The sequence below is a fragment of the Mercenaria mercenaria genome, chromosome 7, assembly GCF_021730395.1.
Source record: "Mercenaria mercenaria strain notata chromosome 7, MADL_Memer_1, whole genome shotgun sequence".
Classification (NCBI taxonomy): domain Eukaryota; kingdom Metazoa; phylum Mollusca; class Bivalvia; order Venerida; family Veneridae; genus Mercenaria; species Mercenaria mercenaria.
In genome coordinates, this window is record NC_069367.1 from 54,290,366 (window position 1) to 54,434,544 (window position 144,179).

A 144,179-nucleotide genomic window follows, 5' to 3' on the forward strand; every position below is an offset into this window, starting at 1 on the left:
ATTTCGTGTTCTACGAGCTCTTACTACAGATATAAAGAGAAAGTGCACTAAAGCTTTAACCACGGCGCGGACGCGGAAGAACGCCGACGGCGACACCGGATCGAGTAGGATAGCTCTGAACAATCGAGCTAAAATGTCACCAAACTGGCAGCTGTTTAATGGATGTCGTCAAGTATGATTATAGTACTCGCTTCGGAGTCCAAATAATACATTTCAAACAGTGAGTTTTTTCTTGAATAAGATCATTGTTATATTTATTATTTTTTTCGTTCGAATGCGAAGAATATTTATTCTATACCTATATAAGTTAAACCTATTAAAATGCATTCACGGCATTTTACGTATAGAAGAAATATCTAAAATCATCGGTCCAAAACATCTTTTGGACAGGACAACTCTTTCTATTCCTAATGCAGAGTCACTCGGGGTTATTTCCCTTGTATAAAGAAAGTACACTACTGAATTAAATTTGACTCGTACACATAACCTCTTAATATTTGCTTTAGAATAACAAATATATCGAAAAGGCAGATGCACGATGCAGTTAAAGATGATATGCCAAATACAGTACAAGACAAATGGTTTATCGCGGCCAGAAATTTGTACAAACCGGACAGAAGTTGCGAAATTGTCATTTGTGCAGGAAAGAAGCGTTTACCATAATGTCCAGTAGTGGACAGGTATAGTGACCATGCACGGACACAGCCAATTTTCTCAGAGGGGGTCCGATCCCCTGCACCCCCCTCCCCCCCCCCCCCCCCCCTCACCCCGTGGAAATTTTGAAATTTAGCACTTCATTTTTTGCATTCTGGGGCAGTTTTATGGACTAACCTGTTAAATTTGGGAAAAATGATAAAATCAAGCTTTCTTGAAGGTAAAATTCTTAGTTTCTTTTAGATAAATAATATGAATTATGTCGGGGTCGTATGTAGCAGCAGCCGCATATACTTTACATGCAGTCCTAATGTTGCCTTTTTCGCAAAACATTTTCTTTCCTTCTTGTCTTCTTTCCTTTTTTAAAGATTTTCCAGAGGGGGTCCGGACCCCCGGTCCCCCCCCCCCCCCCCCCCCCCCCCCCCGGATCCGCGCATGGTGACATATCACGCTTTCTGTTTATGCAGGTAAACTTGTGTTTGGTTAAATTTCAACAGAGCACAATTGTCTGAACAGTGTTCAAACTCATTACTGTTTTTTCAGGCAAGGGTGGAAAAAAAATGGTAGAAAATGAAAGCAGTAACATTTTTATTAAAAAAAAAATAAACAATGAGACAAACATTTCCAACATCTTTGGACGGTTCAAAAATCCCGCGTTAAACATACGATAAAGCCCGAAACGCGTGAAAATGTTCCGAATGTAAATCGGGCGAAGTAAGCGCTCTATGTATGCGTCTAGATTGATTAAACTGGGCGAGTCTACTTACTTATTACTTGAGGATGAAAAAAAACGTGTTTTTTAAATGTTGCTCTTAAACAAGGGTGGCGGTTGAACTACTAAAAGTACAACAACAGTTAATTCACAACAAATCGTACGGTATGTTTTATAATCAGTAGAAGCTAGTCGTATTTACGATTATGAGACCTGTTTCACCCAGAAGTAAAGAATTCACAGGTCCATCATGAAATATTTTCCCCAGCACGTATATACTTGTCCTATTCAAAATGATCGCGGCCTCAACAAGAGTAATAAGTAAGCACAGCTGGCAACTAAATAGCAGTCGAGAGAAAAAAAATAATTCTCCATGTAATTTTGACAGAGTTTAAGCTCAAGGTCAATGTCATAAAATAGGGTTATTATGATAGTAGCTCGATCTGGGATGCTGTATGTGGCAACGTTAAATGTCGCAACGCCGCTAAATGTCGCAATCACCGTTAAATACGGCTCGAGTGGATTTTGCCAGATCGGATCTCACGAGGCGCGTAAGCGTCAAGTGTGATTGGACGTTGCAAAATCCGCGAGAGCCGAATAAAAAATCCCAGATCTAGCTATTGTTATAATGACCCTTTTATTTTATACATCCACCATTTTGTTTGTTGTTTTGTTATTGAATGAAATCTTCCATGTTTATCGACGTTAAAATGGAACTTAGTTAAGTTTTTATATGAGCTAATTTTTTAAATGTCAGGTCATGCATATTAACGGCAACATGCAATACAAAAGGTACAATACGGAATATTTTTCTATCTGTTCATATTTACTTGTGAAATACAAGCCGTATTTTTGACAGAATTTATATAGGTATATAATAATTGTATAGATATTAATGATTTTGAAAGAAGTTCCTTTACAATATTCATTTTCGTTTCAAATTTCATCTTTAAATCCTTAAGGGGTGCGGTGGTCTAGTGGTTCAGGTGTTGGCCACTCAACCCGAGGATAATTGGTTCGAGCAAGCACACCTTCCCATACGTCACCGGTACCGGAGTTTTCAGGAAGTGGACTCGAGAGCGGTTTAAATAAGCTTGAAGCTTTCATCATAATCGAGCTAAAAAAAATTAGTATGCACTAATATAACCCACACTAGAGAGTGTTTAAAAAGAGGAAAGGTTTATTTTGTGTGTCTTGATAGAGGACATTAACGCCAGTACTCTCGTAAGATTCAAACACACAACCCCTAGCTTATAAGGTGAACTCCCTACCGCTCAGTTTCAGTTAACAAACATAAATTTTGTTTCCATGCTTGAAAGATTTAAAACCATTCAGTATAAAATTTCAAAATACCCATCTGCTAGGTCATTATAAGTAAATGGCTTGCCGGTCAATAGTCAAAACTATTGGCCTCTGTCCAAGGCATGACATTCACTAAGTGTTTTATTACATGACATCAGAAATATATTTTCATATTTTTTTCTCTTCAAATTTTAACTTTACCACAATCGGCAATGTATATCGGGAATAATGTAGTTTCTACAATTATTATTCTAATATGCTTGTCTCTGTTAAAACACTCTTACGCTAGAATGACGTCACGTTAACGTGCGGTGACGTCAAAGTTTTTATTGCGACCAAGAAAGAGCGCGTCTATATTTTATCTACTGTTTTAGATTAATTAAGGGCATATTAGAATCAGGGGCGTACCTGGGCATACGCCGATACGCCTGTGCGTACAATTAAACGCAACACCGGGAAAATGAAAAAGCTTAGTGTGAAAAAAATGCAATAAAATGTAAAGCCTAAAGGGACTTAGGCGGCTATTTCAAGTTCTTCGTTTAACAATACCATCTGCATGAGATTTATGAAATTCGTTTTTGAAATAGATTTATTTCTTCCTGTAATTATCTTGGAAAAGGTAAGGTAGATTCCTTGCAAGCATAAAGCACGGCAAATACAGCCAGAGCCACACATCGCCAGATAGGTCCGCCTTAAATAGAAACACAGACGCACACATGCACGCATGCACACAAACAGACAGCGATGACAAAAAGAACGCTGTTGGCACCACCCAGGAACGGGCAGTGGTAACACATTCGATATTTTTCTTCATTTTATATCATATATTGTTTACAAAGAAACAATTTTATTGATGAAAGCTGGTCCTATTGACAGTATTTCATTTAGTTTGTTTCCCCAGATGCTCCTCCTTGCATTATTTTATCATGGACGGACACCCGGGTAGAAGCAACGACCTTCCGTAAGCCTGTTGGATGGTTTCTTCATATGAAAAATTCAACGTCCCGAGTGAGGCTCGAACCAACACCGGTGAAGTGCAAGTGGTTCAGTGTTAGCGACATTAATCACTTGGCCACAGAGGCCCCAAGTAAAATATTGGTATTCAAGCATACAAAGGAGAACAAAATTGCTTCAGTCATCCGATGTCACAAGCGCTTAATATAACATTTAACGTCAATATCGATGTGCAGTTCAGTCTATCAATCTACATCCAGATCAGGATACCGAAATACCAAAGCAATTTACGCAGTTTGAATTTTCATTTGCAAAAATTAGATGTTGTTTACGTTAGAAAATGTTAACTTTCGTGTGAGAAAGATATATAAATGATTATTCGATAAAACCTGACATTTCGCAATGTATGGGTAGCGCATTTATCAAAAACCTGTCAGAATGCGGATGCAGAAGTCATGCATGAAATGTAAACATTACGATGATTTCAAAAACGATAACAAGAAAAACTAGAATACCCTTGTAAACACAATCCAATCTAGACTCTCTCTCTCACACCTACTCCATACTCGCAGCATCGCTTGTTTGGCTCATAGTTATGATGCTCGTCTATCTGGCGTACAGTTCAAAATCATGCAGGTACGCCCCTGAGAATCGAAATAATTTATAGCACAACCGTGTTTTAACACTATTTATACCAATTATGAAATTATTACGCCCAACGTATAACCACCCATCGTGCATAAATAGTGTTAAAGCACTCTTTTGCTATCAATTATTTCTTAAATAAGCTAGGGGATTTTTAGATAGGATCTAGAGACTGGGCAAATGTTTTAAGTAGGCCCTAAAGCTAGATAATAATAGCACTTTCAAAATAGCCGCCAAGAAAGGCTGTACACTTGGAACCTATTGGCTTCAGGTCTACAAATGTTTTAGATTGTTACAAAACGATCCAGAGCGATCATAGATCAAACGTTTTAGCACTTTTCAAAATGCCCACCTTTCAGGCTGATGCATTGGAATGCGGAGGGGTTTTCAAAAAGAAAACTGAACTTGAGCTATCCTCCATGAAAAGACATAAATGTCTTTGCATTCGGGAAAACTCACCTACAGCCAAGAAACCCTTTAAAAATCAGAGGAAGCAGTTTTTCCCGCTGTGACAGAAATGGCAGCAAAAGGAGGCATCGACATTGGTCGGACAACACAGCGCTGTCCAGACCAACACGATATGGAGACTCCGATTTCCAAGTTCTGAGCCTCAGAAAGAAGGTTTCAGTTTGAAATTTGTGAACAATACTCCCCAAGTGACAAAGCTCTGTTCCTGACAAAGTTACAACGATGAAACCAGGTTCTCTTTGAGGCTTTAACATCACTCAAAAACTGGGGATATGACCACCGGGATAAACGTGGAGGGAAGGGGAGCCCTGGCAAATGAAACAACTAACCTACAAAAACCAGAGACCCCCAACTTTTTACCCCAAAGCGCGAAAAACTCAACCCCAAACTTGCTTTATGACTGATGCATACATGGACATTCAAGCGGGAAGTAAATGAACAACAAGAGGTAGCGACCATCGCCCAGCCCCAATTACTATGGCCGTATAGCCTCTACTTCACCAAACCCCAGAGGGAAAACCAAAGTCTGGTGATATCGAAAGCATCAGAGGGAAGGCGAGCTTTCAACCGGTTGTCAAAGACTTCAACCCAGTATAGCATACACGCCTTTCCCAAAGGGGTGCAAAAAAGGACTTTTTAGCCTACGGGATGGGGTTTGGAGAATCTACGGCAAAGTTTTCAAAAGCCGGGGAAAGCAAAAAACAATCCCTCACAAAAAGAAACCTCTCTCACAGCAACCCAAGGCCCCAAATTTCCTCAGCACAAACGAAGCACAGGGGAAGAGCGGGAAAACAAAACAGCCTCGCTCAACCTAGAGGGGAAAGGGCCCAAAAAGCTATGGAGATTGACGAGGCACTAAAACGATGAAGAAACAGGAAGAAGCCAGTAATTTGGGAAGAAATAGGAACTGTTGCGGGTAAACAACGGAAAACCTTTTGCCTCTAGCACAAAATGTTTCCCAACACCCCCAAAAACAGGGAAAGGAAAAGGGGAACCAAAGAGAAAAAAGGAAAAAGGCAGACAAGCCAAGTGACACCAAATGCATGAAGCGGGGTTTAAAACTGCATGACTACAGACAGCTTTGGGATTTAAAGACAAAGAAGTCTCCGGGACCAATGGGTCACAAATGAAATGCTCCCCATCTGGGCACTAAAGCAATTTGAAACTCCGGAAATTTAAACTACAGCTGGACAAAAGGGGGGACGCTTCCAAGTAGGAAAGGGCAGTCTATCCCCATCCCAAGAAAGGGAAGGGTCCAAAAAGGCTGCAAGCTACGCCCAAAATCACCTAACCAGGTGTGTTGGAAAGCCCGGGAGAGGTTGGAATGCACGCCTGAAGGGGTACGGAGATAACAACCTATTCGCAACGCAACAATGGCTTCAAAAAATTTCCGTCCACGGGGCCAACCATTATCTATCGCAAGAATAGGGGGACCCTTTCCAAAGCAAAAGTCGTGCTTACAGCAGGATTGATCTCAGAGGCTTTTTGAAAAAGCGGGGACTGAGGCTCCTCGTAAAGCGTTGGACCATGCTGAGGTGGATTAAGTCATCCCCCCAAACAGGAGAGCAAGAGTCAGTTTTGAACATGCCCGCGTAGGAAGTTCCTGTTGCGTCATGGTGTCCCACAAGGCGGAGTCTTTTTCCCCCACACCTTCTTTCTTTTCATCGATCTGGTGTTGAAATACCGAAAGGGGTTAAGGGGGCTCTCTACGCTGACGATTGGTGTTATGGTGTAAGAAATCATGTCACTGCAGCCACATACAGGGTGCAAGAAGCCATAACAAACTTTTAGCTTGGGGTGAAGATTGGTGTGTACGATAATACAAGAAATCGCCACCACCTTGCTTGCCATGATACGCAAACTGCTGGAACAAGTGGGGGGCAAAAAGGCAAATACTCAAGCAGATATCAGGAACAAGGGGACCCCATTTAGAGTAAGTCAACTGCCTGGGCCACTATGCCAAAACCCCCAAAGGGTTAAGAAAGCCCAAAACCACTTTCGGTATGACAGGGGCAAAAAGTCTACACCAATCTCCTTCATGGAAAGCTAACGGCACACACCCTTACAAGAAGAAACATGCAAAGGGGCTGCTTTAAGCAGAGAAGTTCAGGTTTTTCAAGACCTCCCATTAAAACCAAGCTAAAGGTTACACAAAAAAATCGACTCAACGTAGCAGTGCGACATGGGCAAAGAAAATCTATCGAGAATTTAAAAAGGCTGAGCATACAACGACCCCCTGGTAGTGAAGACATTATAAACCCCCTAGCGAAATGATTGTCCTATGACTGTGAGACTTTCTGTTCCCGTTTTACCGCGGTAAAAGAGGTGAAAGGGATTTGGAAGAGCCTCAACTTTCTATGATCAATGAAGACATCCCCCGGAATCATGGGCTATGTCTATACAAAGGATCCCAAGGGGCCGCAAAGATGGGGGAGAGGAGTTTTCATTCATACCCCTCTGGCAAGAAGAAAAAACTACATGCAGCCACAGAAAACCCCCGCAGAAATTTCAAACAGAGCTGAAGCACTCATGAAGGCCCTCTAATGGTTGGTCGGCAGAAGAAAAACTCCCAGTCGCTTTCTCACAGAGCACTTTCTGTAATGGAAGCTCTATCAACAATAAAGCTCCCCAGCTACCCGGGGAAGCAGAGCCTGAGTATAACCTGCAAAATGCATTAGTGGATTCCCCTCCCATTTGTGGACTTGCAGGCAATGAAAAGAGGCAGGCAAACGGCTAACTAGGAGCTCATCAGAAAAACCAAAAGAACCTGTGATTTTCAAGGAGAAAGTCACCCTCATAAAGGCATAACGAGACCAAGGATGGGGGGAAGATGTTTTTTATCCCTTGTCGGGGCCCGAAAAGTGATGATGGTCAGGCTCCGCTGGCACAAGAGTCAATGCTCACAGTCAAGATACAGACTGACATCATCGCCAACTTGTCCCCGTGGGAAGAAGATCAGACTGCGGAGCATGTACTTCAGAGATGTAAAAGGCATGACCAGGAGCGAGCTGCGACTTGGCCGATAGTTACCTCAGTCCACCAGAAAAAAAAACAAAGAAAAATATCAAACAGGGAATGCCACGCACCAAAAACGCAGCCTCCTCAAAACGAAACCCCCAGCACGCAGACGCGTGCACCACACACACATACACACACACACCCAAAGCCAACACAAAAAGGACAAAACGAACAACACCACGCAAAACAAAGCCAACACATAAGACGAAACGAACAAACAAAGGAACACAGTGGGGCACCGCCTTGGAAGGGTCAGTGGCAAAAACACACCTGGGGCAAAAACCGGTTTATGGTGCACCAAACCCTCACTCTTGCCCCCACCATGTTCCAAAGACAGGGACAGTGTAAATAAAAAGTTTAAACCCTCCAGTGAATCTCTTACACACGTAATGGAAACAAAAAGGCATGGCATGTAAAACACAAAAATGCTCGTGTATAAATATATAAAAAAACAAACCTTAAAAACCAAAAACGTATGTACTCAATGCCTTTTCAGAAGACAGAGCAACAAGAGAAACACCCTTAAGGGCCCGACGAAACAGGCCAGAAGACAAATATCAAAACAGTTCAGTCCTGGTAGGATTTAAAAACTGCTTATCATAGAGTCCTCCCCCTCTTCCGTCAGACGCAATCAAAGAGGGAAGCGTAGTGTCCAACTGTAAACGGGTTGAACACTAAACATGCGGTATGTCTCAAAACAGTTGGGTCGTAACCTCTGTTAATAAAACGTTTGATAATCTTTCCAAATACATTTGGAAAATTACCGTGACCCAAGATCTTACGAAGTTTGTAAACCACATCCCCATAAAAAACGGGTTTAGAAATACCTTCTCGCAGAAGTGTCTTTAAATTACTATTGAATTTTAAAACTAAATCAGAATTACGATAATAAAATTTAGCAAAATATTTACGCAATTTGTAATAACGGTAGCCTTGCTGAAGAAGTTTACCTGTAATATATTGATTACGTTCATTGAAATGCTTGACATGACTACACGCTGTGGCAAACCGAATTAATTGAGAAATATATACCCCATAAGATGTAGCCTGAGGTACATCCCCATCCAAATGGGGAAAATTTACAATACTAAAATTAAAATCATCCCTCTTGTCATAAATTTTGGTATGCATAAAATTGTCATAAATAGAGAGATGTAAATCTAAAAATGAAGCATCAGTATCCGAATTGTTAGTTTTAATTAACTGAAGCTCCCTAGGATAAATAGTACCCACCAATTGACCAAAAAACGGATTATCCATATTAAGAATATCATCTAGATAGCGTGATGTATTATTAAATGCCGTTATAATATCTGCCTGCGTATCTGGAGAGAGGCTCAACATAAAGTCTCTTTCATAACAATATAAAAACAAATCTGCGACAAGGGGTGCACAATTTGTTCCCATGGGAATACCAACAACTTGTCTAAAAACTGCATTCCCAAACCTGATGTAAATGTTGTTCAATAAAAAGGAAAGGGCTTTACAAACTTCGTCACAGGTCCACATTGTATAATGTTTAATAATATTGTTAGTAAAAAAAGCTTTATCAGAATTGCAAGCAATAAATGTAGCATTCTCTCTGGCAAAAGTCTTTTGAATTAGGGCAGTTAATTTGTCATTTATTAAGTTATGTGGTAAAGTGGTATACAAAGTAGAAAAATCGTATGTACTGACTGTAGATACCTTGTAATTATTAATTTTCAACTTATCCAGGATTGCACCAGAATTTTTAATCGACCAAAATAAGAGTTTACCAGAGTTTTCGTATACTTTATCGCAGTATCAAAAGTGTATGGAGGCATTGAGAATCTGCAGCAAACCACAAGTTTCATCGAGGCTACTGGTCTGACAGTGTAGTCGCGAACGATAAGAAGAAGAAGATATGAGATATTTGACAAATAATATGCAGTATGTTATACATATAGATATACTTTTAAGTATTTAACTAAATGCAACAATGAGTACAAGTCTCGGCAATGTGGTGGTCGTGTTTCGTTAGGCTCACAGCGGGTATAGACAACTACATATGGACCAAATGCGCCTTTCATTCAAATATTTTATTGTGCATCCTCGTACATTCAAGTAATACCAATCATATCAACCATAGACAGCAAACCAATATAATGACCTCTCAAACAGAGTAAATCCCTTTAACAATGTATGTTACTGTATAGGGAACACTGTCTCTATCAATTGCCAAAAGGTCAAACTATGTATGTTACTGTATAGTGAACACTGTCTCTATCAACTGCCAAAAGGTCAAACTATGTATGTTACTGCATAGGGAACACTGTCTCTATCAACTGCCAAAAGGTCAAACTATGTATGTTACTGCATAGGGAACACTGTCTCTATCAACTGCCAAAAGGTCACACTATGTATGTTACTGCATAGGGAACACTGTCTCTATCAACTGCCAAAAGGTCAAACTATGTATGTTACTGCATAGGGAACACTGTCTCTATCAACTGCCAAAAGGTCAAACTATGTATGTTACTGCATAGGGAACACTGTCTCTATCAACTGCCAAAAGGTCACACTATGTATGTTACTGCATAGGGAACACTGTCTCTATCAAATGCCAAAAGGTCAAACTATGTATGTTACTGCATAGGGAACACTGTCTCTATCAACTGCCAAAAGGTCAAACTATGTATGTTACTGCATAGGGAACACTGTCTCTATCAACTGCCAAAAGGTCAAACTATGTATGTTACTGCATAGGGAACACTGTCTCTATCAACTGCCAAAAGGTCACACTATGTATGTTACTGCATAGGGAACACTGTCTCTATCAACTGCCAAAAGGTCAAACTATGTATGTTACTGCATAGGGAACACTGTCTCTATCAACTGCCAAAAGGTCAAACTATGTATGTTACTGCATAGGGAACACTGTCTTTATCAACTGCCAAAAGGTCACACTATGTTTCCATACATGATATACTCCAACTCAGGAACAATTTAACTGTGTTGAGTTGTGCAAAATATCGTCGTTGGCCATGCCAACAGCGGGTTACATCATTTAACGTTTGTAGCACACCGAACCATATACATTTTGATTTCATTTCTGCAGATGATAAAATGGCAAAGCGTGACTGTACGATAGTGACACTACGATGGCCAACAGCGACCGTGCGATGGCAGAGTGCTACAGTAAGTTGGCGGAGCGTGACAGTACGATAGTGACACTATGTTGGCGAACAGCAACCGTGCGATGGCGGAGTGCTACAGTATGATAGCGAAGCACGACGATAATATGGTGGCAGAACGATGGTGAAGCGCGACAGTACGATGGACTGTCACCATCGCACTGTCGCACTTCGCCATCACACTGTCGTGTTATCGCCATCGTACTATCGCGCTTCGCCATCGTACCTTCGTGCTCCGAGTTATAAACCCGGAGCAAGGCGCTGGTCCTTACAGAACACCGAAGGCGTATGTATACTATACTGGACGCTTTACCAGTACCACTGCATACCCGGTTATCTTTGAACACACAGCGATGAGGGACAGGTGACCGCACAACTAAAGTCCTGCTCATTTGTTGTTTACAATGTTTTGCATAATAACAATTTCTTATGCGCTATGAACAGTTTGAAGATAATGAATAAAGATAACATTTTTTTCGATAGTTTACATGGAAATCAAAAAAAAACATATTTTTTAAATAATCATCCTTCGACAAAAATCGATGACAGTATCTAGAACGTCGTTCATGTTTAATGGTGAAAAGATACGTTTATCGTATTTCTTTCTAAGGCAATTACCTATGAACTATGAAATTGTCCTATTTCGCAACTCAAAAACATGAAACTGGTATTTATGAGAGATGTGGAAATTAAATAAGGATCGACCACATTTGATGATCTGTTCTATAAAAAATATGATTGCATCACCCATCTGCTCGTGCCGAAAACGTGTAGGAAACAACTGACTACTATTAATTTTCTTTCCATGTACATATTTTGACCACCAACGTTCATTTCTTCTTAATTAATAATGAAATGAGTAGTGGTAATACTGTATTGAGAAACGGGAATAAAGGAGCCAGCAGTGGTAATATGGCACTGAAACACGTGAACAGTGAAGTTAGTAGTGGTAACACAGCACTGAAACATCGGAGCAATGAAGTCAGTACTGCTAATACGGCATTGAAACACGTGAACAGTGAAGTCAGCAGTGGTGATACTGCATTGAAACACCTGAACAGAGAAGTCAGCAGTGGTGATACTGCATTGAAAGACGGAAGCAGTGAAGTCTGCAGTGGTAATACTGCATTGAAAGACGGAAGCAGTGAAGTCAGCAGTGGTAATACTGCATAGAAAGACGGGAGCGGTGAAGTAAGTAGTGGTAATACGGCATTGCAAAACACGGGAGCAATAAAGTAAGCAGTGGCAGTACTGCATAGAAACACGGAAGCAGTGAAGGGAGCAGCGGTAATACTACATAGAAAGACGAGAGCAGTGAAGTCAGCAGCAGTAAAACGGCATTGAAAGATGGGAGCAGTGAAGTCAGCAGTGGTAATACGGCATTGAAAGACGGGATCAGTGAAGTCAGCAGTGGCAATACTGCATAGAAAGACGGGAGCAGTGAAGTCAGCAGTGGTAATACTGCATAGAAAGACGGGAGCAGTAAAGTCAGCAGTGGTAATACGGCATTGAAACACGTGAACAGTGAAGTCAGCAGTGGTAATACTACATAGAAAGTCGGAAGCAGTGAAGTCGGCAGCGGTAATAGTACAGAAAACCTCACTTATAAGGAACTCGGATATAAGGATTACACGGTTATAGTACATAGAAAGACGGGAGCAGTGAAGTCAGCAGTGGTAATACGGCATTGAAACACGTGAACAGTGAAGTAAGCAGTGGTAATACTGCAGAGAAAGACGGAAGCAGTGAAGTAAGTAGTGGTAATACGGCATTGCAAAACACGGGAGCAATGAAGTAAGCAGTGGCAATACTGCATAGAAACACGGAAGCAGTTAAGTCAGCAGTGGTAATACGGCATGGAAACACGTGAACAGTGAAATCAGCAGTGGTAATACGGCATTGAAACACGTGAACAGTGAAGTCAGCAATACTGCATAGAAAGACTGAAGCAGTGAAGTCAGCAGCGGTAATACTACATAGAAAGACGGTAGCATTGAAGTCAGCAGTGGTAATACGGCATTGAAACACGTGAACAGTGAAGTCAGCAATGGTAATACGGCATTGAAACATGTGAACAGTGAAATCAGCAGTGGTAATACGGCATGGAAAGACGGGAGCAGTGAAGTCAGCAGTAGTAATACGGCATTGAAACACGTGAACAGTGAAGTCAGCAATACTGCATAGAAAGACTGAAGCAGTGAAGTCAGCAGCGGTAATACTACATAGAAAGACGGTAGCATTGAAGTCAGCAGTGGTAATACGGCATTGAAACACGTGAACAGTGAAGTAAGCAGTGGTAATACTGCATAGAAAGACGGAAGCGGTGAAGTCAGCAGTGGTTATACTGCATAGAAAGACGGGAGCAGGGAAGTAAGTAGTGGTAATACGGCATTGCAAAACACGGGAGCAATGAAGTAACAGTGGAAATACTACATAGAAACACGGAAGCAGTAAAGTCAGCAGTGGTAATACTACATAGAAAGACGGAAGCAGTAAAGTCAGCAGTGGTAATACGGCATTGAAAAACACGGGAACAGTGAAGTAAGTAGTGGTAATACGGCATTGCAAAACACGGGAGCAATGAAGTCAGCAGTGGTAATACGGCATGGAAACACGTGAACAGTGAAATAAGCAGGGTAATAAGGCATGGAAAGACGGGAGTAGTGAAGTCAGCAGTAGTAATACGACATTGAAACACGTGAATAGTGAAGTAAGCAGTGGTGATACTGCATAGAAAGACGGAAGCATTGAAGTCAGCAGTGGTAATACTGCATAGAAAGACGGAAACAGTGAATTCAGCAGTGGTAATACGGCACTGAAACACGTGAACAGTGAATTTAGCAGTGGTAATACGGCATTGAAACACGTGAACAGTAATGCCAGCAGTGGTAATACTGTATAGAAATACGGGAGCAGTGATGTCATCAGTGGTTATACTGCACATAAAGACGGAAGCAGTAAAGTCAGCAGTGGAAATACGGCATTGAAATACTTGAACAGTGAAGTCAGCAGAGGTAATACGGCTTTAAAAGACGTGAACAGTGAAGTCAGCAGTGATAATACGGCTTTGAAATACGGGAGCAGTGAAGTCAGCAGTGGTAATACTGCATAGAAAGACGGGAGCAGTGAAGTCAGCAGTGGTAATACTGCATAGAAAGACGGAAGCAGTAAAGTCAGCAGTGGTAATACGACATTGCAAAACACGGGAACAGTGAAGTAAGTAGTGGTGATACGGCATTGAAACACGTGAACAGTGAAGTCAGCAGTGGTAATACGGCATTGAAAGACGGGAGCAGTGAAGTCAGTAGTGGTGATACGGCATTGAAACACGGGAGTAGTGAAGTCAGCTAAGGTAATACGGCATTGAAACACCTGAATAGTGAAGTCAGCAGTGGTAATACTGCATAGAAAGACGGGAGCAGTGAATTCAGCAGTGGTAATACGGCATGGAAACATGTGAACAGTAAAGTCAGCAGTGGCAATACGGCATGGAAACATGTGAACAGTAAAGTCAGCAGTGGTAATACTGCATAGAAAGACGGGAGCAGTGAAGTCATCAGTGGTTATACTGCACATAAAGACGGAAGCAGTGAAGTCAGCAGTGGTAATACTGCATAGAAAGACGGAAGCAGTGAATTCAGCAGTGGTAATACGGCATTGAAACACGTGAACAGTGAAGTCAGCAGTGATAATACGGCATTGAAACACGTGAACAGTGAAGTCAGCAGTGGTAATACTGCATAGAAAGACGGGAGCAGTGAAGTCATCAGTGGTTATACTGCACATAAAGACGGAAGCAGTAAAGTCAGCAGTGGTAATACGGCATTGAAATACTTGAACAGTGAAGTCAGCAGAGGTAATACGGCTTTAAAAGCCGTGAACAGTGAAGTCAGCAGTGGTAATACTACATAGAAAGACGGAAGCAGTAAAGTCAGCAGTGGTAATACGGCATTGCAAAACACGGGAACAGTGAATTAAGTAGTGGTGATACGGCATTGAAACACGTGAACAGTGAAGTCAGCAGTGGTAATACAGCATTGAAACACGGGAGCAGTGGAGTCAGTAGTGGTGATACGGCATTGAAAGACGGGAGTAGTGAAGTCAGCTAAGGTAATACGGCATTGAAACACCTGAACAGTGAAGTCAGCAGTGGTAATACGGCTTTAAAAGCCGTGAACAGTGAAGTCAGCAGTGGTAATACTACATAGAAAGACGGAAGCAGTAAAGTCAGCAGTGGTAATACGGCATTGCAAAACACGGGAACAGTGAAGTAAGTAGTGGTGATACGGCATTGAAACACGTGAACAGTGAAGTCAGCAGTGGTAATACAGCATTGAAACACGGGAGCAGTGGAGTCAGTAGTGGTGATACGGCATTGAAAGACGGGAGTAGTGAAGTCAGTAGTGGTGATACGGCATTGAAACACGTGAACAGTGAAGTCAGCAGTGGTAATACAGCATTGAAACACGGGAGCAGTGGAGTCAGTAGTGGTAATACGGCATTGAAACACGTGAACAGTGAAGTCAGCAGTGGTAATACAGCATTGAAAGACGGGAGTAGTGAAGTCAGTAGTGGTGATACGGCTTTAAAAGCCGTGAACAGTGAAATCAGCAGTGGTAATACTGCATAGAAAGACGGAAGCAGTAAAGTCAGCAGTGGTAATACGGCATTGCAAAACACGAGAACAGTGAAGTAAGTAGTGGTGATACGGCATTGAAACACGGGAGCAGTGAAGTCAGTAGTGGTGATACGGCATTGAAAGACGGGAGCAGTAAAGTCAGCAGTAGTAATACGGAATTGAAAGACGAGATCAGAGAAGTCAGCAGTGGCAATACTCCATAGAAAGCGGGGAGCAGTGTAGTCAGCATTGGTAATACTGCATAGAAAGACGGGGGCAGTGAAGTCAGCAGTGATAATACTGCATTGAAACGCGTGAAAAGTGAAGTCAGCAGTGGCAATACGGCATTGAAAGACGGGAGCAGTGAAGTCAGCGGTGGTACTACGGCATAGAAAGACGGAAGCAGTGAAGTCAGCAGTGGTAATACGGCATTGAAACACGTGAAAAGTGAAGTCAGCAGTGGCAATACGGCATGGAAAGACGGGAGCAGTGAAGTCAGCGGTGGTACTACGGCATAGAAAGACGGGGGCAGTGAAGTCAGCAGTGATAATACTGCATTGAAACACGTGAAAAGTGAAGTCAGCAGTGGCAATACGGCATGGAAAGACGGGAGCAGTGAAGTCAGCGGTGGTACTACGGCATAGAAAGACGGAAGCAGTGAAGTCAGCAGTGGTAATACGGCATTGAAAGACGGAAGCAGTGAAGTCAGCAATGGTAATACGGCATTGAAAGACGGAAGCAGTGAAGTCAGCAATGGTAATAGAAGTGGAGTCAGCAAAGGTAAAATGTCATTGAAAGACGGGAACGGAGAAGTTAGCAGTGGTAATACGCATAGAAAGCCGGAAGCGGTGAAGTCAGCAGTGGTAATACGGCATTTAAAGACGGGAGCAGTGGTCAGCTGTGGTAATACGGCATTGAAACACAGGGACAGAGAAATACGGCATTGAAAGACGGGAGCAATAAAGTCAACAGTGGCAACATAGTCTGGCTACCGACTAGATAATCTTTTTTTTTATTTTAGAAAACAAATTCTGTAAAAAAATTCTGACTTCATCATCTTGGCTCGTATGTTTTGAGAAGACAAGGGACATAATTATATAAAATTTGAATAGCCTCAGGAGTTATCTCCTTTGAACAAAACATACGGTCTGAACAACTGACTAGTGGCAACACGGTATCGAAAGACGGGAAAAGTGAATTCAGCAGTGGTGATACGAGATTGAAAGACGTCAACAGAAGAAGTCAGCAGTGATAATACGGCTTTGAAAGACGGGAGCAGTGAATGTGGCAACGTTAAATGTCGCAACACCGTTCAGGAGGAACCACACTATAACTTTTTTTCAGAGCCCACGTTATTGACTGGTACCAACAAAAAACTGGAAGATATTTATGGGTTTACGTTAAAAAATATTGCCGGTACAATAATTTCAAGGCAGATTTTGTCCCCGTATATCTGACGTCAAAAGTGCGCGAAGTGGTCATGTTTGCGACGTCATGGAAACGTCACTGATGCATTAAACGTAAAAATATAAACAGATCTAAATCAGAAATATCTTCCAGTTTTTTTTGGTTCCAGTCAATAACGTGGGCTCTGAAAAAAAGTTATAGTGTGGTTCTTCCTTAAATTAAATGTCGCAACCACCGTTAAATGTCGCAAAATCATCTGCCGCTAAATGTCGCACCTTTAACGTTAAATGTCGCAAATATTTGCCCACCGTTATATGTCGCAACACCAATGCTAAATGTCGCACAGCAAAATAGGGTAAGTTCAACAATCTTTACAACTTAGAGATAAGACTGGATGAGTACATACTTGCATGCATGAGTATGTAATGAGGGCTGAAAATAACATACCGTTCTGAACTGCCCATTTGTTTTTCAATGGTCCCGCGCAATACATACGTTATATATTTAATATACTAACGCGTTACTTGCCATAGTACTAAAATTATTTCAGTACTACGTAATCCTATGTTTAGCTCATGAGACATTAATCTCGCGCGTCGTGCCGAGCGTCGTATTGTCGCGCATTGTATCGCATGTCTTGCGTCGAACTGGAAGAATTTCATTACACACAAGGCCGGGATCCAGAAATAGTTGATGGGGTGTGGGGATGTGGGGTGGGGAGAGGGGGGGGGGGCACAAGTTTAGAACAAAGGCGTCACCGGCGAGGTGCGGTAGGTACGGGAGGGGCCTCTGTCCGTATGGGGGAGGTGAGTTTTCTATGTACAGGTATGAAATATTGGCCTGTGGTGCTTTTTTAGGTACTGGATGAGTACTCCCCTTCATTTTAGGGTTTTTTTAGGGAGGTAGGGGTCTCACCCCCTGGAACATTTTGAAATACAGGTATGAAATGCTTAGCTTCAGTGCATTTTTTTTTTTTTTTTGGCTATAAATTTTAATGTATGGGAGGGGTACCCCTGTCATTTTAGAGGGGTTTCAGGGGGCTATCCCACTGGGAAATTTTGAAATACAGGTATAAAATGGTGGCGTCTGGTGCATTGTTTTGTCTTAATTCTAAGGTACTGGAAGGGTACTCCCCTCATTTTAGTGGGGTCAGAAGGTTCTCCACCTGAGAAATTCTGAAATATTGGTATGAAATTTTGGCCTCTGGTGCGTTTTGAGTCTAAATTTTGAGAAAATATTATTTCAAAACAGCCACGATCCGGGCCTGTTACACAACATGATGCTCAAAAGTGCGACGCTCGACACACAATACGACGGGCTACAAAACGACGCGACATCGTGACATAAGTGTCGTGCGTCGTGTCGCATTGTCATGTGTCGTGTCATACTGTCATGCTTCGTGTCGCACTGGCGTGTTTCGAGAGCATGTCATCTAATCACGAGTTCACGATATCAAATCTCGTTTGCACGACAACTCTTTTCCAGAGCACGACTTCTTATACCGAGTTCACGATTTCGTTTCTATCACACGTAATCTTATCTCGAGCGCTTGACATCTTGTGTCGAGCTCGCGACTCCTTATTTCGATCGCACAACATCTTATTTCGATAGCTCGTGATAAGTGAAAAAAAAACATAAGTGTGCGTCTTATAACATTTGTTTCAGACAGCTACCGACAACTTACCTTCACCAAATATAACAAGAAATAGCAAGAGCACCGCAATGCAGAGCAATATATGCCCGAAAGAATGACCTTTTACCATTAAGTGTGACCTTGACCTTAAAGCGAGCCATCCAAAACATGGCTCTGCATGTCGTCTCGATGTGGTGAACATTTGTGCCAAGTTTCTTTAAAATCCGTGAAGCAGTTCAAAAGTTACAGAGCGGACACGAAACAAAGTCATATGAACTTGGACCCCTAAGTTGACATTGACCTTGAAGAAAGCCATCCAAAAAAATGCTCTCTGCACCTCGTCTCAATATGGTGAACATTTGTGTCAAGTTTCTTCGAAATCCTTCAAAGGGTTCAAGAATTACAGAGCGGACACGAAATTGCTAACCGACGGGAGGACACTGGGGTCATAACATAATACGTCCCTTCGGGCGTATAAAAAGCGAGTGTCTTCTATCAAATATATAGGCTAAACTAGCCCAGCCCAGCCCAATCTGTTTCATTTCAGTAAAAGCTGCTATAAAATTTATTTTTGTAATGGGAAAATGTAAGTTATTTGCGACATTAAAAATGCCTTGCCACCAAAGGATCGAAAACCGATAGGTTGAAAGACATTCAATCGCAATTTGATGCACATGCGAATAATGTGAACTACATGATCTTGTTAGGCCAGTCCGTGTCACTTATTCATATACCCGGAGCAAGTTAACCTAAACCGTGTTACCGGTGTTTTGTACCAGTGTAACTGTAGAAAACGAAGACTCTCTAGTAATCAGGCATGGGTTCTATTTCTTTGTTGGAGGTTTACATTTAAAGTCATAAGGCGACTATTCAGCTTCAATGGCGGAGGCAGATCGTATGTGTCCCTCTGTATATCATTTCAGGTACGAGCGGGCATTTTGATACTTTTTTTTACTTTTAGTTTCTTAAAATTGTCTGGCTTAGTCTCATTCTCCCTGCCCACATTATCCTCCTTTCTCCGCCACCCCAGCCCCACACACACACCCCCTCCCTCTCCCTCTCCAACAAATGTAAATATATTTTCTATTAATTGTCTTGGTATTTGTGTCTTAGATTTCTGTGTCATCATTCACCCTGTTCCCCATACATACCCAACCCAACCCCGACAAACACATAACGCCATTACCAAATCGTATTTAGTTAGTAGAAACTTCAAAATATGTCTGTTCTAAAACACTGGCCCTATTACAAAATAATTTCATAGATATTTTTCTTGCGTGACTGTTCAAACAAGGTGTGGAACTCAGGTGAGCGATCTAGGGCCACCAAGGCCCTCTTGTTTCTATACGTAACAGCGCTTATTATTAAGATAATTATTGTTAATTCTTCTTACCTCGAAAAAGTATACAAGAATTTATTTTATGTTTTTCGGTGGTTTATCGAAATATAACGGTGAATTATATCCTGATAAACTCACTGGCCACTCAGTGAAAATTATCAAATCTGATACCCGGATTAACGTCAAAAAGTTTACCGAGCGTACTGAAAGCCGGAAACAATATGACGATGACGTCGTTAAAATGACGTCATCTTTGCGATGCTTCCTGATAAAGTTTCCCGCAAATTTCGACATTTTATTGAAATAAACACAACAAAAGTAGAGTTTTAGACATAAAATAAATAGAAAAATTGTTGGTATCGATGTAATATCACGGTAATTTCACTCGTGAACACCAAAAGTTGTTATTTTCACTCGTGGCTGCGCCACTCGTGACAATATCACTTTTGGTGCCCACTCGGTGAAATTATAACGTGATATTACACCGAAACCAACAATTATCCTCTATGTATGAGTATGACTTCCGTCGGGCTTAAAGCTAACGCCACATTATTTTATTAATGAAGATTCACGTCAATTGTGTAAAATAAAATTTTGAAATATACACAAGGAATTGTTTATATATGTCATAGTGTCAAATAGGAAGTGCGACATTTAGCGTTGTTGTTGCGACATACAACGGTGAGCAAATTTTTGCGACATTTAACGGTAGATTTTTTGGCGACATTTAGCGGCGGTTGCGACATTTAACGTCAACTTTGCGACATTTAACCGTGGCTGCGACATTTAGCGGTGTTGCGAAATTTAACGGTGCCACAGAGTGAATGTCACACTTTTCTTAAATATCAAATTTGAATGTGTGTACATCTCCAGATGGAATTTGAAAGAAAAACACTTCCTTTTCTTCCTACAAAAACATGGTGAAATTTGTAATATATTCCTGCTAAATAAGTTTCTTGAGAAATGATTTTTTTTCGGTGTTCATACGAAATGAACGACAGAATAGGATCGGCAAATCCATGAATCGCAAAATGAATGTTTAATTTGCCGATCCTATTCTGCCGTTCATTTCGCATGAACACCGAAAAAAAAGTTTCAGTTCTTATATTTATATTTCCTTTCCATTTGTAAACAAGATTATATTACAGATTTCACACATTTTGATGCATTTAACATTAGAATCAGCATCCCGGCCATTCTGTTCACCAAACGGGACGGCTGCGACGTCATCTAAGGAACGTTCTCCCTGACTAAATGCGGACGTCGTCAAAACAGCGGCTCGTTTATATCTCTATGCAGCGTTGACGTAACATTCGCGCCTTGCCTTTTGCTGTTCATTAAGAAATGAACGTATTAAATGATTTTCAATGGAAAAGAATAGGGCGAATGTAAATATTTATTACTGAACAACCAACATTTTTCTTTAAATAAAGAAATGCCAAACTAGATATAATTTTAAGTTATCACAAATATTTTCTACACTGTTCCCACTTCTCACGCTAAGGTAGACTGACTTGACAGAAATTCATTGGCCCGATGCCAAAATCTAGGCCTTAAAGGGGGATGTTGCTAGCGGTTGGTGGTCATAGCATGTGGCTTATTATCAGGTTATTATGAATCATCGGTTCATATGTTTTATTACCCAGTGACTACTGGAAGCAAATATGATCATCCATTTCCAGCTTGACCATCTGGCCTGCTGTGATTATCTATCAGTCAAAAATATGTACTATACATGTATACTATATATTTGCAATGAAAAACAAAAGTACATTGATAAACTATCTGGTCAAAGTAGTCGGTATGTACCCAGCCAGAACGCATGTGATCAAGGACCACACTGTGATCAAGGACCACACTGTTCACTAATATGCGAGATATTTATTTTATGCGTTTCAAGAACAATTTCTACAGAGACGAATAGTTAGGTTTTTATCAGAAATAGTTGTTCTCATTATTGTTTATTTGATTGTTTATTCATTTTTTTTTTTCAATTACCCGGTTTTGAAAATATAATTCAAAATTGACCGGCTGGGTTGTCATTAATAATCAAGTACATGTAATCCTGTAATTAATACAGCTACAAGAATAAAATGTGAAACTTCGTCATTTGAGGTGCATAATGACACCATTTTGTGAGAAAGTATATGTGATTCTTACATTAGTCTTTTACATTTTCAAGTATAGTTCAGTACATTTTAATTATATATAGTATAACTGTAATTTACCAGACTCTGAGTGTGGAATGTGGCTCTCAGTTTAAATAATTACATCTAGATACATCATTACTAGTAAACCAGGCCAAAAAAGGTACCAAATTTTATTTTCAATACACTTACCGGTACAACATTTCCATAGGTCTTTCTTATCTACATTTGCAATCTTAGACAAATAATAGCGCATTTTGTATATTTGAAATTTGAGTGTTGAATGAAAGTATTTGTTATAAACCCGGGCCACTTTTTTTCAAGTTTCATACCAACACATTACATGGTTTCCACTTTGAGTGTACAATGTATTGAAATCATTCTATGTATTATATTGTGAGAATTTTATACTGCAAATTTATTCTAAAATAAGATTCATAAGAACTCACTTAATTATAAAGATATAAAACGTGCCGTCGTAATATTATAAAAGGGAATACCAAGTAATGTTGAATTATTAACATGGACACGGAATCAAATGTCTACCAATCGGCGTGATTCCAGTTCAAAGGTTGAACTGCCCCGTCTCGTCCTCAAAAGTGTATGCCAACTTACGATCTAGTACGAAATTTAATTTAACTTAAAAAGTCGTATATACGGAACATTTTCAGACAGTGCACATACCATTTACGATTTGATATTGACCAGCGTATACATATAGTAATCTCATAATTAATTAATATAATTAATCATATTGATTACATCATGCTATTTTTATGAAATGCATCCGTAATAAATTGAACTATAACTAACTTGGTGCGTGCATTTGTGTTTCAGTAATTATATACGTTTGACGAAGACTGTGACTACACGACCTAAAGAATTGATAGCGAGACTGGCATTGCAAAAAAATTAATACTACAGCAGCAAAAAGCATCGTTTTCACAATCTCTTTTTTATCTTGAAAAAAGAAAATACTGATAACACCTAGCCAAACCATAAAACACATGTAATGGTAATTAATATGCAAGATAAATATATCTGGCTGACCACTAACTGAGTATCCAATTTGCAGATGACTATTAATTATTGACATGCTGAAGTGCTAATATGTTTCCCTGGGAAATGAACATCCCCCTTTAACAAAGGATAATAGTATTGATAATAAACATATGCACATACAGGAAAATAACAAAGCACCCTGCTGACTTCATTATTTTTGTTTTTGCACACGACACGAATAGCTTCCTAGCCATCTATGCCGAAAAGTCACGTGGGTTGGCCACTGACGACGACGACTTAGGCCTACTATGCAGAGTGCATGAATGAAATAGTAACTAAATCTTTTTACATTAAATACATAATATATCATATGTGTGTGTGTTGCATGTTAAATTACCGTGCAACTGCCTGGGAATTGGGCCCGGGCCCTGCCCACCCCTCACCACCCACTGTACCGACTCTTTAATAAAAGCATGAATGGCTTTTTCACATTGCCTTAATTTTACAGGTACTACAAGGTAACATTTAATGTTTAGTGTCTATATTACTATTCAAAACGACACAAAATAAAATGTTAGTCACGCTTCGGTTCACCACCCTCATGATGATGCGAGATGCTGCGTATCGATTTACAATGCCCCCAGCATCGTATACACACCGGATATAAACAATTTTAGTTCGATCGGTCAAATACTAGAGTTACTAGAGCTTGTGTTTGTAACTTTTGGATTTTTTTTTTAAACAGATACAAGTCGGGGGATCTAAAAGATATTTCGCTACAGGTAAGTTCGCTTAAGTGCAGCTGTAGATGCAAATAATTTCTGTATAATGTACAACATATAAATCGTTAACGATTGCTATGCAGTACAATGTTAATATCTAGCACGACTGACTGTGTATTGAATTGAAAGCATTCGCGTTGCTAACTAGAACCACTGTTCCTTTGGTTTTATGTTAATCCTGGCAGCTACAAACAAGAAATAAATACATGCCAGGTACACAGGTCACAGGGGGACACCCCTCCCACAACTCACAGATGGAGTTACACCCCTGTCATACCTACCTCTCATACATCGCCTCACTTAACTCTATATAAATACATTTTTTGTAGAAACTTTGAATTATTTAAATGATGTTTAGGGAAAGGTTTTAGATAGTATTACATTGCTTTAGGGTATACTGATTTTTCCTGCATTCCAATTTAAAGAAATAAAATTTAATTAGTAGAGTAACTTGCCCTATTATCGAACGCGAATATAGTTTGATGATAGAGCAATCTGTTTTGCAGTTGAAATTTATCTGTTTACAAAACCAGATTTCATTGGTTAAAATATTGATGTGCAACTTCATTATGTTTGCATATTGACCAGTGAGAATTATTTTAACAAATGTAGTAAAGTTCTTAGAAATTTTCAATTTGCCTAATATCGACACCCCCTCTCCTATTACCAACACCTTTAAGATAATGTTAATTAAGTTTGTACTAGCAAGTTTACTGATAATTTGCATTAGATTTTTTAAATATAATATCAAAATTTATTAATGTGTCTTGCAACTATTACTATAATGTATCTGTTCTGGTTGTCAACAGCAAAGTAATAAATATAAACCAGACCATGAGCCGCTGAGTTCCTATAAATTATGTCCTTTAATAAAGCAAATACACTTGTATTTTTGTTTCTAATACATAAATAAGGCACAATTTGTACACTATATTGACAGAACCTTCATATTACATTGTTTTCGCTATAATTAAAACACCCAAAGCACTAAATAAAGCCAGCTGCATTTGTAAGTTACCACTGCACCCTGTATATTTCATTACCATTATCTAAGCTTGAAAGAATCATATTTTGCTCTAATGGTATAGCGCTCTCTCGTATTCTATAAATAGAACACACCGCGGAGATACCATAATGCAACGCGCAAATTGCAGACAAGGGACCGTTGTTTATATATAACGTATATATATACTAAATTTTTATATTAACCTTTCAGTAAACTTCGAAGAGAATTTAAAAAGTAAAATACGGAAAATTCACTTTGCCTGCACAAAATTCCTTGAAAAACCTGCCAAATAAAGGAATCAATAAGCATATATATTGAAATAAACGTAGGAAATAAATAGACATATTATTTTAGCATTTCGTTAGACTGGGGCCATTAAAAAGATGTGTTCAAATAATTTTTTTTTAAAAGTACAGTACATTGCATACAAATTACTCAATATTCTGCAAATTACATCAATAAAGTATAGCATCAGAAGGACTGGCTTAAGGACGTATGCTAGAATTTGGTGCGAAAATTTTCCCAATAACAGAATTTCTTCAAACTTTGGATATTGAAGGACAATCATCTAAGAAACAAAAAAATGCAATAAAAATCATAGGTCACCGGTATCGAAAAAGAGTTATCTGCCCTTGAAAATGGCATTTCCCCAAAAAATGACGTCCTTCAATATCCAAAGTTTAAAGAAATTCTGTTATTGGGAAAATTTTCGCCCATCTCATATACAGGGAATTTTAGCGTACGCCTTTAAAGTCTTTATCACAAATATACAATATTTTCGGATTCGAAACACCAGCGGTCGAAAAAGTAAGTGCAAGATTATAATTTTGATTCATGATTTTCAAAGCATATATCAGCACAATTATTAACACAGTCATGTACTTCTTTCCATACATTTATATATTATTATTTGGTTCACACAACACCGCGCTGAGCCTCAATACGAGGTACTTGAAAGCGTGGTCCATTAAATACTTCATAATTGAAAAAATATATGACAGGACGTAGGTAGAACTGTATGGTGTTGCATTAAATTAGCACCATGTTTTATCAAATCACATCTAAATATCATTGCTAAAAGTCAAATATCTACATGTCACACTAAGGTGTCATTTGTAACATATCATTATACTGATGCATTTCACAGAGATGTTAATTGTTTCAATGAAGAACCATAGATCTAAGTTATGAAATATTGCTGACTTTCAGTTATACATATTGTTCATGACATTTCGAAATTTCAGTCGGATTACTAGGATGTGATCATGTGATATCATATATTTACATTTTGCAAAAAACGCAGAATAGTGATAAATGTTTGAACACTTGCGAATGAGGTAAATAGCAAATGGATATAATTATATTGATATATCACCGTAACTGGAATGTGTAAAACAAATAGTAGAACAACATCATCCTTTCATATACTGATGACAATTCGATGTGTTATTACTGACTTGGATTTTAAAAATTCAAAACTGTGCTGTCAACATTTTTAAGAATTTCTTACTGTTCAGTATTTAGGCGTAGTATATAGAAATTGAAAGCTATGTGAAACACATTCATTTGATATGCATCAACTTTAAAATACACGAGGAGATAAATGCAAAATCTGTGAATTACTGATGCTAATATACAGGAAAAGCACAGATTGTTTGTCCGCACATCGAGACCTGTGCTATTTTTAGATAGCAGACATTGTCAGTGATGTCACAGATCCTTACATACGAGACAGCGCTATTGCTGAGCTGAATGTCATTTAAAGTACATATGGTATTTGTTTTGTTATTAAAAACTTAAGTTTTTGTAATTGTACTTTGTTTTAGGGTAGAATTTTAAAATATTTCATCTGGCCATTAAAGTGTCTATATTAGAAAGAATAATTAAAATGACTTTTTTTTGAGAAAACTGAAATAGCTCTGTAGATTTCAGAAAAATGCAGTTATTTGATATACAGTTACAGTACAAAAGAATCGAATGAAAAAGCAACCCCTGTTTGAAGTGAATTGGCTCAGAAATTAAGTAATAATGGAAAAGCGCAATGGTGTCGGTATTTGGAAGGTGTCGGATTTAGGCAATGTTACTCTAGTTCTTTTCTGTATATCTGTATATTCTTTTAAATACATTCAGCTTTTAATAGAAATTCATGTGGTTTTCTCTCATGCCATTTTTTTTGTTCACATAATGCAGGATAGCTTTGGTCATTTTGAAATCCACATGTATAATATGGTACGCCAATTGTCAAATAATTACTTGAACCCAGGTTCATGGTAGAAAAACTAGGATTAACAATCGATAAACTAGGTTTTTCGAAAGTAAAACCAGGTTTTTTCAAATACTAACCTTTATTTTCGAGCGAAAACAAGATAATGGGTGTAAACCATAGTTTATCGAATGTAAACCTAGGTTCACATTTGTAAACTATCCCAGTTCACGCTCATAAACCTAAGTTCACTGTCGTAAAACATAGGTTCTCCCTCGTAAACATAGGTTCACATCCGTAAACTATGGTTCACGGCAAGCCAATTATCCAATAATTACATTCTTGGTCGAAAAACTAGGATTATCGAATACTAACCTATATTTTCGAGAGGAAACATAAGATAAACCTTAGTTTACGCTCTTGAACCCATGTTTACATTCGATAAACTTGGTTTTTCAATTGAGCAAGAACCTATGTTTACGGGTGTGAACCTGGGTTCACGAGCGTGAACCATAGTTTACAAACTTTAACCTATGTTTCTGACCGAAAATCATAGTTTTGTTCGAGAAATCTAGTTTATCGAACGTAAACCTAGGTTCACGCTCGTATAACCAAGTTCACACTCGTGAACATGGGTTTTCGGCCGAAAACCCATGTTCACGCCCGAAATTCATAGTTGATTTTATCATCCTAATATTATATCGACCGTAAACCATTGATAAACTAGGTTTCTCGATTGAACTACAAATTTCGGTCGTTATCCTATGTTTGTGCTCGTGAACCCCGGTTCACATTCGTAAACTATAGTTTTTACGAATGTGAACGTATGTTTATGCCCGTTAACTAGGGTTTACAAGCGTTAACCTACGTTTACGAGCATGAACTATGGTTTACGGCATTATCCTAAGTTTTCGCTCAATAATATAGGTTAGTATTCGAAAAACCTAGTTTTACGTTTGGAAAACCTGGTTTGATTTGATCATTAATCTTAGTTTTTCAGTCGTGAACCTGGGTTCACGTAATTTTTGGACAATTGGTGTGCCATACATGTAAAGAACAAACTTTCCAAGATTTTTTTAAACATAAATCTCAATAACTATGTATTCTCTTTTCAAAAACATTCACCTTTTTAAATTTCTATCAAATACTATTCATTGACTGATGTTTTTTATTAGCCTGGGATTCAGGCGTTGGTATTTTTAGCTCACCTGTCACAAAGTGACAAGGTGAGCTTTTGTGATCGCGCGGTGTCCGTCGTCCGTCGTCCGTCCGTGCGTGCGTCCGTAAACTTTTGCTTGTGACCACTCTAGAGGTCACATTTTTCACGGGATCTTTATGAAAGTTGGTCAGAATGTTCATCTTGATGATATCTAGGTCAAGATCGAAACTGGGTCACGTGCCGTCAAAAACTAGGTCAGTAGGTCTAAAAATAGAAAAACCTTGTGACCTCTCTAGAGGCCATATATTTCATAAGATCTTCATGAAAATTGGTCAGAATGTTCACCTTGATAATATCTAGGTCAAGTTCGAAACTGGGTCACGTGCCTTCAAAAACTAGGTCAGTAGGTCTAAAAATAGAAAAACCTTGTGACCTCTCTAGAGGCCATATTTTTCATGAGATCTTCATGAGTATTGGTCAGAATGTTTACCTTGATGATATCTAGGTCAAGTTCGAAACTGGGTCATGTAGGGTCAAAAACTAGGTCATTAGGTCTAAAAATAGAAAAACCTTGTGACCTCTCTAGAGGCCATATTTCTCAATGGATCTTCATGAAAATTGGTCAGAATGTTCACCTTGATGATATCTAGGTCAGGTTCGAAACTGGGTCACGTGGGGTTAAAAACTAGGTCAGTAGATCTAAAAATAGAAAAACCTTGTGACCTCTCTAGAGGCCATATTTTTCATGAGATCTTCATGAATATTGGTGAGAATGTTCACCTTGATGATATCTAGGTCAAGTTCGAAACTGGGTCATGTGGGGTCAAAAACTAGGTCAGTAGATCTAAAAATAGAAAAACCTTGTGACCTCTCTAGAGGCCATATTTCTCAATGGATCTTCATGAAAATTGGTCAGAATGTTCACCTTGATGATATCTAGGTCAAGTTCGAAACTGGGTCACGTGCGGTCAAAAACTAGGTCAGTAGGTCTAAAAATAGGAAAACCTTGTGACCTCTCTAGAGGCGATATTTTTTAATGGATCTTCATGAAAATTGGTCAGAATGTTTACCTTGAAGATATCTAGGTCAAGTTCGAAACTGGGTCACGTGGAGTTAAAAACTAGGTCAGTAGGTCTAAAAATAGAAAAACCTTGTGACCTCTCTAGAGGCCATATTTTTCACGAGATCTTCATGATTATTGGTCAGAATGTTCACCTTGATGATATCTAGGTCAAGTTCGAAACTGGGTCACGTGAGGTTAAAAACTAGGTCAGTAGGTCTAAAAATAGAAAAAACCTTGTGACCTCTCTAGAGGCCATATCTCTCAACGGATCTTCATGAAAATTGGTGAGAATGTTCAGCTTGATGATATCTAGGTCAGGTTTGTAACTGGGTCATGTGCGGTCAAAAACTAGGTCAGTAGGTCGAAAAATAGAAAAACCTTGTGACCTCTCTAGAGGCCATATTTTTCACGAGAGCTTCATGAAAATTGGTGAGAATGTTCACCTTGATGATATCTAGGTCAAGTTTAAAAGTGGGTCACGTGCCTTCAAAAACTAGGCCATTAGGTCAAATAATAGAAAAACCTTGTGACCTCTCTAGAGGCCATATTTTTCAATGGATCTTCATGAAAATTGGTCAGAATTTTTTATCTTGATGATATCTAGGTCTCATGTGCTCAAAAACTAGGTCACTGTGTCAAATAATAGAAATAATGACGTCATACTCAGTTCAACACTGGGTCATGTGGGGATAGGTGAGCGATTCAGGACCATCATGGTCCTCTTGTTTGCTTTGTCATAACATACGCGCTATTTCATATACATGAGCAAGTTGCTGTTACTGGCTCGTTTAGTTTCTGATAGTATCGATTTGCAGAACAGAAACACATGAAAAATCGACAGACTGGAACCCAGGCTAGTTTTTTATATACACACTGATTTAGTCAGTAAAGGATTGCCTCAGTTTTCATTAAATTTTGATGACATGAAAAAAATAAACACAACAAGCAAACATTTAAAATGTATTGTCCGTAAGTATTGACCTGGCACTCATTAATCTTCGCCAATATTTTCGGGCGTTTTATTTCACGTGATATTCGTGTCCTGAAAATATCTAGATTTATCAAAATTATCAACTTAGAGAACCAACGACACAGTGGTGTAGTGGTAAGTTCTCCGACTTGAAAACACATTACCATGGGTTCGAATTCTTTTCTAACCATTTTTTTTTAAATATAATTCCTTGTGTTTGTATTTGTATCTATGATTATATATTTTTATGAAACATTGCATTTTGTATCGCTAACAACAGTTCTTTGAATTGTCCGTTGAATGAATGAATGAATGCTTGTCCGGTCCTGAAGATTTTAAACGACATTTTGTAGAACGGTTTTTTGTACGTAGAAGAATGGTAATCGATAGTAGAGTATTTCGTTGATAAAACATGATAAGTGTGACAAGTTTCCATCTATTACAGATAAAATCATAAAAAATAATTTGGTCAGACAGAGGACTCGAACACTCAACCCTGAGATTAATGGCAAAACGCTTTGTCCGCACAGCTATATCCGCACATGTTACGCGATGGTATATAATTAGCTTTTCAATAGCTATTTCATTGTTTGGGTTCGTACACCAAAAATTAATTTACGGAAACATACGGAATATTCATGAGTGCCAGGTCAATACTTACGGACAATATTTTTATTTATTTATTTCTTTATTTAAGTCTCATCAGTGTACATCATTTAAAAACACACATGTCTGTACATTTAAAATAAATGTTTAACATATATATGCTCACTGACACTCTATAATAGAATTACAAGAGACTATATAAGCATAACATAACTATACAGACATATGACACTATAAACATTGTTCTTTCCAAGGTTAGACCATTCCCATGTGTAATAAAATGTATATTACAGTGCAAATTAAAGTATAGGATAGACAACGAGTGCCGTTGTCTACGGGATATATACAACGAGCAAAGCGAGTTGTATATATCCCGTAGACAACGGCACGAGTTGTCTATCCGACTTAGACCACGTGACATAAAAACTGCAATTATTGAAAACTGTCCCACGCGTTCTATAGAAATTAGGATTAACGTGTTTTTATAAGAGTGATATTATCTTTGTACCGTTAGCGCTTTGTCAGTAGGGCATATGAAAGAATGCAGGTTATTTTGTATAAATTAAGTTTTACTCAAATACCGGATTTACTAAAATTTGACGTTCATTAACACTTTGAGTCATTTGCAATCGCAAACGCTAAACAGTTAAATATGGATTTCTCAAAAAATACTCAAAATTGAACTGCTGAACAATTAGTTTTTGTGAGGAGTTAGTATGTTGGCGAAACACGATGACAGATACGTTGATTCAAGAAGATAGCCATGTTCCGAAACTACAAAAAAGGCTGACAGCAAATCGGAGGTAAACATGTTGGATAAAAAAAATACTGTTGTTTGAAGTAATCTGGTATTTTAAATATGGACTAGAGCTTACTGGTAATATACATAATCACATACAAATTATCAGATTCTATTAGAAATCACTTTTCAACAATCGGTATAAAGTGACTAAATAATTATGGTTATATTCATTTTTTGTTCTTATTTAAACAGGAACCAGTGCCGGTGTTTATTTATTTATTTATATATATATTTATTTATTTTGTCAGGATATAGTTAGTGCGTAGATGCTCGTAGGACTACGAACACTTTTCACTATATCGTGCCTTTATTGTAAGAATGATGTAGTCGTTCTGCTTTCTAACAGGGCCCAGTTGTTCGAAACTTTAACGGGGTGTTAGTTTAGTTTAGTTTAGTTTATACTAATTGGTTTTAGCTCGATTGTGACGAAAGTTTTAAGCTTATTGTAACCACTCTCGAGTCCGTTTCCTAGGAAAACCAGTACTGGGGTCATATGTGAAGTCATGGTCGTGACGCCAATGATGCTCGAACCCATGACCCCTGCATTAAGCTGTTAAATTAACCGCATGTTAAATTTCTATTCCAGATACTAGTCTTGGTGGGTGGGAAACACTAATATGATGTTTTAATTTTACTGTAAAGATGATTTAGTGGGTATAATCCTTAACAGGTACATTTGTTTTTCTAAGTTTTCTAAACTGTCGAAATATATTAATAAAGTTAATCGACCGTTAGCTCAATCGCCTGTTAAAGTTTCGAACAACTGGATCCCGTTGTTTGCAAATGTAAGGATCGTGCTGACATGTCTATTTTATAACAAGTTAACATAAAAAGTTACAGCTGTTGGAAACGTTTCAGTGAATGTGTAAATTACGTATTTACCCAGTTGGGTCTACACTACAAATATGTAGTTTCTTGTAATTCAATTTGAGTTTTATATTTATAGTTATTCCAGTCTTGTATTTCAGTCATGTGAACCCTTTTATTGATATCAAATAACATGTGGTCATTTTTACGATATTAATATTTAGACGTTGTCAACTGATTTTACCTCCAAGTCAGTCTTATTTCTTATCCCATTGATAACTGTTGAGAATATTGCAAGGTCATTTAACTCCGGCGTTAGCCTGTATTTTTAGATGGTAAACTGACACGAAATTCACGCGTTTTTTGCCCAAGTTTCCCCCGATATATATACAACGCTACTGTTGTATATGAAATATAGATGGGTACAAGTCTGCTTTGCGATTGGCTATTTACAGATTATCGTGGTCTAATGAATGATAGACTGCATATATTTAGGTATACAACAAATTAGATGGTATAACCATATACTGATATATAATTAGAGAGACACTCGGAGCTATTAACATGTATCAAAGATTTAAATTATCCACATCATGGAAATAATATTACCATGACTGCATGAGAAAATGCCAGTCTACAGCAATCTGGGTACAGTTCTCTCTGCTTTACTTATTCAAATACATATTTAAAAATTTGGGGAACTCTGTTACTCATGACAACAACAACATGGAGTTGTCTAAAAACTTGCTAAAACTGATTTATCTGAGAAACTGAGATTGTCTGTCACAGGTGCACAAAAAGTACTCCAGTAAGAAATGTTGTAAAATACTGGTACCAAGTATCATCTCTGATTAGATCAGAAATAAACAAAGTAACAAGTTTCTCCAAATACCCAGTAAAAAGATTTTCTTAGTGTAAAGCAATTTTTACACTTACATACAGTTGTACAGTAATTAAGGTATTGGACCCCTAATAGTAATGTTTTAAAAATGGCATTATATTCTTAAAGTTGACCATGTTTTGCACAGTGTTGCAAATTTTAAACAACTTTTACTGTGCCGTTTTTTGTAAATTTTGTATAATTAATGGAATTTCCTCAGGCTCAAATAGAGACAAATTTCAATGTGATGGCCACTATCCAAAATGTTTGCAGAGAATTCATTACAGCATTAATTTTGATGAAAGAAACATCAAACTATTGTCAAACAATTATAAAACACAAAATAAAACTGTAAATATCATTTTTTTCTAGGGTGCCTCAAGTAAACAGATTTAATGAGACAGAATTCTAACTCCAACATTGAAAAATTAAAGTCGAATCCTGTAGGTCTGTTTTGAATTTTGCTCACTTCATTCAAAAATAACCTTGGGGCATAAGTAAAACCTACTTGCATTTCTTCCACAATATGTAATCTAAAGAATGAAGGCAAAATAGAGAACTTTTACCATATGTAACTCAGTATTTTTAAAGATGTCTAACTCTGCCCCTCCTGATTCAGAGGTAAATTCACTTTGAACAGCAAGAAATCGCTTATAAAATGAAAATTTTCAAATTTTGTACAAAACATCCATAATAAGTCTTGAAAGAAGTAAAAACTTACTAGAAAAAAAGGAAAATATGGAAAAAAATTGGGGTCCCAGTGGGGCTTGAACCTACACACCCCTGAAAATTGCAGTCAAAGTAGGTTTATGGTAAAAATTGAATACTCTTCAAAAAGGAGGTACCGGTACTCTATTATGGATCCAATACCTTAAAGCAACAGCTGGCTTTATAAAATATTTATCACATTGAGCTCTATTAATAGACCTCAAAAAGGCTTGACATAAAGTTAGGTCTCAGATATGACTATGTTACATAGTTTTTAAATATACAACATTTTAATATTTCAAAACAGGTTTTGGCTATCCTTGTCAATTCTGGGTGGTTAAACAAAAATTTTGCAGACTCACTTAATTTAAGTCTCTAAAATCTCCTGGATATAACTCATTCACCTTGGCAATCTAAGCTGTTGTCTTTCCAACCTGTAAACAGGACAGTCAAGCAATACATATGTATATGCATATGTCAGAATGTCTGTCTGCATGACAGTAAAAGTTATACAATAATTCAAGTATAAATAATTATAAACATTTAACAACCTATCCTCTATACCCTAAAATCTGCTATACCCTAAAGCACTGTAATTAGCCATTACCCTGCTAAATTTCTATAATGAACTAGTCCGTCTTTCAATTTGGACAGTACCAATAACTGTTAAAAGGGGTGCTTATTTCACAAATAAGAGATAAAAAAAGTCAAATCATGGCGGTTATATCATATATCTAGCCACAGGGTATCTGTGGCTCCTGTACCACTATATATCATTGCTCCAGCTCTAACTATGCCTGGTTGGATTATTTTTTTAAAAAATAATTGACCGATTGTTTTTAGCTCACCTGTCACATAGTGACAAGGTGAGCTTTTGTGATCACCCTTCGTCCGTCATCAGTCCGTCCGTCCGTCCGTCCGTGCGTGCGTCAACAATTTCTTGTCTGCACGATAGTGGTTTCATTATTGATTTTACTTTAACCAAACTTGCACACAACTTGTATCACCATAAGATCTCGGTTCCTTTCTTGAACTGGCCAGATCCCATTATGGGTTCCAGAGTTATGGCCCCTGAAAGGGCCATAAATAGCTATTTTGACCTTGTCTGCACAATAGCAGCTTCATTTATGATTTGATTTTAACCAAACTTGCACAGAACTTGTGTCACCATAAGATCTTGGTTCCTTTCTTGAACTAGCCAGATCCCATTATGGGTTTCAGAGTTATGGCCTCTGAAAGGGCCAGAATTAGCTATTTTGACCTTGTCTGCACAATAGCAGCTTCATTTATGATTTTATTTTAACCAAACTTGTACACAACTTGTATCACCATAAGATCTTGGTTTCTTTCTTGAACTGGCGAGATTCCATTATGGGTTCCAGAGTTATGGCCCCTGAAAGGGCCAGAATTAGCTATTTTGACCTTGTCTGCACAATAGCAGCTTCATTTATGATTTGAATTTAATCAAACTTGCACAAAACTTGTGTTACCATAAGATCTTGATTCTTTTCTTGAACCGGCCAGATCCCGTAATGGGGTCCAGAGTTATGGCCCCTGAAAGGGCCAAAATTAGCTATTTTGACCTTGTCTGTACAATAGCAGCTTCATTTATGATTTGATTTTAATCAAACTTGCACACAACTTGTATCACCACAAGATCTTGCTTCCTTTCTTGAACTGGCCAGATTCCATCTTGGGTTCAAGAGTTATGGCCCCTTAAAGGCCCAAAATCGGCTATTTTGGCTTTTGCAGCCATATAGATACTTCATTTATGGTTTTATTTGATACAAACTTCCAAAATATCTTCAGCAACAATAAATCTTGGATTCCATGACAAATCAGATCCAGTTGTAGGTTCCAGAGTTATTTTATTATCTGATTACCTCCCCTGATTGTAATCAAAATGGAATTATATCAGTAAGTACTTACAGGAATTATTTGAAATTTCATTATGTTATTAGTTGGACTGAGACAATCAGGGTTGATAACTGTGGACTGATTTTATGTCAAATTACCTCCCTTTATTATCCCCCCACCAAAGGCGAAGGAGATATTAGAAATGCTCTCCGTCCGTGCGTGCGTGCGTCCGCATCGATCTTTGTCCGGAGCATAACTCCAAAAGTACTGGAGGGATTTTCTTCAAACTTCATACACTGATAGAACACATTGGGAGGAAGTGCAGTGTGCAAGAACAATAACTCTACCTTGCCTATTTTTTGAGTTATTCCCCTTTATCATATTTTCTTTAAAAAAATTGTCCGGAGCATAACTCCAAAAGTACTGGAGGGATTTTCTTCAAACTTCATACACTGATAGAACACATTGGGAGGAAGTGCAGTGTGCAAGAACAATAACCCTGCCTTGCCTATTTTTTGAGTTATTCCCCTTTATCATATTTTCTTAAAACATTTTGTCCGGAGCGTAACTCCAAAAGTACTGGAGGGATTTTCTTCAAACTCCATACACTGATAGAACACATTGGGAGGAAGTGCAGTGTGCAAGAACAATAACTCTACCTTGCCTATTTTTTGAGTTATTCCCCTTTATCATATTTTCTTAAAACATTTTGTCCGGAGCATAACCCTAAAAGTACTGGAGGGATTTTCTTCAAACTTCATACACTGATAGAACACATTGGGAGGAAGTGCAGTGTGCAAGAACAATAACTCTACCTTGCCTATTTTTTGAGTTATTCCCCTTTATCATATTTTCTTAAAACAATTTGTCCGGAGCATATCTTCTTCATGCATGGAGGGATTTTGGTATATCTTGGCACAAATGTTTACCACTACGAGGCGGAGTGTCATGCACAAGAACCAGGTCCTAGGTCTAAGGTCAAGGTCACACTTAGAGGTCAAAGGATACAAGAATGAAAACCTTGTCTGGAGCATTTCTTCTTCATGCATAGAGGGATTTTGATATAACTTGGCACAAATGTTCACCACCATGAGACGGAGTGTCACGCGCAAGATCCAGGTCCCTAGGTCTAAGGTCAAGGTCACACTTAGATGCCAAAGGTCAGATACAAGAATGACTTTGTCCGAAGCATTTCTTCTTCATGCATGGAGGGATTTTGATGTAACTTGGCACAATTAATTATACACCATCATGAGACAAAGTGTCATTCGCAGTTCCCTTCTTTAGAATTACTTCCCTTTGTTGTTACTATAAATAGCTTTTATTGTAACTTTTTCATTACTAGTCGTAGGGAAAAATCGAGACCACTTTTCTGTAGTACAACATGCATGCTATATCCAATTTTGAGGTGTATTTTGACCAGTTTCTACCTGATAAAGATTTTTGTGTGGACTTGCATTTTTTTTTTTTTTTTTTAAGATTAACTTTAAAGCCCCTGATGCGGACCACAACTAAACGGTTCTTCAAAGCTTTCCCCAAAATTAATACTTTCAGACACTAACTTGCCAGGAACTTTAGCCTTCAATTATAATATGCCCGGCGGGGGGATTAGCCATGTGTAACATGGCTCTTGTTTCAAATTAAAATGGGTATATCTCCGTAACTAATGAAGATACTGATCTGAAATTTCATATATGCCAACATATTTATTTGGCAGATCCTTCTTTTGTTCACTTACAATATTCTTTTTTTTAAATTACTTCCCTTTTACCTTACTATAAATAGCTTATTTTTAGTAACTTCTTTATTCTAGTATAAGGAAGCCCCAAATGTAGCATAATGTTATGCAATAAATATTAATTAACATTATATATTATAAAACAATACTTGGGAAATAATACATATATAGTGACTATATGATATCATACATTTTGTATTTGATGTTTAAATGCACCTTATATTTCAAATGTTATAGATTTTGTAGTACATAGTTACTTAATATATTTTTCATTGCTATGTTTATTTTCATTTCCATGCCAATTCTACCATATTTAAATCAAGTCTTAACTTGGCTTGTACAATCTTTATACCTTGTGACATAACTAATTGATACTACTATCCCTTAATTGAGACAATTTAATATTTGATGTAACATTTAATACAACCAACATAGTCTGGATAAAATAAACTAATTTTGACTTGTACCATCTGTTAACTCTGTGTATTAACTGGACAAAACACCTTTGTCATATCAGACACCTTAAATTATCACCTACACTCGAATTACTTTTCAAAATTAGATACATTGTCATTTTATATGTTTTCTATGTATTTTTATGCTATTTGGGCAAAGCAGGCTAGCTTAAACTGAACTTTGTTAGGTAATATTGATGAAATCATTTGTAAAATGTGACACATAAAATTATGTCATAAAATTGTCAAAACAGTTCTTTTAGGACCTAAGTCCACTCTGTAAAACAGTTTTCATTGGCTAAAAACTTAAGTCCAAAATTGTTTTAATAAATTTAATTGGCAAATGAAATAAGTCCGCCTACCCCTTGATTGGCACCTCGGAAACTACAAAATGCGAGATGGTAAGTGGAAGTCACAACAACCTTCGTGACGGAAATAAAGAGTATTGCACTTATCATCTCGTCATTATTATTACAGGTATGTGCATTATATGTTATTCTCTATTTTTTACAAGTTTTCATATTTTTCTTGTTAAGGACTTCAGCCTTAAACACATTGCTTATATTTTACTACTTTGGCATTTTTTTATGAATACCTTAAGAGAAACTTTTATTCTATACTGTTGTTTATTTATATTTTAAGAAGTAAAATTCTTTGGCATAAAATAATGATGAAAACTCTTTTCTTGGCATAAGAATGAATAGTAACATGCTATATTTGTTATACTTGTACATTCTGATGTGTGTATGTTCGTGAGTGTTTAATTCTTTATATTACAATTTTCTTTCATATTGATTTAAGTTCAACTTTATATTTCATTTCATGAATCTTAGTAAAATAGATTTTGGCATTACTATATTTTATTTTTACATCCGTGAGATCAAATAATTGCATTGGTAAATCTTGGAATTATATTCCTAGTACCTCTTGCTTTACTAAGTGAGTGTTCATGTTTGAATGTTTAACTTTGCTTTTTCCCACAGCAAACATTTTTGAGTAGAGATTTTTCTATATAATTCTGTAATATTAAGTAGAATATTGTTTATTGTAAATCCTTATTAGAATATTTTAAGTAATGCCATGATCTAGAATATTTTATTGTTAACATTATGTTTATTATATGCTACATATGATATCGGTATGTAAATATTATTTGTTACACAACAACCTTCGTGACGGAAATAAAGAGTATTGCACTTATCATCTCGTCATTATTATTACAGAGATATCACGCAAAAATATACTCTAACAACTCACGGTGTAAAATACTGGTGGAGAACAAGAGGGTACGGAAGTTAATGTCTTCAAAAACACCCGTCAACCAATTTTTACAATTTGAGGTCAAACCAGTGGAAGAACAAACTCTCCAAGAACCTCAGTTATCTGAAGACAGCTTTCTGTAACTAGCGAGCGAAGCAGCGAAAGCCAGTACAGCAGTTTGGCCAGTAGCGAAACAAGCCTCAACAGCCTCAATTCTACACAGGTCTTTTCTGTTTTTTCTACAATGGCTAACCGGGTCGATATGCAAATTTCACTGGCAACCCTGGATGTCGGCAGAGGAATGGCTCGATTCATTTGATGATTACAGCGACATCATTGGTCTCGACAATGAGAAAAGGCCAAGTTAATCAGATTTCATCTCCGGGACCACGCACTTGCTTTTATAACTCCCTCAATCAAGAGACTAGGGAAGACTACGACGAGATTAAGGAAGAGCTTAAGAGCAGGTTTAGTGGGGATGACGACCTGAGCTCTGGACTTGACCTGCTATCACTTCAACAGAGACACCATGAAGATTACAGCATCATTCTTTACCAGAGTTCTTACAGTTACCAATAAAAGAGTTTCCCGAACCATTGATAGTCAGTATTCGCTCTAAAGGGACTAAAACCTGAAATACGGCAGATTGTTATGCCGCAAAACAAAGCACTATTGAAGAGGTGAGAAAGGCAGCAACGCTAGCTGAACGGACCTTGCTGTCTTCACATTCTAATGTTTCTGCTGCATTCACTGACGTGGTTACTCAGCAAATTCAGAAACTGACCGACAAAATTGCTGCCATAGAGACACACAACCAAATGATACCTCCATCGTGGACTCCCCAAGACAACTACATGGTAATCAATCATACAGGGCGCCTACTCCAAGAAGAGATGTTTCAGCTCCCGCACCAAGGCAACCGATGGGCCAGGGAAACCAGGGACAGACTGCAGGGTGTTTCAGATGTGGTGAAGGTAGGAGCATTCTTATAGTCATTGTAAAGCAAAGAACTCTGTATGTAATTATTGTTTTAAAGAAGGTCATTTATATCAATGTTGTAGGAAAAGAAAAAATGATGAGAAATTTGGCAAAACTAACCAATAGGGACTCGCGCCTGTTTGTGACAAAGTCATGGACAGGCACCAGCTAGTAATACAGTGAATGTCAATGTTTCTAGTGCTAAAAATTTAAATCAGAACAATCAAGTGCAAGATTAGGAAATTTTGATAAAAGTGCTACAGAAAATTATTCAAACAATAAGTCTCATCAAAAGTAAGGTCAAATTTTATAACAAACAAATCAGTAGTTCAGCTAATAGTGACAATCTAGAATTCCACCAAACATTAGCATAGCCACAACTTTTCACAGAAATATACTGCTTGTTGAAATTTTTGATAAAAAGGTTCCATCTTTGATTGATTCAGGTGCTTCTGTAAGCTGCATTCAAGGTTCAGTTTTTGAAAAACTTACAAAAGGAAATAAAAATATAGAAATATCTCAATCAAACCATCATCATGTAAGTGGTGTAGGTGGTGAACAACATCAAGTTTTAGGCACAGTAAAACTTCCTGTCAAAATTTCTGGTTTGATTTTTGAACAACAATTTTTGATTATCAAAGAACTACAACATCCTTTAATTCTAGGATTAGACTTCTTAGTAGATTTTAAATGCGAAGTAGACTTTCATTACAACACTTTAAAAATTAATGATGCAGACATATTTGTGGCCCTGACACGTGATAGTAAATTTGGATATGCAAGATGCTTGAAACCTGAAGTTATTCCTGCAAATTCAGAAGTTGCTATTAATGTCAGGATTTTAAATGGGAACAAAAATGAAACAATTTTACTTGATCCTGCTGAAAATCTGCAAGGAATAAATGTTGTAGGTGCTAGATGTCTAGTTACGGCAAAAAATGGCAGGCTGGGAATGAAATTAGCAATCCTAGTGAGCCAAGATATATATTTATCTCCAACCGGCATTCTAGCAAATGTTCATCCGATCGACAAGGGTCAGGTTTATGACCTTGAAGATGAAATTCAAAATCTGCCACTGTTTCCAATGTTAACGTAGATGTAAAATCAAAAACTCAAACTCCAGAGTACATCAGTAATATGAACTTTGACAATAAGAACTTATCGTCACATCAAAAACAAAGCTTAAAGATTTTCTTGTACAGAACCAAGATATTTTTTCCACTTCACTTAATGACATTGGCAAAACTGGGCTAATTAAACATAGAAAATTAATGTTTATCCTGATGCACCTCCAGTACGGTCTGCTCCTTATAGGACTGATCCTGTAAAACGCGCAGAAATTGAAAGGCAATGTAGGAACTTTTAGATGCAAAATTAATTAAACAGTCAACAAGTGTTTGGAATTCTCCAGTTGTCTTAGTAAAAAAGAAAGACAGTTCCTGGAGACTGGCAGTGGACTATCGCAAATTGAATTCGATCACGCAACCGATAAGCCAACCGTTACCAAGATTTAGGTATGTTTTAGACTCATTAGGTGAAAGTAAGGCAACTATTTTCTCAACTTTAGATTTGAACTCAGCCTATTTTCAAATTGAACTTGACGAAGAAACGCGAGAAAGGTCTGCTATGGTAAATCATGAAGCTGTCTATGAGTGGTTACGGATGCCTTTTGGTCTTCGAAACGCCCCCATGAGCTTTCAATGTTAATGAATTTCATATTTAAGGATCAAAATTGGAAGTATGTCTTAGTGTATATCGACGACATCTTAATCTTTTCAAAAGACTTCGATACACACTTGCTTCACTTGAATGAAATTTTCAAAAAGTTACGTGATCAAATTTAACCTTAAAACCTTCTAAATGTGAATTTGGCGTAGATCAGGTCATGTTTTTAGGTCATATAATTTCATCAAATGGAGTACAGGTCGATCCGTCAAAAACAGAAAAAGTTCAGAACTTCCCTGTGCCCTGTACACAGAAAGAACTTAGATCATTTCTCGGTTTATGTAACTATTACCGTCGCTTTGTTAATAATTTTGGCAAAATTTGTGTTCCATTAAACAGCTTGTTGAAGAAAGATATTGGTTCAAAGTTTAAGCCAGGTGACTGGACAGAAGAGTGTCAAAAGGCCTTTGAAACTCTGAAACTTGCATTAGTAAGCCCGCCAATTCTAAGGTTTCCAGATATGAATCTTGAATTTATTTTATCAACTGATGCAAGTGGGTCTGCAATATCTTACATCTTAGGTCAAAAAGATCAATCTGGTAAAGAGTATGTTGTCTGTTACGGTGGTCGTGCTCTAGGAAAGGATGAGAAGAAATATGATACTTATGAAAAGGAATGCTTAGCTATAGTGGATGGCATCAAAACATATAAACATTATCTCTCTCATAGGCATTTTACTATCTATACTGATAATAATGCACTTAAATGGTTGTATACAAAAAGGGAACTCAGTAATGGTGGTAAATTTGCTAGGTGGTGTATGGAAATTCAAGATTTAAACTTCGATATCATCCATAAGCCAGGTTTAAAGAACAAAAATGCTGATGCTCTTTCCAGGATAGATTATGATAAACTGAATAATACTGACTGCAGTTCAGCATTTAGTGAAACAAAAACAAATAACATCAAAACAACAACTGAAATAAATAAAGCTGACACAATTAAATCTAATTCTGCTTCAGTCAACATATGTGAAAATGGTAAGCCAATTCAATCTCTAAAACCAGTTTCAAAACAGAGGCAAAATGATCATTGTCAAAACAACGAGAGTAACAATAATCCCATCTCTGAGCCTAATGGCACCGAGCAGTACTGTAGCACATTGGGTGATGAGAGTGATGAAATGTTAAACTCTGTTCGTATTGAAGCTACTTTTGAGTTCAATGATATACCAATTATCAATGTTATTGACATGTCGGAGCCTGAATTGCCTGACATTGTTAAAGAGCAAAGGGAATGTCCAGACTTTAAGGACATAATTAGGTATTTAGAGTATGGGATACTACCTAAAGATTCTGAACGTGCAAACACTATTTCTGCAGAAGCAAATACCCAGTATGTTATGAGTAATGGTGTACTTCATCACTTGTACACTGCTAGGTCAAAAAAGGGAAATGAAATTGACCATGATAAAATGCATGTTCAAGTTGCAGTACCTAAGACAAAGAGAAAGGCTCTCTTGCATGCTTACCATGACTGTCAAGCTGGTGGTGGACATTTTGGACATAAGAAAACTTTTCGATTACTAAGAGAAAAATACTTTTGGCCTAAAATGTATCAAGAAATTGAAGACTACATCAAAACTTGTGATAATTGTCAGAGATCAAAAATTATACGTAACAGAGCACCACCACCGCTTTGTCCTTTACCTATAGGTGAGCCATTCTCTAGAGTACATGTAGATATTCTTGGTCCCCTTCCAAAAACGAAAGAGGGATACCAATACATACTGCTCATAGTTGATTCTTTCTCAAAATGGCCTGAAGCACATCCTTTAGTCACACAAGATGCTAAGCAAATAGCTAACATATTATACAATGAAATCTTTACACGCTATGGTGCTATGCACACAATAGTCTCAGACAGAGGGAAGAATTTCATGTCAAAGTTGATAAGTGCATTGTGTGAGATGTTTGAAGTAAAACGATACCACACAAGCAGTTATCATCCTCAGACAAATTCAACTTGCGAGCGTAGAAACAGTACTTTAGTCCAAACCTTAAGATCATACATTGATAAGGACCAAATGAATTGGTCTTCCTTACTATCTAGTGTTATGATGGCTTTCAGGGCAATGCCATGTGAAAGTACTAGCTACAGTCCATATGAACTACTCTTTGGGAGAAAAATGACCTTACCAATTGACACTACTTTAATACCAAAACCAAGTTTAGGTTTAAATGTTCAACAATATTTTCAGCAATTAATTGAGAAGCTTAAGATTTCACAAGAAATTGCAAGAGCAAATATGTCTAAGGAACAGGATAAATCCAAATTAAGACATGATGTAAAAGCAAAAGAGCCCACATTTAGGATAGGCAATAAGGTTTTGTTGAAGCAAGAAGCAGTAGAGAAGGGGTTATCTCCAAAGTTAACTGCAAAATGGATAGGACCCTATGAAATAACTGAAATAGGACCAAATTATACCTATAAACTCAAAAATCTTCAGAATGACAAGGTTGTTAAGTCACTTAAAAATGCATGCAAAATAAAAATTTATAATGAAAGAGGTCAAAACGACCAAGATGGTGATGACCAGGCAGTTGTACCGCTACATAATAATCAGCAGGTCCAATTGCAAGAACATGAAGGTAATCAAAATCAAATACCTGAAACTGAACAGTATGATGAAGAATATAGATCTGCAATTAAAGATGATATCCGTATCATAAATGCAAAAAAACAAGGCCTTAAACAATGGTTCAAAATTCTTTGGCCTGACAATACTAAAAGATGGATCCTAGAACCTTATGTAAACCAAGGGATTGCAAAAGAATTCTTAAAGACTCATACGGTTCAAGGCAAAAAAAGAAAGAAATTAAAAAGGAAACACTTCACGAAACCTAATAATGCTTAGCTTAATCAGTGATTTGTATTCGTGGTCAAAAATGAATCCATGCCGGCATATATCTATCTTCCTCACTTTCTTACTATAAATATAGAATATCAGTAGTGAATCTTATACAATGTTCTCTGTGTTGTGTCTCTCTTCTGACTCGCTACTGATATTTTATCAACTCCTCCTTTAACTTTCAGGATTCAAGAAAGGCTACGGTGCCATAATCATTCTGGTTCTTCTGAGTATGCTTGGGATGAGTGCAGGAAAAGAAATGTATCAGAGACTTAATTACGGCGTTGTACTAACGCAAACAGACAAAATAGTTATTGGCCGAGACTACTGGTATCATACCTTTGAAATCAACTTGCCTAATGAACCCGAAACTCCCTACTTATCTCCATGTTTTGAAAATACTACTTCCTGTTCATTCATTTCTCATCTGATCACACAACTTAATGGTATAAGATCACAGGTTACTTCCAGAATTAATGAAACAACTGCTACAATTCAAGAATTAATACCTGAAACACTCATTCATAAGTCCAGAACTAAAAGATCTTTACTTCCCTTTATTGGCAAACTTGCTCGAGGAATTTTTGGCACAGCCACAGTAGATGATGTTAATATTTTAGCAAATCACATGAACAAAATAAGTAAAATGACGATAGGACTTTCACGAGCACTTACTCAACATGAAGATCATCTGAGCTCATACATGAGTTCAGCAAATGACAGAATGGACAATTTAATGGCAGGCATCAAAAATAACATGCATGCTATTAAATCTGTCCAGAAAAAGATCTTTGCTGATTTATACAATTTGGAATATTCATTTGATCATGTCCTCAATATTTTGATAGAACAAATCAAAACAACTGCATCCCTTACTCATGAGCTTGATGAATTCAAACTTGGTATTACAAACTTAGTAAATGGAAAACTTTCTCCATTACTAATCTCTGCTTCTGTTATGCAAGCTACCATAAATGACGTAAATAAACTTCTTCAAACTAAGTTCTCAGGATTTTATTTAACAGTCAATGATGCAAAAACAACATACAATACTTGTAAATTTTTGTATGCTAGAAATGGAACAAAACTTTATATAACCATCAAATTTCCTATTTCAAACTTCAAAAAACCATTAACAATGTTTGAAGTTTTATCAGTGCCCGTACCAGTTAACTCTACTTCAGAACATGGTACTCAAATTCTAAATCTTCCAAAATATTTCATGATAACTTCAGATCATCAATACTATGCAGCATTAGATACTTTTGAAATTTCTAGGTGTGATGGTGAAAAGGTAAAGCACTGTACTGAAAACATTGCTTTGTCTCCAATCACAACACGAAGTTGTACACTGGCATTGTATGCCAATGATAAAAATCTAATTAAAACTTTGTGTGACCTTAGGTATGTTCAGTCAGTAATAAAACCTAAAATAATAGAGCTAAATCCAAACTCACTTTTGTTATATCGAACACCCTTGTTGTCAATGCAATGTCTTAATGAGCATAAAATGATACAAGGCTGCGATTTTTGTGTATTTCAAGTACCATGTAGGTGCTCCATCTCTACAAATGAATTTTATTTTGCACCTAGATTAGCCAAGTGTCATCATCAATCTAATAAAATAACTACTTTACACCCTGTTAATTTGGCATTGTTGCAACATTTCTTCAATAATGACTTTGTTGACAAAATATTTCCTGATACAACTTTTCAGTCTGCTATCAACATTACATTGCCTAATTTTGATATTTACAATCATGAAATGTCTAATATTATAGCAGCTGACCAAAAAGCACATTTAAACTTGTCAAAAATGGCTGAAGCTACAAAGAAGGATGCTAAAATATTCCAAAATTTAGCTGAACCTTTACTTGATAACCAAATAACACTACAGTCCGATTGGCCTGACCTTAACAGCATCCTCATTTTCAGTATCATTGGAGTAACAACACTTCTTTCCATTGTAACACTTTGGTCAGTTCTCAAATTAAGGAAACTGTCAGCTGCTTTATTGTTGTTACAAAGAGCAAAGCTAGCTAAAGCTATGCCAACAGAACTACCAAATTTTATATATACAACACAACCTCACAAGCTAAATGATACTTTTAATATTGTAAATTTTGATATCACCTTAGAACATGTAAACCTTTTGCTTGTAAGCATCATTTTGATATTAATCATTGCAAATCTATGGAAAAAGTACAAGCGGAATAAGAATCCTAAACTATGCCTTGAAATTTCATCAGGAAAAGACTTTGTTTTGGTTGACATTCACTGTCTACCTCAGTGTCCGTCCCATTATCAAATTGAGGTCCCTGAGTCCATTTCTGACTTAGATATCACATATGAATACTGTTTAATACCCAAACTTACAATTTCGTGGCCAGGATTTTCTATAAAAAATACCTTAACAGAAGATACTATACCAGTTAATTCAACAATACCAATCGGGTTCATGACAGCAAGAAAATTGGAGCGTATTCTTACCGGGCCATTTTTTGTGTTCATTCACAAATATCATTATGGAATGCTCACACAAATAAGGCAATAGCTTAATGTTCATGCTTTACACTGACATTTGAAGGTTTCCTAGTTCACAAACACATTATATTGAACTGTTATTAATCCTTCGAATTGTCATGTACCTTTTCTTTTCAGATTGTATATATTATAGATAAACTTGAGTATGTGTGTATGTGTGTACTTGATATTTTTATTAGTTTTTTTTCATGTATTATGTGTATTGTCACTATATCCTTGCAATTTTTGTTCTCAAACTTTGGAGACCAAGTTTTTAAAGCAAGGGGGAATTATAAGGAAGCCCCAAATGTAGCATAATGTTATGCAATAAATATTAATTAACATTATATATTATAAAACAATACTTGGGAAATAATACATATATAGTGACTATATGATATCATACATTTTGTATTTGATGTTTAAATGCACCTTATATTTCAAATGTTATAGATTTTGTAGTACATAGTTACTTAATATATTTTTCATTGCTATGTTTATTTTCATTTCCATGCCAATTCTACCATATTTAAATCAAGTCTTAACTTGGCTTGTACAATCTTTATACCTTGTGACATAACTAATTGATACTACTATCCCTTAATTGAGACAATTTAATATTTGATGTAACATTTAATACAACCAACATAGTCTGGATAAAATAAACTAATTTTGACTTGTACCATCTGTTAACTCTGTGTATTAACTGGACAAAACACCTTTGTCATATCAGACACCTTAAATTATCACCTACACTCGAATTACTTTTCAAAATTAGATACATTGTCATTTTATATGTTTTCTATGTATTTTTATGCTATTTGGGCAAAGCAGGCTAGCTTAAACTGAACTTTGTTAGGTAATATTGATGAAATCATTTGTAAAATGTGACACATAAAATTATGTCATAAAATTGTCAAAACAGTTCTTTTAGGACCTAAGTCCACTCTGTAAAACAGTTTTTCATTGGCTAAAAACTTAAGTCCAAAATTGTTTTAATAAATTTAATTGGCAAATGAAATAAGTCCGCCTACCCCTTGATTGGCACCTCGGAAACTACAAAATGCGAGATGGTAAGTGGAAGTCACAACAACCTTCGTGACGGAAATAAAGAGTATTGCACTTATCATCTCGTCATTATTATTACAGGTATGTGCATTATATGTTATTCTCTATTTTTTACAAGTTTTCATATTTTTCTTGTTAAGGACTTCAGCCTTAAACACATTGTTTATATTTTACTACTTTGGCATTTTTTGTGAATACCTTAAGAGAAACTTTTATTCTGTACTGTTGTTTATTTATATTTTAAGAAGTAAAATTCCTTGTCATAAAATAATGATGAAAACTCTTTTCTTGGCATAAGAAAGAATAGTAACATGCTATATTGTTATACTTGTACATTCTGATGTGTGTATGTTCGTGAGTGTTTAATTCTTTATATTACAATTTTCTTTCATATTGATTTAAGTTCAACTTTATTTTCATTTCATGAATCTTAGTAAAATAGATTTTGGCATTACTATATTTTAGTTTTACATCCGTGAGATCAAATAATTGCATTGGTAAATCTTGGAATTATATTCCTAGTACCTCTTGCTTTACTAAGTGAGTGTTCATGTTTGAATGTTTAAACTTTGCTTTTTCCCCACAGCAAACATTTTTGAGTAGAGATTTTTCTATATAAATTCTGTAATATTAAGTAGAATATTGTTTAGTATAAATCCTTATTAGAATATTTTAAGTAATGCCATGATCTAGTATATTTTATTGTTAACATATGTTTATTATATGCTACATATGATATCGGTATGTAATATATATTTGTTACACAACAACCTTCGTGACGGAAATAAAGAGTATTGCACTTATCATCTCGTCATTATTATTACAGAGATACACGCAAAAATATACTCTAACAACTCACGGTGTAAAATACTGGTGGAGAACAAGAGGGTACGGAAGTTAATGTCTTCAAAAACACCCGTCAACCAATTTTACAATTTGAGGTCAAACCCAGTGGAAGAACAAACTCTCCAAGAACCTCAGTTATCTGAAGACAACAGTTCTGTAACTAGCGAGCGAAGCAGCGAAAGCCAGTACAGCAGTTTGGCCAGTAGCGAAACAAGCCTCAACAGCCTCAATTCTACACAGGTCTTTTCTGTTTTTTCTACAATGGCTAACCGGGTCGATATGCCAAATTTCACTGGCAACCCTGGGATGTCGGCAGAGGAATGGCTCGATTCATTTGATGATTACAGCGACATCATTGGTCTCGACAATGAGAAAAAGGCCAAGTTAATCAGATTTCATCTCCGGGACCACGCACTTGCTTTCTATAACTCCCTCAATCAGGAGACTAGGGAAGACTACGACGAGATTAAGGAAGAGCTTAAGAGCAGGTTTAGTGGGGATGACGACCTGAGCTCTGGACTTGACCTGCTATCACTTCAACAGAGACACCATGAAGATACAGCATCATTCTTTACCAGAGTTCTTACAGTTACCAACAAAAAGAGTTTCCCCGAACCATTGATAGTCAGTATCGCTCTAAAGGGACTAAAACCTGAAATACGGCAGATTGTTATGCCGCAAAACAAAAGCACTATTGAAGAGGTGAGAAAGGCAGCAACGCTAGCTGAACGGACCTTGCTGTCTTCACATTCTAACGTTTCTGCTGCATTCACTGACGTGGTTACTCAGCAAATTCAGAAACTGACCGACAAAATTGCTGCCATAGAGACACACAACCAAATGATGCTTCCATCGTGGACTCCAGGACAACTACATGGTAATCAATCATACAGGGCGCCTACTCCAAGAAGAGATGTTTCAGCTCCCGCACCAAGGCAACCCATGGGCCAGGGAAACCAGGGACAGACTGCAGGATGTTTCAGATGTGGTGAAGGTAGGAAGCATTCTTATAGTCATTGTAAAGCAAAGAACTCTGTATGTAATTATTGTTTTAAAGAAGGTCATTTATATCAATGTTGTAGGAAAAGAAAAAATGATGAGAAATTTGGCAAAACTAACCAATAGGGACTCGCGCCTGTTTGTGACAAAGTCATGGACAGGCACCAGCTAGGTAATACAGTGAATGTCAATGTTTCTAGTGCTAAAAATTTAAATCAGAACAATCAAAGTGCAAGATTAGGAAATTTTGATAAAAGTGCTACAGAAAATTATTCTAACAATAAATCTCAATCAAAAGTAAGGTCAAAATTTTATAACAAACAAATCAGTAGTTCAGCTAATAGTGACAAATCTAGAATTCCACCAAACATTAGCATAGCCACAACTTTTCACAGAAATATACTGCTTGTTGAAATTTTTGATAAAAAGGTTCCATCTTTGATTGATTCAGGTGCTTCTGTAAGCTGCATTCAAGGTTCAGTTTTTGAAAAACTTACAAAAGGAAATAAAAATATAGAAATATCTCAATCAAACCATCATCATGTAAGTGGTGTAGGTGGTGAACAACATCAAGTTTTAGGCACAGTAAAACTTCCTGTCAAAATTTCTGGGTTGATTTTTGAACAACAATTTTTGATTATCAAAGAACTACAACATCCTTTAATTCTAGGATTAGACTTCTTAGTAGATTTTAAATGCGAAGTAGACTTTCATTACAACACTTTAAAAATTAATGATGCAGACATATTTGTGGCCCTGACACGTGATAGTAAATTTGGATATGCAAGATGCTTGAAACCTGAAGTTATTCCTGCAAATTCAGAAGTTGCTATTAATGTCAGGATTTCAAATGGGAACAAAAATGAAACAATTTTACTTGATCCTGCTGAAAATCTGCAAGGAATAAATGTTGTAGGTGCTAGATGTCTAGTTACTACAAAAAATGGCAAAGCTGTAATGAAATTAGCAAATCCTAGTGAGCAAGATGTATATTTATCTCCAACCGGCATTCTAGCAAATGTTCATCCGATCGACAAGGATCAGGTTTATGACCTTGAAGATGAAAGTTCAAAATCTGCCACTGTTTCCAATGTTAACGTAGATGTAAAATCAAAAACTCAAACTCCAGAGTACATCAGTAATATGAATTTTGACAATAAGAACTTATCGGCACATCAAAAACAAAAGCTTAAAGATTTTCTTGTACAGAACCAAGATATTTTTTCCACTTCACTTAATGACATTGGCAAAACTGGGCTAATTAAACATAGAATTAATGTTTATCCTGATGCACCTCCAGTACGGTCTGCTCCTTATAGGACTGATCCTGTAAAACGCGCAGAAATTGAAAGGCAATGTAGGGAACTTTTAGATGCAAAATTAATTAAACAGTCAACAAGTGTTTGGAATTCTCCAGTTGTCTTAGTAAAAAAGAAAGACAGTTCCTGGAGACTGGCAGTGGACTATCGCAAATTGAATTCGATCACGCAACCGATAAGCCAACCGTTACCAAGATTTGAGGATGTTTTAGACGCATTAGGTGAAAGTAAGGCAACTATTTTCTCAACTTTAGATTTGAACTCAGCCTACTTTCAAATTGAACTTGATGAAGAAACGCGAGAAAGGTCTGCAATGGTAACTCATGAAGCTGTCTATGAGTGGTTACGGATGCCTTTCGGTCTTCGAAACGCCCCCATGAGCTTTCAACTGTTAATGAATTTCATATTTAAGGATCAAAATTGGAAGTATGTCTTAGTGTATATCGATGACATCTTAATCTTTTCAAAAGACTTCGATACACACTTGCTTCACTTGAATGAAATTTTCAAAAAGTTACGTGATGCAAATTTAACCTTAAAACCTTCTAAATGTGAATTTGGCGTAGATCAGGTCATGTTTTTAGGTCATATAATTTCATCAAATGGAGTACAGGTCGATCCGTCAAAAACAGAAAAAGTTCAGAACTTCCCTGTGCCCTGTACACAGAAAGAACTTAGATCATTTCTCGGTTTATGTAACTATTACCGTCGCTTTGTTAATAATTTTGGCAAAATTTGTGTTCCATTAAACAGCTTGTTGAAGAAAGATATTGGTTCAAAGTTTAAGCCAGGTGACTGGACAGAAGAGTGTCAAAAGGCCTTTGAAACTCTGAAACTTGCATTAGTAAGCCCGCCAATTCTAAGGTTTCCAGATATGAATCTTGAATTTATTTTATCAACTGATGCAAGTGGGTCTGCAATATCTTACATCTTAGGTCAAAAAGATCAATCTGGTAAAGAGTATGTTGTCTGTTACGGTGGTCGTGCTCTAGGAAAAGATGAGAGAAAATATATACTTATGAAAAGGAATGTTAGCTATAGTGGATGGCAATCAAAACATATAAACATTATCTCTCTCATAGGATTTTACTATCTATACTGATAATAATGCACTTAAATGGTTGTATACAAAAAGGGAACTCAGTAATTGGTGGTAAATTTGCCAGGTGGTGTAGGGAAAATTCAAGATTTAAACTTCAATATCATCCATAACCCAGGTTTAAAGAACAAAAATGCTGATGCTTTTCCAGGTTTAGATTATGATAAACTGAATAATACTGCCCTGCAGTTCACATTTAGTGAAAAAAAAACAAATAACATCAAAACAACAACTGAAATAATAAAGTTGACACAATTAAAATCTAATTCTGTTTCAGTCAACATATTGAAAATGATAAGCCAATTCAATCTCTAGAACCATTTTAAAACAGAGGCAAAATGATCATTGTCAAAACAGCGAGGGTAACAAAAATTTCTCATCTCTGGCCTAATGGCACCGAGCAGCTGTAGCACATTGGGTGTTGAGAGTGATTGAAATGTTAAACTCTGTTCGTATTGAAGCTATTTTGAGTTCAATGAATACCAATTTCAATGTTATGACTGTCGGAGCCTAAATTTGCCTGACATTGTTAAGAGCAAAGGGAATGTCCAGACTTTAAGGACTAATTAGTTATTTGGAGTAGGGGATACTACCTAAAGATCTGAACGTGCAAACACTATTTCTGCAGAAGCAAATACCCGTATGTTATGAGTAATGGTGTATTTTCATCACTTGTACACTGCTAGGTCAAAAAAGGGAAATGAAATTGCCCATGATAAAATGCATGTTCAAGTTGCAGTACCTAACAAAGAGAAAGGCTCTCTTACATGCTTACCAGACTGTCAAGCTGGTGGTGGACATTTTGGACATAAGAAAACTTTTCGATTATTAAGAGAAAAATATTTTTGGCCTAAAAATTTTATCAAGAAATTGAGACTACATCAAAACTTGTGATATTTGTCAGAGATCAAAATTATACGTAACAGAGCACCACCACCGCTTTGGGGTCCCTTTTCCTATAGGTGAGCCATTCTCTAGAGTACATGTAGATATTCTTTGGGCCCTTCCAAAAACGAAAGAGGGATACCAATACATAATGCTCATAGTTGATTCTTTTTCCCCAAAAAGGCCTGAAGCACATCTTTAGTCACACAAGATGCTAAGCAAATAGCTAACATATTATACAATGAAATCTTTACACGCTATGGTGCTAGCACACAATAGTCTCAGACAGAGGAAAGAATTTCATGTCAAAGTTGATAAGTGCATTGTGTGAGATGTTTGAAGTTAAAAAGATACCACACAAGCATTATCATCCTCAGACAAATTCAACTTGCGAGCGTAGAAACAGTACTTTGTCCAAACCTAGATCTACATTGATAAGGACCAAATGAATTGGTCTTCCTTATATCTAGTGTTATGATGGCTTTCAGGGCAATGCCATTTGAAAGTACTAGCTACAGTCCATATGAACTACTCTTGGGAGAAAAATGACCTTACCAATTGACACTACTTTAATACCAAAACCAAGTTTAGGTTTTAAAAGTTCAACAATATTTTCAGCAATTAATTGAGAAGCTTAAGATTTTCACAAGAAATTGCAAGAGCAAATATGTCTAAGGAACAGGATAAATCCAAAATTTAAAACATGATTTTAAAAGCAAAAGAGCCCACATTTAGGATAGGCAATAAGGTTTTGTTGAAGCAAGAAGCAGTAGAGAAAGGGGGTTTTCTCCAAAGTTAACTGCAAAATGGATAGGACCCTAAAAATAACTGAAATAACCAAATTTAAACCCTAAAAACTCAAAAACTTCAGAATGACAAGTTGTTAAGTCACTTAAAAAGCATGCAAAATAAAAATTTATAATGAAAGAGGTAAAAAACGAAAGTTTGGTGATGAACAAGCAGTTGTACCGTCTAATTTATCCAATCCAATTGAAAGCATAAAAGGAAATAAAAAAACAAATACCAAATGAACATATGTGAAGAATATGATCTAAAATTAAGAGTTCCCGTATCATAAATGAAAAAAAACAAGGCCTTAAAAAAAGGTTAAAAAATTCTTTGGCCGGGCAAACTAAAAGATGGACCTAAAACCCTTATGTAAACCCAAGAATTCAAAAGAATTTTAAAGACTCTAGTTAAGGCAAAAAAAGAAAGAAATTAAAAGGAAACATTTCACGAAACCTAATAATGCTTGTTAACAGGATTTGTTTCGGGTCAAAAATGAATCCTTTCCGGCATAAAAATCTTCCTCACTTTCTTACTATAAATAAGAATACGTATGAATCTTATACAATTTCCGTGTTGTGTCTCTTTCTGATCGCTAGATATTTTTCAACCCCTCCTTAAAATTTCAGGATTCAAAAAAGGCTAGGGGGCCATAATATTCTGGTTCTTCTGAGTATGTTGGGATGAGTGCAGGAAAAGAAATTCCAAGACTTAATTAGGCTTTGTACAAACCAAAACAGCCCAAAAATTTATTGGCCCAGATACGGGTAATACCTTTAAATCAATTTGCCTAATGAACCAAAAACCCCCTATTATTCCATGTTTTAAAAAAAACCTATTTCCCTTTTATTCATTTTCATTATACACAACTTAATGGTTAAGATCTGGGTTACTTCCAGAATTAATGAAAAAACTGCTACAATTCAAAAATTAATCCCAAAAACACCATTCATAGTCAAGAAAAGGATCTTTACTTCCCTTTATTGGCAAATTTGCTCGGGGAATTTTTGGCACCCCACAGTAGATGATTTAATATTTTAGCAAATCACAGAACAAAAAAAGAAAATGACGAAAGGATTTCACGAGCACTTACTAACATAAAGATATTTGGTCATACAGATTCAGCAAATGACAGATGGAAAATTTATGGCAGGCAAAAAAATAACATCCCTGTTTTAAATCGTCCAGAAAAAATTTTTTGCTGATTTTAAAATTTTGGGAATATTCATTTGATCATGTCTCAATATTTTGATAGAAAAATCAAAAACTGCCCCCTTACTATGACTTGAGATTCAAACTTGGTTTTCAAATTAGTAAAGGGAAAACTTTCTCCTTACTAATCTTTGTTCTGTTAGCAAGCTCCATAAATGACTAAATAAACTTCTTCAAACAAGTTCTCGGTTTTTTTAACAGTCAATGATCAAAAACAACTACAAAACTTGAAATTTTTGTATGCAAAAAGGGGAACAAATTTACATAACCTAAAAATTTCCCTATTCAAATTTCAAAAAACCTTTAAACAATGTTTAAAAATTTTTACATGCCGTCCCCTTTTAACTCTACTTAGAACAGGGTACAAAAAATTCAAAATCTTCCAAAATATTTCATATAATTTCAGATCAAAATACTATGCCATTAGTCCTTTTTGAAATTTTCTGGTTATGTAAAAAGGTAAGCACTGTATGAAACATTTTTTTTGTCTCCAACCAAACAATTTGTCACTGGCATTGTTGCCAATGATAAAAAATCAAATTTAAAACTTTGTGTGACCTTAGGTTGTTATCAGAAAAAAACCTAAAATAATAGAGTAAATCCAAACCACTTTTGTTATATCAAAACCCCCTTTTGTCAATGCAATGTTTAATGACAAAAAATGATAAAGGGTGTGATTTTTGTGTTTTTCAAGTACCATGTGGGTGCTCCTCTCTCAAAAAATTTTATTTTGCATGATTAGAAGTGTCATCATCAACAAATAAAATAATATTTTACCCCCCTGTTTTTTGCATTTTGCAAAAATTTCTTAAATAATGACTTTTTTTACAAAATTATTTCTGATACAACTTTTCTTGCTTCAACATTACATTGCCAAATTTTTGATATTTACAATCATGAAAATTCAAATATTATAGCACGAAAAAAAGCACTTTTTAAATTGTAAAAATTTTAACTAAAAGAAGATGCAAAATATTCCCCAAAATTTTAGTGAAACCTTTACTTGAAACCAAAAATAAACACACGGGCCGATTGGCCTGCCTTAACGCTCCTCTTTCTTTCCCCTTGGAGTAAAAACCTTCTTTCCATTGTAACACTTTGGTCATTCTCAAATTAAGGAAATGAGCTGCTTTATTGTTGCTACAAGACAAAGTAGCTAAAGCATGCCCAAAAACCCAAATTTTATTATAAAACACAACCTCCACAAGCTAAATAATTTTTAAATATTGTAAATTTTGATATCACCTTAAACATTAAACCTTTTGCTTGAAAGCATCTTTTTGATTTTTCTTGCAAATTAGGAAAAAAGCAAGCAAAAGAATCCAAACTACCCTTGAAATTTCTCAGGAAAAGACTTTTTTTTTGGTTGAATTCACTGTCTACCTCAGTGCCCGTCCTTATCAAATTGAGGCCCCCTGATCCTTTTTGACTTAGATATCCATATGAATACTGTTTAAACCCCAAATTTTAAAATTTTTCGTGGCCAGGTTTTTCTATAAAAAATCCCTTAACAAAAGTACTTCCGTTTTTTCAAAAATCCCAAAACGGGTTCTGCACAAAAAAATTGGAGGTATTTTCCCGGGCCATTTTTTGTGTTCATTCACAAAATATTAGGGAAGCTCACACAAATAAGGGAAATTTAAGTTCGTTTTACACTGCATTTAAAATTTTCCTAGTTCCAAACCTTATATTAAATTTGTTTTTAAAACCTCGATTTGAGTACTTTTTTTTTCGATTGTAATTTTATAGTAAACTTGGTTGTTTGTATGGTGTATTGATATTTTTATTAGTTTTTTTTATGTTTTTGGGTTTATTGTCATATACCCTTTGAATTTTTGTTTCAAATTTGGAGACCCAAGTTTTTAAAGCAAGGGGGAATTAAAAGGGAACCCAAATGTGATAATGTTATGAAATAAATTTTAAATTTTAACATTTAATATTATAAAACATCTTGGGAAATAATACATTTTTTGGACTATTATATCATACTTTTTGTTTTTGATGTTTAAATGCCCCTTAATTTCAAATGTTTTAGATTTTGTAGACATTTACTTAATAATTTTTCATTGCTATGTTTATTTTTCTTTTCCCATGCAATTTTTCCCACATATTTAAATCAAGCCCCTTTAAACTTGGCTTGACAATCTTTATACTTTGACATAACTAATTGATACTACTATCCCTTAATTAGCAATTAAATTTTTGATGTAACTTTAATACAAACCAAAGTCGGATAAAAAAAAAACTAATTTTGACTTGTACCATTTTAACTCTGTGTTTAAGGGACAAAACCCCTTTGTCTATAAACACTTTAAATTACACCTACATCGAATACTTTTCAAAATTAGATACTTGTCATTTTATTTTTTTAGTATTTTTATGCTTTTTGGGCAAAAGCAGGCTAGCTTAAATGAACTTTGTTGGGAATTTGTTTGAAATCTTTGAAAAATGTACACAAAAAATTTTCAAAAATTGTAAAAAACAGTTCTTTTAGGACAAAGTCCCTCTGTAAAACAGTTTTTTTGGCAAAAAAACTTAAGTCCAAAATTGTTTTAAAAAATTTAAATTGGAAAATGAAAAAAGTCCCCCCACCCCTTGATTGGCCCCTGGGAAATAAAAAATCGAGAGGGTAATGGAAGTCAAACAACCTTCTGACGGAAAAAAGAGTATTGCACTTATATTCGTCTTATTATTCGGGTATGTGCATTAATGTTACTCTTTTTTTTTCAATTTTTCCCTATTTTTTTGTTAAGGACTTCACCTTAAACAATTGTTTATATTTTATTTTTGGCATTTTTGTGAATCCAAAAGAAAAAACTTTTATTCGTACTGTTTTTATTTAATTTTAGGTAAATTCCTGCATAAAAAGATAAAAACCCCTTTTTTCTTGGCAAAGAAAAAATATAACTGCTATATTGTTTATTGTACATTCTGATGGGGGTTTTTTTCTGAGTGTTTTTTTTTTATTACAATTTTCTTTCATATGATTATTCAACTTTATTTTATTTCTAATTTGTAAAATAAAATTTTGGCATTACTATATTTTTAGTTTTACATCCCGGAGATCAAAAAATTGCATTGGTAAAACTTGGAATTTATTCCCAGTACCTCTTGCTTTCAAAATGTTCATGTTTGAATGTTTAAAAAATTTGCTTTTTCCCCACAGAAACATTTTTGATAGGATTTTTCTATATAAATTCGTAATATTAAGTAGAAAATTTTTTATTGTAAATCCTTATTTTAAAAATTTTTTAAGTAAGCCAGATCAAAAAAATTTTTTTGTTAAAAATGTTTATTAATGCTACATATGAATGGTTTAAAATATATTTGTTAACAACAAACCCTTTTGTGACGGGAATGGTTTACTTATCATTTGTCATTTTTATTACAGAGTACACGCAAAAATTACTCTAACAACTCACGGTTAAAAAATAGGTAAATTCCTAGGTTGAGTACCACATATAACTAACTTTCATGTTTAAAAAAAATAAAACACTTCCCATTATAAACACAAGTTTATTTTTCGTTTGGGGAAGTGTGGATTTAAAGACGGTCATAGTGGGTTACAAAATTAAACGTTAAATGGCGATTGAATTGAAAATCCCACAAAGGGTGCGAACCGGGGGATCCCCTTTGATAAAATTTTAACCCGTTGCGCCAAAGCCCGGTAGAACCCGGCCCACCTTTGGGACCTTAAAAACCCGGGATTCCATGTACCATTTACAAACAGGTACCATTTTGTACCATATAGAAAAACCAGGGGACTTCCAGTACCTATGGTACTTCCGTACCATTACGAACCCGGTACCCATTTTTTCCCTACACGGCCCCGGTATTCCCTTTTCCTATAGAACCCGGACCCATTTTGTCCATATACGAACCAGGTACTTCCCCTTTCCTTATACAAAAAAGGTTTCCCCCCTTTTGGGACCATACAATAACCCGGTACACCATGTACCTTTTAAAGAAAACCGATCCATTTGGGGAACATAAACCTAATAAAAACAATGTAACATTAAAAGGTTTAGCAACTATAAGAACGCCTACCCCCTTTTTCTCTCTGGCCAATTCTTATATGCTCGAAAAAATGAACAAAAAAATTGAATTTTTGAACCCCCGGTTTCACCCCAAACCCGGGTAAATGGCGGGAGCTGGGCAGGGCCCTGATTCAAAAAGATTTAGTAATTGACAGTTAACAACTATATGGATGCCCTACCACCCCGAGTAAGAATTTTCCCCCCCAGTATGACGAAAAAAGATTTAAAAAGAGAAAATAAAAAAAAGAGAGAAAGTAAAAGAAAAAATTTTTGGTTTTAAAAAATTAAATTCTGGTACCGATTTAAATAACAAGCTAAGAATTTTAAAAGAAAACAGGAATTATGTTTTTCCTTGCCACTACTTTACTCATTTATAACTTAACATGTACACGATTTGCAAATGGTATAAGTAATATAATCATAAAAAGGAAAATGTCTTTGAGTCAAGTTTTCAATACACCTTAAACTAAGTAAAAGTTAACCAAAAAAGGAATATATGTTTTTCCCCAAAAAGCAGGCACTTCACATTTATTTTAAATGTACCATGTACATTATTACAAAAAGGTAAAAAATAAACAAATTAAAATTAGGCAAAAATGTCTTTAAGTTCAAGTTCTTTAAATAAGCACATTTAAACACAAGTAAAAGTTTAAAGTGGGGAATGTTAACGGTCAATATAATATTTTTGAACTATACAGAAACATTTCCCTCACAGGGTCACCGGTTTCTGTATCCCGTTCCTTTCCCAATAAGGGTGAATGATATAATCATTGGCTTTGGCGATACTATATTTGAAATTCAAAAGTCATAATTTGTCGATTCGTTGGTTTGCGTTTCTTTATCTTGCTTTAACATCGATGCCATAAAAAGTAAACATTTTGAAAGAGTGAAAAAACTCGCAGCAAAAAAAATAACAAGAATTTGTAAAAATAGGGAAGTATTGCATATACCTGTAACTCCTTAAACTTTACCATTATAATTTTTGATTAAAAAATATAGTATCATAAACAAAAAAAAATATTTAAAAATTTTGCTTGGGGTGCGGTGGGGGGTTGTTCTTAAACGGCCCCCCGGCGAATGGCAAATCGGAACACGGCAAAAAACTGCTTTACTTAAAATTATCGTTGCTCAAAACTCGCGATACATACCTAGCAAGACTTAGCGTTATGAAATGATAAAATTACAAAACCAAAAAAATTAAAATTTGGGAATTTTTCCGAATAAACAAGATTAAAAGGAAGGTTAATCTATATTTTTCTAGGATAGAAATTCCCAGGGTTTACTACCCCAAAAATAACCTAAGCTTTCATGTTTTAAAAAAAATAAAAAAAACTTCCCTTATAAACACAATTTATTTTTCGTTTAGGGTAAGTGTGGATTGAAAGACGGTCTAGGGGTTACAATTCAAACGTTAAATGGCGATTTAAGTTTAAAATCCTCACAAAGGGTGCGACCCGGGCTGCCTTAGATAATTTTAAATCGGCGCCAAAGCCCTAGAACCAGGCACCCCCTTTGTACCAATTAAAAACCTGTACTTCCATGTACCCTTTCAAAACCCGGACCCCCTTTTGTACCAAAACGAACAGGTACTTCCATGTACCATATGGTACTTCCCTTACCCTAACGAACCCGGGCCCATTTTTTACATACCGGACCAGGTATTTCCTTACCATATACGAAACCCGGGGACCCTTTTGTACCCCTTTCGAAAACCCGGTACTTTTTAGTACCTTATAAAACCAGGTATCCTTTGGTACCCCTACAAAAACCCCGGGCACCATGTACCCTATGAACCCGATACCATTGGCCAACATAAACCTAAAACACAATGTAACCCTTTTAATGGTTTGAGCAACTATAAGAACGCCCAGCCTTTTCGCCCCCTCTGGCCAAATTTTTATATCTCGAAAAATAACCAAAAAAATTGAATTTTGAACCCACGATGTACCAACCCCCTAAAGGCGGGGGCTGGTCAGGGCCCCTGATATGCAAAAAGATTTATAATTGCAGTTTAAAAAACTCTAGGCATGCCCTAGTCCACCCAGCGTAGAATTTTCCCCCACAAATAAAAAAGAAATAAATTAAATTTCTTTTTTTTTTCCCCCCTATTTTACAATACTATTATAGAACAGTTCATTCAATGAATCCCATTGGGAATATTCCAAAATGGACGAACCGTTATTTTCCAGAGCAAACAATTGTTCGCGTGCTTTAAGCCCTAAAAAACACACACTTCCTTGCACCCGAAGCGACGGACAAATTATGGGTAACTTCGGGGTTTAAACCTTATAATCTCCGATTTTTCTTCGTTAAAAGATGACATTTAAACTGAATGGTGCAGCAATCCGGGTGTAGACATATGACAACAGCGCCACCTGCATAAAACCTTATGGTACTTCCATTCCTATACGAACCCACCCCATTGGGCCAAAAACAAACAAAGTACTTTTTATGTACCATAAAAACCCCGGGCCCATTTGAACCCTACGTAACCAGGGATTTTCCCTGACCATATACTTACCAGTACCCTTAGCATAAAGACGGGTCCCAAGATTCATTTTTTAGCTAAATCAGTAGCCTTGCCAATACGAAAACTATGCGTTTAAAAGTTTTAAAAAGTCTTAAACCTACGGAAAGATGTGCACTTGCGCAATATATATATATACATTGTGTGTGTTAAGCTCGAATGAACATGCAAAGTAATAACATTCTAAAGTAAACATGTAGTATTAATATTCTGCATCATAAAATCTGAGTAATAAAAAAGTCTCATTTCCTTTGTTTACGCGGTCCTATGTACCGCAATTAGAAACCGAATTGTAATCTGTGGTAATAGCTTGATTACTACATTCAATAAAGGACAGAATTTTCTGTCTTCCTATTACGAAATGACTGCTGACACACGAGACCGTGAGACTCAAATAATTTGCTGATAGTAGATAAAATTACCTCTAACATTCTCCATCCCATCTGCGGCGTTTCTCTTATACCTTGCCGGTACCCAACACTTCTTGTTTTTTGCCACGTGGCATAACTATCGCTTAGCATATTTGGTATTTATGTCTTGTTCTTAAAACGGCCTCGTGCTGAATGGCAAATCGGAAGCACGGCAAACACGTGACTTTACTTATAAATTATCGTCTGCTATGAAATCTCGCGATACATACCATAGCAACGACTTAGCGTTATGACAACTGATGCAAAATTACAAACAAACAATTAAATTGGAATTTAGCCAGAATAAACAAGATTAATTGGAAGGATTAATCTATATTATTATTGGCCATAGGGAAAAACTGAGACCACTTTTCTGTGGTACAACATGGATGGTACCTCCAATTTTTAGGTGTTTTTTGACATATCTATACTTTGTAGGATTTTTTTTCTTCTTTTTGGTTAAATTTCTTCCCTTTGTTGTTCCTATCCTTTGGATTTAGATATTTGTTTTGAGGACCTTCTTGTCTCAAGTGCAATGATAACAGGTGAGCGATATAGGGCCATCATGGCCCTCTTGTTTTCATTGGTTTTCATAGAAACCAGAAGAAAGGCAAAAAGTACACTTCTGCTTTGTTTAATGTGACAGTACCAGAACATGGAGTATTGATCCAAAATTCACTTTATTGTAGCTTCTTCCTGTGTTGGGGGAGCAAGTTATATTTGGTTGAATATACAGTACCAGTTACTTAATGACTTACCATATTTCAATATTTGAAAATAGACAACCATATAATATATATAAATGTAAAAAAAAAACAGTCCTTTTTTTAAACTTTGATAATTGGTGTGATGGCCAATGACACCATGTGTTCAAGATTTCTCTCCATGATGTCCAGTTCTGCTGTCATTTCACAGCCTGCCTTGGGGGCATATGTCATTTAGAGGGACAGTGCAATTAAATTTGCTATGACCTTATCTTAATTAAATGTTTGATATCTGAAAATTGCAATTTCAAATATGATATACATGTATATCAATAAATCATAAAAATTTAAAGGTATCTTAATTAAAATCTTTGTGATTTTATGATTCCCTAAATTTGATAGATGCATGTGATCAGTTTGTACATAAAAGTATAGTTGGAAGATTCTATATCCATTAGACATATTTTATAGATATTGTTTTGTAATTAACAGTTTTGGCATTTTCACACTTCAATAGAAATTTAAAATAGTCAACATTTTTTGCCATCTTGTGAACAAGGCTTGATCCAGTCTGTGTGCATAGGTGATGCCATTGCCATGAATACAAACCTGGCCAATCTGGATCTTTGTACCACCAACATTCCAGTTTCAGATGAGGCATTTTGCCAGTGCAGAATAGTGAAAATTTAAATAGTTTTGGAATTCATAACTTGGTCTCATCTGTTGATATTATGTTTGAGGCTATGTATGCCTAGATTATTTTCGAACCACTTAACCTTTATAGGAAGTGCAAAAGGGAGTGACGAAATGACCATGAAGTTGGTTTCTTTTTTTTTGACGTATGTTCAGTCAGACTTTCACTAGAGTCACAGTCTGACTAAGGAACTACCATTTGAGTTACAATGTATGTGTATATATACAGAGCAGGCACCTGTGTTTCCTACTTTGGTATTTTTTGATTCGTAAATTCAGTTTCTTTGTGGTTAGGTGTCTAAATGATATACAAATATAATCTGTACTTTGGATATCATATATAATGATATCATTGTACTGATTTTTAACATATCTAAAAATACTGTCTATTTTTGATGTCAGTAATTCATTAATTTTAATGATATTGCATTAAATCAAATTAAAATATACATAATTAACTTATTTTAGTTAGTTGCCTAAAGTGGCCTAATAAATTTTTTAAATGACTTGATTTTACACCTTTGTTCAATGTAAGAAAAAAATATTTTATATAATGAATAGTGTTATAACATATCAAATATCAGGAATGCATTTTCATGTAGGTAAAAAAACAATAACTGGAATTATATTTTATTATTGGATCCAGTTTTTGGGGGCTGGTAATGCTACCAAAGTTATAAGTGTACTTCAGACAATCATAGAATCTTTATTTTATTCCTAATCACATCATTGACAAAGAGATGTTCATGCCCTACACAAAATAGTTCCATTCATGAACATCACCCATGAACTATCAGTGGTCAGGCAGTCCTAATTTAACCCGTCACCATTCACACTGACCATTTAGATTATATTAAAGATCTAATAATGATAAGGTGCTAATCTCTAATGATAATGTGATTCCCGAGCAAACAGGAGGATGTGTCCATTTCATGATAATTGATAATGTAAAAATTCATATTGCTTGTACATTACTTGACAAGTAAATATCAGTATTTGTTTCATTTGTATAAGGCAAAATAGCTCGTCAGACAAAATGCAGATAACAATAGAATGTCAGCAAATCGTTTTGTAGGAGTTGCTCATATGGATTTTTTTTTTCAGATAATTTTTGTTCTGTTTTTCTTATTTCATTTTCATTTTTGTCCCTTTATTCTTCGTTTCTTTCTTTGATTGTTTAAATTTGCCTTAATTTATATCTTTATATAATATAGGGTAATGTTGTGTTCATTATTTACTTTGGTACATGCATTTAACAAATATCATCTTTGATATGGTACTTAACCTCATCTGCCATATTGGCATCAGATATTTTTCCGTAGTTATGTCATACACATGACAACGGAGTATAAATTGTTTATGCAAAAATGAAAAGAAAATTAACTGTTGTTGCTTTAAAAATAAGTTTCAAACCCACATGGCAAAAGATCAGTTGAACATAAAAAGTATGCTAATTTGTAATTTAAACAAAAACTAGAAATATTTAGTTTTTGACAAGTTACAAAAATGTTGAATTCCCTATGTTTCATTTAAATCTATTTATATAGTAATGTAAACATCACCTTATTGTTGAGGCACAGAATTCCAGCCAATGGTTTCATCACTGATTTCCATCTGGCTGTTCGATACTTCATGACTTATGAGGTCAGGCAGAGTTCATCTTAGATTTGTAAGATTTGAGGCACATTTGTATTTAATTTTGTTTCTCAATAGTTTGGCTTTTGCTTTATTAAAAATAGAGTGTTACAAATAGATCAGAAGTATATTATTAATAGTACAATTTTTAAGTGATATATTTGTAAGGTAAAGGTGGTGAACGTTAAAATTTCAAAGTGAAGTTTCTTTTTATTTGTTTGCATGCAAATTTGTTTTGTATAGTTACATTTTGTACAGGTGACATGACATTTTTAATAGACAAAATGCAAATTCAGGTATTCTCAGCCTTATCCTAGCTGTTAATGAAGTACACAGTGAGGTACACAAAAGTTGACATAAAACAAAATCATATAATGATAAAATAAATGTACCATAACCTGCCCCCTACAGACTCTCAAGGCTTTGATTAGCATGTGTCATTATAATGGTATGCTATTCTGTTTCAAAACACAAACTAGTTTATGATACAATGTTTTGTGGAGCATATCATTGATTCAGTTTCAATTATCAGTAGGATCAATGAGTTGTCAGGCATGCTCAACCATTTTAATGATCGATAGTGAAACTCACAGGTCATATTAAATATTAAACATTAAACATTATAGGAAACTAGAGCTATTACTTAATGATTAATTTAAAGAATTGAAGATGTCTCACGTATCAACACTTCACTGATTCAGCTATATGTATTTCAAGCTTGAATAAAATCTGTTCAGTCACAAAAGAGCAGCAAAAAATAAACAACAAAGTCTAAGTATAACAGGGTCTAACTGATGAAATTTTAGCGCCAGTCTCTCAGTACTGAACCTTGTCTCATATGATGTAAAGGTATAGGGAAAGGAAACACATACAATCAACATACAACATGAGCTACATAGCTTCCCCATGTCAAATGTTTATTCATACTTCATGAAGTACTCTTGAAGCATTCATGACTTCTTCATGAGGAGACTTCATGAAGTCTTCATGACAAAAACATGATGTGCAAATGAGACAAATGCATCAGCAGCTCATGAAAACAGATTTATGAATTATTCATGAAGTGGTAAATGCATTAAAAATGCATGAAATTAAGCATAGCCTGTGTTCATGAAGAATTCATGAAGTTTGTATTTATTAATCTTCATGAAGAATTCATGAAAATATTCCTGAAAAAAAATACTTCATGAAGAATTCATGCATTATTTTGTTCTTTATTTCAATGTCTCATTTGCACTTCATGTTTTTTCCATGAACACTTCAAGAATAAATATTCTTATAACTTCATGAAGACATTTGTGCTTAAATTCTTGAATATTTCATGGACAATACAAAACATTAAAAAAGGACTTCTTTGCCATAGATGATACAGTAATCCATCATATTTTCAGTTACTAAATAATACCTGTACTAATTAAGTAGTATCCATGCACTTGTTATTAAGGGCTGAGATAATGTATTGAAATTCATGAAACATAAATTTTTATGAATATTTACTCATGAACTATTTTTGTAAAAAAAAATCATGAACTAGTCAGGGTAACCAGTGGTAGGAGTGAAACCTGAGAGATCTGCATGTAATGGGATTCTTTGAACAATATCGGTATAGCTTGATACAAGAAAAAATCCTGTAGGTCAAAGTGTTGTTCAGTTAGTGGCTAGAGATTGTTTTAGTCTGTGCTGAGTCACTGTGACAATGACATTTTCCACCCTCAACAAATGAAATGTTGCGTCAAACAGTAAACTGGAGTGGGATTGGGAGCATAATAAGAAGTAAACAATTGCTGTATAAAATACAAAACATTAAGTTAAACAATGTATAATTTACTTTAATCTCAAGATTGAAATTTAGATACTAGCTTTGCTTCAGGGTCGTGAAAACTTATGACATTTTAGAAGGATTTTATATTTGTATAAAACTATTTATAACAACACCATAATTACTTATTTGATATTCAGTATACTAATGTTCCTTTTAAACCATTCCAAACTGTAGTATGATAAATATTTCCTTCAAACTTCTCAAAAATTGCTGAATCACATGTGCAAAAAATTTCCCAGAATGCAACAAAATAATGGAAACTGATCATGTGACATGACTTTAATGTTCATGAACATTAATGAATAGTTCATGAACTTATTCATTTTTTGTAAAAGGTAAACCTAAATTTTATGTTTAATGAATGGACAGTTCAGAAACTCACAACTGGGTTCAAGAACTGGTACTGAACTAGAAAAAGGTTTTGAATTTTAGTACTTTTAATGAAACATAGATATAGTAATTAAATTTTCATGACCTTTTCTTAAGAACACATAAAGAATGTTTTAAGAATTTAATATTCTTAAACTGCTCATAAAATGTTCATCATTTTTTTCAAGAATTTTTCTTGAATTCTATAGGTATATTGACATTCATGAAAAAATCTTGATTCATTCTTAAACTAGTTCATGAATATTTCAAGGATTTTATGAGTCTGTCAATAATGCTTGATATCTTCATGAAGTAGATCAAACGATACTTCATGCATAAAACTTCATGAAGTTAGATTAAGAAGTAATCCAGAACAGTTCATGAATAAATCATAATGGTGATGAAAAATTCATGATTTCATGAATTCCATTTCTCTCGGTTAGATGTGCAACAAACATGGTATCCAGTAACAGATACTTAGCTGGACTTATTTTACGTCCTGATACAACCCTTTTAATACTGAGTGCCGAACAAGGGAGCTACCAGTCAGTGTCGGGTTACACGTCTTTACTGTGATGCAGCAGTGAATCAAAACCCTGAACCTCCCACGCTTAAAGGGTATTGATGAGCATCAACTATTACAGGTTTGAATCTCATTAGTTGTAACAGAAATAAGTAAAACCGCATCCGATGAGATCTTTAACCTTTAACATGCTAGATAAATTGTCGTCTGCTGGAAATGTCGTCTGCTAAAATTGTAAAGTTCATTCAGTTTGCTCCAAAATTGGAAGAAATATTGTCAGAGTAGCAAACAGCTTGGAACCTGATCAGACGCCGATTTAATAGGCGTCTGATCTGGTTCCAAGCTGTTTGCAAAGGCTGTTAAATTCTCCTGCAGCAGGCTAAGGGTTAACTTAAAAAAGGGATCTTGTGTCATACGATGTTGGTGATAATGTAGAACAACTATTTCAAGTTTGAATCAAAGCCATTTAGTAACATAGTGTAAAAATGGTGCATCAAAAATTAAACCTGGACAGTGAGGCAAAGGTGAACAAGATAGTTCTCAGTATACTTCATAATATTGAGCTAAGAATTATGTTGAAAAGCGGCATGACTTCTTACAAAAGTAAATAGAGTTATGCATATAAGACCGTCACAGTGACCAAGTGTGTGAAATATCAATCAATTCCCACTAGTGGTTACTAAGAAACTAGCTGACATGCAAAACCTGAATTAAATAGGGATGCCTACGCTGAGGAACGAACAAGTGCGATAGCTGTTAGTTGAGCAATGGCATATGTACATAAGACAAATAACACCCTCAGCATTATACATTAATTAAGGCACAAACCATTTGAAAGTAAGCTATAAATTTAAAACATTATAGAAATTAGATTTTCATCATACATGGATAAGTATAGATTCATTTTATTTTCCTTGTTTAGTGTTATGGTATGACACAAGGCCCATTACTCTTGCAAACATGTTATAAGTTAATCAAATGAACTACATTTTATTATTACACAAAGAAGATAGAAATTCTGTGAATGTTCAGTCAGTTTGTTATAGCATTATTAGTATATTATCGATAGTTAAATTAATCATTATATAATCATGCAGTACTCTATTAAGATACTCAGTTTGTAAAAGAACTGTCAGCTATATAATTTTATTATGTTCTAAAAAAGCTGGGCATATAACAGACACATTCAGCTGATCCTTAGAGTTTACTGTTCTATTTCATTTGAGCTGTGCCATGAGAAAACCAACATAGTGCGTCTGTGACCAGCATGGATCTGCGCAGTCTGATCAGGATCCATGCTGATCACTTTCAAAGCCTATTGCAATTAGAGAAACCGTTAGTGAACAGCATGGATTCTGACCAGACTGCACGAATGCGCAGGCTGGTCTGGATCCATGCTGGTCACAAACTCACTATGTTGGTTTTTTCATGGTGCGGCTCATTTCTTCTTATTTTCATCAGAGTTTTGACTGAAGCGATAGATACATTCTGATCTTTGTTATCAGGATTAGTTGTTACTAGGAGGGAGGATCTAGCCTCTGTCCTTCATTGTCTTTCAGGATTTATCCAAAGTTTTACTTAACCTTTACACTGCTTAATATGTAAAATGAACTGGTCCATCATTCAATCTGGTCAGTACCACTTCTTATTCAAAGGGGTGTTCACTGAAAATTTGCTGACTGAATAGCAAACAGTGCAGACCGTGATCAGTCTGCTGATCTTGGTCTGCATGGGTCGCAAAGGCAAAACCTCTTTGCTGCCAACATACTAAAAGTTAAACTTCTCAGAACTACTGGCCAGAATTTCACCAAATTTGGTCATTAGCATCCTGGCATAGACCTCTCTCTAATTTATTCAAGTAGTTCAGCTCAGCCCCATTCAAGGGCTGTCAGAGCTTGAAATAGAAAAACCTTTAAATGACTTTGTCTCATGAACCACATGATGGATCTTCACCAAACTTGGTCCTGTCCCAGAAATGTTCATACGGTTTAGCTTGTCTCCTTTACATGCTGCCTTTAAAAATAGAAAAAAAAACATTTATACAACAGTTACTTCTTTTTATGAATCATTTTTATTTATCTTCACCAAATTAGTTAGAAGCATCCTTGTATCTCTCTGATTTTGAAATAATATATATTTCATATATTTACCAAGTCTGTTAAAGTTATACCATTTTGTCAAAATATTTCCTATATTGTTTCACGTATATGGCGGAAATCTTAAAAATTGTCTTGTCAGAAACAGCATTCCCAGTTTCAAACTGATCTCACAGGTATTTTCCTTGAGTGACCCTCTACTGAATTCAATCAATCAAACTGTGAAACTTGGGGGAGCCGTCTTGACCCTCTTGTTTATAGCGTTACTTGTTCTTAACATATTTTGATAACTATTAAATAAGCTGTCTTTTAATGGAGAAAATAAAAAATTATTTGAAAGCTTTTTATTTTATTTCAACACAATGGTTGGTTTCCATTAATTATTCACAAGTTCAAATAGATCAATAAAATGGAGGCAGCAGCCATGGGTCAATAACTTAATGATTCAATTTCTGAAAATCCATTCCAAGGATTTTTTGTTCTGTAGAAAAGTAAGTTTTGCCTTGTTTTTTTTTTTTCTTTTATGGGCCAGGGACAAAGGGCTTTAAATAGTTAATTGTAAAAATAATGAAATACTTACATATTGTTTTCTTTTTCAGATATGAATTTGAATAGATGTGTTGCCATGATTTGGAAATTTATATTATCCAGGCTTGTGAATAATATAGGATCAGTTATCATTGTGGGTGGATTCATCTTCGTATTTCTGTTCTGGTATGTACAACCAGATAAAACTCTTGCAAATGTACAGAAAGCCTGTATTGCAGACTGGCCAAGGTCGATGTTAGAAAAGGAAACAGCAGACGGCATTGAGGAAGCAGACGACATTAGTCATGTTGTGACTATAGCTAAAATGGCGAGTCAACATAATGGTACAGTACTGGTTAGTGTTGTAAATGACGCATATTTACCATTCGCATACAGCTGGCTGTGCAATACAAAACATATGAATATTCATAAATCTGTGCTTGTAATAACAATGGATGGTATTTCTAAATATAAACTGAACAAAGACTGGCCAGATGTTAATGTTGTCAAACTGAACTTAGATATTCCACGTGGTAATCAGGAATACAGCAGTGCTGGTTACTTACAGATAATGATACGTAGGACGGAAATGTTACTTGAGTTATTAAAGGCCGATATAGAAGTTTTACTGTTAGAATTCGACTACATGTGGTTTTCAAATCCGTTACCTAATTTACAGAAGATGAAAGGGGTGGACTTTCTGATAAACCCTGTAACTAGTGATGAAGTGGTATACAATGGGGGATTTTTATATATGTTTCCAACAGAACGGTCAAAAGCTCTTTGGAGTAGAGTAACGGAAATGATGCGTGATTTGGGGAAACAGCTAGAACAGAAATCAGACAAATACCAAGTATCTGAAGATGATAATGATCAGATTTATTTTTCAACGTTAGTTAAAGAAGGGTAAGTTCTGAAAATATATATTTCTAAAAAGAATTCAGTTATTACAGTGAAACCTCAGTAATCTGATTTTTCAGGACAGCGGAAAAGTTTCATTGGATTGGCAGTGTAAAGGATCTTTGCGTAAGAAAGTATGAAAATGTTGTAGTGTATTGTAAACACTACTACTGACATCTAAAAAATCATCTAGTTTGGAAAATTTTCAAGTTTCCAGTGGCTTAATCCACTTTGCATTTCGTTAGTAAACATATTTGAAATACAGTTAAGAATGATAAGATATGGTATATTGTTGAATTTTGAAAGGGTTTTATTTGAAAATCTGTAAAAAATATGATACAAATGCACACCATCATTTATATCAACTAGGAATACAATTTCCTTTTCAGCGCAAAGTCCATAATGCTTTAAATTTTTATCGTAAGAAAAGGTGAAACAGCTTTCCAAATAGATGTTATGAGTAATTACATGCTTAGAAAAGCATTACTTTTAACATTGCACATGCTTTAATTTGTTATACCGGTAGTTAAGAGTCATCAAGGGAGGTACGGAAATAAAAACAATAGATTCTATCATTCGCGGATGATATCTCAAGAACGCTTGGGCCTAGGATAGGTTAATCATGACCAGCAAATTACTCCTATTGATTTTGAGTGTAGTAGGTCAAAGGTCAAGGTCACAGTGACTCAGAACAGTTAAACCGTTTCTGCACAATAACTTGAGAACGCTTGGGCCTAAGATCACGAAACGTAATAGGGAAGTTAATCATGATCACTAGATGACCTCTGTTAATTGAGTTCAGTAGGTCAAAGGTCAGGGTCACATTGACCCTGAACAGTTAAACAGTTTCCGGATGATAACTCAAGAACACGTTGGCCAAGAATCATGAAAGTTGATAGACAGGTTGGTCATGATCAGTAGATGACCCCTATGAATTCTGAGGTCAGTAGGTCAAAGGTCAAGGTCACAGTGACCTGTAACAGTTTACCGTTTCAGGATGATAACTTGAGAACGCTTGGGCCTAGGATCAGAAAACTTAATAAGAGAGGTTGATCATTACCAGCAGATGACCCCTATTGATTCTGAGGTCAGTAGGTCAAACATCAAGGTCACATTGACCCAGAACAGTGGAACTTTTGTGAACAGTGACCAAAAAATTTCTGTTCCTTGTGCAGTTACTGAATGCATCAAAGGGGGCATTTCGTGTTCTATGAGCTCTTGTTTATAATTGTGGTTATATGTACTTTTTTGTAATCTACAGTTTTGCTGAAGTGAAGACACAAGAACTACCCCTACACACATATGCAGATGGAAAATGGTACGACCTTCCCTCTTGGAAGCGTAAACATCTACCTACAGTGGTAATCAGCAACAATTTTGTTTTAGGTCAGTGCTTCTTTTTAATCCAGTATTGAATGTTGTAGAGGCTGTAAAGTTTGGCCTTTTAGCTCATTCTAAGCACGTATTATGACTGCATCATCTAGGTCTGTCTGACATTTGTTTGTCTTTTGCTGTTCACAAAAAGTATTTGTCAGTAACAAATGAGTGACACCATTTGGAAGAAATTGATGAAACTTGGCAAAAATGCTATTCCTTTCATGGTTTTCTACCAGTGTGTTTTTTAAAGAAATCCAGTTAGTGGAACTTGGGTTGCCATAACAACAAAAAGGCAAGACATAAAAAGTATTGTCAGAAGTCATTGGCCAGATTTCATTATATTTTTACAGAAATGTGTTTTGGGATGACTATGCTCTTGATGAGACTTAAAATCGTGCTAATTTTATGAAAATCTTTAGAGTAATTTAAACATTTGGAGCATACACAACGTTAAACTATTTGAGCAGCGCCATGAAAAAACCAACATAGTGGCTTTGCGACCAGCATGGATCCAGACCAGCCTGCGCATTTGCGCAGTCTGGTCTGGATCCATGCTGTTTGTTAACAGTTTCTCCAATTCCAATAGGCTCTAAAAGCAAACAGCATGGATCCAGACCAGACTGTGTGGATGTGCAGGCTGGTCTGGATCCATGCTGGTTGCAAAGCCACTATGTTGGTTTTCTCATGGCACGGCTCATTTGATCCTTGACCATGTTAGAACCTAGAGACCTGGGTTTTGTGCTCTGCACAGTGTCTTAATGGTAAAATAATTGATTGCCAATTTCCTAGTGGTAAGAAGATATAGAGTGGACACTGATCACAGATGGAATAGGATAGATGGATGGACAGACACCCCTTTACTATATTCATCATGTAATCTCTCTTTTTATTTATTTCAGGTAACCAAAACAAAGTAAAAAGAGCAAAGAAATGGAATCATTGGTTTTTACGTGATAACTGCACATGTGACTTCGACCTTGTTAGGAAGACAGTTCACAGATAAGACAACAGAATACTCAAAATTTTGTTAAATGTGATATTTATCCACTTTTACAGAAGTCATTTGAATGTAAATTTATACTCATATTGTAACCAGATCTCAAATATAATGACACAGTGCTTACTCTAGCATCGATAGCTAGAGTGCTTCAGCGAACTTAGTCCCCAGAAATTTTCACTATACATTTTGTTTGGATTGCTTGAATCCCTAGATAACGTGAACCAATTTTTTATCCCCTTGTGCTTCGAGGTATCCATGTTTTATACTATTAATTATTTTAATCAATTAATGAAATAATTATTCAACTCTGCTACATTGGACACAATTTGAGATGAATTCTAATCTCATGTAAAACAGACAGAACCAAAACCAAACTCAGTTGAGCCAGTTTGAATAAATCAAGGTCAGTGTGAAAAAAATAATGACTTGTACAAGGAAACAGCCATTACAGGGTTCAAGTATTTTGATTTGGTTAAATTGAAGGGATCAGTATTGAGTGGAATAACAAAATTATTCAATGTTATCATTAATTGGTTGATTCTGTATTGGCCCTTTTATTTTTCCTATGGCAGTTGTTCTCATCCACTTGCTGGTAAGATCATCTTAGGACAAATGATAAGGGGCTTGTATGATATCATTTGATTTATAATGTATATCTACATGAACACTAGGTCTGTATGTACACTAGACTTGTATGAACACTATGTCTGTATGTCTGTGTGTACACTACAAGTGTATTTACACTAGGGCTGTATGTGCACTTGATCTGTATGTGCACTAGATATGTACACTAGGGACAGTATGTACACTAGATCTGTATGTATGCTAGATCTGTATGTGCACTAGATATGTACACTAGGGACTGCATGTACACTGGATCTGTATGTGCACTAGATCTGTATGTTCTTTAGATCTTTATGTACACTAGATTCATATACTCACTTGATCTGTATGTGCACTAGATACGTACACTAGGGACTTATGTACACTGGATCTGTATGTGCACTAGATCGGTATGTTCTTTAGATCTTTATGTACACTAGAACTGTATGTACACTAGATTCATATATTCACTAGATCTGTATGCACACTAGAACTGTATGGGCACTAGGTCTGTATGTACACTAGATCTGTATGCACACTAGAACTGTATGCACACTAGGTCTGTATGCACACTAGGACTGTATGGACACTAGGACTGTATGGACTCTAGGTCTGTATGCACACTAGGACTGTATGCACACTAGGACTGTATTGACTCTAGGTCTGTATGCACACTAGGACTGTATGCACACTAGGACTGTATGGACACTAGGTCTGTATGTACACTACGACTGTATGTACACTAGGTCCGTCTGTATGCACACTAGAACTGTAGGGACACTAGGACTGTATGGACACTAGGACTATATGGACACTAAGACTGTAGGGACACTAGGTCTGTATGTACACTAGATCTGTATGCACACTAGAACTGTATGGACACTAGGACTGTATGTACACTAGATCTGTATGCACACTAGAACTGTATGGACACTAGGACTGTATGTACACTAGATCTGTATGCACACTAGAACTGTATGCACACTAGGACTGTATGTACACTAGGACTGTATGGACACTAGGTCTGTATGCACACTAGGACTGTATGGACACTAGGTCTGTATGGACACTAGGACTGTATGTACACTAGATCTGTATGGACACTAGGACTGTATGTACACTAGATCTGTATGCACACTAGAACTGTATGAACACTAGGACTGTATGTACACTAAATCTGTATGCACACTAGAACTGTATGCACACTAGGACTGTATGGATACTAGGTCTGTATGCACACTAGGACTGTATGCACACAAGGACTGTATGCACACTAGGTCTGTACACTAGGACTGTATGGACACTAGGTCTGTATGTACACTAGGTCTAGGACTGTATGGACACTAGGTCTGTATGTACACAAGGTCTGTATGGACACTTGATCTGTGTGTACACTAGGTCTGTATGGACACTAGGACTGTATGGACACTAAGTCTGTATGGACACTTGATCTGTGTGTACACTAGGTCTGTACGGACACTTGATCTGTGTGTACACTAGGTCTGTATGAACACTACGATGAAGGAGGCACTTTGCACGATGGTAGAGTTTTTGTAAGTGTAAAAATTGCTTATTGGATATTTTAAAAAAAAGTTATGTAGTTTAGTTTTGATGAAAATAACTGTGCAATAATTGGGACTTAAGTCCTGTATAGTATTGTGTGGAGTATAGACTGATCATGTAGCATAAACTGTGTACCACAGTTGATGTGTAGAATCAAGTTACAATAAAAAAAATCTGACAATGGATCTTGTAATATGAGACAGATTCATTAGGCATGCTGATAGATTAATAGGAATGAAAGTCATTTAAAATCTAAAATTGTGGTTGCAATTGGTAACAAAAGTTATTCAGTATTTAGCCCCATTATGAATTAAGTCATCGGTTCTTAGTTTGTGCTATGTGACCGGACTGGCCTATATTTAATACATATTTATTAGGGTAATAAATCAAAAATTTAAAAGTATTTCTTATGTCGTGTAATAAAACACTTACTGAATGGCTTAGCAGTCAGAAGTCCAAGCTATTGGTTGTAGGTTTTTTGGACCTGGTACAATAGTTTTTATTATTGGCCAGCAAGCCATTGAATATGTGTATACTATTTAGGGTATTTCACTCCAATTTTAGTACATAATCAGCTTTCTTGGAGATTGAGTTATGTGTTCTGGTCTCTGGGATCAAGGTAGCTTTACAAAAATTGAAACAGTTGATTCTGCTCAGTAACTTCAGTAAGGAATAAGGTAATGTGGCCAAACTTGGAATTTAGGAAGCTGGCTTGGAGGTCATGGTTTTAGATGCATTTTAGGTTACTTTGGCGGAGGCTAACATCATGTTACTAAGTATAGAAACATGGTTTTCTCAGGAAGGTATGAGTAAAGCAGACCAAACATGGTAGATAGGTAGCTTTCATAGAGACGAATTCACTTAATAAGGCTTCAAACACTGAAATGATCAATATCAGGCAAAGGTGTGCATATCCACATTGTTTGTGATATTTATACAAACTAGTGTTTTTTTTCAGCACACCTTTTTGAAGTTTTTTGGCTTTTTGTTGGAGAAAACATCATTAAACAGGGATTTTTGACCTTGGAACATATACTCAAAATATACTGTGATAATTTAAATTTGTTGACTTAAAATTTCGTGCCTTGACCAGAATGGCTTCTGTTCAGCTGGTAATTTTAGCATAACTTTTGTTTTGTAATTGTGGTAGAAAACAGTCATATTTATGTTATATATACTGATGAAGGTCTTTGCATCCTTATCGTCTTATTCACCACAGTTTAACTCTTACCCTGCTAAATTTTTATAATGAACTTGTCCATCTTTCAATTTGGACAATACCATTAACTGTTAAAGGGGTGCATACCATAAAGATACTGACTGAATGGCGAACAGTGCAGATCTTGATCAGACTGCACATCCTCTTGATCAGACTGCACGGATGTGCAGGCTGATCATGATCTACACTGGTTGCAAAGGCAAAATCGATTGTGTCCAGCGTAATAAGGGTTAAAAGTTCAGATATGCAGGAATTGTACAAATTATACTAGGATGAACCAGACGATAAACCGCAAAAAGCCGCATTTACTTTCATTCTAACATTCTCATTAAAATATGATGGTAGAAATTATGCTTACCAGCATTCAGCCAAATAGTAATGAACTTTGCATCATGGAACTAGTGGACATCATAATTTCATCTCACTAGTTGGCTCATCAACCATTGTTTATACACGAATATTAAACACTTTGTTCTTTGTGTAACTGATAAAAAAATTGAGCCATGTTAGAATATGAATTGACCATTTGTATCTGATTATACTAATAGAGATAATGATATTCTGATATTCTTAGCACAAATAGAAGCTATCAACAGTATTTTACGGGAACAGAAATTCAAAGATTTCTAGTTTTAGATGGATATGTGAAATGTTAAGTTTCCATGTACTTCTTTGTCACAGGGACTTAAGTTCATGGATTGTTAAGAAAATAAGTATAAATTTTGCAAACTGATAAGTAGCTATTGCTGGGCCAGTATTATTTATTTATCAGATACTGTAAAATCCTTTAATTTCATGGGCATGAAATTACGTGGTTTTGGTCAAAATGGCAATTTCATGGGGATATGAATTCGTGGATTTCAACTTTAGAACATAAAATGAATAGGAATTTTACTTGTTTGTTGGGATTAAATTTCGTGGATTGACTCAACCATGAAATCCACGAAAAATTAGACCCCCACGAATATTCTTGATTTCACATTTGATCATTTTGCACACTAGTTTCAGATCAGTCCAATGTCAACATCATCTGCTTGATATAGGTCCATTTTTATACGCCCGTCTCTGAAAGAGCGGGGCGTATTATGTGAACACCCATGGCGGTCGGCGTCCAAAGCATGTCCGTTCTCTAAGTCAAACAGTTTTCATTCGATCTTCACCAAACTTGCTGACAATGTTTGTGGGCATAATATCTCGGCCAAGTTCGATAACCAGCCAAATTGCCCCAGGCACTCTTGGATTAGTGCCCTTGAATTACTTGAAAAACTGCGAATTTAGCCTTGTCCTCACTCTAAGTTGAACAGTTTTCATCTGATCTTCACCAAACTTGCTGAGAATGTTTGTGAGCATACTATCTCGGCCAAGTTCGATAACTAGCCAAATCTCCCCAGGCACTTGGATTATGGCCCTTGAATTACTTGAAAAACTGCGAATTTAGCCTTGTCCACTCTCTATGTCGAACAGTTTTCATCCGATCTTCACCAAACTTGCTGACAATGTTTGTGGGCATAATATCTCGGCCAAGTTCGATAACCAGCCAATTGCTTCAGGCACTCTTGGATTATAGCCCTTGAATTAGGCCAAATTTGATGACGGGCGTATTTTGTGACACTCTTGTTGCTTTTAAGTTTGTTTAAATGATAAATGTTGATGAAAGGCTTTTAAGCAGTTATTTTTGACACACTTAACAATCACTCAAAAATAAATTGATGCAGTTCGCGTGTTCATATCGGACAAACATCAGGGCTTTGTCGGACTTACGGGTCATTGTTAAAACTGTCTCACGATATTTGAACTATCAAATGTGAGCATGCAAGTTGTAGTAATTTTACAGATGGTTTTATTTCATTCTGCCTAAAAGCATAGATTTATTTTAAATAGAGAAAGTTATATTAGCTATGATACTGTTATTATTTCGTTACGCTTCGTTGATTTTGCAAACACTAAGTTTGAAGACAGTCAAACGTAAAATATATAGAAACCATGCTTGGGTGACTTAACACATTTGGTCACAATAAACCATTTTAGATTTTAATCAGTTTGTTAGCATTTTTGAAATAATTTGATATGAACTTATTACATATCTATATAAAGGTGCTGTCTTTCAGATTTAAAGCAGATTCTTTGAAATTTTAAATGTATTTTAAAGTGGAAAGAAGTTGAGTCTTTAAAGGCACTGACCTCCATATCGTACAACAAAAAAGAAGAAAATTTATAGATATCCAGGATTGCTATAATTCTTAAGAAAGAAACTTAGTTACTGACAGATTATATGCTAGGGAAATACATTTTTTCCTAATTTCTCCATTTAGAATTAATAAGCGTTTTTAATTGGGTATGGAGGAAAACTGCCTTAATTATAAATCTTTATATTTCATGCATGTTAAATACATATTCCTCTGTGGTGTATTGGTAAAGACAGGGGGAAAGTTATTATTGCTGTGGCAGTCCGGGTTCGATTGCTGGTTCGGGCATGCTTTTTTAGCTCACCTGTCACATAGTGACAGGGTGAGCTTTTGTGATAGCATTTTGTCTGCCGTCCATCCATTCACAATTTCTTGTGAACATGATAGAGACCACATTTTGCAATCAACTTTAATCAAATTTGCACACAACTTGTATTGGCATAATATCTCAATTCGTTTCAAAAACTGGCCAGATCCCATCATGGGTTCCAGAGTTATGGCCCCTTAAAGGGCCAAAATTTGCTATTTTTGGCTTGTGAACACGATAGAGACCATATTTTGCAATCAACTTTAATCAAACTTTCACACAACTTGTATTGGCGTAATATCTCGGTTTCTTTTGAAAACTGGCCAGATCCCGTCATGGGTTCCAGAGTTATGGCCCCTTAAAGGGCCAAAATTTGCTATTTTGGCTTTTGCAGCCATATAGAGACTTCATTTATGGTTTGATTTGATACAAACTTGCAAAAAATCTTCAGCAACAATAAATCTTGGATTCCATGATGAATCTGTCAGATCCAATCATAGGTTCCAGAGTTTCGGCCCCTGATTGACCCCTGAAAGAGCCAAAATTTGTTAATTTTTACCTTGTGAACACGATAGAGGTGACATTTTATATTTTATTTTAACCACTTTTACACACAACTTAAGTCACAATAAGATCTCAGTTCCTTTTGAAAACTTGCTAGATTCCATCATGGGTTCTAGAGTTACTGCCCTTGAAAGGGGCAAAATTTTCTATTTTGGCCCTTTCAGCCATATAGAGGTGTCATTTATGCTTTGATTTGATACAAACTTGCAAAGAATGATTATCTTGATGATCTCTAGGCCTGGATCGAAACTGGGTCATGCCGGATCAAAAACTAGGGTCATCAGGTCAAATCAAAGGAAAAGCTTGTTAACACTCTTCAGGCCACATTTACGACCCTATCTTCTTGAAACTTGGTCAGAATGTTTGTCTGCATGAAATATCAGATGTGTTCAACTTGGTCATGTGGGGTCAGAAAGTAGGTCACCAGGTCAAATCAAAGAATAAGCTTGTTTACACCCTAGGGGCACATTTTTGATTCTATCTTCATAAAATTTGGTCAGAATGTTTATCATGAAGTCTTGAATGATTTCAGATCTGGGTCACGTGGGGTCAAAAACTAGGTCACATCAAAGGAAAAGCTTGTATACACTCCATAAGAGGCCACTGGGAAGGGCAAGCCCGCTAATGTTGTTAAAACTTGTGGCCCAACCCTTTTGCTTTTATATGTAATCTGTATATCCATGCATTTATAATATTCTTAAATTTAGTTCGACTTTTGTATGCATGTCTTGTAAATTTGTATTGAAGAAAGTAATAAAATATAAAATATAGAGGCCACTGTTTTGCTCCAATCTTCCTGAAACCTTGTCAGAATGTTTGTTTTCATGACATTTTGGACAAGTTCAAATCTGGGTCATGTGGGGTAAAAAACTAGGTCACTAGGTCAGATCAAAGAAAATGCTTGTTTACACTCAAGAGGCCAAGTTTTTTTGGTCCAATCTTAATGAAAGTTGGTCAGAATATTTGTCTCCATGAAATCACTAGGAAAAACATGTTAACCCTGTTATGGTGTGTTACTCAGGTGAGCGACCTAGGGCCATCTTGGCCCTCTTGTTTTCTTGATTTGATGTTTTTAAGATAGTTTAGGAACAAAATCTCATGTTCTAAAGTTCATAATATGACCAAACTTAGTTTTAAAAAAAAAATCATTTTTAGCCGAAATCTTCAGGTCAGTGCCTTAAATAAGTTTCTACAGTGTAAGTCATGCACTAGAGGAATTATTTCTGTCTAAGATCAGCTTGTATATTGTTGATTTCTGATTCTTTGTGACTTATGTAAACTTTGCTGTTTGCTTTAAAGATTATGATATTATATATATCATACATGTATGTTCTTTTAAATTAATTCATTAATTTTGTTGCTATTTAAGATTTTAGCCTATAAATATTTTTAACACACAACATAGCAAAAATCATTTTATGTCTAGGCAAAGGCTATATACATTATATAAATATACCGAGCTTTGTTTCTGCCAAAAAGTGTTACTCTCGAATAAGATATTCCAATCTGCATCTACAACAAGTGACAGATTATTATATTAAAGCTGTTACTTGATAATATATGAAATTATGAAAATGTTTGACTAATCAAAAAATTAGAGAACTTGGCAATAACCTGGCATACAGAGTCTGCAAAACCTTAACATTTATATAACCATGCCATTCGTGTAAGTCTAAAGAAATATGCCTGCGGAAAAAATGCCTTTCTTTAAATAACTATACAGGTGGTTTAGATTTTTGTGCAAAACTCTGCATGAATTCTTTAAAAATGTTACACATATTTGGAGAAATGCAAGGGCTTTCAGTTGTTTATTGCCTTTGCGACCAGTGCAGACAAAGATGTGCTGATCATGGTCTGCGCTGTTCGCTAGTCAGTCAGTGAACACCCCTTTGAATAATAAATGGTATTGCCCAAATTGAATGATGGACCACTCCATTTTAGAAATGTAGCAGGGTAAAGGTTAATAGACTATTGTATGCGAACATATCTACTGATAGGGTAAAGTAACATTAGTTTAATACTCACATTATGTATGCACTTTATTACACTCACCAAATGTGATAAATGCAAAATACTCGGTATTGTGGACTTTTTATGTTGGTTGTAATTGCATTTTATATTTTAGAATAGAATGTTAACTGGTAGTTTTATTGAATGAAGTGTGAAGCAAGCATCTTCATCCGTAAACAAGATCTCATTTGGTTTATTATGAGGTTAACTGAGATTTTGCTCTATGTTCTCTAGGAGTTTCAGGTCTGTTGTATTTTAGAGATTGTTGATTTTGAGTCTTTCAAAATATTTTTTTGAAATTACTGGTAGGTCATGTTTATTAAAAATCTGAACACAAATTGCTCAAGGTGAACTATTGTGATCACCCTGTGTCTGATGTGTGTTGTGCGTGGCCAGTTAGTAAGAAAACTTTTTAAACACTTACCAGGCCACATTTTCTACCTCATATTATTTAAATTTTGTTAGAATGTTTGTCTGTAATCTAGAATGTGTTCAAAACTGGGTTACCTTAGATCAAAAACTAAGGCACTAGGTCAAACTATAGAAAAACATTGTTAACCCTCTAGAGGCCAAGTTTTCTATTTGATCTTTGTTAAACTTTGTAAGAATGTTTGTCTCTTTAAAATCTAAGTTAAGTTTAAAACTGGATTACATGAGATCAGAAACTAGGTCACAGGTCAAATCATGGAAAGACCTTGTAAACAACCTAGAGGCCACATTTTATACTTGCTTATCATAAAACTTTGTCAAAATATTGTGTCTATAAAATCTAGGTCAAGTTTAAAACTTGATTACCTGAAGTCCTAAATTTGGTCACTAGGTCAAACATAGAAAACATTGTTCACACTCTAGAGGCCACATTTACTACTTGATTTTCATAAAACCCTGTCAGAATGTTATCTCTTAGATTCAGAACCCTGTCAGAATGTTATCTCTTAGATTCAGAACCCTGTCAGAATGTTATCTCTTAGATTCAGAACCCTGTCAGAATGTTATCTCTTAGATTCAGAACCCTGTCAGAATGTTATCTCTTAGATTCAGAACTGGCTTACCTGAGGTCTTTAACTAGGTCACTAGGTCAAATCGTTGAAAAGCCTTGTGTACACTGTAGATAGGACATTTCTACTTGGTCATCATAAATGTTTGTCAGAATATTTTTCTCTTTGAAATCTATGTCGAGCTCAAAATCAGGTTACTTGGTCAAAACTAGGACACTAGGTCAAATCATAGAAATACCTTATAAACCACATTTTCGCTTGATCTCCATCAAACTTTATCAGAATATTTTTCTCCCTGAAATGTAGGTCAAGTCCAGACCTGGATTATCTAGATCATAAACTAGGTCACTAGGTCAAATCATAGAAAGAGACTTGTTAATTTTCAAAAGGTCCCGTTTTCTACCAGATCTTCATGAGACTTGGTTGGAATGTTTGTCTGTTTAAAATCTAGGATAGATTTGTAACTTGATCACTTTGGGGAAAAAACTAGGTCATCAGATCAAATCATAGAAAAACTTTTTTTACACTGTATAGGCCACTTTTTCAACTTGATTATCATAGGTTTGTCAGAAGTTTTGTCTGTGTGGAATCTAAGTCAAATTCAAAAAGAAGGGTTCCTGAGGTCAAAAACTATGTCACTAGGTCAAATCATTAAAAAAGTTTGTATTATTATGACCTATCTGGTTTACATAAAACATGGTCAAAATGTTTGTCTGTATGAAATCTAGGCCAAATTAGATACTATGTCATCTGTGGTAAGAACTAGGTCAGGTGGGCGATACTGGTCCTATAGGCCTCTTGTTCCATATTGTCCTTTGAATTTCATATTAGGTGTTTAATGACATTTTAATGTTTGTCATTGCATTTTTTTGTTAATTTTATTCAGGCTGTTGCACAAAATCAGGATATTTATGATATTAATATGTGTAGTCAGGTATGTAATAAAAAGATTTTAAGCTTTGCATTGAGAAATAAGCAGTCGTTCTTTAAACGAAATAAATTGCTCTCCTAAAATCTCACAGTATTTCTGCTGCAGAACTTGCGTATGTTTTTGGATACAAAGTTAATAAATATGATTGTCATTTGTACTTGTACAGCAGGCATTTGATCTGTTTTTTCTGTGTTTTGTTAAAAGAAAATCCTTATTGATAATTTTATATTACATTTTACATGTTATACCTTACATATATGTCTTTTAAATATGCATTTGGATCATTGTAAAAAATAAAACCTTATAGAAGTTCAGTCATTTCTTTTTATTCACCCATTTGAAAAAGTGGTTGTAGTGCATTTTCACCATTTCTAGATAGATGGGCAGGCAGGCTGGCTGGCTGGCTGGCAGTCAAATGGAAAATCCATGTCCATTCAGTACAATATTTGCAGGAGTGGTTAGGACAACCACTTTAATTGTCCATATAGAAAGTCGAATTGTTGTGAAAAAGAGTATATTTCTGCATGTATTTAATAGAATGTGAATAAGTATACTATATGACAATCCAGAAAGATAATGTCTGACCATTTACTGAACACATTTTAGTTAGACTTCATTTGTAATTCTTCTGTAACTGTGATTCCAGCAGGTATGCAAATTTTGATTCCATACCTCATGTTTTTATTTCGATGTAAATGAGATGTGAAACTAAAATTTGTAGTCCTGTTTGGCGCCATATAACCTATACTGTGTTGGTGCGCTGTAAAACCCAAATAAATAAATCATTTGTAATTCAATGGTGAAGACTGATAACAGCAGAGTTAGAACCAGTATCTGGGAGTTCTTGCCTTTAATCCAAGTTATACTATGCATCACCATACTATATAGTATAGTCAGGTATCCATGGACTGAAGCCTTTTGACTTGCAATCCTAAACCACAGGGTGAATCTTCTACAAATTTAATCTGTAGCATCCTCGGATGGACCTCGTTAAAATTTGTTTAGGTTACCAGAGCTAAAGTCAGGAACATCCGTTTAAAAATCTCCTGAAGTACTTGGTGGATGCTAACCAATCTTTGCCAAAAGTATTCGGCGATTTGTCTTACAACTCGAGGACCACATGTCATCATAGTAGCAGTTTCCAGTTAGACACGTGTCAAGATAAACATCCTGGTGATGTTTGCCTATATACATCATACAGTTAACATTCTCGGCATGTAAGCATTGAAAATCACGTATTGCATGCATATATACTATTAAACTTTTAAAAGGATAAAATCTTTTCGAATCTTAATCGCATACCTTCTCAAGAGCATTAGTGCCTGATGCGTCTTATTTACTAAGAAGAAATCTAAACATACGGACTTGAAAGTGTTTGCCTCATCATCTGAAAGGTTTGAACGTCCGTAAGTCTGCCATAGGCAAAAATGAATAAATACGTTTGTCACGGCTTTGTACTCTTTTTGTAAAAATGTTAAGTTGATACACCCACTTCCCCACTCATCCATATATTATACCTTAGGTTCCCCAAACCGCAGGGACTTTAGCAAGTGTTAAAATGTATCTGCATATACTTAAAATTTACCCTAACATTGATCTACACCAGACTGAAGCCAGTACATATACCTATGACCTGTTGATGGACAGGTTGAAAATAATCTAATATAGTTAAATATTGTAAGTTCCAACACTTCTCGGTCATTTTCCATGACCTTCCATATCGGCTAGAACTACCCCAGGTATCCGATCTTGAATGGTTGCCAGGACCATTATACTATATATGACACTGTCATGTCAATATATGGTAGTAAGTAAGCCGAAATACTAAGATAGGAAAGACGAAATTCCGAGTTAATGAATTGAAATTTCGAGATATTCAGTCAAACTTTTGAGTTATGTATCTTGAATGTTCGTGTTAATAAGGTGAAATTTCAAGTTAGTTTGTTGACATTCCTGTCGCTTACTCTCTGCTGTACATGTCTCATGATTGGTATTTATTTTTAAGTAAGAAATCCCCTCCAAAAAGTCTTATAATTTGATATGATATAACACTTTTAATTTTCACAGACCTGTAGTTCAGCGATGAAAAGAACTAACATTGTCCCGACCACTGGTTTTTGGTCTGCTACACGAAGGCAAGTCAGTAAACGCCCTTTTCGCAAGATATGTGAATTCTATCCAAACGCTGGATTTTGGAAAACGGTCAGAAATTAAATTGTGAGAAGTCTAATGATTAATGCTTATGCCAAATCCAATTCTCAAGACGGAATATGCATTTCTGGAAAAACTAAGTATTTTTAAAGCTGCCTGTTTTAAAACAATCGTCTTGTCAATTATAATGTTGATCTGGATGACCCAGATTTCATGAACAACATTTGGTTTATGATTAACTGACTGACTGACTGACTGTGTCTGTAGCCTCCACTGGTTGCCCATTCAGGGCGACGCTAGTCATTTCAGATGCAACATGCAGAAGGTACCAAATTTCATCTCGTGCAAAGGACAAGGCATTTGATATATCTTGATATATCTTTACAATTAGCACATTCAGCAAATACTAAATCTTAATTAAAGTTTCATGTAATATGCTGTAAAATCGACATCTGCAAAAAAAGGTGAATACCCTGAATATTTATCACTTTAATTATCATTTACAAAATATAATCTCATGGAAACATGGAGCTGAAAAATGCGGTGCTAGCAACTTCAAAGTAGTATGCATTGAAATCGTATTTGATTGTACCAGAACGTGTTCTAAATCTAAGTAAAATAATATAATTTCCCACCTATTTGCAGTATCTTCTTAATACAATCAGGCTTAAACAGGCAAGCAAAACAATTTCTATAGTCACATCTAATTTTTAAAATCGGAACAAAGCACTACAAAATATGTATTTAAAACTGGCAAATTATTTTCATATCCCTATTTGGAGCATATTTACGACATAGAAAAGTCCAAATTTACTTTGTAAAATATGTTCAATTATTTTCAAAAAGTTACTAGCTTCTAAACAGAACAATTAGATAAAATAATATATTGAGATTAGATCTATTATTCAGAACTTTGAATTTTAATGCTTTATAAACCAAATGGTTCGGGGGACGTATTCCAGATAAATTTATATAAAAAATGATTGAATAAAAGTATAGATAGCTTTTGGATATCGTATCTGAGAGAAGGATTTGTGTTTCCTAGATTGTGTCAATTCAAAAACATACCAAAACTAGTACTCTGGTCGTACAGAAGTTATATAAACGCACGAAAACTATGTCACCAGGTAAGGTATGGGAACTAACCCTGTTACAGTGGATATATTTTGCTGACATTGTTGCTCCCCTGCTGAATAACATACAAAATAATACATGCATAAAAAGAGATTATAGGAGTTTTTTGATTGATTTATTTCAGTATATAAAATACATGGTATGGTACAACACAAATTAAAACAAATTTCAAATATCACATATACAATGACTAGGAATTAAAACATATTGAAAGACAATTAAGAATCATGACTAACATAAAATACCAATAACTGCAGAAATAAAATGTACCAGGACATGTATTCATATACCCAGGATGACATAAAAAAGGGGAATGTGAAACCCTTTATTCCCATTGTGGTCCTGGATGAATGATGACATGTCCTATAGTAAGGCACAACAACTTTGTAATAAATGGTGGTAACTTGAGCAAGTTTTTAGCAGTTTTAAAAAGTATCATAGTAAAGGAATCACAGTTTAAATAGAAAAGACAAATGTTACTACAAGCTATGTAGAAGATGATTTTTTACTGAAACCTCGAACTGCTGCATGTTTGCAGAATTTTTAACATGTGGCAAATTATTCCACAAAGAACAACCATTATAGCAGAATGACTTTTTACCAAATCCTTTGACTTTAGGAATGCTGAAGCATGACCCTTTACTAAACCTGGTATTGTGACTATGTACAGAACTGGTTTGAGTAAAATACTCATTCATGTAAGAAGGGGCAGAACCTAAATGTATTTTAAACACGCGATTTAGAGTTATTTGTTCCACTCTTCTTGTGACAGGTAACCAGCCCAACTGTAAGACGTGTTTTGTATCAATATGACTTCTTTGATCAAGTCCAAGGACAAACTTAATGATCTTGTTTTGAGTAACCTGAAGCCTATCCTTCAGACTCTGAGAAAAACCATAGTACCATACAGAGCAGGCATAGTCAAAATGACATTGTATCAAGTCAAGGACATGGCTAACATTTTCTTAGTGTACAATGATACAAACGTTTGCTTTCCGTACAGAAACCTAAGTCTTGCATTTGCTTTTTTAATGATTCATGTAACCATGGTCTCATAACTCAGACATTGATCCAATATAGCACCCAAATATTTAACAGAGTTGGTGTGCTTAATCACCGTACCATTACATACTATATGAAGGTTAGCACTCTTTTTTAACCTGGGCTTTGAGCCAAATGAAATTGAGTTAAACAAATAAAAAAAGTAGTTTAGGGTCGAGTATTGTGACAAGTGTATGACTTACCCTAGTCCCAATGAGTAAAACTACTTGTGTCCCAAACCACTGAAAGGAATGTGTAGACACACCCGCATCTGTCATCCGCCATGTTATCACAAAATTAAGAGCAATCGGTTAATTTAAGGTGTAAAGTAATCTATTGAATACTAAGTAGCTGCTGTAAAAATTGTAAGACATATTTTAATAATATTATATATACTAGCATGTATGACAAGGTTTAAAATAAACATGAGACAGTTAAAACATCATAAAGCATAAAAAGTATTATTAAAACTTATAATAAATGGTTGGAATAGATTACTTTGAAGATTGCAACTAGCCTAGAAGGAGTTCTGTAAGTATTTTTGTAGCGATTTTGTTGGAAACATTCATAAGATTTTATTGAACTGAAAAAAACAACAAAAAACGAGAGAAAACCAGGGAAATTCAGAGAACAAATAACAGGAACCGAGTCTTTGTCTGATTGTGATGATGTGTAACATTTTTATGTATTCAGTTATTTATTTTTTTTTCTGTGTTTTTCTTGATCTTGTTCACTGTTCTGATTTTGTAAGACGTTATTTGAAGATTACAGCTGGAAGGAGTTGTACGTATCATTTGTAGCGATTTTGATGGAAACATCGATAAGACTTTATTGAACTGAAAAAAAAAAACGTTCGAGAAAACCAGCCGAACAGCTGAATCAGATTCAGAGAATAATAACAGGAACCGTGATCGGTTTAAAATCTTTGATTGTGATAGTGTGAAACATTTTTATTTATTAGTGGCTCCTGGGGTCTTCCTCCTCCATTTCACCATACCGCAAAATCCATTACTTTTATATGACGTTAGCAGTTGTGCAAACTTTTAATTTTCAGTTCAGTTTTGTTACAATCTTTGGATTGCCATTCAAGATACTGCTATGATACTTCATATCATAGTTGAACGTAATAAAAAAAACAAAAATAATAATAACTGAATGCATAAGGCAAGGACATGCTATCCTATATCAAAAGTAAAGTTCACACATATGGTTTAAAGTCAAAATTTGTGTGCACTGTCTCCAGTTTATAACTTTAATCTTGTGTAACGGTTGTCCTGATATTTACACATGTATGTGTATAATCTGTGTTGTTCAGAGACAATCGATCCTCCAGTACTTTCAGTCCTTTGATTCTCTGTTTCACCAAAGCTAAATTACAGTTAGGGCAGGTTTTCACTGCAGGTAAATAAATAATGTAATGTGTGAAAAGTTATAATTTAAACATAGTTAGAGATATATAGCGCTAGCTCAATCCTTCCAGCGAGGAGAGTAGCTTTGCTTTGAAACGCCGATAAATGCGGGGATTATGAAAGTAGAGTGGTTCTTTCTGAACCGGATATCGAGTGCGGACATCCGTTGCGTACCCACTAAGAATCGTACCCAAAATTTACCACATATATGAACTATCATTAATGAGTACTATGCAAAAATAATAGTGGGCCTCCGAAGTGTCTTACAAGTCAAACATTGAAATTTCTATTCAAGTAACGGGTGTTACTTCTAGTCATGAAGACATTAATTATGCTAGCCGAAGGTCTTTGACGATGATCATGAGCATTACATTTCATTTCATCAAAAGGTCAACGTCAGTATATAAAAGACCTTATTTAGTTATGGTATCCAGAACTATAATTATGTCAATTGTATTTCAGTACATTGTATGGAAGAAACAATAATTTGATTTATCACATTATGATAAAATCAATTTACATGGTTTTTTTTATATATATATTGTATTTAAATATAACAGTAAAGTCGCTCTCACCTGTTTGACCTTTTTCATTATTATGTTATTGGCGATTATTGTTTGTCAACAAACATTCACTACACAGAAGCAAAGTTTATTTCTTATTTCTTACTTTATGTCATAAAACGACAAAAACAGTTTGCACCACTAAAGATTGCATAAAACGTACAAATGCTACAGATATCACATGTCATGCTTATTTCTGAACATTTATTAGTAAAGAATGAAGATATTGTTTTACATCATATTTTACCAGTTATGATATAACTTTCAGCATGACTGTAAATATTTTTTTTAAAAATCAAGTGAGCTGCAAGACTTCTTTATTACACTGAACGTCAATAGTAGGAAATGAATGTTTATTTAGAATGAAATATGTGGCTGAATTCAATTAATATTGCTTTTCCTGTTGAGGTATTGTTCTTGTTTTAATCTAACGATCTTCCAATATATAATTGCCTGTTTTTCCATTAGTGAAACAGCTGTTAAAACAAGAGAAAGTCTTCTAGACGTTGAAGATAAGCTGCATTGTCAAATCCTGTAATGGTGTAATTGTATTACTTTGTTGAGCATCTACTATATAAATCTTTTGCAATCAGTCTGTTACCACAAAATTTCAATGCTGCGTTGAACGTATTTGTAATACTAGTATGTTTTGTCTAGCTAAATAAATACGGAAAATATTCCATTTGTGTTTTAACAGTAAAGTTTATTTAGATTTAAAATGAAGTTCCTTTGACACTAAACAAAGTTTATTAATAATGGTTTATTGAAAAGTTGCATTTAAATCAATATTTTTAAAAAAATAAAAACAAACAGAAAAGAAGTGGTGTGTATCTTCTTTTCACATAATTTCATAAGTAAATACAAGTTTAAAAAAAAAACAGTATAAAGGCGGTACTTAACATTTCATTCTTACTCTATAGCAAAACTAATCAACTGCAGCTCCCACTCTCGTCATTGGTGGAGAGTTCAAGGTTGCAAAGACAAGACTGGTGGTCACTCTTAAGGAGTCAAAGGATGACTTAGTCCGAAAAGCAGGAATTAAAACGCGGACTGGACGGAAATTGTCTGCAAGCCACGCAGTTAGCCAAGCCGAAAGTAGACTCCAGCACAAAGATGTAGTCGGAACTACTGCTGCTGGACGTCAAGGGCTGGGTATCATCAAAAGCTAGAGATGAGGCTCGGCGGACAGTATCACAAGGAGGCAGATGATACAGAACGAAGTACGCTTGGCAGAGGAGGAAGAAAGAAAGACAAGAGCACTTTCCATAGGGGCCCAAGGCGCTTGGACGAAGCTGACATGGGCAGAAATCCGGCGCTACGAACCAGTCAGACTCCGCTTCTTGCTAAGATCTGTTTATGACCTGCTTCCGTCACCTGCCAACTTACACTAATGGGGACAACAAGACAACCATATTTGTCCATTGTGTGACAAAGTAGCAACCATGGAGCATGTGTTTTCAGCCTGCTCCACACCGGTAACGCAAGGCAGATACAGGTGGAGACATGACTGTGTACTCGGAGAACTTGCAGACACCTTGGAACGTGAGAGAACTAAAAAGGGGGCAAAGCAGAATCCGCAGATGATACAATTTGTCAAAGAAGGTCAGACTGCATCAAAGAAGAACAGCAACAACGTCCCTCCTTGATGAATCAGACAGGTGGGAAATGGCAGTTGATCTCAGAAGAAATATGATCTTCACTAACAGCGTACAGACCAAACTGAGACCAGACATTGTCATTTGGACCAGGAAAGGCAAATGCCTGGCGATGATGAGTTGACAGTTCCTCGAGAAACACGCTGTGAAGAAGCTTATGAGCGTAAGCGGGCCAAGTAAACAGAGCTCCAAGAGCAATGCAGAGAGCGAGGAAGGAGGACATGGCTCTTCCCTGTTGAAATCGGGTCGAGAGGCTTCCCGGCACAGTCCTTATAGAGAATGTTCAGCGTCATGGGAATCACAGGGGGAAAGAGGAAGGCCATTGGAAGGCTTAGTCTCGCTGCTGAAAGGGCATCCAGCTGGTGGTGGCTCAAGAAAGAGGAGAAGAGCTGGAAGCCAACCACTGACTCGTAGTGCCTGATCAACACTACGGACCCGCCGCCTGGAGAGTGTCGTGGGATTAAAGGGTCGAAACACTTGACAACGGGCGGTTCCTGACCGAAGATGTCAGTGGCTAAAGCGGTACAGAACAGTATTAAACACACGCTCTATCTTGTTTTGTACAAAGTTAAAAAAAAAAAAAAAAAAAAAAAAAAGTGAACAGGGTAATTTAACAGGGATATATCTCAATATTCTGAACCATTTAATGAGTAAAAATAAAAGTAAAAGTCAATATCGCTCACTCAGGAGACGATGTATAATATATTAATCACTAGAGTAATGTCCCATTTTAATTAAATTCTGCAGATATAATTTTACTACTCATATCTTTACTGTTTGTTTAAAATTTAACACTCATTTATTGAGGAATGCGAAATATTCTTGTATTTTCTTGCCTTATATCATATTCATCTCATATTTACTATTACTACACATTTTCTGCCCTTATTTAAGTCTATACCGTGACAAGTTCATATTTACCATCATTTTATTTATAGTTTACAGACTCATCCAATTGATAAAAGCCATTAGGCTGGCTTGTAAATGGTTATTGCGGAAATTAATCAAATGCATTTTAAATATCTTTTATCTGAATTGCCTATCACATATTATCTGGTTCCGCGCAACATTGACTTACTCCGAAAACCTCAGCTTTGAGAATAAAATAGAATAAAAAACGGATTTTTTACAATAGAAATATATGATTCGCTGTACATTTTATAGATCTATATAGAATTCGCTCGTAGTTCCTTAATTAACTTTTCCAGAAATACGCAAATTTGAAGCACTTTGTGAAACGTTAAAACACCGTTTTAATTACAAAAGTTCTTCGTAAAGCGACGTTCTTTAAAACAGCTTGTTGCAATCAAGATTAAAAGGAAATGTTCCTTTGAATCATTGCGAATTTGTTGAATATATAGAGGATATTTGTTTGTTTTCAGTGAATATGGAATATATCTCACTTCGAAGTGAGAAAATTTCAAATATTTTCACGAGCGCGTAGCGCGAGTGAAAATGTGAAAATTTTCTCACTTCGGGGTGAGATATATTCCATATTCATGAAAAACAAACACATTTTCTTTTTATTTTATGCTCAATTACGTTGAGATGTGCATTTTGCAACTGTATCTTTGATATTGTTATTTAATGTCAATGTCACAGGATCAGAAATACAAGATACAAGATACAAGATACAAATTTTATTTAAAGTCGGTGTTAAATATAAAGACAACATTAGCTATGTATAGTTATTGACCGACATAAATGATAAATAGAAATCAATATGAAACAGAATATAAACTGTGCATTTTGCCTATTACAGTTTATTGAAATAATGAATATATATCTTGCGTGTTCTCTTGCAGCTCTTACATTGGGTGAGTCTTTTTACATTATTGTAAGACGGTTTACACTATTGTATATACGAAACAGTATTTTACTTGGCTTTTGGTTTTTATACGGTAGTATTTCTACCTTTATACGTCATCTAATACATAAAAATATTTTAAAATTTTAAATGACGAGACATTTATTGAATTGTCTTGAAATGTAAAGAAAAAATAGTAACAAATGTAGATAATTTATAGGTAAAATGTTAAAGAAAACTCCGGAACTGCAACTGCTTCAACATAAAATTTGAAGACAGCATTGGTGTAGAAAATTAGTTAAATACATGGATAATAATTGTTTGTGTTTGTAACAGGAATAAGGAGATTAATCGTTCAAAGTTTTTTTTTCTTTTGTGTAGTCAAAGGAGTCAAAAGTAAACAACATTTCTTTTGCACGTTTTCATGTAGAACGTACGCCTGCTTCCATCACACTTTTTCATTACTATACATAGAATGCATGTTTCATGCAATGTTTCAACTATGGTAAAAATCTGTAACTCGAAATCAAAAGTGTTCGATTCTAAAATAATTTGATGCGAACGTGCATATTTAAATTTTTATAAGGTAACTTTATACTTTATAGCTATCCAATATTAAAAACTTAAGAAATATTGGCTTTGGATGACAATCTAGTTATAACTGACTTAAATCCGAAATACACATTCTGTCATTTAAAGCATAATATTATGTATAAAGGAAGCGACATCTCGCATTAACAATAATTAATTTTATGATTCTGAAAATGTGTGTGAAGCTATCAATAATACCATCATTGATTAAACGCACCCTTAAGTCACATTTTAAAATGTTTGCAACGTTTTTTTTTTTTATTGTTCCTTCTTGAGAAGGAACTCTTTAATTTGGTAAGTTACACTTGACTGAGCAGCTGACCTAGAAACCTGATGTAATATTTCAATAGAAAGCTGGCTGTTCAGTCAAACTCCTTGACCTTGGAATACTTACAGGATTGACCAGGTCAATGTTTTACTCAACTGAAAGTGGTAATCGGATTTACCGTGTTGTTGGATTTAACAATTTATGTAAAATAACTAGCGTAAATACTTACTTGACATTTTTGGCAGTATAAAACAACATAGTTCTTTTTCAAAATTTTAGTTTTTTTTTGTTTTTTTTTTTTGTATTTTGGTACAGAAATAAACGCACCCTTGGTGCAAAATGTAACGCCCCAGGAGCGCTACTTAACATGGGTAGTCGACGAAAGGCCCCACCTGGAATGGATGGAACAACTTATTTCCAGCCAAGCCCCTGCAGGTGTCATATTTATCTCCCCAGCATCCAGTCTAGACCGATTGTGTTGGAAACAGTACCAAGTAAAGTAAATCACACAGCACTGAACACTAGTCGTGTTATTAGCCACAGCCGGGAATCGATCCGAGTTCGGGAGTCGAACCTGGATCACTGTCGTTGTAGTCCAAACTGCTAATCAATGCGCCACTGATTCCTTGATTAAGCGGGGGATACGGAATGTCAATAAGGTAGAATGGTCTTGTCCTTGTGTCTGATCCTGGGGTTCCAGACAATGATGACTTACAATTCTCTTTAGAGACCTATTATACAGCTGGGGTTTATGTCGGAACTTCGAAAGCTTTAGCAGACAACGTAAGTTTTGCTCATGTAAAAAAGACTGGACATTATAATGCCAATATCGAAATCATGCATAAGGAAACAGTTTCAATATCTATTGTGCTAAGGTTATGATGTATGATGAGACGAAGGGTATAGAATAAAGTGATTTCCTTCAGACAGCCGGAGTATCACGGCCACATGTTATTAACCAAGACTAGTATCACCACAAAAATGCTGTGAAATTATTACTACTTGTTGGGTAATAATTTTCACCAATGCTTAGCTTCCGAATATCTGCGAAATCATATTCCAACGAATATGCAAATAGATCATTTCACCACAAAATATACAATCTTGCAGACACATTGAACTTTTATACTTGCAAAATTAAATGATTTCCCAGAATATTTCGTCATAGTACAATGTTAATAATAAATTGCAATCTTTCAATGTATACGTTATATCGACTGATTTCATGCAATCCCTATTTTGTAGGTAACCTATTCAATTGTACATGGCGAGACAGAGTACTTCAGCATTGACCCATGGAGTGGTGAGATAACCTTTAGAAACACTGGTAATAGGAAAGTGAGGGTGTTTAGTGTCAAAGCTGTAGATTCCAACGGGATGGAGAGCTCCCAACCAGTGGCCGTTTGGTTCAAAGATTTGTTACCTGATAATTGCTAGTCAACACACAAATAAATATATTTCTTTGTTTTGTCTTAACACCGTTTATTTTGAATTATTGCCATTAGAAATATTTGCATATTTTTCTATACATTCATAAGTATACAAATCGTTTACTGTCTGCGTTTACCAGATTGACTGAAGTCCAGCTTAGTAGGAATCTCCTTGTAGACGTTTATCGAAAGATTACAACAGTTTGCAGGAGACAGGGAGAGAGCTTAATAATATTATATTAACCGTTCGAAGTGAACAAGAAAATGACAACAGTCGAACTTTTTTCACCTAAAAACATTACAGCCAAATGAAACTATGTTGCTCCATTATGCATACCAAAATTAAGGTCCCGACAAGATCTGACATGACCTTTGACTTTGAGATAGTGACTTGAGATTTTCGTGCGACACTCAACTTCATTGATGTTAACATTTCTGCCAAACAAAACTCTCCAAGTCATAGTCCGGATAAGAAAGATTCAGAGTTTAAATTAAAAAAAAATAAATAAAATGTTATGTTTATGCAATTTTATTCCAATCATTTTAAATGAACTTAATTCCTGTTAATTAATTCTATTTCTACCTTTGACGACGAATCAAAATCAGTCCGCAGGTGGTCGTGAAACTTAAAATCTTATTTGAAATTACATGTTAGATTTATTCAATATCTATTTGAAAGTTAGTATCCTCTTCACTTTGGACAAGCCCTAGCTATAGTAGCGAATAACTCGGTAGAGAAAATCCGTTGTTCAATTTCTGTTATATCCCCTGGAGGTTAATCATAGTATGGTGCAGCAGCTTGATTCTGGAAGAGAAAAAAATGACATTGAACCAATAATGAGATTATTTAGTAGATACTACAGATGTATTTAGTTTGGCATCGTTTTCAGCTTTCTTTAATTATAGCTTGAATGTAAAGAAATATTTTAGGGTTTGCACTGCTTTATGATACGGAGACGGGACCGAATCCGCGACTACTCGCCACCTAATCATATAGCTCACCGCCTCGTCAGTCTAATAAGGTATTAAATCAGTATGCATTCTATACCGGGACAGTGGCTAGATGTATGTATTTCTAAAATACTCTAAAGTGCATAACGTATTCCCAACTCTTCACCTAATTATACAGAGGCTAATAAGGTTCTAAATCAGTATGCATTCTACACCGTGACAGTGGCTAGATCTATGCATTTCTAAAATACTCTAAAGTATATAACTTATTCCTAACGAAAAAGAGAGAGAGAGAGAGAGAGGAATTAAAAAGCAGATATAACTCACTGTTATTTGGTGCTTCTTTATTTCTAGATTTTCCTGCTTTACCTTTAGTCGGTTTTTGCTTTGGTTGTTTTGCCTTCCACTCTTTCCATCGTTTAACTTCTTTACCAAATTTGGCATTCAGTGTAGCATCATTTGTAATGGATATAGTTCGTCCATGATTTCTTGTTAGGAATTGTTTATCCATTTCTATTGAATCATATTTCCTGGCAATTACTTGCATAGTTGTTAGCGCACCACAACGTTCTAGTCTTCGGAACACGTAAAGTCTTCTGTTGCCATTGACGACGTACCAAAGTTTACCCTCTTTTCCACCCTCCATTTCATTCGTCTGCATCACTTCAATGGGCGGGACATCATTCCCACCAAGTCTTATTTCAACTCTTCCATAAAGGAGAGCAATAAACGTTTGCAACATTGACCTACCGTCCGTGAAATGGGCAGTAATTTGATCATGTGTGTACCGAACTTCTGACGGCTTTAGATAGATAATCTCACGTGACTGATCATATAACTTAGTTACCATATATTCATCTCGTGGAGTTAACCCTTTTTCATTCTTTTTACTCATAACAAGAGCATTATTCTTCGTGTCTGCGTGTTCGGCTTTCCTTGGACTTTTCTTATCACTTTGCTTTTGGGTTTCTTTACGAGGCGAATCTGCTTTTGCATGCAAATCCTTCCTCTGTTTCACGTAAACAAACGGTTCTCGTGGTGTCCTTTTCGGTGAGTCAGTCGGCATGACTTTGTTTGCCGTTCCGACATGTTTACTGCTCTGATTTGTTCCGACGTGTGTACTGCTCTGATTTGTAGTGACAGAACTGAGTGACGACGGAACTGTTCTGATATCATGGTAATCGTTATGGATTTTCCTAGATATGTCTAAATGGTCTAGTTGATGTAATTTCTTTGTGTTCAAGTTTTTCAGAATATACCGCCTTCCTCTAGGCGAACTGGACGGCGAATATGAGTCAAAACTGTAGTCGTGACCGTCTGCATATCTAGACATCATAGTTATGTGTTGGTGTGTCAGTTTTGAGACACATGAAATCCTGATGTCTGCTCGAATAAAACGGAATTGTTAAATACACTTTCAGTAAACAAACGAGTACTTTTTAACGTCCTCAAGTAACGATGTATGTGTTTACATGACTGCCTTTGCCTCTTATCCCAACATTCTGAAAATGTAGGAATGTTTATAAAGACGTGTTACCTTCTGATAGTTTAGTATCTATCCAAGGTTTTGGCTGTAATGGCGTGTCTGTCTTTTTCTTCCTTCAAAACGAGATATTCCTATTTGTCAAGTATGAGGAGTTATTCCATATAAATACATAACTCATTTATCAAATTTATTTTCACTCGTTGCGAGGTCCCATTCTTACATATCTACAATAAAAAGGAAGTTTAGGTTAGTGTTCAAGTATTTTCTCGTATTTTCTCGTATAAGCATACAACATTAATATATGTATAAGTTCATTCCACCTTATTTGAAAAACGTTTGTGCACCTTTTCAACGATTATGCTAATCATTCTAAATAACCAATTTAGTCGTGGTGAAAATAGTAAACAAAGTAAAATTTATGAAACCTGATATCCTATATTAAGTCACTTGAAAACTCGCACGTCTAAACCTTTAAAAAGTGTACAAGTCATCTATAATAACAAAGTTGTTTTTTTTTAAAAAATCACATCTTAATATTCACAGTAACTAAGTACTCAGAATTTGTTTACGTTCTGATATAAAGTATAAAGAAGTGATCAGGCTTCATAAATATTCGGCGCTCAATTAAATCGGGCGTAAGCAAATATGAGGGTAGGCTAGGGTGAAAATTTTAATAAAATTTATTTGCAGGTGTGACTTAAGTAAGATCAGCCCATACTCGTCGATTGCCTTTAAATGTGTTAGATCACAAAAGTTAAGGACTAGAAACGATAACGTGAATTCCATCTCTTCTACAAATAAATATCGTGAGAGACTTTACCGTGCTAATACTTGCAGACATGCTCAATGACTGCATGCAATACATGATATGCGTAAATATTATGTAAATATAATCAAAACAATGGGTGTGTGCCTCTCAAAGGACACCGTCTCATTTTTTTCATATGAAACCGGTGCTGGTTTTCCAAGAAAAAAACCTGAGATTTATTCAAACAGGTTTCAGCTTTTTTGACAACTGTTAAGAATAAATCGGTATAAGCTAATAAGAATAAAACATACTTTTTATGTCATAACAAAATTTTACTAATTAAGTCGTTTTAATTGAAACTTTGTTACATGTATTTATACTTTGTTTTGATTTCTTGATATTTTTCTGCTATCCCCCTGCATGAACCCTGGATTTTGAAGGTTAACATCAAACAGCTGAACTTTACGATAGGGTTGGATATTGAAAAGTCGTTTTTCAAACATGTTATCAATGATATTCATTGATTACCAAGCTCAATAACTATAACACGAGGTATAGAAATAGATATACAATTTGTTGAAAGAAAGTCAACGTGCCAGGTGATTTAATTGAAGAAATTCAATTTCTCCTAATCATTTAGGTGATGCGATATTGAATTGTTACATTGTATATAACACTGACGGCCCTTGATCATTTTAAGGACGATTCTGCTTGTTTGTTTGGTTCAGGTTTAGAGCAGTTTTTTTTTTCAGTTATGAAACGTTCAGTTAGGTTAACCTGAGTACAATACAGACTTGTTCCTCACAACTAACAGACAACTTCCGCATATGGAATAGAGGAGAACGACTAATTGCTTCTTATGTATTGTCTACCGCCTGGGGTATATATATATAATATCCATATCAATAATATAGAAAATACTGAAATTATCAAAATAATGCATTTACAATTTATAGCCACTTGTCATGCATGATCTATACTGAAGATTGATATTCAAATATTATTTTACTTCAAGGACCATCATGTTATCAGTTTCTTTCTGTACCAAAGTTTTCTTGCAATCTCTACAATGTACTTCTAAAATGAAGAGGAAAACGCCATGTAGTTGTTGCATAACAATGTTGACGGTGGAAAATGGACGCAACCGTATCGTTCTCGTTATACCTGCACAACATTTTTTCAACAATCATGTACAGTTTTTTAACAGTTAATATTTTCTTTTACGAATAATTAAATTTGTAGTTTAAAAGATATAATAACTTACAAAGATGATACACTTCAATGTCAGGTCTCACAAAGAATGCAGTGTACACGTATACCTGAACATAGACAGTATGGAAAATAGACAGTAAACAAAAACGTACCTTTGTTTTTAGTAACAGAGAAAAACAGCGCTTCCGTGCTCTATAGACGCTAACGTTTATCCATGTTTAGCTGGTTTATTCTTTAACATATTGAGAACTATATAAAAACTTTATCTTAATTGTATGTTTACGAAGTCAACATGTAAGAAGAAAAGTTTGATCATTCTGAACTTCATTGAGTACCTATCTAAATTAAGATAAATTGAGCCGTGCCATGGGAAAACCAACATAGTGGGTTTGCGACCAGCATGGATCCAGGCCAGCCTGCGCATCCGCGCAGTCTGATCAGGATCCATGCTGTTCGCTAACAGTTTCTCCAGTTCCAATAGGCTTCGAAAGCGAACATCAAGGATCCTGACCAGACTGCGCGGATGCGCAGGCTGGTCTGGATCAATGCTGGTCGCAAACCCACTATGTTGGTTTTCCCAAGGCACGGCTCAATTCAGTTAGCCTTAGGCATTGATTTCTTTCACAGTAGAAAAAGTAGTATATCTTATTGTCTTACAGTGGTGCGCAACATTGAACCTTAATGGAGTGTTAAATAAAATTGCAAACGTACTATCTTTTACTGCTTACTTATTACAGTAGAACTGGGTTTAAACATTATTATAGGGAAACCCACACATGTGTCAGTCAAAGGCAAACCAGCAGTTCAGGTTTTAAGTGTTTTTTAGTTCTTGTTGATGTTTTTTTTGTCCAATTTATCGATGGGTAGCATTGTATGATTTCGCAGGGTGCTACAGTTTTGGAAAGTTTCAAGTATTTGATTGGTTGTTTGAAATTTAAAACGCCGTTCATACAAGCCGAGGTGCAAAACGTTTTAATTGTATGAAAAAGGAAATACAACCGTTCTTGTTCCCGGATTCCGCCCCAACCGACATCATCACACGAACCATAGGCGGAGGATGAACGATTAAGACGTGCATAATTATATGTCTTCAGTCAAAACGTTAGGAGAACTTTGTTGTTCCACACAACAGCTTTTTATCATAAATTACCATTTAAGTGGTAGGTAACTTTTCTTTTTTCGTTGCAGGGTGGTAACATTTTATAATTTTGTATGTTTTTATTAGTGCAGCATTGTGTTATCATGAGATTCTTAAGTCTTGTATTTTGCTGGTGTCACGTGAATGTTTTATCTTGGGGTATATTGACCAATCGTCATTCGGGGTGCGTTGTACACTGATGCAGCAAAGTTTTGTCTTTTCAGGTTTCTTGTTAGGCTGCAGTAACGTTGTATCATTCGGAATTCCGTTACGCATTGCCACAGTTACGTTTCTTGGACATTGTTCATTGTTACGGAAACATTTCATCATTTGAGATTTGTTGTATGTTGCCGCAGGAACGTTTATCAGTCACTGTGTCAGTTTCTTGTACATTTTTGCAGTAACTGTTCGCTACACCACTGGGTATTATTGTACATTGACACAGTAGCATATCATCAGTGGCAGTTTAATGTGTACATTATTGCAGTTACTCTTGTGCATTTCTCTCGACCTTTCTTGGATCTTGATGTTCATGCTTTGTCTTTGTAGTTCCTCTTTGTTCCTTACACATGTAGTACGCTTCTCGATTTAAAAGGATATTTTGCAGAAAGTACGGAATTTGACATATCAGACAATCTTTCTTTTTTTCAAAATTTAATTTATCTTGTATTTTTGTGTGATTACATAGTTACACATTTTCTACACTGTAATAGATCTACCTAATTGCAAAGATACGATAACATGTGAAATTGTGACTTTTTGGGGAGGGCTGTCGCTAATGTTGTCAAAACTTGTAGTCCGACCCATTTGCACTATATATATGTAAACATATGTATTGTTACCATTCATGTAATTGTAATAGTGACAATAAAATAATATTAAACTGACGAGCGGGTTTTTGCCAGTAAATGAGTAAATAATTAGCAGATGTATGAACAATTGTTTTTCATTATGATTTGAAACAAAGTTACTGGGCGCCACTGCTGCTGCTGCTCAATGAGTATAAATAATAAACGGTTACAGTATAATTCAGGCAATATATCCCATTGTTATATACCTTACTTTGCATAGAATAAAAGCCTGTAACCCAGGCCAAATAAGTGGAAGCGGGCATTGCAACTGGAAGCAGGCATTATAACCAGTTACTGGCTTGCCAGGGACGAGTGGCGCCATTTTTTTGTGTGAAAAAAATCGTTAACATCCGTATTTTACAAGATTAACTGATTCAAGCATTTGAGAAATCCTTATTGTGTTGTGGTATTTAATAAACAACTCATTTAAAAACAAGGCACGTGGTTTTAGCACTCTGAAACCAACACGCCCTCATACAATGTACGTTAAAATTTAGTGGTGCTAATAACCAATTCAGGCTCGCAATTACCGTTTAATTAGAGTATAAAATAGAACCAATATTATATTCCTTCACACAAAATTTCACAAAGGAATTGTACATTTTAATTTTTGTTTCTTCAGAATCTGAAAAACAACAATACAACACTGGTATAATATCTCTGATTTTAATGTCCATTTTTTTCAAATTTCAATAAATAATGGCAAAGCATAACAATATACAGTGAGATTTTAAACTTCAATAAAAATGATTTAAAACATATGTATTATACAATCAGTAAAACAACAACAAGGAATATTTTATGTTAACAAATTCTTTTAAAATAAATTATAGAATAAAATGTTCAGACACCAGGTGTATTTGTGATTTGAAAATTTGAATCGGTATTTAAGATGTACAGTTAAACCTGCCTTTTGGGCCATCTGTATTAACCAGCCAGTCAACGTACTTCCAAAATTGACATTTAGTTTAATAATACCAACTTGCCTTAAACTGTTTAATACATATTTGACTTTAGCTGTATTTCCATGTTTGCTACCCTCTAAGTGTTAAGGAAAAAAGATCAAGGAATGAGTTATTTTGTTTTCTTTCAAATGACAAACAAAAGCAGGAAAACAACAGATCATTTGTAAATGCATATAAAACCCTAATATTTTGACAATCATAATTAAAAAACATTTATTCTTTGAAAACTGCTCTTGAAAACATAATGGTATTTACTTTTAATACACAAATCATGTGCTATTTTACTTATCAAATACAAAGATTTAGTCAAAACCTTCTACAAGTAGTATAGACTGTAGTACAGGAAGGGCAGTAACTCTGAATTTTTACATTTAACAGGTCATCTGTAGTTCCTTGGGAGTTTGTCTGGGAATTATGTGATGAGAATAACAGAAAGGGTAATAACTCATTTGAATCCATAAATATGAAAAAAGTTACAACTCCTTCAGTAATCTTTGAACTATAATCATAAAAATGGCAAAGTTTTTGAACCCTAAAGAAGGTGAACATTTTATTCCCTCAGAAATCTTTCAACTATAAATATGTTAAGGGTAGTCTTTGAACTTTAAATCAGAGAAGGTTGGTTATTCCTCCAGAAGTTTTAAACCTTAATAAACATGGAAAGGGTATTTACTTATTTTGAACTTGTTTAGTAAGTTTTTGAATTTTAAATCACAGAAGGGTAGTATCTTAGTCAGATACCTTTGAACTACCAATACTGAAAGACCTCCAGATATATTTATTACATGGAAGAACAAAGTTGTACATGAAATTTATGCACGTTCAAAGGTTACAAAGCTGATTTTGATGATCATCAGAGTGCAGTTTCACCATCATGAAAATAAAGACAGAGATAGAATCAGCCAAACTTTGAGACATGTTCATAAATGAGGATATGAATAAGTATATAGCATGCCTGCCTGTGAAAGACAGGGTAACAAACAGGGTAACATCTGACACAGGCAGACATGTGAGATACTTTTACTTGTCTAACATCCAACAATTTCAAAGATATTGATAAAATCGCACATTTAGTTTACGAAGACAGGATGCCTGAAGAAAAGACAGATGATTTACTACTAGGATATCCTCGACTTTCCCCATTAGTTAGGCAAGCAAAATGCGGGCTTAGCGCAAAACAGTTGTAACTCCTTCTTTATTTCATATAAGTTACAGCCGTTTTGCGCTAAGCCCGTGAAAAGATAATCAATCATACTTTAAAGTCCAAGACATTGCTACATAAAGTTTCCCCTTGATTACAAGATCAAGTAAAGTGTCTTAAAATCATATAAACTATGCAATTCATCCTCTAACTAAGCTACAACAAAAAAGCCAAACTTCAAGTACTCCATTAAGCAATAAAACTAATTCCCAGTCATTGAATTTCAAATGTCAACTGAAAACCAAAAATGAAATTTAAATCTTCTTTACAGTTAGTAAGTGTTAACTACATAATTGTAAAACAAAATTCATTAACAACTTTGCATAAATGTGGTATCATTAAGTCACTGGTATCAACTATTACATCACAACCCTTGTATTCATTCACACTCTATATCTAAATGAGATTACATATTCATATTTTAAAAAGAAATTACTGAATTTTCTTAGTCCCACATAAACAGACTACTTAACTCATTTGGCCTTAACAACAATGGCAGGATATATATTTTCATAAAAAATACCAAAATCAACAATCTTGTAACATATTTCCAACAGAGATTGCAATGTAACATGTATTACACTGTAACATATAGTAAAATGAAACATACATTACATCGCTTAATGTAGTGTAATATACATAACACTACAACATACAGCATAATGAAACATACATTATATTGTTAAATGTAGTGTAACATACATTACACTACAGCATACAACATAATGTAACATACATTACATCGTTAAATGTAGTGTAACATACATTACATTACAACATGCAGCATAATGTAAATACATTACATCGTCAAATGTAGTGTAACATACATTACACTACAACATACAGCATAATGTAACGTACATTACAGTGTAACTATAGTGCATTGTATCATATATATTACATTGTAACATAAGGCGCAATGTAACAAACATTACACTGTAACATTCATTACATGTAACGTATATATATAATCAAAATGTAACATTTTACAGTAACAGCCTACAACAGTTTCTACAACCAGATTTAACAATTTTCATACAGGAAATAATTCTGTATTTTACATTTAAAACGTATTATTGCTATTTTTCACCACTGGAATCGGATCCGTAACAATGGAAATAACTGTCTTGGTAAGGTATGCCGAGACAGCTTAAGATTTTTGTTTTGTTTTGGATTTAACGCCGTTTTTCAACAGTATTTCAGTCATGTAACGGCGGGCAGTTAACCTAACCAGGGTTCCTGGATTCTGTACCAGTACAAACCTGTTCTCCGCAAGTAACTGCCAACTTCCCCACATGAATCTGAGGTGGAGGACGAATGATTTCAGACATAATGTCTTTTATCAAATTGTCACGGAGAACATGTGCCCCGCCCGAGGATCGAACTCACGACCCCGTGATCCGTAGACCGACGCTCTCCCTATTTAGCTAAGCGGGCGGGTTAAGAGACAGCTAAAGAAAGACAATAGAAAGCTTAATATAAAGCGTTACATAGCAAGATGGGCACTTGTTAAATATATAAACTGAAAATAAAATGGAATGATTTTGTTAGTAAGAGATGGAATTGACAGATAAAATGGAATGTAAGAAAAATACTTCTTTTTAAAGCGGTTAGACTTTATCTTTTAAGAAACTGAACATTTTTTGAAAGACTGGCCATCAATTTCAATTTCATAATATAGTTTAACATGTGAAATAAACCAGAGAAAATCTATTTGGGAAATAATATACAAGGAATGCAAATATATAAACCATTCAAAAAGTATCACATTTCATATAGCACATTGTATACCAACATTTACAACTAAAGACAGGCAACACAACCAAGCTCTCCGGTCATATAACACAGCATTAATTATCATTTAAACATTTAAAAATACACAGGCGACAAATGGCAGTTTTCAGTAAACAAAACGGACAGATCTAGATAAGTGCACAATAATATCTTAAACAAAAAAAAAGTAAAATAATCGTTAGATCTTATTACATCTTATGAAGAAAAATTACTGCTTGGATGTTTTTATTTTTCCTGTGATATTTGAGACATATATACCAGTACTGTAAATGAGCCGCACCATGAGAAAACCAACATAGTGCATTTGCGACCAGCATGGATCCAGACAGTCTGCGCATCCATGAAGTCTGGTCAGGATCCATACTGTCCGCTAATGGTTTCTCTAATTGCAATGGGGTTTGAAAGCGAACAGTATGGATGCTGGTCTGGATCCATGCTGGTCGCAAATGCACTATATTGGTTTTCTCATGGTGCAGCTTGAATGATGTTTTTCCTGTACAAGAATACAGATAACTGAATCGCTTGGTACAATTTCATTTGCATGACATAGTAAGATCTAATGTATTAATTTGTTATTCAAGGATTCAGATGAAACACACAAGATGAAATATACAAAGGCATGTATACACAGAAGAAATATCCTATACTCAGAGCATCAAAGTTACAGATATAAGAAACTTTAAGTTACACTTTTCTGACTGCCTTACAGAAAAGTAAATCTATATATTATACTGAGCAGTGTATTACACTCCAGACTTGTACACAACACATGTATTATTGTATATATACAGTATATATATATAGATTATATAAAATATCAAAATTGACTAGTTTACACAGGTTTTTAAATTCAAAACACTGAAATTTCAAACCTGTAGCCATACAAATGCAATTTCCCATATGGAGTTGTCAGGATTTGTTAAAATTTGTACAGTACCTTGTTATAGTCATTTAAAGTTTGGTAACTGAAAGAAATACTTTTCTGTGTGCATTTTAGAGTTACCTCCCTCATCATAAACAGCTTTTGAATTAGCTTATTTCTTACATATTATGAATACAGTCAAAGTAAAACTCCTGTATAGTAAAGTCAAAAGTCAATCCCACACATCTTCATTTCACCACAAGTATGAAATCACAATCTTTTCAAAAAGACAACACCGGCAGCTAAATATGTCAGGGAATTGCTACATTTAGGAAATATGAGCCACACCATGAGAAAACCAACACATTTGCAACCAGCATGGATCCAGACCAGCCTGCGCAGGATCCATGCTGTTTGCTAACAGTTTCTCCAATTGCAAAAGGCTCTGAAAGGGAACAGCATGGATCCTGACCAGACTGCATGGATATGCAGGCTGGTCTGGGTCCACGCTGGTCGCAAATACACTATGTTGGTTTTCTTATGGCGCGGCTCATATTCCTACCTACCTCAGCGAAATATTGTATTCAACTCAGATTTATTATCTGCTTATATGAAATTACACTAATCATACACCCAAGTTATATCTCCCAGATGAAAATTTATCAAATATTCCTTTAAAAATATCCAGCATATCTTTAACAATAACAACATCTTTCCATTGCAAGGTTACAAAATTGTGTTTAGGGACAAGTCTTAAACTGCTACATTGCCATTGGTCAATTTCAAGACTAAGCTTAAAATCAACCAATCAAATGATAGAGCTTTTACACTGGTCTCAAAACACATGTTTTCTAATCCTTGGCATGGGCTCCTATCAACATGCTGCATTACTGCCTGTATTCTATTTAAAACACATCATCTGCATACTCCAAAACAATTTCAACAGTTAGTCGATATTATTAATATTTTGTTGGTGATTTTTTTTTGTGTCCATAAATTTATCAGTTAGCCAGACATGATAAAATTGTGAGTATTTATCAGTCAAAAAACAAATGAATGGATGGTAAAACTTCTGTTTACAACACCTCTGAACAGCTTATATTTCCAGTCATCATGAACAGCCTGTAACATCATTCATAAGCAGGTACTTTCTTTCCAATTAGACAAGCTTGTTAGTAGCATAGCAGTATCTTTCAAGTAACAAACAAAATGTTCAGTTTCCACAGAAGTGTTGCCCTATCGAGATTGCACTGTATGGTTAAATTGTGATGTGGTTAAATTGTACTCTCATCTACAGGACTAGTTGCACTATATCCACTGGTCATGCTGGAGTGACTTGTTTGACTGGGCTGGCTGCCAGATCCTGTAATAGAGAACATCAAACTTTAAAAAGATGCTGCGTCAGACTTCAATTTACATCTGTAGTCAGAAATTATTGTTTTCTTTTTTTTTTTTTTTTTGACTTTTAAGTCACACAACTTGTAGGTGGTGGAACACTCCAGGTGCCCTGCTGGTATTATTTGGCACCTAGGTAGAATCATCAACCTTCTGCATGCCATCTATATGGCTTCAACACAGGACGACCCAAGTGATCCTCAAACTACAAGAGGTGAAGGCAAGTGAATCAAAGTCGTCAATCTTAACAATTCAGTCACAGAGGTCCAGTAATCAAGACATTATAAATAATACTTTTGGTATATTTAAACCTGAAGTCAGAGACTATGCCCAGATGGTACTCTATCGTCGACATGTAGTGTATATAACTTTACTTTATACATAAGCTAAGTACTCAAAACCAGTCCCTCAATGTTTATGTGCAGTCAAACATGAAATATGAAGTAAACACATAGGCATATACTCAAAAACGACGTATCTGAAATGGTAATATCTTTACTTGACATTGAAGCAAGACTGTTACCTATAAACAAATGAGCACAATAAAAAAAGAGATGTTGTCACTTGACATTAAAGCAGGAGTATGTTGCCCTGTGTCTAAATGTATATTTTTAAACAGACCTACCTATACTTGACATTGAAGCCAGGGACCGTGATCCTGTGTTTGGCACTGGATCCAGGTAAGTTGATGGTACCCAGCCTTCATCATTGGTAGTCATATGATGTGCTAGCCACCAGCCCGTGGTTCCTGTGCGGAGAATTTCCACAACATCTCCTTCTCGTAAACCCATTTCTACGTCATCAACGGGAACGTAGTCCGCAATTGCAACAAACTGCTGTAAATATGAGGGCTGTGGGTGAGAAAAAGAATCAAATACTGTCAAAGCAACAGGCATGCAAAGTGAGAAAAAATATTGACAAGTGCATAACAAAAGCTTTCCCACTCATTTCAATAGATATATGGACAAAACCTTTCCACTTTGCCCCCCACCCCCCACACCCCCTTCCTTCCCTGCACCATTACCCATCCCAATGATCAATGAAACAGAAAACCTTTACAATTTTCTAACTGAAATATCAGCATACTTTTAGTTGATATTTCTAAACTATTGGATTTAACTTACATCCATCTATATAGAAATGTGAGAGGGACACTTTGTCCAAATACCATTTACCAACAAAATGGACTAAAGCTGTCAAAGTTGGAAAGAAGACTTCAAGCAGTAAGTGGTAGTGACAGAACAACACAATAGACTTTGCACCAAAGCCAGAACTTGAAAAAAATGGCAAAAAAATAAATAAGCAAGGATTTATGCCTTGAAACAATATTCTTGTATTGCTTCTGCACATTTTTGTGAAATAATACATAGCAGAACCATGTGTGAATATGATTTAGACACAACAAAGAGGTAATGCTCCAGCAGAATAATTTCAAAAAGACATAGCCTTAAGTTAGTGAATTATTCTATGAATTATATAACCGATTCAGAGTGATTAAATATATTCAAAAACATTTCTTTCATGTATTTTATTCAACTCTACTATGTCTTATATTGTAAATTTTAGTTCAAAGATGATAGAACTGTTTCTTTGCACATGTATAATGCCAAATAGTAGGATGTAATGTGTCTTTGTTTATATATTCCAGGACCTGAAAAGTAGTTCGGTGCTAATGACAGTGAATCATTCTGTGAAGCATATAACCAACTCGGAGTATGTGTAAATTTATCAATACAGTTCTGCTGTGTAATCATTTACTTAATACATGTTGATAAAAAAATTTGAGCATGTTTCTCAATGCAAACATGCTGCAATGTGACATCAAAATAACATCACTGTGATTTATTATTGCAACTCATAACAGAATGAATATTAAAGCATAACTGAAAGTATATAAACAACAGCAAAGTTTGCCATCTTTTAGGGTGATTATTTTTAAGAACCTTTTTGTGAACCTAAAGGAATTAATCTAAGTTTCATGAAGACACTGAAAATCAAGGAAAGACGTATTGGGTAAAAAAACTAATACTGATTTTTAAAACACATTTTCAACAGCACTTCAGCAATGTTACAACATTTCAGTTATGTTATAGCAGTCAGGAAGAATTGCAGTAAGGAACTACTTTTCAGCAATGTCATAGCATTTCAGTAATGTAATAGCAAGTGTTCCTCGATTCTGTAATCTCTACAATCAGGTCACAATTTCTTCACATACTCAGAGATGAAATACTGAATGGAACCATATTGCCATCTATTAAATCACCTCAGAAAACATTTATTTAGCCAGGGAATCAGCAAACTGTCCTCTATACCAGTAGTATTGAGTTCTTCCTATTAAGCTTACAGTGTGTGTGATGAAGGTGTTCGCAAAATCCTAATCTGCTTACCTCCAACGGAGATGTGTGTTGATTTGGTCTGCGCTCTGTTTCCGGCTCAGAGTCAGTATAATCATCATCTGACCACTGGTCCGTCTGCAACCTCGGATCTGGTGGAGTCACTGGTGACATCATGGTCAGTCCAACCGGAACTGTTGACGAACAGTTGTTACCAGATCCCTGCCGATGTCGCCAGCTCTCCATACCACTGTCGCTGCCGGACCGCGGCAGGTCCTCAGACGAACGTTGGATGAGATTCAACTTATTTACTGCAAAAGAAAACAGAAATAGATAAAACAGTGTATAACATTCCCTCTTTTTCTATTGATGCAATTGTGCTGCACTTATTGAACAACATACAGTTGCACCGGTGCAGATCAAAATTTGGACACGGGCGAGTACAAGTTAAAAATATATTTTCTAATCTGAGATATATATCACAACAGTTACTATGCTTCAACAAAGACAAAGATGTAAATAAATACCTACATAAACATAAAAGATATTCACTTTATTATAATGTTAAAGAAATCTCGACATTTTTCTACGTCATGAATGAGGGTAAAATGTGTATAATTTGGTCAACCCACCAAAAACGTACATGTATAAAGTAAAATCAGTGTAACATACCACGTATTTCATCAAACTGATTCATCAACACCTTCTTTATTTCTTTTACCCAGAATTCTTTCACATCTAGACTAGGAGACTGAAATATAAACACATACAAAATAAATCTCCAGATATTTGTTTTTACCTTGTGACAAACATGCAGTTAAAAATAAAGAATGAGAGCATTGTATATACAATTTATCAAAATAAACATGTTAAAACTATAAGAAAACCTATTCTCACCATTTACTCAAATTTCAATGCAGAGAAATAGGTAATAGCCAGAGCATCAAAAAATTATATCTATTGTAAACGGCAACAAAACTCACTAACCTGTACAATATAAACCTCTTCTCGTCCCCTTAACCACAACTCAAACTTCTTCCTATCTCCCTTTATGTTCTCTGTTAACCCTACTTGGTTACACTGTAACATAGAAACATAGAAAATAAAAACATTCTACGTAAACTAAGTAATCATTTCATATGAAATTATCTTTCTTTCAAAAGAAGATCAAGACATTAATTTTTATGTAATAAGGCCTTGCTGTATATTTGAAATTCATTTTACCTGAAGGAAATCAATGTTTATCAGATGTAAGAAGAGGACAGCAAATTACTAAAACTAGTTTCATGTCCATTATCTGCATTTTCCTACATTCAGTATAACATTCAAAATGAATATTCTAACTAATCTAATATCTTCAATGATTTATGCATTAAACAGATCTGTCTACACGAAAAACTAAAATAAGAGACTTTAATAAGAGACTAAAGTCTATCTTCAAAACATCCAAAGATATTCATACTTAATGGACTTTCCTCTATTATATGTAAATTGGTTTTAAGCAGAGACCTTGAACTGAAAATGTGGCTCCAAAACATCAAATATCAGATATTATAGAAGCATAAAATCAACCTCTATACAAGCCATTTTTCTCCATTTCAAAGACGAAAAATGATCACATAATATATATTTATTATATACATTTACTAAACAGACAGCATAACAAAGTCAAGTAAGAATCTAAACTGACCCTTTCAGTTTAACCTTTTTTTACATTCTCACTGAAAAACATTTAGCATTGTAACCATTTGTTTAGTGTTGTATTTATAATTTTTTTTTTTTTTCAAGAACTATGAGTATTTTTTGAAGCCATATATTCTTGGAGCTATATTTAACTTTGTGGACATCTTAAGACAGCATACCGGTACTTACTCAGAGCATATTTTGAAACCATATTCAAGACTTACTCTGAGCATATTTTTGAAGCTATATTTAACTTAATGAATAGTTTATCTTAGCTGCTACTCTATAAAAATCTTAAGACACTATACTTACTCTGAGCATATTTTTGAAGCTATACACATCTCTATCCCCATTTTGAGCATCTTCTTTTCTTTTACACATAAGTATAGCCTTCTCGTACAAGAATAAATGTCTATGCATTGGTTTAAAGCGTATATCCCGTATTTTCTCATGTTTGTGCTCTGTGCTACAGTTGAAGTTGCCCTGCATCAACAGCTTGCCTAGGTCTGCTAAGTTGCCCTGAAACAAACAAACAGGCAAAAAGTAACATTAGGTAACTAACTATCAAGTTTAGAACAAATTTTAAAGTTCTTTAAAGGTCTGCTGTCCATGCAGAAGACTAAAAAAGATAGGTCACAAGTTTGGGGTCCCCTTGCTCCAAATTTATTAATAGATTCTTCCATCTTACATGATAATGAACAAGGGGAAGCTTCTGGAATCAGAAAGCCTTCTGTAAAAACTATATTGTCTTCTCTTCCCAATCTTAAATAAACATCCTTCTGGAGTAGTGGCCTGTACAGGTGGTAACTTTGAATAACTTTAGATACACTTACATATTCATGCTGAATACTGAATAATAATTTTGTTTATCATTTGAAAGAACTGCAATATTTCTGTGAAACACAAAACATGGATTTGTATATAAGTGATATTCACATATAGAATCTTATATACAAGTAAATTATACCAAAAGCCAGTTTAATAAAATGCTTGAAAAAAAAATTGAGATTTCATGTTTTCATTTCTTACAACTTCTTGAACACCTGAAGTCATCATGAATACTAACAACTGTGAACTCACTTAATTTAATTGAAATGACATTGTATGGCTTTGGTCAAAATGGCTACTTTGTGGGAATATGAATTCATCCACTGTTCACTTGTCAGTCAGTAAATTTTCAGTAAACACCCCTTCAAATGATAAATGGTACTGCCCAAATTGAATAACGGACCAATCCATTATAGAAATTTAGCAGAACAAAGGTATAGTATGTTTATACTTACAGGAAACCCAACGATGGAGACTTCATACATGCTGTTGTTAACAATTCTGACAACCTCTAGCATTGTGTTCAACGATTCTTCTAGTTGTTGCTGACACACCTTATCATCTTTTGTATACTTTAACATCTCCTGATCATAAAGTAGTCTTGTTAATAAAGATCACATTTTGGTGAAAAAAATCACTCTACTGTAAACAGTTTAAAATGGTAAGGATATTTAAAGAATCTTAATGCAAATGAATGCATGTTCCAAACTGCAGAAACAGAAAATACAACATATTGGTACATATCCGTTTAATACAAATAATATGTAGAAATTAAATTTTTACAAATACAAGTTTTATGAGGTTCGTGTTAAAAAACTTGTTTCTTATTATATTTATTTTCTGGCCATAATTACACTGACACTTCCAATCATGTGATATGAGCTTTAATTCTGGACTTAAGTTTTGTGGTCAGTCACAAAAACCAAACATTTCATTGCTTGCTTTGTTCTGGCTAAAGTTATATTTGAGCCCAATTTTTAAACCCCGTTTTTAAAACCTCGGGGTTCTGTATCCAAGACATAAAACCTGGACTCGGAGACCAGTCTCAAAATGGAAGTTTTCATTGGTCAAAGGGAGTTCATAATCAACCAATCAATGCTGGAATTTTAAGACTAGACTAGTCTAAAAAACTCTGTTTTAAAACCTTAGGCTCCAGAAAATAAAGATAATATCTCAAAAATGTTTCCTCAGTTAATCCCCCACACATACCTTTAACAGAAGTTGGTATTTGGTGATCCTCTGTACAGGTTTAAGTAAAAAAGCTCCTAGTGGCAGTTTGTGGCCTAGTTTCCTCTGGCACTCCTTGAAGAAAGGATTGCTGTCCCCTATTCGGGTCCTTAATTCTTCAGATCGTGGCTTGTTTTGACAATATATACTGTACATTTGAAACTCGTCTTTCTGTAAAATCACATGGAATTATGTAAAAAATATAAATGGCTTGAATCAGTTCCTTTATTAAACATTGTAAACACTTCTACTTGTAGTAAGTAAGACTTCATTAGATGGTTAAACAATGTATCAAAATATTGTTCTTGGTTTTATTACATACATAGGTGACTAGAATTTAAATACCCTCCTGAAAATGGCCCCATGCTGACAATAGCAAGCCAGCAATAAAAACAGAATATCAACATTTATAAAAGACATAAACAAATCAATGTTTACATGTTTACATTATTTCAGCTCAATAGATTCTATATGCTGGGATACAATTTTATGACTCATGTCTACAGCTTTAAATGCAGTCTGTTTCAGAAAAGAACAGCCGTTTTGTATTGAACTATGTGAGACAAGCCTAATGTGTATGCATTTTCCGTTACTTAAAAATTTACAAGAGAAAATGTCACATATAAACAAACGCAACCAATCAACCGCTGTGACCTAAGATACTGCTCTAAATTTAATCAAGAATTAAAATGCACTTGGTTTGTGGAAGTGTAAATATCTGTGTGTATGTGCGTGTGTGTGTTAGTTTTTTCAGGTTTAGTGTCTTTTTCAACAATTTTTCAGTCATATAAATGACAATGTCTACTTGTAGCAGTGGGGGTAATATTACGCTCAACATTATAGTGCTGCCTTAATGAAATATCACACCTTAAACATGTCTCATGATACCCCACCCAGTCACATTACACTGACACCAGGCTGACCAGTCCTAGTACTATCCTTCTTAATGATGAGCATCAAGTAAGGAAGCTACAAGTACCATTTTTCACGTCTTTGGTATGACGAGGCCAGGGAGCGAACTCACGACCTCTTGCACTCAAAGTGAGCATTCTATAACTAGGCTACAGAGGTGGTTAAAATCTCTGTAGTAACTTTTATACTTACCCTACTGACAAAACATTTTCCTAGTTTTGTAGGACAGTCTGCACAACTTTGTAAGTCTTTGAGGAACACACTGAAAAATAATCATTTTTCTTTATCATGCAAAACTCTTACATTATTTTAGTACTTCTTACAAAATACTTCTCTGTTAAATTCAAATAGTTGAATTCTTATATTTCATCAGTATATATTTGGTAACATATTGTCCAATGACGACACATATTAAATCCATTACAATTCAGGAAAACTCAGTAACTATAAAACTGTACAAACTTTTCAAAAAAAATTTTCATTATAACATTTTATTTTTGTTTAATGACCACATCTATAAACAGTGACAACAATTTAATTTGTTTGCTAAACATTTCTAATTCTGGAGTAATAGGCGCTTTCTTTCAGTGTACCAAAGCAATGAACACACTCCAACTAAACAGCCAAAAAACATGACCAATGAAGCTAACAATAATCTTAACCAAGAACTTACTCATGGTGAAATTTGTATATTTGATCAAGGTTTGCAAACAAGATATCTTTTTTAGAGCTTAGCTCATCTGGTATTAAATGTTGCATAGTTCGGTTATCCATCTCGCAGTAATACCCCTGAAAATACAAAATGTTCCAATAAATACACATATCATATAATGGAATGTAGGACACAATCTTGCTTGTTTAATTATGATGAATGTGCACCACACCCCTCTCCCTCTTTAGTTGTTAAATTGAAACTTTAGTTTTCTATTGATATATAGATATCATTTAATCAAATTAATATGAATCTTCATTTTAAATTGAATAATCATAAAATTATGAACTAAAAAAATTAAAAGGTATTTTGTAAGCCTTGGGAAAAGTTGACTGAGGATATGTTGTACAGGGGGATTTGTTTACATTCCATCGGAATCACTGAAGGAAAGTTATAAAAATTTTAGCGTGCTTACTTAACATCAATTGAACTTTCCAAACAGTACCAAATTTTAACACATTATTTTCCTTTTTAACAAAATGTCAAATTCCACTCACGTTGGTATTCAAACAAGCAACCTTAAATTTATCAATTTTTACAATACTTAAGTATAGATTTTTATATTTCTTTTCATTATGTAGCTGTTTTTAATCTCAATTTTCTTCATCCCAATGGGATTAGAAATTTAATTACAAAAGATATTGGAAATATATTTAAAAGACTACAAAAAGATTTCATCTAATCTTTCTACAACTTTGTCACTAACAAAAAGGTTTTCCCTACGATAATGAATTCAGAGAAAGGTCTGCCCTACCCTAAGTATATCATGCAGCTGCTGTACATAGGTCTTCTCTGTCTCTATCAACTCATTTAACACATGTCTGAAATACATCAATACGTACACAATATCAAGGTAGGTTCTCATGCAAATTTTCAGCCCTTATTCAAAATGCCATGTAAGTCAACAACTGAAGAATCTCTATCTACACTGTATAATCCTTAGAGCTGGAAAAAAGCTGACTAGATTCATCACATATCAACAGAGACATATTTCAATTTTAGAAAACCAGATTACTTTGACTAACTTGAGCAGTTAAAAGTAAATTAAACAAAGTTAGTTTTAAAATGCTCTTTTAAATCGTATCTATCCTTTACACAAAACAAGAGGGCCATGATGGCCCTATATCGCTCACCTGTTATCATTGCACTTGAGGACAAGAAGGTCCTCAGAAAAAATATCTAAGTCCACAAAGGACAGGAACAACAAAGAGAAGAAATTTAACCAAAAAGAAAAAAAATTCTTACAAGGTACAGATATGTCAAAATACACCTAACAATTGGAGGTACCATCCATGTTGTACCACAGAAAAGTGGTCTCGGTTTTTCCCTACGGCCAATAATAAAAAAGTTACTAAAAATAAGCTATTTACAGTAACGTAAAAGGGAAGTAATTAAAAAAAATAAATTATTGTAAGTGAAGAAAAGAAGGATCTGCCAAATAAATCTGTTGACATAAATGAAATTTCAGATCAGTATCTTCATTAGTTACGGAGATATACCCATTTTAATTTGAAATAAAGGGAGGTAATTTGACATAAAATCAGTCCATAGTTATCTACCCTGATTGGCTCAGTCCAACTAATGACAATAATGAAATTTCAAATAAGTACTATAAGTACTTACTGATATAAATCCATTTTGATTACAATCAGGGGAGGTAATCAGATATAAAATAACTCTGAACCTACGCTTGGATCTGATTTGTCATGGAATCCAAGAATTATTGTTGTTGAGGTTATTTTGGAAGTTTGTATCAAATAAAACCATAAATGAAGTTTCTATATGGCTGCAAAAGCCAAAATAGCCAATTTTGGACCTTTAAGGGGCCATAACTCTGGAACCCATAATGGGATCTGGCCAGTTCAAGAAAGGAACCAAGATCTTATGGTGATACAAGTTGTGTGCAAGTTTTGTAAAAATCAAATCATAAATAAAGCTGCTACTGTGCAGACAAGGTCAAAATAGCTAATTTTGGCTCTTTCAGGGGCCATAACTCTGGAACCCATAATGGGATCTGGCCAGTTCAAGAAAGGAACCGCGATCTTATGGTGATACAAGTTGTGTGCAAGTTTGGTTAAAATCAAATCATAAATAAAGCTGCTATTGTGCAGACAAGGTCAAAATAGCTGATTTTGGCCCTTTCAGGGGCCATAACTCTGGAACCCATAATGGAATCTCGCCAGTTCAAGAAAGGAACCAAGATCTTATGGTGATACAAGTTGTGTGCAAGTTTGGTAAAAATCAAATCATAAATAAAGTTGCTATTGTGCAGACAAGGTCAAAATAGCTAATTTTGGCCCTTTCAGGGGCCATAACTCTGGAACCCATAACGGGATCTGGCCAGTTCAAGAAAGGAACCGAGATCTTATGGTGATACAAGTTGTGTGCAAGTTTGGTTAAAATAAAATCATAAATGAAACCTCTATCGTGCAGACAAGAAATTGTGGACGGACGACGGACGACGGACGGACGACGGACGGACGACGGACGAAGGGCGATCACAAAAGCTCACCCTGTCACTATGTGACAGGTGAGCTAAAAATATCAACATACTGTCTTTTTTCCTGTAAACTTTCTAGCATTTGTTCTGAGACACAACTTGACCCAGAGGTAGTGGATGTGGAGGCGAGAGAGTTACGCGCCCCGTCCATACTGTCTGCGGTTGACATACTGCTGCAGGTGCTTGTTGATCCATAATGTGTGGAGCGGGGCTGAAGGTGAGGCTGGGGTGGCCCTATATCTACCCGTATCTATTCAGAGAGACAGAAACAATCGAATTAATGTAAGATTCAAAAGTTTACTAAGAACAGTTATTGTTGAAAAAAGAATGTTTTGTCAAATATGTGAAACAAAGCAACTGACGGAGTTAATGATTAAAATGACTGGCATACAGAAAATATAAAGAAATACAACACAATAGTTAGGGAAGCACTACAGTAGTAGGTCAACGATATTTATTTTATTTATTTATTCTTGTCAAATTTATTTATATATTTTGGTCATATGTTGACTTTCTAGTTCTTCAAGGTGAAGGAAGTCCCTCAGTTATAACAGGGATAGGCACCCGTGTAGAGCTACTGACATTCTGTATGGCTGGATGGCTTCGTCACATTAAGGAATTCTAGACCCCAAGCAAGTGGTGTGGGGCAAGTCAGATTTGAACTCAGCAGCCTTATACACCTGACAACTTAGGCTCCTGGTGTCGGTAATAATTCCAAAAATATGCACCTATATTCATGCTAGTTTGTTTGAAACCTGACTGTATTTAAAGCTTACAGCATGTTTAAAGTCTGTTTAAAGGTTCTGCTCAAAATAAACCCAATACTGGCATCTTAATGAACTTTATAGGGTTCAAACCTCTAGGTTCCAATATATCTAAAGTTCTAATCAGATAATTTTTCACTACATAATCTTAGTTGTGCAAACTGACATGTTGTTAGATGGAGAAAAAGAAAACAACCCATACCCTTGCAGATTTTTCTACAGACGGGACTGGAGCTGTCTTCTTGGTTGTATCTTTACTATCTTTCCGATGCCGGTCCCTGTGACCGCCCTGTTTCTTACGCAGGTCATACTCTGGTACTGTTGTCTGACCTCTTGAAGATGCCGTGACCAGGTCAGGCTGCGCGGGGTGATGCACTGGCTGGGCTCGAGCCTGGGACTGCAGGTCAGCTTTTCTCTTACTACACATTGTCTGAACATCCTCAATCTTTTTCAGTGTTTTTTGAACAGTTGCCTGGAAACCAAAATAATCATTATGAAAACTTCCAAAACGTATTTACATAGCAACAATATTTCAAATCCTAGACAGGACCATCTGATCTATATAATTATATTCTTAATTTTCATAAAAATGTGAACATTTCATCTTGAGTAAATAGCCTTTACTCATATTTAGAATGTAATTTTAGTTTCAAGGTAGTAATTTATCCTTATTTTTGACAAAATGCATGTCTTCAAACTGGAAACAGAAGTTATTTTTTCATTTATGACTAGATATCCTTTAAGTTGTAGGACTCCTTAAGGTAGATGTATAGTTTGTATACCCTTATATTGATGGTGTAAATGATTTCCTGGAAGCAGAGGTTTTGATTTGATTAATAAAAAATGTCCTTTCTGTGTTGAAAAACTCCCTTTGAAGTATTTAGTATTATGTATAATGTCTTCATGTAAATTAAACTGTTCATTATCAATACTTACCCTTGTATCTGAAGTGATCACACTGTCAAAGAGTTGTCTGAACTCTTTAGGATTGTTCAGTTTTAGATCTTTGGAAGTAGCAACAAATTTATCTATATCATCGATTGCTTTACGGATACTCTCAGGGGTGTTACATCCCTCCATCTGACTTGTCAGCATATCCATACCACTAGAACACCACTTACTCGCCTGAAATACGATAATCATCCATTAAATATTTAATCCTTATCATAAATATTCAGTTTTTAAAAAAGCGTTAAATCGATAACAAGCATGAAATGAGATATCAGTCTGGATAAAACCATATCATATTTTATAGAATATCCTAATTTATACATTGCAGACTGAATCATTAACAGAAGTTAAAGTTTTAAAATTACTTAGACTTTGCTGAGAATAGATGAATAATGCTTCACTGAAAATAATAAAGTTAGCGGCAAACTTGAGTTTAAACCTCCAATGTGTTTGAGGATAACATTCCAACAATGAATATAGCCCGGTGAACTGAGGTAGAGCTACCGATTCAAAACCAAGGCTGAAACCCAGTGACATCCGACTCAGAATGCATTCTCCACAGGTCCTTACTTAGGTGCAACTACTGGTCTGGTGTCCAAGTGTACTCCTAACTTGTAAGATCTTGTTCTACAACCCATATCAAATGAATAAGTTTGAACTAGACTCATGCATAAGACAGCTTTCTTAGTTTTCCTGCAAACCCCATTAAAACTTTCTATTTCACATTGTGATACCTTTTCAATTCTCTCTTGTAGCTCATGTGACTTGTTTAATATTTCTCGCCGTCTTCTCAGAAGCTGTCGATACTGTTCGCACATTCTCTGTAACTCTATACATTTTGGTCTTATACTATCAACAGCATAATGGTCGTCCATGATGTATTGGTCGCCGTCTGCTCGCATCTTATCCCCTTGCTCTATCTCTTGCTGTAAGAAGAAAAAAAGACAGAATCTATATGTATTACAGTCAAAAGTTTCATCTCTGTCATAATAAATGAGTCTGATTGGCTGCTTTTCTCTTTTTATGTGCCGAGTTTGAAAAGGTTCATTGCTCTTGCTAATCATATAATATAAACATTCATTTCTCCATATATATTTTTTATTATAATCCAGTTGGCAGAAATTCTACGAAAGATATCAATACTTATTTAGCATAACCAAGTTTTCTTCGGCAATTAAAATTCTGGGCCAGAGAGCATTCTGAAACTCTTTCTTTCTAAGACAGCTTTAATACAGTTCTGTAACTCTTTTACATCATTTCAAAAGTTTTTTACATTTTTTAAGTAGAGTATACAGTCAACACCTCTGAATAAAACCTGCTTATGAAGTCCACTATTTTCTCTTCCCATTTAACTATATATAGTGTATTCAAATGCCTTTTTCAAGGGCAGATAACTCTTTTTCAATACTGGTGACCTATGGTTTTGATTGCATATTTTTGTTTCTCAGATGATTGTCCTTTAATATTCAAAGTTTGAAAAAATTCTGTTAGTAAATATTTCACACATCTCATATACAGAAACTGTACCAAATGCCTTCAACACAGCATCAGATATAATAATGGGGTTTTGACAGTCTTCTCACAGTCAACAAAATCTACAAGAACCAACTATTTTACCTAAAATATCCAAAGCCATTGTCATATTATAATGTCCATCACAAAAATAGTACCAGTACACGAAATAATCCATTTACTTTCCAGTTTAAATGAACATTCAACTTGACAACAGCCACACGTCTTTGACCTTATGTGAAATGTCACAGTGTATTGTGTTTTCAGGTAGCCTGAATTAACCTTATTACAACCATATAGTTTTTAATTCCATTAGTCATTAATCAAAATCCAATCTATATTACATGTCTTAATGATTCATTATCAACAAGACAGGTGGATTAGACACCCTTTGTTACAATTTAAGCTGCTAGTCTCCAGGTGACTATGTCTTTAATCAGGAATATCATTAAATTGAGTTCTCATACACAACTGGATAAAGAGGTTTCCTGTCTATTTTATAGATCACAATAGGTGTTTTCCTTAAATAAATTCTCCTACCTCACATTATTTCAACTTTTTTAGATATAGATTAATATACTGAATTGATAAAGGGAGATAAAACTGTAGAATTGCTGTTGTCACACGACTTGAAGTATTCAGTTCCAAAGCTTGCAAAGGAGCAGAGGTATTGAAAAATTTGAAAAAAAAAGACATCTTTTGCAGTGTATTTGATAAGGTCTTAACTTCTATAATTTTATGCAGAATAAAAATGCAGATTAATATAGTAATAACACTGCACTGTTACAGCTGTCAGTACACCAGTCACTGTTCTACTCATACTTCAGATATGAAATGAAAAATTAGAATTCAATGAACAATCAACTATACATTTACCAAACAAACAAGCATTCCATTCATTGTGTGACTGGGTGCCACCAAAATGTTCTACCCATTTATTTGTTTGTTTATCTATCATTACTAGCTGTTGATGTAACCACTGACAGCTGTCACCCAGTGGTCAGTGACATACATAACTGCCTTGGTGTTGTTCTCTGCTACCTTAGTTTGTTTGTTTTGGGTTTAACACTGTTTTTAAACAGTATTTCAGTTATGTAACAGCAGGCAGTTATTTTAACTAACCAAAGTTCCTGGACTTTGTACCAGTACAAACCTGTTCTCCACAAGTAAATGGCATTACTTCCCCACATGAATCAGTGGTGGAGGATGAATGATGTTAGACACAATTTCTTTTAACAAATCATCATGTAGAACATACGCCTCCCTTGGGGATCAAACTCGTGACCCTACAATCCCTAGATCGTGCTCTCCCTAATTTGAACTAAGTGGGCAGACTGCTAAGTTAGACCCATCCCACTTTTTCTATTTATGTTGAGATTTTGTCTAAGTAGAGATCACAGCTTTAAAAGTGAAAGTTATTTAAAATGTAAAAGGGCTATAACTCTAATCTTATTCACTGAACTGAAACTTCATCAACATATGCATGAGCTCAACTATAGATCTATAAAATACTACAGATCTGAAATATCCATGGAACATAGCTCTTGCCAACCTTACAGGGAAAAGCAAGGTTATCTGGGTAGAAGATCACCCCCTTTACTTGATGCTTGAATATTTAAACACAACGGTTAATGCTCTGCTTCAATTCCTGCAAATCTGAACTCTGAACCTTGGTAATATGATGATAAACCATGCAAGGACCTTCATTTTTTGATAAACATACTAGATTAAGGGAAACGCGCAACAGAAATTGAAAAGGATAGAATTTTATTATGAAAAATCCCAAGTGCCTGAGCCGGGATTCGAACCCGGGTCGCTTGGGTGAAAGTCCAATGCTCTAATCACTGAGCCAGAGTCGCCTCCCTGACGCAGTTGTCAGAGATTGGTTTAAATTACAAGCTATGCATAAGCGGCTATAAACTCATCATTTATGATGATGTGTAAGCCATTTTGGTATATAAAGTGCCATTTTCAGCATGGGATAAAGTCCAGATCCCAGACGAGCCCCTATCTTACGACTTAAGAGCATAACAGAAACTGAAGAGACAGAATTTAATTATGAAAAATCCCGCGTGCCTGAGGCAAGATTCGAACCCGCATTGCACAGGTGAAAGTCCAATGCTCCAACAATGCTCCAACCACTTAGCCAAAGAGTCGACTCCCTGATGCAGTTGTCAGAGATTGGTTTTAACTTACAAGCTATGCGTAAATGACCATAACAAAACACAGCCAAAGTTCACTTTTTATATTAGTTTGCTTATTCTTGATGTAATTTATAATAAATGAACTAGAAAGGCGTGAATGACTTCTGCTGCAGGCACACTAACAAACAACACAATATAACAAATCTTCAGTAATGACGTGATGAGTAACGACAGTTTTTTGTTGTTTTTCTGTCTGTTTTTACTGTTAAATAATTATGATACATTGTTTTTGTTTTAATTCACCCTACAGTAACATGACAGTAAGTTACAACTAAACAGAATGTTTCATTCCACTTTCTTAAACCATTTAGCTCAATAAGTAAGGCATTTTTGTCCAATTTATTTAAGACAGAAGACAGTATACTGAAATCGCAAGTCCCTCCATTTCTTGCAGACAGCAAGCCAGTATTTGTAAAGAGACTGAATCCAGAAATAAGTAACAGTCTACCAAGGAGAGTGTTCCACAGCAAGTCAGTATTTGTACAGAATCCAGGAAAAGTAACTATCAATTACCCGTTAAAAAGCATCACACAAAACTTTTAAAGGGAGGTAACTGAAAATATATAAAATTTCGATAAAACTGTCTTATATATCAATCAAAAAATATTTAATCTGCCTACTGCATACATCAGCTTGAATGACCTTTATAGACTTCATATTCTAACATGTAAACTTTACATCAGAACCATAATATTATGTAAAACACACAAGGTTATGGAGAGCAAATTGTTACATCAATGAATACATGAACCCAGAATATGTAAAAAATAAATCCAATCAAATTTAAGTTTTTTACAATTCCCTGTAGACGAAACTGTTCAACATTTTTTGTAAAATAAATATGAATTACAACAAATATAAATCTCGGTTCATACCACATAGAGACATAGCATTCTGATTCCTAATTCAGTGTTTCAGGTTCAAATCCCTACGAGAGGTGCAAAAATTCTAACACGATTCCCACACCAGTACTGCTATGAATTTTCTGTTATATCCCATTTAACATAAACATGTTTAAATATATACAGGTACATGTATAAGTTATTACCTTTCATATTTAGTCCTATATCCATATATAAACTACACATGAACTGTTTTATCAATATAAACCTTCCCACTACCGATTATTCAAATACAGTATATTAATCACAACATCATTAACCGATTTCGCTATATTCAATCCATTAAGCATATAAGGTACTATAAAATTCACAAACCACCAAAATCGAATCAAATTTTTACCCTTTTATACTTAAAAATGAGAGATAAATATCAGATTTTTGCACACAAAGAAACTGTTCAATATTCACATTATCGCCTGAATCACTTTACTATATACTACTTCCGAACTCAGGTACGTATACCTCAGACACTCTGATAGATTAAAATGGTTAAAACGTCTATATTTTTGTTGTTCATTGTTAGGTACGCTTTTGACTCGGCCGAGTAAATTTTCAACAATCCTTTTTATCAACAGGTAACAAAACAGTTTGCTCTTTTTGGTGGTTGACAGAATATATCAAAGTACTTGAATCATCACTGATGTACCACAGACAGAATATTGTGACATTTAAAACTCTCAAATTAAAACTTCTTACAGCCACAGTGACACATGTGTAAAAAAAATCAAAACTTAAGTAGATATAGTAAAGTATGAAGTTAATTCACAATTTTGTTATGCGGCTACTGTAAGTCAGGAGGGGCAATGCTCTTCTGGCTCGCAACATACAAATTTTAAAGGGTTTAATTGTTTAAGTTACAACATATTACTCAGACTATATAGTGTCTTTAAACACAATCTAAAACTCGTGTATCTGCATCATTTATCAAAACAAAATTCTCTATTTTCAAAAAACACGTGCACGCACTTGGACCAGAATTATTCAGTTGTTAGAGAAAATCTTTTTGAAAAAGGGAAATTGTCGAACCTTTGAACTTTTGAAAGGAGATAATCTTAAACACTATTTTATCATACCATGCACCTGTCCTTAAACATGATCTTGTATATAATTTAAATTTGAGCAATAATTCATCTACACTGTACTCTCTCTATTATTAAGGACAACTCCTACAAACACAAATGAGCCATGCCATGAGAAAACCAACATAGTGCGTTTGCAACCAGCATGGATCCAGACCAGCCTGCGCATCTGCACAGTCTCAGTCGGGATCCATGCTGTTCGCTGACGGTTTCTCTAATTGCAATAGGCTTTGAAAGCAAACAGCATGGATCCTGACCAGCCTGCACATCCATGCTGGTTGCAAACGCACTCTGTTGGTTTTCTCATGGTGCGACTTGAATTACCTCCTTGGAAAAGCAGATATATGTATGTTCTTTTACATTAAATTCTTTGTAAAGTAACCTAAACTCTCTACAACAACAACCTGAGACTGTATAACAAACAAATAGTAATCCTCAGGTGTGTACACTTAAGACAGGTTGCACTGTAAATTAACTATAATAATTGTTTTTGTTGGGCTTAATGTTGACATTGTCACAATTACGTCATATTGCGACTTTCCAGCTTTTGAAAGTCGAGCCCCTGTGGGCATTATTTCATCATAGACAGGCACCTGGGTAGAACTTAAATAGACTTCTATTTCCCAACGAGGTTCAACGATCCAACGAGGTTCAACGAACCAACATTGGTGAGTGGCAAGTGATTCGAAGTCAGCAACCGTTAACAACTCAACCACTGCAGCCCCTGCACTATAAATTAAGTATTATAATTATGCCAATTTAGGACAGACTGATACAGTTTTTGTTGGGTCTAAAGATATAAAGCACTGGCAATCCCTAAACTATCCACTTCATCAAGACAGCTTTGTTGTTCAATAAATATACACATTTCAATTCAGATCAATAAAATGTAAAAGGCTTAGAAATTCAATGAAACTTTCTTACCTAAAATAGAGCATAATTACCTTTTTAACGACAAATTTCAACATTTTGATCGATGATAGCTGTTACCTTGCTGTTGTCAACAAAATTACAAGGTTGCTTCCTCTTCAAAATTTAATGATTTTCATTGCAATCATTCACAATTAAATTTTAAACATTTCTATGTAACGTTTTTTTTTAAACCATTTTCTTAAAATTGAAAACACTCCATTCACATTACAGTAATGTATCTGTAAATAGGTATAGAATAATTTCACTACATTATTCCTTAAGTCCAGAATTAAACTTAAGCACAACAACACAGGCAATAATTAATAACTCCCATTTATAATGTCATTTAAATTGCCTTTGAAAACAAATTAAAGGTGTCCCATTCACCTTATAAAATCAATGTAACACATTGAGAACACAAAAAATACTTTCTGATTCAAAGATATATCATCTATTCACAATACTGTTTTAATGAAGAAAAAAACAGTATTAGACTGTCTTCTAAAAAGAACTGAATCTGTGTATTTGAAGCTCAAATTTTTAAATCCAGAATGACACAACTCCAACTTTAATATTAACTAAAATTCACATGTGTCAAATTGTCTTTTTATTTTCACTGTAACTCCAATGTTCAACAACTAGCAAAGATCCAAAATAGAGCACATCCTGTCTTCTTGTTTGAAGACCCATCTATCATACTTGCTGCTAAATACACAGCGGTTATCTCCAAGCAAACATTCTTGCTAATTCTGCAACATTTTTGACAAATATTAAAAAGTTGCATGAAGTTCAAACTGATTTAATGCACTAAATCTGCAGATTAAAAAAAAAACTGCCATGTGAACATGGGTCAAATTTCAAAATCTGCAGATTAAAAAGACAGTTTCACCAGGTAAATCTCAACCTTATTTTTTTTGCTTTATCTGCAGATTTTTTAAAAAATCAAAAGTTGCATATGGGATAAAGTTCAAACTGGTGTCAGAAATGGTATAAAAAAAATTGTGGGTTAAAGCATTCAATGGTTAATGATCAGAATGACAAGCACAGGTATTGAAGCTGTCAATTCATTACGACCCTGTTTCACACCTGAGGGGACAAGCCTCTGTCACATTTCCGGTTTAATTTATTTCTTTTCATTTTTCAAATTGTTAAAATTATTCAATTTAAATTTTGTGATAGAAAGCAGTATTTATCATTCAACACAGTTGTTTGTTATCATATGATAAATAGAAGCTTAGCCCAAAGTAGAACAAAACAGTTATCATGAAACTACAATAAAATTTTGTTAATTTCATTGTCTGATTAAATTTGGTCTTCAAAGACAAAGAAGTTGCCACATTTTAACATATTGTATCATCACAGTCTGTATTTACTACACTAATTATGCTGCTCATATTTCTGTAAAAACATTTCCCTGTGCATTCTGTATCATAAGGAATCTACATGTGTATCAAAGATGATAAATCAAAGCCTTGAAAGTAAGGAATGATTGTTCTGTAGTAAGTTTCAATGTCAAAACACTGAAGATTCAATAAAAAAAATTTTTGTTTCCATGGCTATTTATTCTTGGACAAAAACTAGAATGTTAGACCTGTAGGACATAATGTTCTGTGAAGTGTGGCTTGCAGAGTTCCAGCGCGTGTCCTCGTCTGCGAATTATTTCTCAACGAAGAAAACTTTGGGTATATTTCCAAACATACATTACATGTCTGCAACTGTCTCAGAGTGTGTGTTTCACAAAATGTGTGATTTTTCATGAGCAACAACCTAGTAACATGCCAAGAAACATTGGGCAGCATCAAAGTTTCAGATAAAACAATCACTAAAAACTAGTACAAAGAATTTGCAAAGAGAAACCAACCATATGGGATGTGTAAGCAAAGCACAATACAAAGAAGCTTTAACAGCTTTAGCTTGCTGGTGGCAAGTGACTTAATTTGCCCTTGCGACCAGTGCAGAAGCCCGATCGCTAAGCTCAATAGGAAGAGCGCAGATCTATGGATCTCGGGGCCACAAGTTCGATCCCCAGGCGGGGCATATGTTCTCCGTGACAATTTTATAAAAGACATTGTGTATGACATCATTCGTCGTCCACCTCTGTTTCATGTGGGGAAGTTGACAGTTGCTTGCGGAGAACAGGTTTGTACTGGTACAGAATCCAGGAACACCGGTTAGGTTAACTGCCGCCATTACACAACAGAAATACTGTTGAAAAACGGAGTTAAACCCAAAACAAACAAGAGCTCGTCGAACACAAAATGCCCCCCTTGATGCATTCAGGAAATGCACAAGGAACAGAAATTATATGCTCACTGTAAACAAAAGTTCCACTATTCTGGTTTAATCTGACCTTGACCTTTAACCTATTAACCTAACAAGAGATTACAGGGAGATCTTGGCGCCATCCACTGAGCCATTTTTGAATGTTCCAAATTTCAAGACTAGCTCATGGTCAAAATCAAGGTCAAATTTCATTTCGGTACAAAACAAAGTGTATGTGGTCCAAATTTGAAAGCAGTGGCTTGAGAAATGTGAAAGTAGGTCAAAAGATCAATTTCAAGGTCAAAGTTCATTTCGGTAGACAGAACTATGCATATGCTTCAAATTTGGGGGCTGTAGCTTGAGAAATGTGAAAGTAGGTAATAGGTAAAAATCAATGTCAAATTTCAATTCAGAACACAAAAATAAATATGCATGCAGTCCAAATTTGGAGCCTGTAGCTTCAGAAATGTGAAAGTAGGTCACTAGGTCAATCTCAAGATCAATGTTCATTTTAGTACACAAAACTATGCATGTGGTTCAAATTTGAAGGCTGTAGCTTGAGAAATGTGAAAGTAGGTCACTTGGTCAAAATCAAGGTCAAATTTTATTTTGGAACAAAAAACTATGCATATGGTCCAAATTTGAAGCACGTACATTCAAAAATGTGAAAGTAGGTCACTAGGTCAATAACAAGGTCAAAGTTTTTTTCGGTACACAAACCTATGCATGTGGTCCAAATTTCAAGGCTGTAGCTACAGAAATGTGAAAGTAGGTCACTAGGTCAAGATCAAAGTCAACTCATGTCAAGGTTCATCTTGCCACTCAAAACTATACAGGTGGTACAAACTTGAATGATGTAAGTTATGGACATGAATATTCTAAGTTTTTCCCTATATAAGTCTATATGAACCATGTGACCCCTGGGGCAGGGCCATATTTGACCCTAGAGGTATAATTTGAACAAACTGGGTAGAGAACCACTAGATGATGCTACATTACAAAATATCAAAGCCATAGTCTTTGTGGTTTCGACAAGAAGATTTTCGAAGTTTCTCCCTATATAAGTCTATGTAAACCATGTGACCCCAAGGGCGGAGCCATACTTGATCCTAGGGGAATAATTTGAACAATCTTAGTAGAGGACCTCAGATGATTTCATATACAAAATATCAAAGCCCTAGGCCCTGTGGTTTTGGACAAGAAGTTTTTCAAAGTTTTTTTTTCTATATAAGTCTATATAAACCATGTGACCCCCGGGGTGGGGCCATATTTGACCCCAGGGAAATAATCTGAACAATCTTGCTAGAGGACCTCTAGATTGTGCTTCATACCAAATATCAAAGCCCTAGGCCTTATGGTTTTGGACAAGAAGTTTAGAAACCGTTTAACTGTTCCTGGCCAATGTGACCTTGACCTTTGACCTAATGACCTCAAAATCAATAGGGGTCATCTGCTGGTCATGGCCAACCTAACTATCAATTTTCCTGACACTAGGCCCAAGCATTCTTGAGTTATTGCCCAGAAACCATTTTACTGTTCCTGGTCACTGTGGCCTTGACCTTTGACATACTGACCTCAAAATCAATAGGGGTCATCTGCTGGTCATGATCAATCTCCCTATCAACTTTTGTGACCCTAGGCCTAAGCGTTCTTGAGTTATCATCCGGAAACCGTTTAACTGTTCAGGGTCACTGTGACCTTGACCTTTAACATACTGACCTCAAAATCAATAGGGGTCATCTGCTGGTCATGACCAACCTCCCTATCAACTTGCATGATCCTTGGCCCAAAGGTTCTTGAGTTATCATCTGGAAACCGTTTTACTATTCAGGGTCACTGTGACCTTGACCTTTGACATTACAGATCTCAAAATCAATAGGGGTCATCTGCTGGTGATGACCAACCTCCCTTTCAACTTTCATGATCCTAGACCCAAGAGTTCTTGAGTTATCATCTGGAAATGGATTGGTCTACATTCCGACCGACAGACCGACCGACCGACCAACATCTGTAAAACAATATACCCCTCCTTCTTCGAAGGGGGGCATAATAAGCAAAACCAGTGCAGACCAAGACCTACCTGCATGGTTTGCTATTCAAAGAACACCCCTTTGAATAATAAGTGGTACTGCCCAAACTGCATTTTAGAAATATAGCAGGGTAAAAGTTAATAATCAGGGATGTCCTTTGTCTCTTCACAGCACTGCACATGACTGTGCTCATTCACAGAACTAAGAAATAATGGTTATAAAAGTAATACTATAATATATCTTCATTTTTTTTCACTTTCAATGTCTTCTAAAGTGAGTATTTTCAGGAAGATGCTGAGGAATCACATTCAATTATTTTGCTGAGAATTTCAAACTTACATAGTTCATGTATTGTCCTCCCTACTGTTGAAACTTAGTAACAACTTAAGGTTCTTGACATCATAATATGTTTTCTGGCAAAATTTGTATAAATGGGTTAGTAGTACACAAACAAATAATGTGAGTGCTGCAGGCACCCTGAGTTGTACAATCTCAGTGTTGAAATGTGGTTACATATGACCACTTGCCAAGGGGTAGATATTACATGCGTCACATGTAAGGCTATTACAACACGTTTATCACTTAATTAACAACCTAATTTCACTAATTTTGACACTACACATGATAAAAATTTGTTTTCTTATGAGAACAAGCAAAACAATTATTTTCATGCACTGCCAAATAAATTACAACCAAGTACGGTTAAAACATCATTATTTCAACTTCTTACGTAATTAACACTTTCCTTTCTTTCGGCTTGATATTGGACGGACTGTAAGAAGCGGTAACTAGAGTCACAGACTGGGACTAGTGCATCATGTGCAAGCACCATCCAGCTACTAAGATTTTACATAGATTTTTGAAATCTTGTCCCAGTGACTATATGAATGACTTCGTACATTTTTTATGCAGAAAACAAATTTATAACTAAATTGTTGCTGAATATAATGTCAACCATGCAAGATGTTCATTTTTAAGCACATTAAGGCACAATAACTTGTTTTAAAAGTTATAATAATTAAGTACCTTTCTTGAAAATTCCTTCATACTTTTATATGTTTTTTTGTTGTTTTTTATATAAATGAACCTCCTTAAACATCTCCAAAAATTTTAAACTGCATCTTACAAAACAACTTGTTTACATACTTCTGGTTACACACTGGACAAAGAGTAAGGATAGTAACACAAGAAAGCTACATAATATGGACAGTACTTGGCACCTAGAAATATGTCATGCATTCAGAACATTTCTGTACATCCATTAGTACTAAAAGCTTCTACAGGCTGTAGCTATGTGCAACTGTAACATATATTTTTACAAGGTAATGTATGTCAACATACAATGTCAGTGTTATATATGTGATGTATGGTGTGTGAATGCATGTCCATTACATACAGAGAGGTTATATGTTTGAGGAATGGTATAAAAGAAATAAATGACCTTGTCAAAATAAATATGAAGTGTTTTTATAGAACAAAACCTATACTAGACAGCATGCCTCCACTTTCATGTCCATTATGAGGTTGGACATAATATAACTTTAAATGTACACTCAAGACATTTAAGGTTTAGGAGTATATCATCAAAACACAAAAATATTTGATAACAAACAACATCTTTACCAATATTTTACCTGACCATTATATGTTCTGCCGACGGATACCTAAAATATTCTGAAAAAGTTGTCCCCCTTTGAAAATGAATGCCATTTCTAAAGAAATAAAAATAAACATGTTCCACCTAGTTATGTGAAATTTCGACACTTGTACATTATTGCAAATGCATCAAAACGAACATAATTGTAACAGTTCTTTGAAAATGGCGAGATTTTAAAGGCGTTTAAATGTCCAGAAATGTGGCCCCTTTATACAGTCCTTTTCCGGAATTCAATGTTTATATCAGTTTACTGACACTTGTTTTGTAGAGTAATATAGATGTTTTACATGCTGTTCAATTTTCATGTGAAACAACTCTTTCTTTCTATGATTTGGTGTTGTAAGGCTGAACGTAAAAATGCCATATTTAATCAATGTAATGCAATATTTTATTACACCTGCAAGGTGAGTTTTTTTAATGTGCCACTTGACACAAGACCAACGATTGTGAAACAATCATTGCATTCCTGGCTACAAGTTGTAGCTGGATATACAGTTGTTAGACGGTAGGTACAGAATAAAGTGCTGACACTATTAAATCATGAATAAACAGACCAGGGACTCCAAGTTGATTTTTATATATTGTGAGAAGTTTTTGTATCTGATGCTGATTTACTTTACTTTTGGTGACTCTTCTAGCTGTATTAAAATAACTGAATGAGAATTGATCTTGTGGCATAGTAATGCTTTAAAAAAAGACTTGAGATTTTGAGATATTAATGACAGTTATTTATTAATAAGTAGGTAACAATTTAATAAGCAAAATATATTGCTAGATTTTGGAAAAGTTTCGCAGTTTTAAAGAAATGGTAGTGACATAAGTTTGTAATCAATTGTAAACGAATGCTATGGATTTTGTATTGACATGAATTACAACATGCACAGCTGCTGACAATCATGTATCACAAAAGTAACCACCACTATTACATAGGTTTTCATGAAAATTAATAAATATAATACATTATATTGCCTATGTTTCTCTATGACTTGTATGTGTAAACTTTTGTTTCATACAAAATAAGGCTCCCCTTAAAAAACATCTGCCCAATGGCCAATGGTGGTGGTGGTGGTGGGGGTGGGGGTGGGGGGAGGGGGGTGGGGTGAGGAAATGAACTACAATTAAAATAAATCTGTTCTGTCATGCTGATTAAAAACAACACAGTCACCTCAAAATTAACCTGCATATTCCTTTTTCTGTTTGTAATTTAATATATCCTCCATGTTCCACTTTTTCAAATTAATGAATATACCTTTACTCTATGTCAAATATCTCCAGTACAATTTTAATTTATGACCCATAACCATTAATAGTTTTACTGGCATCAAATAAAAGATATCCCCTATACCATAGTATAAAATCAATCAACAATAAAAGAAGTTATCAATTATTCACCATCGATCACAAGATTTTAAAAGGTGCTAAATCACTGTGTAAAACAGCCTTAGGTTTTTGCTAATTTGGAACTACAAAATAATTGATTTTTGAAGTGAAAAATACAAAATGTATATCGGGGTAGTTCCTTGGTGATTAAAAAGCGGTTTAGGTATAATATGTTTTCAGACCAGCAAAGTGCTATAATGTCAAGATGAAATGATCTACCAATTTAACCGCTTGACTTTTAAAAAAAAAAGATTTAAAATTCAGTGGCTACAAGCACTTTATTTCTTTTGATATTTCAGGTTTAAGTGTTAATAACTTAAACAAATATTAATTTGAAAAGGTCACCTTATATAGTAACATCTGCCTCAGAATAACAGGTCTGTTTACCATTACCAACCAAATCCTGTATTCTGTACTGATACAGGAGCATTTCTTTAATAAACAAATCAAAAGCAGGAATAAGACTGCTTAGTGTTACTGTTGCAAAAACGTTTAAGTGACTAATGTAAAATCTAAGTTATATAAAATACATGTACACATACTTGTATAGACATATCAACCTGCCTTATGTATGACACAGTCTGGTTCTACTGAACTTGTGTTCCATGTCAACACTGAGAAAATATTCTACACCAGGTTCCAATCAAGCACAGCCAGTACAGTATTACAATCATTTCCAAGAGGCAGAAATTTAAAAATCCATTTCAGTGTGCTCTAATTCTCACAAATTAAAACTATTAACTTTTACATTTGAATATTTGAGGTCTGTATCCTTAAACTATTGACTGATATTAATACAGTCCATAAAATGTTAAAGGCTTTAAATGAGCATGTATACAGTGGCTGTAGCAATAAAATGCACATTTATATCCCTGCTGAACGTAGTTGTAGGATTTCGAACACATAGTTAAATCAACAAGTCTGTATTTTCTGTTACCATTGCTACGAAAAACGGGCAAACTGTCTTTACTACAGTAAAACCTGTGATAAATACTATTTAATCTGTAAAACAAGACATCTGGCTTTAAACTGGCAACCTACTTTCATTTACAGGTAATACAGCATACAGCCTGCAAAGACTTCTTGTTGGTTCTCACAAGTGGGGTGTTTATGCACAGGTTGGACAGCTACTGTATATATACATAGTGAAACTCCTCTGAAAGGTGGAAACTTCTCCACAATGAGCAATTATCTTGATTTAGGATAAGAATACACCCCTCCCTACTTTCTACCAAACAGTGAAACCCTATAAACAGAATTTTTCCCTTGGTCCCAAGGCTGTTCATGTAAGAGAGGGTCTACTGTACTTTTTACTAAATGTAAAGACTATAAATTTATATCTTGTTGTAGATATCTTGCATGCTATTGTTTAGTTGTCATAGATACAGTTTTGTAGTTAATATAATACTCCTAATACAATGGTTATTTTGGAAACTTCAGACATAAAGCAAAGAGTCAAATATCGGATAATTCTTCCAGATAAAATTCTTCCTATTTTAGAAATTCATTGAGATATCGCTGACTACAAATCCTCCCATTATATGAAGGATAAAGGAACACTATGAAATACAATCATACCTTAACAATAAACAAAGTAACCAAGTGAATTCATGTGCATATAATTATGATGGAAAATAATAACAGCTGTTCAAAAGATGTTTATTATTTTTTTCTTCAGCATGATCCATATATTGAACAAAAAAACAAAGTCCTTCTAAATCTGATGATTACAAAATGTTACTTTTCACATCATTGGTTTTTCTCAAAATTCAGACTTACATTTTTGTACAAGTTCTGTAGAAGAGATATTGTGCACATATATAGGAAACACTCCAAATCAAACAGCCTCCTGACCAGAGCAGAAACTTGGTTTAGAGGGGTTTTCAGGTTAGAGGGGATTTGTTGGTGGTATGTGTGCTACATTACCTAATAGTTTATAATGCATCTTGATTTTGTTTCTTACAACCATTAAAGCCTTTGTGTACATACATTTCTACCAGACAAAGTAAAGTCTGGTAAACATATGATAAAAGCCATATGTGCCAAAATTCTGTGTGCACTTTAAAATTGTTTGGTTTCAGGGATAATTTGTTTTTATAAATAGGGGTTCAGTCAGGAAAATTCTTCTGTTTCCAGAATAGAGAGGTTCCAATTTTCAGGGGTAATTCTTCAAATGAAATAAGAAGGCCAAATTATTTCTTCAGTACGGGGTGTTTTAAGTGTTCTGGCGTTCTGGTTTTAGGGGGGTCTCACTGTCATTAGTATCATTCTGTGAAAAAGCCTATATACGAGAGTGTATTTTTCATTAAACAATACTTTTATTACATAAGCATCTATACTTAATAGAATTACATGAATGAAATTATTTTTCTTACTTTAGGAGGAATGAAAAGAAAATTTTACTGTAAGGTAATGAATGTTTTAAAGGGTCATAATGTTTTTGGACTATGAACATGAAATACATAAATTTTGTTATTAAATCCTATTTTTGATCAGTTGTTTTCCCACGTATATGTATATGTCATAGTTTCAAATATCTGATTCACAGAGTATGAAGTACAACATGTATTACTGAATCTATTGTTTTTAAATTACCTCCATATAAGAGCTGAAATAAGACTTTCTCGAAACACATCGCAATTAGTCTTAATAGTCATAGATCGGTTGTTTATGATATAAAAGGGTATTTTCAATGCAAAATAATTGTGAAATTTGAAAAATTTTGAATTTTGACCATATTTTGAGTAGATGCGCCTATTCAGCAGCGATTTCTGGGATTAAAAAGCCAATATTTTGTCTCCAGAATGTCAGAAAATGCACAAAATGCATCCTTTTGGGTCTTATTCATGACGGAATGAATGATATTTCAGAATCCAAGTGAAAAATAATGCAAACGAGCGAAACTTTTACCAGAATATACAATAAAAGGGCCATAGGGCCAAAATTTAGCCCAGTAAATGGGTAGGGGGTGGCTTCTATTAAATGTCTATATTTCTCTAAAATCTCGAAATTTCACAATGAAACTTGGCAATATGTTTGGTATTACATCTGTCTTGAAAATAGAAATGAAAATTGTGTGATATTTGAAAAGAAACATTTCTTATAGGAGTAAGGTCAGTAATTCGGTCGAAAATGTGCTTCCGTGGTGTAGTCGAAAGAAGTCCATAATAAATAGATCCTAATTTTCCCATTTTTTGCGCAAATTCGTGTAGAACGAGTGCTTTAATCACCGTTTTTCACTACTAGAAGACATTCTGCATGAAATGAGATGGTTTTCATGTTCATACACCCCACATGGCAAGTTTTGCAGATCGAAACCGGAAGTGGGTGTTTATTGCGTGGACTAGAGTAAATATGTGCCATTTTTAGGGTAGCAGACCACAACTGACTGGCATTTCACTAGGAACTACATAACCCCCTAATTTCTTTTCATTTTTTCGTTAATTTGTGATAGAACTTTCATGAAAAATAGGTGTAGGAAAAAGTGATGTTCTCTAAAGATACGTAAAGACGACCTGAAGTTGTTGTTTTTTATATGAAACAAAGAAGGATTTGAATTACTGACCTTTAACCTTTATTGCTCTGGTCTTATAAAGTTCATATGCATTCATGATAGTGGTGCTTTTCTAATGATTTAATTATTTAATGATTATAGTCTTGTGCATGGGACTTTAATGCAATTATACACACATAAAATGACTTCGAAAAGCACTTCATCATTTACATGTTAAAGCAGAAAGGTACTGACATCTCTGGTCCCCGACTCCATTTTACTGGAAGAAAAATATCTGAGTATCCCTTTAAATCAGGAAATTATGTGATATTACTTTTTATACCTAACTTCAAATCTTTTATTTGCATTTTATTTGCACACAATAATTTTACCTTTGATAAAATCTAACGCTTTCAAAAAAACTGAAAAGAAGTGATGATCAATTATCAATGTGTGCACAACCTGTGATTTACTGCAATTAAACACTTAAATTCTTCACAATGACATCAATTATCAACATATTTATTCCAGTACCTTAAAATCCATGTTAAGAGTTACAAGACCTGATTTTAAAGCTAGACTTAGTAAAGCTGAGAAAAAAAAAAAAGAAAAAAAAATTGCTTTTAAATTCTGCCAAGCAGCCAGTCGCTTTAACTTTACACAAACTAACATCAAAAAAATAAATAAAGTGTAATACCTCTTGTTTTTCGCTACAGCCATGAATTTTGTGTACTCACTTTAGCACAAAATTCTAAAACTCCTAGTCTTATCCAGCACTGAATTATCAAACACACTGTTAAACTTCTGCCTCCACAAAAATTTATTAAACTTTTTAATTTGGCATATAATACTGTCAATCTAATAAACTTATAAAATTATGGACCTGTTTATTTCTAAAATTTCTTATTAGTTTTGCAAAAATCATGAAACTCTTGTCAAATTCAGCACTTAGAAATTGATCAAACTCCTGTCTATCTAAGCCTTGATCCACTGTTCTATCCCATATAAATGCATGTTAAGCGTTCAATTAACTATCCGAGTGTATCTATCTATTTCCTTCATTTAGATAATGTACAAATCAATAAATAAAACTTTTTGTATGGGCAAGCAACATCCCGTGTAAATATACACAAAAACTTCATGTAACCTGGCCTTGTTAGCACACGACCAAATATTGGAAATAAAATCAACAATATTAGCGATCAAACTAAGGATATATTTGCTACGCTGAACCATGTAATTATTTTCATGTTTTTACATGAACTATGGAAAATATTTCAATATTTTTATCTTTTATGTCAACTAATGGCGATAAACATAAAACATTTGGCCTTATATAAAAATAAAGTTTGATGTAGTTTCTCAATTATTTTTTTGTTTCTTTTATCGTCTTTAAATTTCATTTAAATCATCCGGTGTGTGATCGATAAGATAAATACTTTAATACACGTGTAAACAGTCTCACTGCTATGTTTAACATTTGTTATGAAACGTGTTATTTGCAGAACACAAACAAAACATTTAAAATGTTTTGCATTAACTTAATAGTTTTCATTCATTTTAAAGTTAAACATCATCATTTACACAGTACCCTGCGACTCAGATTCATGAGGAGAAGTTACCAGACAGACAGACAGATACCTTTATTTTCTATCAGGTTACACACATGAAAATTACATGGTATAACAACATGATATACAAATACATGGTATACTATATACAAACTTGGTGGTTTGAATTTTTTTTAAATATTATTCATAAATACTGTCTTTTTCTGAAAATGTATATTAACATAAATAACATTTTTTTTTTGTAATATAGTGTCAGTTCTTTGTACGGGGCAAACTCAAAAATAGTCTCTAGTATTTAAACAACGATATTTTATTTCCTTTTTTTAAAAGAAGAGGAGAAGTTGTCAATACTTGGGACAACAAGTTAGCAATGAATTTATAGCGAACAAAAACAAAGAGATTTACAACAGCATTTATTACTGCATGCATACCATTTCCTTATTTCATACAATGTTGCTCATTGAAATGAGATTTTTTTTTCAAAACCTACCCCAACTGTCCTATTTGTGGAACCAAATATAATCTGGTAAAAATTGATGTATTGACCAGTTAGGGCAATTATCTCACAGTAGAAACAATGGATATTGATTCAACATGGCTTTATTCTGATATATTCCCAATAAGGATGTTGCTTTTCTCAGGAAACAAGATAGCACACTTGAAGCTAGTTACATAGCAACAGTTTCTTGGTATTTCTTAAATAACAGAGTCATATCATGGCAAAATTTCTGAATAACAGTTACTGTACTTAACAAGGCAGGAAAATTAAAACAGAAATTTTAAATGTGTCATGTAATATATTTATAAAATATATAAAAATAAATCTGATTTAAAAACAGTTTTATAATTTTCACTTGAGCATTTAAAAATTCTGGGTATCAATTCAAACATTCATATTTTTTTCTCAAATAATACAGAGACATGTAATAATGATGGCTGTTTTAATACAGCAAAAATTGGTATTGGGAAGGATGGGGCAGTGAGAAACATTTTTCCACAGTTTTCCGCAGATTTCACTGAAGTCTGTCCAAATACTCCGGAGTTTGGAATTCCATGGAAATTTATTGACACTGTACATTTCTGAGTCGGAGACTGTGCCACTTTTATATGTATTAAAATAAAATACATTATTATTCAACTTTACAATATTACACACTGTATTAGATCAATTGCAAACATCATATGAAACAGACAGAGCTAATACAAAACATAACTGAGCCAATATGAGAAAAACAGGGCCAATACGAGAAAAACAGGGCCAATACGGAATTCAAGCATCTTGATTGGTTCAAAAGAGAGGGCCAATACGGAGAAGCCACTTCCGTCAGATTTTTAAATGATGCCATTTTGTTTTACATCAGAGTTACAGATTACATTTTTTTTCACATTTTGACAAAAAAAACAAACATCCAACATGTTCATTTAATAACCAAGTATGACTGAGCGTGATGTACGTCTTCAGAGATTACAACGGTACTTTCGCTTATTCGGTATTGTGTAAGATGCAAGTGTTTCCTGTCAGAAATTCTGGCAGTTGTCAATAAAAATAAGAAAATATGGAAACTCAGATTAATTATAAGGATGAGACTTATCTTTAACAGACATTTTGATAGTGTGGACTATTTGTGCAATGATAAATAGCAATTCAAATGCTGGAAAATGTATGAATAAATTGGCGAACAAGAGTGTCAGTTGTGAACTGCAAACAATTCCGGATAAGAATTAAACGAGGCATGGGACTATATAATATGTGCTTGGTTGGTTGTATTATCTTGATCAACACATATGTGTATAATTTTGTGTCTCGTTGCTTGCAGCCTAAAAGGAAATGACTTTTTAAGCAGTTTTTATCACAGTTCAAATAATAAGATACTCGCTAAAGAAAATAAATAGGAATTCCAAAAAATAAGGTAAGTTCTAGTTACTCTTGATTTTGTCGCATTAATAATATCTCTCAAAATTATTCTCAAGTACCTACATACAACTCAATCTGTTTTACTGGCGAAAATGATCATGATTTCTAAAATACGTCTAAACAACTTGTCAAGATTTTTCACCTGAACGTGCATAGCTGTCATAAGGTAACTCACAGAGTTCTTATACTGTTACCGCCAACAGTTGAAAGTTGAATAATAATATTATCATTAATCAAGCGATTTCATATTGGCCTAGTTATTTGTCCAATAATTTGACAAATAACAAGGCCAATATGAAATTGCTTGATTAATAACATTATATTACAGAAAATGCTTCTTCAATAATTTTGCATTACACCCTATCAAATTAAATAAACCCAGAAGATATACCCATCCTTTTTAATGATGAAACTAAAACAACATGTTTGACATGGTAAGCCGTCCTTCCGGAGTGCCCTACACTGACTGAACCAACATATTCTTTCCTGTATCTTCCTATAAAGTAAACATTCCATAGTAGTGCACTGCGCTTCCTATGTTTAGACATTTTGGATAGTTTTGTAAAAATAAATGACTCAACAACAAGGTGCCTATCACTGCCGAATCTGTACACTGGTATCCTCTCAGATAAAACTGACAGGACTTGACTAATATATTTGAACTGGTTGCTGTTACTGTGCTATGCATTTGCTTTACTCAAGTCCTCAGGGCTTTTTCGCCCTATCACCCATTCCCAATGCCAAATATGCTCTATTTTTCCCAATCTGGAGCAAAAAATTCCCAATCCAATGAAAAATTTCCCAACTGAAATCAGTTACTTCTTGTTTTTCAATAATAATTCTTGCACAATTAGTTTTGTTTGCCAAGTAAATCAAACAAAATGTTGAAAAAACCCAACTCATTTCTATTTTTAGTAACATGACCGTCTGCAACCTCGGCAAAAAATAATTACAAGATTTTGCTGAAGAAATGTATGATTTGTATGCAAAAACCTCTCAAAGTGCATAAAAACACAAACATTAATTGAATAAAGTACCCAAAACATGTTGACCGGTAGTTCTTATACCATTAAAATCAAATGTCACATACTTTCGCGACCCAGTTTTTACTCTCGAAAATACGCGCACTTTGCCATTATACTTTTTGGATAATTTCAGTTATAACTTTGGTGAAAACAAACTGTAAACAAAACCTTTAGCATGACAAATAAAGAGTTACTGTATTTTTAGGCAATACTGGAACACAATCCAAAAAAAAAAATTCTCAAAATTTCACAAGGGGATAGATCTACTGTCTACCAGTAAGACTTGAAACTGAAAATTTAAACTAATATATATTGATTAAAAACTCACTTAATTTGTCAGTATATTTTCCCAAATTTGACAATTTACCACGTTAAAAATTCCCAATACGACCAGGGGCCTTTTTCCCAAAACCCCCTGAAAAAGCCCTGGTCCTTCACACCATTTTTAACAATATATTAGTACACTGACACCCTGACTGGCAGTGAAAAATTTAAAAAAAACCATCAAGGTCCAAGGTTGTAAAACTGAGTTCAGAGAGAAGTCTGAAATCTCTAGCATTTGTTTCTGATCCCAGGTTTAAAACTGACCAATTGAATAGCAGCATAGCATCTGTAGACTGGTCTCCCATCTCTGTTTTTTTTAAGCTTGAAGCAAAAGAAGACACACTTTAAGCAAATGTGGAATACAGGTAGCAAATTTGGCTCGGTCTGAAGTGGACATAGAACAAAAATCAATGTAAACAAGGATGCTGAGGACTAGCCTTAAAAGATCTTCTATTTTTAGCTGTGCCAGTCAAAATTATTCCTTATGACTGCTATATATTCATGCAGCTGAGGACAAACATTCATATAAAAACCAGGAAAGTTAATGTACTTTCAATGTAAATCCTTCAAACAATTCATGATTAGTTATTTTACAGGGTATTTGAAATCATGCAAAGCAAAATAGATAACGAGATCTTCAAAAAGTACTTGAGATTGTCTATAAGGATAGACTACTATCTATAAAGTACTGCTTGTATCTGTACCTGC

General features: G+C 35.1%; 3 protein-coding genes across 4 annotated transcripts; 1 reads left to right on the top strand and 2 right to left on the bottom strand.

Moving 5' to 3' along the window:
- Positions 1 to 23,783: 23,783 nt before the first annotated feature.
- Positions 23,784 to 74,413, top strand: LOC123554136 (uncharacterized). The gene is made up of 4 exons (XM_045344060.2): positions 23,784 to 23,836; positions 71,057 to 71,891; positions 73,147 to 73,271; positions 74,162 to 74,413. The coding sequence occupies exons 2-4, from the start codon at positions 71,059 to 71,061 to the stop codon at positions 74,263 to 74,265; spliced, it is 1,062 nt and encodes a 353-aa protein (XP_045199995.2). The 5' UTR covers positions 23,784 to 23,836; positions 71,057 to 71,058; the 3' UTR covers positions 74,266 to 74,413.
- Positions 74,414 to 97,471: 23,058 nt separating this feature from the next.
- LOC123555382 (uncharacterized) lies at positions 97,472 to 99,721 on the bottom strand. Its single transcript, XM_045346026.2, has 3 exons — positions 99,699 to 99,721; positions 97,971 to 99,353; positions 97,472 to 97,497 (listed from the first exon to the last, which is right to left on the bottom strand). Exons 2-3 carry the CDS (start codon positions 98,977 to 98,979, stop codon positions 97,472 to 97,474), a joined length of 1,035 nt encoding a protein of 344 aa, XP_045201961.2. The 5' UTR covers positions 98,980 to 99,353; positions 99,699 to 99,721.
- An 8,617-nt stretch (positions 99,722 to 108,338) lies between these two features.
- LOC128558600 (guanine nucleotide exchange factor DBS-like) lies at positions 108,339 to 122,125 on the bottom strand. Of its 2 annotated transcripts, none has more exons than XM_053548422.1 (15): positions 121,940 to 122,125; positions 121,191 to 121,379; positions 120,457 to 120,726; positions 119,544 to 119,740; positions 117,745 to 117,811; positions 116,952 to 117,067; positions 116,471 to 116,540; positions 115,349 to 115,537; positions 114,595 to 114,723; positions 113,624 to 113,830; positions 112,616 to 112,708; positions 112,301 to 112,379; positions 111,683 to 111,939; positions 109,921 to 110,131; positions 108,339 to 109,263 (listed from the first exon to the last, which is right to left on the bottom strand). In XM_053548422.1, the coding sequence occupies exons 1-15, from the start codon at positions 122,105 to 122,107 to the stop codon at positions 109,175 to 109,177; spliced, it is 2,331 nt and encodes a 776-aa protein (XP_053404397.1). In that variant the 5' UTR covers positions 122,108 to 122,125; the 3' UTR covers positions 108,339 to 109,174. The 2 variants fall into 2 exon arrangements, with proteins under 2 accessions (XP_053404397.1, XP_053404396.1); XM_053548421.1 differs by having other exon boundaries at positions 109,921 to 110,146.
- Between the last annotated feature and the right edge of the window lie 22,054 nt (positions 122,126 to 144,179).

Bases quoted from the DNA above. Each gene is read 5' to 3' on its own strand.
- LOC123554136 (XM_045344060.2), top strand. From the start codon at position 71,059: ATGAATTTGAATAGATGTGTTGCCATGATTTGGAAATTTATATTATCC. The intron at 71,892-73,146 runs GTAAGTTCTGAA...TGTAATCTACAG, and splicing joins TCAACGTTAGTTAAAGAAGG to TTTTGCTGAAGTGAAGACAC. The intron at 73,272-74,161 runs GTCAGTGCTTCT...TATTTATTTCAG, and splicing joins CAGCAACAATTTTGTTTTAG to GTAACCAAAACAAAGTAAAA.
- LOC128558600 (XM_053548421.1), bottom strand. From the start codon at position 122,107: ATGCGAGCAGACGGCGACCAATACATCATGGACGACCATTATGCTGTT. The intron at 121,380-121,939 runs GTATCACAATGT...ATCGTATTTCAG, and splicing joins TACAAGAGAGAATTGAAAAG to GCGAGTAAGTGGTGTTCTAG. The intron at 116,541-116,951 runs GTAAGTTCTTGG...ATTATTTTTCAG, and splicing joins ATATACAAATTTCACCATGA to TGTGTTCCTCAAAGACTTAC.
- LOC123555382 (XM_045346026.2), bottom strand. From the start codon at position 98,979: ATGATGTCTAGATATGCAGACGGTCACGACTACAGTTTTGACTCATAT. The intron at 97,498-97,970 runs GTGAGTTATATC...TTTCTCTTCCAG, and splicing joins TAAAGAAGCACCAAATAACA to AATCAAGCTGCTGCACCATA.